The sequence below is a fragment of the Zalophus californianus genome, chromosome 5, assembly GCF_009762305.2.
Source record: "Zalophus californianus isolate mZalCal1 chromosome 5, mZalCal1.pri.v2, whole genome shotgun sequence".
Taxonomy (NCBI): domain Eukaryota; kingdom Metazoa; phylum Chordata; class Mammalia; order Carnivora; family Otariidae; genus Zalophus; species Zalophus californianus.
The window spans coordinates 60580585-60702480 of NC_045599.1; the positions used below are offsets into that span (position 1 = coordinate 60580585).

Consider the following 121896-nt stretch of genomic DNA (forward strand, 5'->3'; position numbering starts at 1 on the left):
ACACAAGCCATTTCCTCTCTGAGGGCCCCCAGGGCTCGTTCTAGTTTGCAGGGCGCAGGACACCCCCCAGCCTCCCCATCTAGGAACCAACTTTTCCCATCATGGCTTTTCCCTCTTCCCCCTGTCCCCACCCCGCAGGGATCTTTTTTCATAGACAGAGGATAGCGCCCTCTCATCAGTTACAAAAAGTGCCATATCCCAGGGACTTTGGCTAGATCCAGTGTCCTGTCTATTCTGGAGCGGCTTTAGGCTTTTAGAATCTGAGGCCTGGTTCTGTTTTCCTCTCTGTCAACATTCCTCACCTGAGGCAAAGGGCCTGGAAATCAGCTGCTTTCAGGTTCAAGTTTGTGTGTCGGGATGGGGAGCGGGAGGGGCAAAGCAAAGCAAACATGTTTTCCTCTGGCTCTCCTGCTGTGATCTCTTCTTTATTTTGTTTTTAAAGATTTTATTTATTTATTTGACAGAGAGAGATACAGCGAGAGAGGGAACACAAGCAGGGGGAGAGGGAGAAGCAGGCTTCCTGCCGAGCAGGGAGCCCGATGCGGGGCTCGATCCCAGGACCCTGGGATCATGACCTGAGCTGAAGGCAGACACCCAACAACTGAGCCACCCAGGCGCCCCTGTGATCTCTTCTTTAAAATGCCCTTGGCACTTGGTCCATCACAGGCTTCCACCCTTGGAGCCAGCACCTCCCCTACCACAGTCTGCACCTTCCAGCACTGGGCCAGGGCGGGGGGCAGCTTTGAGGCCTTCACCCAACTAGTGAGTCTTTTTTGTTCCGTGTTCGGGGCCCAGTTCAGAACTCACCTCTCTGTGTGGCCTCTCCTTCCCTTCTTGGGGATTCTCACCTTTGCTATTTGATGTCCTTTCGAGGAGGTGGTGACACACTTGTTCTCAGGATCAGACTGCAAGGTCAAAGAGAGAGAGCAAGTTACAAGAGCCTGCCCCCTGCATGAATGAATGCACTGCTGTGCCCTGCCCACCTGGAAGGATCACATTAGGCTCAGCCGCCCACCCTAACCGTGCCACAAGGTCCACGAGCAGAGGGGGAACAGAGGAAGGGAGGAAAAGCCTTCAGATCCACATAGTTTTGTTGATCTTCTGGCCAGCACTGGGCAAGGGCCAGTGGAATCTTTAAATGAACATAATCTTGATCCTTATCCTCAGAAAGCTTATGATCATTGAGGAGAACCAAGATTCTCACATAAGTGAGTAAGACCAGGGACGCCTGGGTGGCTCGGTCGGTTAAGCATCTGCCTTCGGCTCAGGTCATGATCTCAGGGTCCTGGGATTGAGTTCTGCATTGGGCTCCCTGCCCAGTGGGGAGTCTCCTTCTCCCTCTGACCCTCCCCTCCTACTCTCTCACTCTCTCTTAAATAAATAAATACAATCTTTAACAAAATAAAAATAAAGTGAATGAGACCAGACGCCATGGGCGACGGAACAAGTTCTCGCACAAGCCAAGTCTGTGTAGTAAAAAGCAAGCTGGGCAAACTGGAAGGGGGGAGTGGGGCCGGGTGAGGCAGGAGTTACCACAGGCGGTATGTTAGTTTGCTGGGGCTGCTGGAACAAAGTTCTGCAAACCTAGTGGCTTAAACAACGGATATTTATTGTCTCACGGTTCCAGAGAACTGGTCTTGGAAATTAAGGTTGCTTCTGAGGGCCAGGAGGGAAGGCTCTGTCCAGGCCTCTCTCCTCAGCTTATTGATGGCCATCTTCTCCGTGTGTCTCTTCACATCGCTGTCCCTCTGTACCTACCTGTGTCCAAATGTCCTGTTTTTACCAGAATACTAGTCATACTGGATCAGGGCCCAGCCCAATGACCTCGCTTTAATTTGATGACGTTTGTAAAGACCCTATTTCCAACAGGGTCATATTCGGATGTCCTGGAGGTTGGGACTCCAACATATCTTTTTTAGGGAACACAAGTCAACTCATAATGGGTAGCTTCACAGAGGAAGGAAGTCTTGAAAGACTTGAAATTTGCCCATTTGAAGGGGCAGGTTCCCAGGAGCAGATAGGCACTAGGTGGTCTTGCACTTTGTGATTACTGAAATAATTCTAGGATCTGGAACTATAAGAACATCTTCGGGGCCAAAAGATACCACTTTGCACAGGCCTTCTATATGCATGTCCCACATATGGGGACAACAGAATTCTGGTCCCTGAGGAGACTGTGCCCAGCCACAGGCATTGGCTAAAGCCCCAAGTTTTCCCACCAAAGGCAAAATCTGCTCAGATGCACATGAGGACCATAGTGGAGCCTGGTTCAGAGGGCAGCAAGCAGCAGAGTAGCCTAAGGGGGCTGGAGGACCCTTCTCCCCGTCCCCACCACACATACAAACATAGGAGAAACCCCTTCCCCTGCCTGCTTGGATGCCTTATGGGTCCAGGATACAAACAGGGTAGAGGAAGGAGGGCCACTGAGCCTACACCTGACATTCATGAAATGGCTTTGTTTGACTTTTGGTGTCATTTCCAAATATGTTTGTTATGAGCTGAGTTGTGTCCTCCAAAAATCCAACGTTGAAGTTCCTAACCCCCAGGACTTCAGAATATAACTGTATTTGGAGATAAGGTTTTTAAAGAAGTAATTAAGTTAAAATGAGGTCATGAGGGTGAGCCCAGCTCCAACATGATTGATGCCCTCGGTAGAGGATAACGACACAGACACACAGAGAAGACCATAGGATGACATGGGGAACAGATGGAAATCTACAAGCCAAGGAGAGAGGCCTCAGAAGAAGCCAACCCTGCAGACAGCTTGACTGCAGACTTCCAGCCTCCAGATCTGGGAGACGATTTCTGTTGTTTAAGCCACCAAGTCTGTGGTATTTTGTTAATGTAGCTCTAGCAAACTAATACATTGTTAAATCAATATTCACATTCTATGTGTTTTTAAACACTAATTTTTAAACGTAAATATTAGAAGACTGTAACATTTTAATCTGTTCTGACATTTCTGTTTTTTCTAAGGAGGCCCCACACCTACTGTGGAGCCCAACATGGGGCTTGAACTCATGACCCTGAAGATCAAGACCCTGAGCTGCGATCAAGAGCCCGACACCTAACCGACTGAGCCTCCCCAGTGCCCCAGCATTTTTACATTTTTAATAGACTGGAAACCACTACCAGCCCTCAAAAATCAAAGTGGCTCGGGTCTCCGGGTACCTCTCAGTAGCCTCCGTGCACCGTCTGGACCGTGAAGAGACAATCAAGCAGCCAGCGGCTGTCAACCTTCTGGAGGTCGGGAAGGACGGCGTGCAGCCTGCAGATCTGCCCGAGGGCCAGCTGACACCACTGGACTGAGCTTTCTCCGTAGGCTGGCAACATCCCAGCCCCCCTCCTCCCAATCCCCACAAAACCATGTGGAAGATGAAAATAATACCTTCTGCTTCCTACTAAGCTCCAGGGACTCTGTGAGGGACGGGGCGAGATTAACCACTAAGCCCCAACATTCCCAGAGAAGCTTGTCCTGGAATAGGCCGTTTGTCGAGCCTTCCCTACCCTAAATAGCAGAAGGCACTCGCAGAGTTCTCTCCAGCTGCCCTGGCCTCAGGATCAGGAGCCCCCGCGGCCTCCAGCCCACGTGACTGAGGGTGAGGCTTCCCACAGGTGCCAGCCCCCTAAGGGCTCCTTTCCTCCCTCTCCGGGCGGCGTGAGGCCGCCCCCCACCCACCCCCCGGGGATTTGTGAGACGGCAGGCTCCGAGCTGCTTCTGCCTTTCGGCCCTGGCGATGCAGACGGAACGGGCCAGAGTGAGAGTGCGAAAGCGCCAGACGATACAGCAGGAGGGAACCGTAGGGAGCTGGAGGCTCGGATGCATTCTGGCAGAAACCTGGACTCACAGACCAGCAGCCTGACGCTCGTTTGGAGGAAAGTGAACTGCTCTCCCTGGAGGCTCCAAGGGGCTGCAGATCCGCCTGAGCTTTTGCCTGGTCACCTTGCCCCACACTTCAAGGTGGGGACGCAGCCCGAATGAGAGCGGTGTTTAGCTGGCTTTCCATCCAGCACCAGCGATTAATCTGTAAATCAGGGCCCTGAAATCCATAGGTGGGCACTGTTCAATTTTGGAGTGTCCCTGAGAAACGACGCAGCCCCTCTCCAGATGGGCCTCTCTGCACCGTCCCTCCCTCCGGTGAGGGCTGGCCCAGGCCCCAGGGAAGATTCGTTCTGGTTAATTGCACTTTTCCTGGCAGGGTTTCCAGGCTCATGAAATTTGTCTCTTGCCAAAGGCAGGGGATCAGCTGGCAACAGACTGCTCGGCCTGCAGCTCATCAGGTGTAATCATTTTTTAATGACACTTTCTTCCCCCTAATTATCAAAATTGTGCGTCTCACTTTGGCAAATTCAGAAAATGTTGAAAAATATAAAGAAGGAAATAATCCTGCAATTCTAGAACTCAAAAATAGTCCCTTTTAACCTTTTGAAAAATGTCCTTCTAATCTTGCTTGTGCTTAAGTGTAATCGGTATACGGTTCCACACTGTGTTCCCCTGAGTCTTTGAAAGCGTGATTTTCAATAGCTGCGAAAGAGTTGCCCCAAATAAGACTCTGAGCCGCTCTAGGCCAGGATTTGTTCCTTTTTGTATTTCTAGAATTTGACAAACAGTAGGTGCTCAACAAAATGTTGGTGAATAAATGAAAATTTCCTGAGCTTACCTTTTATTGCATAAAAGTTGATCCATTTTTGCTAATTTCAGTCCCAGCTGAATCTCTGAAGGCTAGGTAAGAATATTATAAAAACTATATGTAGAGGTGGAGTGCAGTTACCCTCTGCAAGCAATCCATCTAGAATACTTTTATGGCTTTTTAACAAACCTTCAGGGGGACTCCTGCCTCTGCTGACAAATATGGAAAATTCTAGAAAGTAAGGAAACTTTGATTGGGGTGCTTAATAGATTGGTCACAAAGTTAATTCAACTTTGAAATGGATAGAAGACATCAATTCCAACAAATGTGAAAGAAATCAATAGTCTGGTCTCATCTGGGAAACCCATGCTGGGAAAGAATGGGGCGGATGGACTAGTGTGGGGCAGAGCGGAAAGCCTCCTATTGGCGGCGGCAATGCAAAAATCAGGCGCCTTACCTTTAGCCCCCCTGGCATTCCATCTTGTCTCTCCCCTCCCTGGACAAGCAAGCTAAATTCTATCTTCTTTACAAATTCTAAAAGCAGGCTTTCCTGTTAGAGTCAGGGCCAGAGACTTTCCGCTGCCTCTTGCCCTGAGGATATTTTACCTGGGCCTTAAGTCCTATAACATCGATGGTTTCTGGGAAAGAAACAGAAATGAAAATCCAGCTTTGTGTCCCCTCCTCTCGCTGAACAGGGTGGGATGGGCCAAGTCAGTCCAGGTCACTATGAACCTTACAGGAAACGTCAGTGCATGTTCCCTATTTCCTTCTCTGGGACGTGGGTGGCCCATCTCCACGCCCTGCGGCTGAGGTGGGGCGGGGCAGGGAGTACACATCTGCTTTCTCCCCCGCTGTGGGCAGGAGCTCAGAAACTGGTGGTTTACCTCCAAGAGGATGTCATACACTCCTCTAGTGGCCCGGAAGCAGTCAGAGCTCAGCGGGCATCTCAACCCATCCCAACCCATTCACTCATTAGGGCTCAGCCCTCCGTGGAGGCAGACCTGGCCTGGCCTGGACGGGAGGCCGTATACTGGAGAACACAGGCTGAAAACCTGGCTAAACAGTGACCTAGACAGCAAGCATCACCGAGTACATGAGATTCTGCAGGTGACAGGGAAGTTGGGGTCAAGTTCTCCAGAGATCTGAAAGAGGCCACTAGAGGGCCCCGCAGGAGGGCCTTGGACAGAGAATAGGACCACTAGGGCAGGCATAGAACTGTATTCAGTTGACCCTCTCACCATTCTCTGGAATCCCTCCCTGGTGACCTCCTTCGTTGGAGTGGGGCAGGGAAAGCTACTCTGGAGAAGCCCCGGGATTTCATGAACCCTAATTCCCAGAGTGAGACACTTTTCCAGGCCTCAAATGGGAATCCACCTAATCATTTTCCCTATTCCAAAAGGGCCAGCTGCACTGGCATTTTGCAAACATGACAACACATCTGAATAACCTAGGGAGCTTGCTAATGCAGGTTCCTGCCCCCACCCCCCAGACTGGCTGCAGGAAGCTTTAGTGGAGTGGGGATAAAAACTAACCATTTCAGGGGCGCCTGGGTGGCTCAGTCGTTAAGCGTCTGCCTTCGGCTCAGGTCATGATCCCAGGGTCCTGGGGTCGAGCCCCTCATCGGGCTCCCTGCTCGGCGGGAAGCCTGCTTCTCCCTCTCCCACTCTCCCTGCTTGTGTTCCCTCTCTCGCTGTGTCTCTGTCAAATAAATAAATAAAATCTTAAAAAAAAAAAGAACTAACCATTTCAAACAAGTGCCTTAGGTAATTCTGATTCACTTGGAGAAAACTAGCCATGATAATGAAATTATAATCCAACCAACCCAACCATAGCCATGGGCTCAGTCTCCAAACTTTCTAAGAGCCCACATGTCAGAATGGAAGGAGTAAGAAGGTGGAATTCAAACAGGACTGAGATCCAAACTGAGGTCCTCCCCATAATAGCTGTGGGACCTTGGGCAAAACACTTGATTTCTCTGGATCTCAGCTTCCAGTTCTGTACAGTGGGAATAATATACCTCTCAAGGTGGTAGTGTTAATTAACTCGTGATTACATAGAAAGCCAGCAGTGGGTTGAGGGAGAGACTGCCACTGTTCACCAATTCATTCCCTCTTCTTCACTGATACACAGCTAGACTATATTTCCAAACACCCCTGATAGTTAGGTATGACCATGTGACTAGTGCTCACCAAGGAAATGATTGTGTTGTGTGCTTGTGCTAGACAAAGGCTTAAGGAACAGATGCGCCACCTCCATGTTCTCTTCCATCTTGCACCAATTGGATGTAGATGACAGGCCCTAGGGAAGAGGGCAACAGCAGTAATGGAAGGAACCTGGGTCTCTGAATTGCTAGACAGAGGAAAGCCACCACCACCAAGAAAATCTGCCTTGGAATTTTTTTGCAAATGAGAACTAAGCCTGTATACTTTAGGAATCTATTTTTCTTTTTAAAGATTTATTTATGAGAGAGAGAGAACAAGTGCACAAGAATGGGGTCGGGGGGAAGAGCAAAGGGAGAGGAAGAGAAAGACTCCCAAGGAGACTCCATGCTGAGCACGGAGCCCAACATGGGGCTTAATTTCATGGTCCTGACATCACAACCTGGGCCAAAACCAATGGCCCAGGAAATGTTCATCTTCTTTCGGCAGCTCCAAATAATAATTACACATTACCTAAAACTGGCGCAAGAGTTTTATTCTACTTAAAATGCCTTTATAGGATAAAACATGATCTCTCTGTGGTAGTCTGAACTCAAAGATGGCCTCTCTGAGATTCCTGTCCACCGACTGTTCAATCAACTGAACACAAATCTAGGTACTTCTGTGAAGGAATTCTTCAGATGTAATTAAAGGTCCAAAACAAGTGACCTCAAAATGAGATTATATCAATGGGACTGATTCAGTCACGGGGAGAGGCACCTGGGTGGTGCAGTTGGTTAGGACTCGGGCTCAGTTCGTGATCTCAGAGTCATGATCTCAGGGTCTTGAGATCAAACCCTGCCTCAGGCTCCCTGCTCAGTGGAGAATCGCTTACGTTTCTCTTTCTCTCTCTCCTTCTCCCTCTGCTCCTCCCCGCTGCCCTGTCTCTAAAATAAATCTTTAAAAAACAAAACAACAGGGCGCCTGGGTGGCTCAGTTGGTTAAACGACTGCCTTCAGCTCAGGTCATGATCCTGGAGTCCCGCATCGGGCTCCCTGCTCAGCGGGGAGTCTGCTTCTCCCTCTGACCCTACCCCCTCTCGTGCACTCATTCTCTCTCTCTCAAATAAATAAAATCTTTCAAAAAAATAAATAAAAATAAAAAACAAAACCACAGGGGTGCCTGGGTAGCATAGTCAGTTAAGTGTCCTACTCTTGTTTCGGCTCAGGTCGTGATCTCAGGGCTGTGAGATTGAGCTCCATGCTGGGCTCCACGCTCAGTGCAGAGTCTGCTTGAGACTCTCTCTCCCTCTGCCCCCTCTGCTCCTCCCCCCACATCACCCCCCACACCTGCATTCTCTCTAAAATAAATCTTAAAAACAAAACAAAACAAACAAAAAAAGAATGGGAGGTCAGATTCCACAGTGAGAAGAACCCACATGCCCATGCTGCTTTGAAGATAGAGGGCTCTGTGAGAAGGACCTGGGGGCAGCCCCTGGCTAGCAGCCAGCAAGGAAACAAGTCCTTCACACTTGCAGCCAACAAAGAATTAGACTCTGCCAATTACTTGAAAGAAGGTTCTTCCCAGAGCCTGAATATAAGAGCTCTGTCTAGCCAATATCTTGATTTCCAACTTTGTGATACCCTGATCCTAGAACTTAGCCAAGCCCACCCAGAAAGTTCTGACCTTCAGAACTGTGAACTAATTTGTGTTGTCTTAAGTTGCTAAATTTGTGGTAATTTGTTACAACAACAAAAGAAAAATAATACATTCTCTAAATGCAGAGGTGGTTAGTTAGATTAGTTGATATCCAAGTTCCCTTTTAGATTTCCACTTGCTCAGGTCCTAGTGCTTGGTTGTATATTCGGGAGCTCCTTGCCCTCCGGCACTTGTAATCTGGCAGGAGCACAGCCTGGATGTTAGTTGCAGGTTTATGAGCAGAGGCAATCCACTCCCCACTTCACCAGCCCCTAGATCCAAAACTTAGAAGTGGCACTGCTGTCAAGAAAAAAAGAAAAAAAAAGTTGGGGGGTGCCTGGGTGGCTCAATCGTTAAGCAACTGCCTTCAGCTCAGGTCATGATCCCAGAGTCCTGGGATCGAGCCCCGCATCAGGCTCCCTACTCAGCGGGAAGCCTGCTTCTCCCTCTCCCACTCCCCCTGCTTGTGTTCCCTCTCTCGCTGTGTCTCTCTCTGTCAAAATAAATAAATAAAACCTTAAAAAAAAATCAAAAAAAGTTGGGCAAAGCAATTTCAAAGCCCAATGTGCTCACCTTCAAGTAATGGTGGCTGAGTCCCTTATTATATAGCAAGCTCTGGATAGTCTTTGTCTGTTCTCACGTAGGTGGTCTTCATCTATTTCCACCATGCTTATTTTTCAAGTAGATTTAGGGCTTTGAGATAAAGTGACATATTAGGTGTTTTTAGTGATGTGAATTATTCACACTAATTCCAATAATAAAAGGAAAATTTCATATAAGGAGGTTCTAGGAGTGTGTTGTGGAACCTCAAGGTCAGGAAAGCATGTGGGCCACAGGAAGATCCTAGAACCAGCGACCAGAGCTCTCTCACTATCTTGTATCTTGTCTCAGAAATCTTCCCTTATCTTATCTTATTGCAGATAGGCTTCTTTCCCTGCTTCTCTGGTCCATATGACAAAAAAAATGTGACCATGGACATGGCCTATGTTTAATGGTGATTATCTGGCCACTGGCAGAGAGACAACTCTCCCTCCCCACCACTCCCCTATCTTGATTCCAAATTTCAGGGGAAGGGACACAAACTGGACCACCTGGGTCAAGTGCCATTCTAGAATAATTCACCAACTAAGTCCCCAACCCCCTAACCCAGGTGGTTAGTGACTGTGGGCAGTCCTATTTATGAACGTAGCAATCAGCCCATCCTTATAACCCTTTGGAAGGAAGGGTCGGGGAGAGGACAATTTGTAGAGAAAATGTAGAGGGGAAGACAAGCAAAAGGGGTTCACCCCATTCCTAATAGCATGGTGAGATAGTAGGTATATGGTGCTAGACTCTGTGCCTTCCACTGTCTCAGTATCACTAACCAACATGGTATAGTCATACTTCCTTGTGAAGCCATTCACCCATCCATTCATTTAACAAACTGCAACTGCACATCCCAGCATTACGCTAGGTACTTATACACAAAGGTGAAAAAAAACATAATCTCTGCCCTCTTGAAGAGGGCAATATCACCACATAAATGGAAAATTACAGTACTGAAAAATATTATACCAGTCCAAATCAGATCAAGGGTTGGGCTGAGGAGGTTGTCAAGAAATGTTTCCTAAAGAACATGATACCTGAAAGGAATCTTGAAAACTAATGAGATTGGTAGAAATAGGGGAAGGAAGAGTATTCCAGGCAGCAGCAAGTTTCATCGCCAAGGAAGAGCATTTGGGGAAACCAAAAAGTAGTACAGAAAGGTTGACATGAGGTGTATTGGGGTGAGAGTATTGGAAGATAGATTACAAAGGTAGACAGAGACTAGCTCTGAAGGGACCTGTAAACCATAAGCACAGGAGGACGGCAATGAGCTTCCTACACAGGCATGACCTAGATAACTTGAATTACTTACTTGAAAGGTCACCGTGGCTTCTAATGGATTGGGAATATCCGAAGATGGAAAGACGCGGGTGGGCAGTTGTTCCAATAATCTTGGGGTGGCCAAGGTGAACTAAGACAGTGGCTTTGGAGATGGAGAAGAGCAAAGTGATTCAAGAGATGTCATTGTACAGGTCAAGAAAAGGCCATATGGTAGGTGGGGTGAGACAAAGATAAATAAAGCTATTACTTGAAATAGTGGAAAAAGGACAGATTGATTCTATCAGCATTTATTCAGCAGACTCACAAGGCTGAATCATGAACATTCCTGCAAACCTAGTCTAAAGTTTGAGACTATCTGAGCAAGGAGGAGCTTACGGGTTACCTGTCAGTGTGGTCGTCTGGATTTTCTTGTCTCCACAGGACAAGGAGGAAGAGAATGCTTCACGGTCATCGTTATGAAAATTCAGTTAAATATAATGCAAAGCCAAAATGGTGGGGGTGGGAGGAGAACTGAAAATTTGATTGAGTCTCAACCCCCAAGTAGAACTGGGACAAAAATGACCAACTAGGCAGAGACCCAATTTGGATTATAAAAAGCTAGTTCATCAGTAAGACCAGTACTGACTACAAAAGCAGAAGCAAATGAAGAGTCAATTAAGCACAAAAGTTTTGCTGTGAGGTTATGCAGGATGATCCAAACTGTACTAAATATGAAATTCCCTGCCAAGGAGAAATATAATCTTCCCTGGTGGCAAAAGTCAGAATTTCGTGACATCAGCCAGATAACCACAAAAGAATGTATCTTGTAATACAAGATGTCTGTAAGCCATCATGAGACTATGCTCTCCCCACTAACTAACCAACATTCATCATTTACTGATTTATTTATTTAACAAACACATTCCACTGCATAGCCATGTTCCTATTATGCTGACAGGTTGAATAGAGATCTACCTGAAATGTAAGCTTTCCAACAGACACTTTTTCCTTTAATGTTATGACATATATCTTCCTAAAACAGTTGTACACATACCACCTTTCTGTATTAAAAACAACAAATTAGTTATCTACTGCCTTTTTGTCCAAATAAAATTTATAAATTTTAATCTGGCTACTAAAAAAATTTTTAATTAAAAACTTAAATTAGGACATTGACAACATAGGTGTCAGAGAAAAAGGGAAATTGTAAAAGATTTTTAAAAATCTCCTTATTCCATATTATAAGAGATTGTATTATTATTCTAAATATTTGCTGCCCCACCCTTGGGGGAGATAATACTTCCCTGTCTCATTGCATCAGCCCTGGGTGTGTGACTTGTGTGGCCCCCAGTGTGGGAGGATTATATATTCCCACCCTGTTGACCTCAGGAGTGGCCATAGGACTTGCTTTGAGCAATGTAAGGGTAACAGAAATGTGCACCACCGCCAAACGGAAGATTCAGGAATCATCATGTGGTTCTGCCATCTTCTCTCTTTCTTCCATGTGATGAAGGATAATTAGAAGGCAGGCAGTCAGGAACAACCCTCCCCGCCAACCCCTCACCCTAAGAGAAAACCACCCTTCAAAGGATTTTACACCACCCTGGAAGGAGTCCTCCACCATTTCCCAAGTGACAAAAACCTGATTGGATGACAGGCACATGGAGGGTTAATCAGATTAAAACATCCTGCCAACAAGCCCATAAAAACCCCTAGACTTAAGATCTGGTGGCAATCCCTTTGGGTCCCCTCCCTCCTTGGGAGCTTTGTATGATCACTTTGCTATCACTCTGTATTATCACTTTGCTCAATAAACCTTGCTTTGCTGCCCACCACTCTGTCTTGTTTACCACTTCATTCTTTGAAGTGGCATGACCAAGAACCATGGGCACCGATGGAGAAAAAAATCCTGTAACACTCGAGACCAGTGTAGGGGAGAAAAAATAATTTCCCTTATACCCTTCTAAGTTCTAGGCTGGGGCCCCTATAATAAAAGAGGAAAACAGAACAAAGGGAAGTTTATTGACATGTTCTGGGAAAGGAAGAAGAATTTTCACTCGACCCTTGAGTTCTTGGCTGAGACTCCTGTATTAATAATAGATTAGCAAGAGAAAAACAAACAGAAGTTTATTAATATCTCATGTACACGTAGGAGATAACACAGGGGGAAAAGAGTAATTCCCTGAGGTGGCTTAGAATTCAGACTTAAATACCGTCTTAATAGGAAAAGGTGTGTGCCTGTGTGTGGGGCGGGGGGGAATGTAGGCATCTTAGGGAGAGTAAACAATTTTTAGAAAAGATGAATGAGCCCTTAGGAGAATGGATGGGAGGTATGATAGTTTGGAACATTGCATCTGGGTGTGATGTCAACTTCTAGTCTCTCCTGTGATGAAAGTCAGTCCTCCCCAGTTGATGAAAATCCCAGGAAGGGGATTTATAATAACTGAGTTCCTTTTGGGGGATCTGTCTTTAGGCAAACAAGGGGAGTTCAGAGAAATTTCTCCCTGCACTTGCTGTTTTTTAAGTATCTACAGCTCAAAATAATCAATATGCCCAAATAGCATGTTTGCTACACATCATTCTATACCTCCATGGGAGATACCCAGGATAAAATAACTCTCAGAAACGGGTTACAACTCAGGCTTAAATAATACCTTCAGCTGAAGACAAAAGAAAGAAAGTGTGGGGAAGGCCAGTTATGGGCAAACCAGAAAGAGCGTGGTAAACAAGAGTAAGGTTTGTTATGCAGATTTAAGTCAGTTGCCTCCTCTGTTGATAAGGGTCCAAAGTTGTCTCCCGGGATTAACATTTCTCTTTTCTGGTACAGAGAGAATGAGGGAAAACTGTAAATTTATGCCCTGCTTTCAGGGAAATAGGGAGAGAGCAGAGCTTTTCTTCTGTTTCTTCTCAATTACCTTCAGCTCAAAATAATCCTTACACAAAGTGACATGTATTGGTGTGACATATTCTGCTACCCTTCATCAGCAAAGTCCCAAATAGAGGCTGCTATATCAACCTGCCTCCCAAAGTGAAGAGAACTAAACAGAACTACAGACAGCCCACAGCTGACATGTAACATGAAGAACAGAACTTTAGTCATTATGAACCACTGAGACTTTTGGAGTTGCTTGTTACCACAGCATAACTTAGCCTACACTGACTGATACACCCAAAGTGTCAACTGGGTTTTTATGTCTGAAGGGAACTTTCAGGCACTAAGATAAATAAGTTGAGTTTCAACTTATATTTTATATATTTAAATAATGTATTTTAAAACTTAATTTCTAAGCCTTTAAATTCATGTAATTTTATTTACAAATTGATGAATTTTGTGTTACTATTTTATTATCCAATTTTATTTGGGTTTGATTAATAAATTTATAAGCCTAATTGGTGAATTAGGCTTATAAATTTGATAAAGTATGCCCCAGTATTTATCAAATTTTTAAAATTACAATTTTAGAAAATTCAAATTACAACCTAATATATTTTATTTTCTAAAGTCCTTCAAAAATCCCAAAAAAGTATTCACATTTCTATAGACTAAATCTTTCTAAACACTTAAAACACACTAAATATAAAAAGTTTAACCATATAAATTTAATAATTTATAACTTAAACATTTAAACAGTGACTTCAAACTTAATTACCTATATGTTCTTATGAATTATTGATATTATAAGTCTAATTAGTCTCTTTACTTGCCTTGTCACCCTAAAAGGCAGAAAAATACACTATATACTGTAATGATTACAAAACTTATTGCTAGATAAAATTCATTGCTAGACATAACTTACCTTGTCATCAGAGTCTTTTTAAATATTCTTATTTACCGGCAGTAACAGAATATTCCAGACCCTCACATTTCCTGCCCTAAAATATGCAATGTGCTTCTCTCCAGGGAGCCCTGAGCCCTACCTTGGTCTTCTGCCTAGAATGTACAGAAGATGGATCTACAAAGTAGCCCCTGAGGGCCAGAAAAGAAAAGCCAGAAATTCACAGTAACCTTTGGCCTAAAGTCCTTGAGATACTGAACCAAAAACTCAGGTGTTTAAGACACTGAGGTCCAGTAGATTACTCAAATGCAATTCCTCACCAATATAATTGCTATACAAATAGAAAAGCCAAGAGAAAGCTTTACATATGAAGAGAAAAAAATTGACCTGAAAGGGTAGTTTAGGTTGGGGGGGGAGGGTGTGGTAAAGAAAAGAAGGAAAGGCAATGGGGAGAGCAGAGATTTGGCAATCTCTGTAAAAACAATTGCATTTAGTAAGAATTTTAAGAAAAGTTTGCCCTTTTCCCCATGTGTAAAATGAGGGTTAGAAGAGTAGGGCATGGGATCTTTGTGAGGATTATGTCAGGCCCACATCAAGGGTTCCATAAACATGAACTACCATTGTCGTTTTATTTTATTTTTTTAAAGATTTTATTTATTTATTTGACAGAGAGACACAGCGAGAGAGGGAACACAAGCAGGGGGAGGGGGAGAGGGAGAAGCGGGCTTCCCGCGGAGCAGGGAGCCCGATGCGGGGCTCGACCCCAGGACCCTGGGATCATGACCTGAGCCGAAGGCAGACGCTTAACGACTGAGCCACCCAGCTCCCGCCCACCCCACCCCCCCACCCCCCGCCGGCGTTTTAAACTGGAATTCCAGAACGGATCAGAGCTGGGGACTGCACACCATAGGACATGCCGAAGCCCATTCTCTCTCCGCCTCCCCCTTCTCTTTAACAAGTGCTCCTCTGTACGTCTGCTTCAATCCTGTAGCTTTCCTGCAAATTGGGTTTCTTCCCTGTGTTCATAATGCCTAAAAGAGTCACTAACAATATCTTTTACGTTTCCCACCTCCTTGGGGCGCCTGGGTGGTTCAGTCAGTTAGGTGTCCAACTTTTGATTTCAGGCTCAGGTCATATCTTACAGTCGTGAAGTTAAGCCCCACACTGGGCTCTGTGCTTACTGGGGAGTCTGCTTGAGATTCTCACTCCCTCTCCCTGTGCCCCTTACCCCACCTGCTCTCACTCTTTCAAAAAAATAAATAAAATCTAAAAAGGTTTCCCACCTCCTTGGTTCAAGACAGCAGCCATTCTACAGCTGTATTTTCAGTTCCAAGCCAAAATTTCCAGGGGGGTGCTGCTATGAAGGGATGAGCGTGTGGGTACATTTTCTGACTGTGCATGCTTGTGCGCATATTCTGACAAAGACCTTCTCCTCGCCCTAACCAAACTTCAGTCAGGCTCTTCTGGGCTCTCTCTCTCTCTCTCTCTCTCTTTTTTTTTTAAGATTTTATTTATTTATTTGACAGAGAGAAACATAGCGAGAGAGGGAACACAAGCAGGGGGAATGGAGGAGGGAGAAGCAGGCTTCCCGCCGAGCAGGGAACCCGATGCAGGGCTTGATCCCAGGACCCTGGGATCATGACCTGAGCCGAAGGCAGACACTTAACGACTGAGCCACCAGGCACCCCTGGGCTCTCTTCTTGACTAGGCCTAGACCGTCCATGTCCATCCTGTCCTTGCCAGGCCTGCACAGCCCAGTCTTAGCAAGAACCTCTCACCCTTGATATCAGGTCATGCTCTTCATCCCTCACTTTTTTTTTTTTAAGATTTTACTTATTTACTTGACAGAGAGAGGGAGAGCACAAGCAGGGGGAGAGGGAGAGGGAGAAGCAGGCTCCCACTGAGCAGGGTGCCCGACACTGGGCTCAATCCCAGGACCCTGGGATCATGACCTGAGCCGAAGGCAGATGCTTAACCGACTGAGCCACCCAGGTGCCCCAACATCCCTCACCTTTGATGTATAAATCCTTGGTCTGCCTTAGCAAGAGTCTGGTTAGGTCAATTTATCAAGAATCCCCCCTACCCTTGGATGTCTCCTCTTGTAATGTCCATCCCCTGACCCCTTCCCTCTGCTTTTTGGCTATACATTCCCACTTGTCCTTGTTGTATTCAGAGTTCAGTCTATTAAAAGATAAACTGAGGCATATTTAAAAATTTAAGAGTTTGAGCAAGAATGGATTCAAATTGAGCCACATCCAATTTAGCAGATACAAAGGAGCTCCAAGTAGCTGAACAAAATGGAAGACATAGGCACAAGGAAGTATACTAGGCAAAGACTTGGATTGGTTATCGCAAGGTCATTTTCCTTTGGGAATGGCGGGCCTCAACGAGCAGATTACCTAACTGATGCTCATCAAGTAATTCCCGAGGAACTGGCTGATTCCTGATTAACTGGTGTATGATTTCTGAGAGAGAAACCAAACTCTCGGAGAGAGAACCAAAACTAAGTCTCCATTTGGTGACGTGAACCTTAGCATAAGCAACTCCCATTTTGGGCCTGTTGTCTTGTTTTTAACAGCCTGATCTCTGCCCTGTTATAGAACTCAAAGGACAATAGTCCCGAATAAACCCTTCCTGTTTTAACAAGCATCAGAATAATTTTCTTCTTTGACAGTTCACACACACCCAGGACTTGGGTTGCACTGCAATAGTTTTTCTCAACTATTTTTCATTTAACAACACATCTGAACACACTCAATGAAGCATTTTCAACAGCACTATTTTATTAGCTACTTATTATTTCTCAGATGCCACAAGTAAAATGTCACCTCAGGGTTAGGATAAAGCCCTCTCAGTTAAAACCTCAGAAAGATTTGAGGGAGTGATTCTCAGATCCTCCTGGCTAGACAAAAAGGCTTCTGCAAGAATAGGAGTACTTGCACACAGCACTCTGACCTGCCGCCAAAAATAGAGGAGGTCTTTTATTTTTTTATTTTTTTTTTTAAGGATGTTGCAGTCTTTTTTTTTTTTTAATGATTTTATTTATTTATTCATGAGCAACAGAGGTGTGGGGGGGAGAGAGAGAGAGAGAGAGAGAGAGAAGCAGAGGGAGAAGCAGGCTCCCAAGGAGCAGGGAGCCCGATGCAGGACTCGACACCAGGACCCTGGGATCATGACCTGAGCCGAAGGCAGACGCTTAACCATCTGAGCCACCCAGGCGCCCAGAGGAGGTCTTTTAGAAAAGATCCGCAGAGATGACTTTTATCTGACTTAGTGAATCCCATTAAGATTCCCAGAGAACATAATGTTTTTAAGAGAAATGAGCAAAAGCCCCACCAGCTTACACTGAGACAGAAATCATTCAAACTAAGCCAGATTCCCAGTCATTATGGGCTGGAAGCAGGCTGAGCAAACTACTTGGCTGCAAATCAGGCCTTATGGGATGGTCCAGAAAGTGGTGCTAAGAATGAGGTCACGTCCACTTGTGGACCATGCTTCCAGGGGTGATTCCTTGAATGTGGTTCTGTGGGTGCAGAGACTGGGGACCTGAGAAAAGTTACCTGCCTCTTCTGATCTTAAGTACAATGTCAACAGAGACAAGATAACTCTAATAGACAATCCCTTTCAAAACAGGGTGTATATATAAATACCAGTGAAATCTGAAAAAGGCCATTTAGTTGATACTTTCAAGGGCTTCTGATAAACCAAGATGAGGACAATGGATTCAGCAACATGGAGGCTACCAATGGCCTGAAAACACAGTTTCAGGGAAAAGGTGTGTGTAAAGCCCTATTGCAAGGGGTTCAATTCAAGAGTGAATGGAAGAAATGATGGCAAAGATAGAAGCAGAAATTTTGGATATTCCTAAATTCCCACACAAAAACAGAGGAATTAGCACAACCAAAAACACATGGACAACATTTGCAACAAAAAGTGGTGCACCCCAAAGTACAAGTGAGTCAGAAGACCTGAACAGGATCAGCATCTATGTGGGAAGAAGCAGAGGGGGGGAAATGAAGCAAATGACAAATTCATAGAGAAAGAAAGTAGAATAGTGGTGGAAAGTCAGGGGCTGGTGGGAAGCTGTTTAATGGGTACAGAGCTTCAGCTTTGCAAGATGAGAAGAGTTCTGGAGGTTGGTTGCACAACAGTATGGATGTCCTTAATACTATTGACCACAGGGGCACGTGGGTGGCTCAGTTGTTAAGTGTCTGCCTTCGGCTCAGGTCAGATCAAGCCCCGCATTGGGCTCCCTGCTCTGTGGGAAGCCTGCTTCTCCCTCTCCCACTCCCCTGCTTGTGTTCCCTCTCTCGCTATGTCTCTGTCAAATAAATAAATAAAATCTTTAAAAAAAAAACCACTATTGACTATATACTTTGGTATGGTTAAGGTGGTCACTTTTTTTTTTTAAAGATTTTATTTATTCGGGGCGCCTGGGTGGCTCAGTTGGTTAAGTGACCACCTTCGGCTCAGGTCATGATCCTGGAGTCCCGGGATCGAGTCCCGCATCGGGCTCCCTGCTCGGCGGGGAGTCTACTTCTCCCTCTGACCCTCCCCCGTCTCATGTGTTCTCTCTCTCATTCTATCAAATAAATAAAAATAAAAAAATTAAAAAAAAGATTTTATTTATTCATTTGAGACACAGAGATACAGAGAGAGAGAGCATGAGCAGGGGGAGAGGCAGAGGGAGAAGCAGGCTCCCCGCTGAGCCAGGAGCCGGACGTGGGGCTCAATCCCAGGACCCTGGGATCATGACCCAAGCCAAAGGCCGATGCTTAACCATCTGAGCCACCCAGGTGCCCCAAGGTGGTCACTTCTATACTATGTGACATGCATAATTTAAACACTCACGAAACTAATTTCACATTAAAAAAAGGACTAGCAGGATCAAGATTAAATTTATGGGATGCCTGGGTGGCTCAGTCGGTTAAGCGTCTGCCTTCAGCTCAGGTCATGATTTGGGGTCCTGGGATTGAGTCCTGTGTTAGACTCCCTGCTCAGCAGGGAGCCTGCTTCTCCCTCTGCCTGCTCGGCCTGCCGCTCTGCTCTCCCTGCTTGTGCTCACTCTCTCTCTCTGACAAATAAAAAAAATCTTTTTTAAAAAAAAGATTAAATTTCACACGAAGACATTTTAATAAAAATAGAAATACTATACCATGCTACTAAAGAAAATTTTAAAAACCTACATGAATGAAAAATGCTAGATCAGAAGATTTAATGTTGTTATAATGTCAATTCTCCCCAAATTAGTCTAATGACACAATGCCATCCCACTCAAGCCTAAATTTTCAAGGAAAATATAAAAGGTCTAGGAAAGCCGTTATCTTGAAAAAGGTGGCCCATGTTGGAAGATTTCTACTACCTCCCTTAGAGACTCACTCTAATTCTCATATTTAAGATAGTGTAGCACTAGCCTAAGAATAGGAAAAAGGAAGCAGTCCACAAAAGCTTTTGGGAGGGGGGTGAAGGAAACAAAAAATTTGGGTTTTCATGTTTATATTTTCATTATCAAGAATCAGAAAAGATTCTATGAGCTTCAGAGAATGGTGATTAACATCTGAAGGCAACATCTTCAGAAAACACCACATGGAGGATGTTTAATTACAAAAAAACACAAAAACCAAAACAACAACAACGACATAGTTTTCCATTTTGAATTTTATTAAAGTACAGAGTTAACAAGTTTTGAGTTTTCTACATAGGAAAAGACTGGTCAACTTCAGATGCTTCATAGAAAAATTAGCATTCAAAAAACAAATATAAACCCACAGTTGCCTTTGTGACTAGAGGGAAGAAAATAATTTTTAAAAAAGTTAACAAAACTCTAACCATATCCAAGACTATTATAAATTTCAAACAGTAAATTTACCACACATATTACATTTCAAATTCTAAGTAGAGCAAAACATAACCACATAATCCGGCTACAGCTAATTGTTTTGGAAAAGTTTTAAAAATTAACAATGTTACAATTATAAAACTTTTCGTAGAATTTTTTTTGCAAAGTAAAAAAAGAACTTAAATCTTTAATATAGGAAAGCAAAACGATCCTCTTAAATTTCTTATAAATAACTCTCAAGACATATATTACACATCTGTTGCAAGCTTTCTTTACCTGAGAGAATTTCCCAGGATCCTTCACCCAGAGGATTACCTTAAAGAGTTCTTCATCATTTTACTCACATAAATATGACTGAACTCCTACAGAAGTGGATTTGGACATATGCGTTTTTAATCTATCCTTACCCAATTAAGTTTTTCTGAAGGAATTTTGCTTAATAACAAAAAACCCTCTTTGGTAAAAGCCAAATATTTCCCCCTTTCAAAATGAATGCCTCTCCAAGTGATTTACTGAGGAAGAAAATTTTAAAGAGATAAAGATCTTTAGAATGACCAGCATTAGTGTGAAAGATCTACGTAACAGCTCTCTAGCTCTGTAACGTTAAGTCCAACACGAGTGAGCCCATCTCTGCCTGAAATGCAACACTAGATGAACGTGTCTGAGGCTTTACAAGCATTTTAAAGATGGCAGGAAACATGGTGGCCTTAAGAACAAAGCAGAGGGAGTTAGTTCTATTAGGAGAGTCTCCTACAGAGAATTCCATGAGCTGAGTGACTACTGCACTGTCCCTGATTAAGGAGGACCCAGCGTTCTCTCTGGACAGGCAGGGTCTTAGCCCAAGGTCACACCCTTCTTTGTTATAGATTAAAACTGCTTTCACTTCCAAGAGTAGAACAAAAATGTACGCCAAAATGAAATGCTATTTAGAAAGGCAGTCAAAGGAGAAAAAAAGCCAAGGAGGCTTAAACAAAGGCTCTGGAGTTCCCTTTGCAGGGTAACATGAAGCACCAATGGTGATAAACTTCCGGCTAAAATTAAATAAGTACATAATCTTAAATAGGCAGAGGGCGACAATATGGGGGTGAGGGTGGGGATTAGCACTACACGAAGGTCATCCAGAATGTAGGATCCTCTGAGGAACTGGAAATTTAAAAAATGAGGTGTGGGGGCCCAACTGCTGACCATTCCTGATGGGCACCAGAACCCCAAATCTCCAGTAACCCCACCTTCCAACAGTCCACATGCATACAGTCCTTCTACTCCACCAAAGAGCTCCAAACACCTCTAGGGAACAATTCTTTCAAGCGATTCCCCAAGAAACTGAGAGGACAAAAGCAAAACCAACTAACCAATATTACAGAAACTCAACCCAACAAGGACCAAGTTGGGTTTCCAAAAGCTTTTGACAGAAAAGTCTCCAGCCTTCAGTCAGATGACCCATCTAGGTATACAGCAACATTCCCAGAAGAATCCCTTCCCCCACCTAGTGTTTCTACTCCTGAAAACGAGAAGGGAAAAAATTTCCACATCGAAGGAATAGCACAGAAGAAACATACACATAGAGCTTTTTAAAAAACTTCTCCCTCTTGTATCGCTAAAGGAGTCTGACCAGCAGCTACTGGGAATGTACTTTTTAAAATCATGTACAAAAAGTTGTAGGAAGCAAAATTATTTTAAAAAGAGATCAGTGAATGTATCCAATGAACACCTTCATTACAGCAACTCAAAGCAATTGGCACAATTTTTCCAGTTTCTTAAATCACAACAGCACAAGAATGTGGGTTCTTTACACCCACAAACATTGACTCATCACCTGAGTATTGTTATGACAATGAATAATCATTGAAGTTACCTTATTTATATGCCCTCATTAAAGTTACCTTATTTATATATATCCTAAGGATATATCCACATCTCTCCCATCATTCAGATAAACTTGCTTCGACTCTCAGTTGAGACTAAAAATCAGAGTGACTGCAACTCTGCCTCTCGTGTCAGACTAAACTTCAAGAAGAACTTTGGGCCACAAACCAAATTTTAAGCAGCTCCAAAACATGGGTTGGCTGGGCCAGCTAAAGAAGGAAGTGCTGAGGGCCCTGCCACTGGCAATGAATGCTTTCCTTTCTGTTTCCCTGAGCTTCTTTCTGCAGGGGAAGCCCGCCAACAAAGGCCAGCCAAGGAACAAGAGCCTTGTCAGCTGGACCGTGACCTGCCCTAAGGGCCAGTTCTAAAGTCACATAGCTGGCTGCCCAAACCAGCTAGACCCTGGCAGGAAGAAAACACAATGAAACTAGCATCCCAGCTCTTGATGGGACTCTGCTCGCGGTCTTTCCTAAAGCCAGTCTCAGCTTACCCAGAGCCCTGTGTCACGGCAGCAGCCACTGTGGCAGCTCCTGCCTGGGGGCTGTCCCACACACAACCCATTCCCTCAACCTGTCCCCGGCCCACAGAGCTCCCAGGCCCACTGGCTTAACAGGGGCTGCACGTGGCAGCTTTCCATTTTGTGACACCAGAGACCTTTCAACCGCCAAGCTCAAAGAGCTTCTGGCCTAAAATAAGAAGTTGGATGAAGTTTGCAAAAAACAAGGCTCTCACCCATACACGACTGCCTTTAAAAACGAACCTCAAACATAAATAAGGCAAGATTCTAGAGGAATTCATTCACTGAATTTGTTTTCCCGCTTGTGTTCCTGGGAGGAGGGCAAAGGAGCAAAAATGAAGAATTGGACTAATTCCCCACACCAGCATTTTGGCACACAGGGACCCGATTCTGCCCATCTTGGCAGGACACACAAAGTACAGGCCAAGTGTCTCCATTCTCAGACCCTCTGTGCCAGGGAGCTCGAGAGGACGCTTTTCACCCTGCACGAGACATTCCCGGAAGCATCCCCACCATGTCTCCACTGGGGTCCCTAATGGACTTTCCGCTTTCCACCGAAAAAACTCTTCCCTGACTGAGGACGGACATCAACACTGAACACGGGTATCTTCTTGGGCAGCTGCCTAAAGTCAAATCTCTTATGAGTATTACTTTACAAGTTCGTATTTTTGGAAATCTCCGTGGATGTTGCTTATGGCTTAATTACATACCCCCCTCCCCACCCCCTCACCCCCCACCGTTTCTTCTAAGTATATTTGGCCACTTCTACAACTTATACGAGATAGGCCTTATCTGGTCAGCCCAGTTTGAGGTGCTGCCTGGAATCCTCACCTCAGCAAATCTACTCCAAAAAACCACAGTGAATATTATCATGCACCTTCCAGATCCAGGAAACAAGAGCCCTTTTGCTTTTACAATTTCAAAGGCCTCTAGGTGGAAGAGAAAACCGGCTGACTTTCATAACTGAAAGAGAGGTGCAGCGGGCTTCAGTCAAGGTAAGGTCCTAGAGTATTATTAATATTAATAATACAAACAAGTAAGAACGATAGCCCTCCATCGTTCAGGCAAAGAAAACATGGATATTGTTCTATAATCATGTGAATAACACCACAAATAGGAGTCATAATTATTGCAGGAACTTGGATCAGGAAGGAATAGCATAGTGGGGGAACCACACGGTAGTGACGGCAAATTGTGCTTTTTCACATTAGGGCAAAGACGTTGAGCCCAGAAAGGATGAGGGGACCTCTGAGAAGGGCCAGGGCAGAGTGTGAAGTTGTGATTCCCAGCATCACAGCTTCAAAGGGAAACGTCTGGAGGCCAGGAGGAAACAGCACAAGGGTGGAGTTAAAAGCAGGTGCTTCCTCCTGTACCCTATAAATACCAAGTAGCTGAGAGCAAGGAGCCTGCAGGATGAGTGCTCTCTGCAGAGCCCACTGCAGATGAAGTTCCCGGCTGAGGTGTGGGAGACAGGTCTGCATTCCGTCAGGGGCTGAGGGTTCAAGATTTTGGCAAGTTTTTCTATTCCAAGGATAAGAATGACAAGGTCAGATTTATCCCTGTCATGCCCCAAACTCTGTTTTGGTGAAAAAAAGTACAGAAGGAAAATACTAGCCTAATTTCTCTTCCAGTTTTTAGAGCGGAGACTCACACAAAATATCACTCAGGATCAGCTTGGTTGAAAATTTCAATTCTTTTGGAATAAAATGGTTATTTCTTTTTGATTTTCCGAATTAAACAGCCAAATCAGGTGATTTTTTTTCTTTCTGAAAGCCTTTTTCAGACCCACTCAAACCAGCCAGAGGATGCCGGCTTTTCACGAAGCACCAGTCACGGCTCAGACCCCTGGGACACTTGTTCAAAGGATGTCACTTCCAGCCTGCAGGCCTGCTCAGATCCTCCTCACACAGAGAACTGGCGAGAGGGACAGCAGAGGGGAGCGACCAGGGTCCCCAGGTATAACAGCACACACATCCAGCAGGAGGCCATCTTGACCCAGAAGATGGACCAGCTTCCACTGAAGAAGGTTTCGATGTTGGCACTTTCATAGCTGTGGAAACGAGAGACAACTGTGGTCAGAGCAGGAAGAGAACAAGGCAGTGAGATATCTCTTCCAGAAGGGGTCTCCCTGCTCCCATCCCCTCCAGCCTTTCTGTTTTTCCTAAAGGCTCAATTCAGATACAACTCACACCATTTAAAGTGTACACCATTTCCCCACCTCCTCCCAGCCCCTGGGATTCACTAATCTACTTTCTGTCTCTCTGGATTTGCCTATTCCAGACATTTCATATAAATGGAATCATGTAGCCTCTTGTGACCGGTGTTTAAGGTTTGTTCATGTGGTAGCATGGATCAATACTTGATTCCTTTTTATTGCTGAGTGATATTCTACTGCATGGAGATACCATGCTTTGTTTATCCATTCATCAGCTGATAGACATTTGGGTGGTTTCTACTTTTTGGCTGTGATAAGTGATGCTGCTTAAGTGATATGTGTAAAAGTTTTTGTGTGGCCATACTTTTTTTCCCTGTTGGGCATATACCTAGTATTAGTACGGCCAGGTCATACCATAACTCTGTGTTTAACATTCTGAGGAACTGCCGAAGTGTTTTCCAAAGTGGTTGCACCATGTTTACGATCCTAGCAGGAGTTTTTGTAAAAGGGTTCTAAATTTTTCCCACATTCTTGACAATATCTGTTATTTTCTGCCTTATTAATTATAGCTCCCTCCATCTTTTAAGCTTCCCACGCCAAAACTTTCCGGGAATTACCAAAGCATTAGATGCACTGGGGATACATTAGAAGCTCCCTCCTCTCTTTTCCCTTAGGATGTTCTGGGAAAATCTCCCCAGTGAAGCCTTCTGCTGGCCCCACCATCCCTAAACCCCACCTGGTACTCCTCATTCCTTTTCCTCATTTTTCTCCCTAACAGCACTATCTGCCACACCGCATTTGGATCATGGTCTGTCTCCTCCGTTAGATTATAAGCCTGCCATTTCTAACAGTGCAGCACATTGAAGCCACTCAAATAGTTGCTGCATGAACGGATAGCACAATGAGCCTAAATGTCTATCCCATGTGTATTCTGAGTTATAACAAATTATGATCCAACCAAAACTTCAGATCAGTGAAAAATGATCCAAAAAGAATTAAAAAGAGAATTTCTTTGTAGTGACAGGGAAAGTTAGATCCACCATGTATTGCCAACTTTAAAAAACAAAACAAAGCAAAAAAATCTCAAGGGGAAACACGTGTAATCATATTTATATTTTAAAAATTGCACAGGTTTGTAAATGCACAGAAAAGGAATGAGGGGACACACGCCACCTTAGCCCCCGTTGTGGGGCATGAGCATCAGCAATTCCCAGGGTTAAAAGCATGCCCGCAGACTGTTGAGACCCCAGGACTGTTTCTGTGTAGATGAGCACAGCAGGACTTGGAGAAGAGTTTAGCTGACTCCAGGAGACTGGATCTGTGACTCAGTGTGGGTCTCAGCACTTAAAGACTAGGACTTAACTTGATTTTCTAAAGACTATCCCTTCTAAAATATGTAAGATAACGGGCCACTCACTTGAACCAGCTGGTGACGGTCATCATCACATAGAGGGAAGCCAAAAAGAACACGAAGTGGAAATAGGAGTAGCTATAGACAGTGCCTCTCTTCTCATCATAAATGACCCGTGGTCCCTCCTTCACATTCTGCTGTTCTTCAGTGTCTGTGAGGCACAAAGCAAGCGCAAGCTCATTGAACGAACACATGCACGCCAGCCGCGTTAGCAGAGTCACACTCACTCATTCCAATCCCAGAGACTGGTGAGTAGAAAAGATGTCAAGAGCCATTTGTAGCCTCAGGCAATTTTATCCACACCCTCTGTGCAAAACCCCCACCCAATCCCAGGACCCTCCTCCACAGGATGAGTTTCCTAACATTACATTCGTTTGAACAGAGCAGAAGAGAACCCTTACTAACAGAAAACCCAGGATAAGCTCAGATGGAAGTGAGAGAGCAAGCCAAGCGTTCTCAAGCCTCTGGGATGCTCCAATCCAAGAAGAAAAGGAAGTTGAAGGGAAGAAATTTTCATTCCTTTGAAAAATGTACTTCCTCCTTCTCTAAATCTCACTGTAGAATTTAACTTACATATTAGCCAAAACAGAAACGGGTTCTTGCTGGCCAGAATACCAACACAAACAAATATACCCAGCAATCACTCAGGAAGAATGTGAAAAGTAGATCAACAGTATACCAGCTTTGGAAGAAAACTTTCCTCTTACCATTCAAGTTATCTGGGTGTGAATCCCAAACACCTAAGACTAGAGCTGCACGTAAGGGAGATTGACTACTTACCTTCTCCATCGGGGCCGAAGCAAAAACAACACCGGGCTACCTGGAAAAGCAAACCCAACAACGTCAGGGGGCTTTTCTACTTCACTAAAGGCCATCCACGTGATGTGCCAAGCCTTCTGCGTAAATTGGAAGCCAGGCTCGGAACTGCACTCATGTGACCCCTTCCAAAGGATATGACTAAGCATCTGTTCTTCCCAAGTGCTCTGGTGCTGGCAAGAGGAAACAGACATGGAGGTGAGCCACCTAGAGCCCCTTCAATGGCGCTCACTGAGTGCTCACTCAGCTACTTGGAGTGCTGTGAGCAGCCTCCAGACGGCAGCTCCCAGGCTTTCCCTCAGTCACAGAGTTGCTCTGCCCTAGAGCCAGACTTCTTGGGCAACCCACCTTGAATGACTGCTCACGGCAGGGGTGTATAGGTGCAGCCACTGACCCTCAGTGACTGCTCTGATGAGTCATATCTGCTCTGGGGCACCGAAGGGGTCAACAGAGGCTTTGTCCAGCCTACGGTGCCCTTCAACTTCACCCTTGGCCCAATTTTGCCTCCTTCCCCTTCCTTTCCTTCCACCTGTGTTGATCCCTAATAGATACTCTGTGGGTCAACTCTGCCTTGGCAGCTGCTTCTGGAAAATTCAACCTGAAATGCAAGGTGAACAAGACAGGTCCCCACTCTCGTGGAGCTCACTCCTGGTGGTGATTTGCTCTACTTGCTGGGATTATTATTCTGTTTGCAGTTGAAGAAACTGAGGTCAAGCAATTCTGGCCTGAGGTTCAAAACCAGTCTAGTGACAGAGCTGGAGTATAAATGCAGGACAGGCACTCCAAGGTGTGCAGTTCACAAGAGGCAATTAGGTCTAGGCATGCGAGGTCTAAGAGATGGTGGAGCCGGCAGAATCAGATATGGTAAAGCTAGGAGGTCTGGAAGCAGGAGGCCCACCTACATTTCCTATGAAATCAGGCTGCTGAACTGTCTGCCTCTACGGAGGCAGGGGTGCTCGGGACCGGGATGGATGGAGGGGATGCCTTCCTTTGAAGAGTCTTTGACACCTTTTAAATTTTGTACCGTGTTTCTGACCTACTCAGAACAATAAACTAATAAAAAACTGGATTATGAAAAATTAATACATGATTTCAGAAAGACTCTGGTAAACAGAGTAAGAAACATTACATGTAGCAAGACCAGCTGGGGAGTGCTGGGTCCTTGGCACTTTCTGGCTGACAGTACTTTTACTAGAAAGAACACAGAGCCAGGGACAAGGACGTAGGAGTGTGAGCCTTCATCTCATTTATACACCGCAAGGCCAAGCCCGTTTCCCTACTACATCAGGGACACTTCTAGAAGAGGGAATGGCCGTGACAGAATCTTGGATCAAGTGACACAGTCTAAGATTCACTAATCATTCAGTGGGCTCAAGACAGGGTATCCTGGGGTCCTAGTTCTTCTGAAGCTTAACTTAGCATAAGAAACCACTAACTCTCTCTTTCAAAGGTATATCCTGTGAAACTTGATACAAGGAGAGCAAACCAACTTCCGTTTTGCAGGCTCTCCAGTTCAGAAGAAAACAGTGGGACATTTTCCTTAGAACGAGAAGGAAAGCATCCTCTTAAATCTAACTTAGAGACTTGCTGTTCTTTGAGCTTGCACTCTACACAATAGGGATATTGAAGCCATTGAGCACAACCTCAGCAGGTGGTCACCCGGCCAGTGGTGAGAACAAATGCCTGCCTTCTAGAGACCATTCTCCTCTGTGTAAGAAGCAGTAATCTATTCAGACTCAGCAGAGCCTTCTCCTTTTTTGAAGGGACAGAAAGAGCTGTTGAATGCCGCTGGCAGACTGACAACCCTTCATAATGTTCACTATCTCCAGGTCAGGTGCAGGAAAGACCGTGCCCAGAGCCCCAGCTGCAGAGAAGAGTGCCCATATCTGGACAGACACCAGGGCTCCTCCATCCAGGGAAGGCTACGAGGACATGGCCGGGGGCCAGGGGCCAGGCCAGCTAATCAGAAGTTTAAATAACTTTTCTGTCTCTCCCCTCTGTAAAATGGAGATAAAGCCCTCACTGGGTTTGTATGAGTATGAAATGCAATCACAAATATAGCGCTTAGAACTGCCTGGCATGTAGCAAGTGCTGTTAAGTCTCAGCCATCATGGGAATCCCATGTTCCTTCCATTCTTGGGGTCAGGGCTGAGTCTTTTCCTGGCTGCCTCCATGGGATTAGCCCTTTTCTGACCTAGGTGGATGTTCCATGAGGGCCCCAGCAAAAGACTTTTGCACAAGTAAGGAAATAACAGACATTCTGCTGACCGATAGCATCTGCTAACCACCCTGATTCTCTGGACCTCTACTGTTCCCAATTCCTTAACCAGTGAAATGCCCACCTGACGGAACTGATGCAGTTACATAAGCTAACGTGTAGACAATGCTCAGCAGTGTGGCAGGGAGCAGATGCTTGTTCCTTCCCTTCTCCAGAACAGCTATTACACAGAAGAATGGACTAGGAGTTAACACACACACACACACACACACACACACACACACACACACACACACACACACAGAGTCCATTATGACAGAAGGAAATCGCAGAGAGCAGCCCGACAAAGCTACCCAGGCATCGGGTGGGAGATGGGCAGCAATGCCACACTAGAGGCTAATTTTGTTGGAGGAAAATCAAAGATTCATTTTAATCCCATCGTATCTACGAGACATTGTCTTTTCTGTATAAAAACTGTATTCTTTCCTGGGGAGAAAAATGGGATGCAGATCAATAAAGATGCAAACACACAGAAAGAGGCTTCCTGAAAAATGGGTCTTCTGAGATGAAGCAGGACCAGGGAAGGAAATGAACTTACTTCCAGTTCAGGAGCTGCGTATCGCCCCTGCAGAGCATCAGAACTTGACCTTGTCGTCGATGTCAAGCTAAGAAACAAACACACACGTTATATCCCAATAGAGGAAGGGCAGAGCCGCCCGGTCAGTGCTGTCATGAGAGGCTCACGGCACTCTCCAGTCCTGGCTCCTTAAAAAGAACTCGTCTATTCCAATATCCCGCTTTGCTCCAAAACTGACTGACCAATTCTACAGTTGATGTCTTTTCACATGGATTGCATTAGATGATTTTAAGCAAAGAGAAGTTTGTTGATAAAGAAGTAAGGCATCTTTTGGTCCTATTATCTTGGTTTTCACCTCTCCTCCCTCAAACACCAAGCCAAAAGGATTTTCTGATTTTCCTTTTATCTTTCCACAACTTTTGAATAGAATCACTTAGAAGGGATCAAAACCGGACAAAAGAACCCAGAGATAGCAATAAAAAAAAAAGCAAGGGCATGAAAAGCAAAGGTCACAGTTATTTACTGTGATAATCAGCCTTTGGCAGAACAAAGTTTTCTGTTTGGAAATTCAACAGACTAGCTATCAGTGTGATTAAAAAAAAAAAATCCTTCCCACCATTCTCCCTATACCCAGAGGTAAAATATTATAAAATCTGGCTTCTAGGGGTAAAAAAGGTATTTCTTCTGGGGGGAGAAAGGGAACATTTTAAGCAAACAGAAATATATACAATACTCAGGGTTCCGGCTAACTCTATAAATTCATTTAGCAAACATTTACTGTAAGCCTGCCATGTGTTAGGTCCTGTTCTAAGCCCCTGGGGACCCAGTGAAAAAGACAATCCCTAACCTCTTACGCTGTGCCTTCAGGCGCCGGCCTGGGGGCAGGCAGGGGTGTGGCCCCGGGAGAAGCAGGACTTAACAGACTCATGTCAACTAAATAACCCCCAAGAAGCAACACTGCCTTCTCTGCTCATTCTCATCCTCTTTCTCCAAGACAGAAGAGATCAGTGAAATGCAAATAAACAATAAAAAGCCTTCCTCACAAAAAGGTCCTCTGGGATCCGAGCACACTGCTTCCTTTGTGGGCCACTGCGTTGGTGGTATAGTGGTGAGCATAGCTGCCTTCCTTTGTGGGCCACTCAAGTCCAATAGCATCACTTTCTCTTCTGTTCGGTACGGACGGATGCTGATCGAGGCCCAAGCGCTCCCACTTCCTGACTTCTAGCCTCATCCGAGGAATTTTAGAGATATTTCCCAATGGTGGTGCACCCAAGAAACACACACACCTCGCTCCTGCATATAAGAGCATGCTATATTTTCTGCATGTGAATTATGATTTAATATAGTGTATCATTTCTGCGGAGGAAAATGTAACTTTTTAGAAAGAGATTGATTATCTGCAATTTTCACCGAAAAGATGGTATTCCTTCTTTAAAAGGGTTAGAATACATACTGCACTTTTGTAAATTCTTTGGAATAAAATGGTTTCAAGAAAAACAAAGCTTTCATTCTGGCACCTCTGCCGCTTTACTTCCATCATCAGAGAGCACAGAATGGGGAAGCTTTTGTTCTTATTTCTAAATACCTGTATTCTATTACTCAGCCATCAAAAAGAACGGGATCTTGCCATTTGCAACAACGTGGATGGAACTAGAGGGTATTATGCTAAGCGAAATAAATCAGTCAGAAAAAGGCAATTATCATACGATCTCACTCATATGTGGAATTTAGGAAACGAGACAGAGGATCATAGGGTAAGGAAGGAAAAATAAAACGGGATGAAATCAGAGAGGGAGATAAACCGTAAGAGACTCTTAATCATAGGAAATAAACTGAGGGCTGCTGGAGGGGAGGGGGGTAGGAGGATGGGGTAACTGGGTGATGGGCACTGAGGAGGGCATGTGATGTGATGAGCACTGGATGCTATATAAGACTGATGAATCACTTACCCTCTACCTCTGAAACTAATAATACACTATATGTTAAGTAACTGAATTTAATTTTAAAAATAAATACCTGTATTCAGTTCATCATTAATAACAGAGGACTTCTACAAGTAGATGACACTATAAAATATTATTATAATTCAGTCATAGCCTTCACCCACAAAATACTCTTCTTGGAATTACCAAGGAAACACTGTTTTCACACCTAGGAAATTCTTATTGCCTGCATTCTATTACTCAGACCCCCGTTTGATGAGCACAAGACACGTTGCCAAACAACAATTCCTGGATTACGCAGAACCTCTTCCCTTCCAGGGCTAAGGCAGGAGCAATTTCACCCACTGCTTCTTGTGGGGTGTGGAAGGAGACTGACCACATTTGATCGCAACAGGGCTTCACCGTATAGACAAGTTATAGCCCACTCACTATCTCTAGCCCGCACTCACAAGAAACCAGCAGTGCCTTGCAATTATGATAAACAAAAAAACTGCCTCCCCCCCAACCCACCCCCTCCACCCACCACCACCACTGCCATGTCCAGGGCCTCTTCCATAATGGCAGAATGATTCAAAATGCAGGTGGCTCTCCACACCTGCTTCAACTGCTTTTGGAACTGGCCAAACTCACCTAGATCAAAGAAAATCTCTAGAGAACATGTCCAGACTTTCCTGTTGGAGAGCACAGATTCTGCTCCCTGACAACTTACAGGGCCCTTGGGAGATCTCATGACTATTCCCACCCTTTGTGTGAAGTTCAGTTATGCTCCCAAGTATAAGTGGTGACTCCTAGCTCCCAATGGAGAAGACAGTCCTATGTGAACTGGGGGGAGGGCTGGACATGCCCCTTAATGCAGAAACCGGAAGATTTCTAGTTGGTAGGTGAGGGAGCGGCAGGATTCTCAAAATAAAACTTGTATACTCCTCCTCCATTTTTTTTTCTTAACTTGTCCTCCTTTCTTAAATAAAGGTAGCAGACAAAGAACACACCGAAAGAATAGAAACCGTGATTTGCCAACTCTTCTCAGTTTAAGCCAATCTTCTCTCCAATTCTGTCTTACCAACCTTGTACTTAATTTCTACACGGTCTGCCCTATTGCCATGAATGTTTCATTTTGATGACATTTAATAAGGATTCTTAGTTTTTCCAATTTTAAATTCAAATTCCTAAACATTTAAATAATAATTATTTTTCTCATAAGCATAGTTAAAACTGAAATGGCCAGGACCATTTTATAGCACAAATACCTCCTAATAATAAAATGAGGCAAGTCATCCAGCTTATCCTTGAACCTCAATGAAGGACCTTACTCCAAACAATCCCAGGGGGAAAAACGACTATGAACCTGTCTCTCCCAGCACTCTAGCCAAGGAGACACAAGGAGAGGGTTCCTGAGATTGGGGGTGGAGAATCACAGAAATGGGCTCTATGCCCCTCAGTTTCCTTTTTTTAAAAAATTTTTTAAAGATTTTATTGATTTATTCATGAGAGACAGAGGGAGAGAGAGAGAGAAGCAGAGGGAGAAGCAGGCTCCCAAGGAGCAGGGAGCCCGATGCGGGACTCGATCCCAGGACCCTGGGATCATGACCTGAGCCGAAGGCAGATGCTTAACCATCTGAGCCACCCAGGCGCCCCCCTCAGTTTCCTTTTTATGTACAACGAGGGAACTGAAGCTGACTGACTCCAGGATCCTGCCTGGCTGGACAGTCTGAACTCGAAGCCAACAAAATAACAATTTCAATCAAAATCTAGAGACCAAGAAGGGAATTAAGAAATAGTGGAGGCTGGGGCCTAAGGGGTGTCAGGGGGATGGACCTATACAAAGAGCCTTTAGGGAACCCCTGCATGGGGTCCAAGATGTGATACTTCTTCACAGCAGTAATGTCTGGGGACAACAGAAGAGGCGTCTAGAGAAAGAACGGCCTCGGCTGTAAAGCTAGGTTTAGGTTGAGCCCTTCCTTCAAGCTAAGGCAGCAAAGATAAAACATACTCATAGTGAGTGCCCCAGAAGCAGGACTTGGGACAGAGAACCAGAAACTGAGGATGGAGGCCAGCATGAGAGCCCCCTAAAGGAGCAGGTGAGAAGATAGCACAGTAAGCCTTCTAGGACCTTACAAAAAAGTTAACCTCAAACCCAAGCAATTTTGGAACTTTCAGGGAAAACATGTAATGTTCACACTATGCAGTCTTTAGGCTTCCTACAATTGCTATCAAGAATTCTAGATATTCCTGGGGCGCCCAGCTGACTCAGTCAGAAGAGCATGTAACTCTTCATCTGGGGGTTGTTGAGTTCAAGCCCTATATCGGAGGTAGAGATTGCTTAAAAAAATAAAATCTAAAAAAAAAAAAAAAAAACAACTCTAGATATTCCTTAAAAAAAAAAAAAAAAAAGGATGGGGCGCCTGGGTGGCTCAGTCGTTAACCGTCTGCCTTTGGCTCAGGTCGTGATCCCAGGGTCCTGGGATCGAGTCCCGCATCAGGCTCCCTGCCCGGCGGGAAGCCTGCTTCTCCCTCTCCCACTCCCCCCTGCTTGTGTTCCTGCTCTCGCTGTCTCTGACTCCGTCAAATAAATAAATAAAATCTTTTTAAAAAGATAACAATTTTCAAAGCTGACTGCAGCTACCTGGAATCTGTGTAAATGCCAGTAACAGACGTTACCGAACGCTAGCGATTAAAGTGCAACACCGCGGTGCCTGCTGGGAGGACCGGGTGGGCAGCAGCGACCACACCAGGGGAGCCCTCCCGGAACCTGGTAGCTCCGGAACGCTGGTGTGAGACGGGGCGTCAGGGGCAAGCACTCATTAGTCATCTACTTTCTCTTCACATCATCTGCAATATTTTTTACATGCCAATACAGAAAAAAACTTGAGGGATAAATGATGGTATTAGCTGTGCTGCTGCCGTGTCCCCCCCTCCCTGGCCCCCGAAGCCCAAGAAAAACAGACTCAGGAAGGAAAAGCTTACTCAGAGAAAGAAGAGCTGAGAATCAGCATTCAAAATTTGGGTGGCTTTATGGTTTTCCTGACAACATTCACTGACTTGGGCCCGAATCCCATCCACTGCTTTGGGTATAGTAGGTATGAAGTGAACAGCTATGGAATTAATTACAAATGAAAGGCCAGACATGGTCCCTGTGGTCCTTTTCGCTGTGAGGAGAATCTGTCACTCTGTCAGGGACAGGATGAGGACCAATGTTACGGAACCTTCACTGGGACAACCACCTGCACCCAAGCAAGCACGGCATGGCCTGACACGTGGCTGAACAAGCACTCTAAAAACCCAGTTCCTTTGTCTCCAAAATGTCTGTCCGTAGGTCCCTTTCTAACAGGAGGGAGTGTGAGAGCTGTAAGAGAAAATACCAGCGCCTACAGAAAGACATGTTATTTTATAAGCTAACACCGCCAGGATTCTTCAGTTTCCGCCAGGGGAAGACCATAATACATTACACCTATAACAAGATGAAATTTTTATACATTGAAACACAACAAAGAAAACGTAAAACACAGAAGTAAAACCTAAACGTGAGAAGGTCACCGCCAAAGGGAAGCTTAATTATCAGTGAAATGCACACTCAGAATCAGTAACTAAGCATTTCTACCCGTTACTTTTCTCCCTTGGGCAATCTTTTAAACATTCTAAATAAAGGCAGCACCAACCCCCCCACGAACGAGCATGTGAAATACAGCCTGCTTTAACAGCACTGTGGGTTTCAGCATAAAAGAAAAGGGGCGTTTCCTGCCTTTCTTGGGCCAAGCACAAAATGACCGTGTATGTACTGCTTTGTACTCTTTCCATCAGCAGCAGAACAAATGGCATTTCCCGTGGATTAGAAAGCTGCCAAAACATTCTGGCACAAACCATTTCTTCCCCACTTTGTACTCCCTTGCCCTCCAAAAACGCTTTAGCGACTAATATTCAACCATTTCCTCAAGGGCTGCAACGTACTATAGATCTATTATAGTCACCCATATAAATACAAGTAAGGAAAATGAAGTCCGAACACTGAGGTTCGATGCTGTGACACATACTTCTTCCTTCAAGCTACTTTCCCTCTTCCTCAGGTGGGATTTGTTTTGCTGCCTCGCTGTTGCTAAAGCTTTCTTAAAATTTCCTCCGTACTTTTAAAGTCTGCAAAGGTGGCCTCAAGTATCTCCTAAGACTTACCATGAATATAAGATGCACATGAACAAGAGAGTGGTACCTAGTCCAGTAACCAAGTTTTCATCTCTGTACAGGTCCTGACCAAAGTCTGGCACACAGATCGTCACATTCTTCCCATGTTCATCTAGAGCTTACAAGGAAAAGACAAAGTAATCACAGTTAATTAGAAAAGCCTGTTGTAGCTGACATTCATTTGGGGAAAATTCGGGTAGCTTAGAAGAGTGAAGGCTTATTATTGGAAACTCCTACTCTACAGTCCCACTGAAGTCAGACTAGATTGCTGCTATTTCAAAGCACCCCCTGGGGCGCCTGGGTGGCTCAGTTGGCCTTCGGGCTCAGGTCATGATCCCAGCGTCCTGGGATCAAGTCCCGCATCAGGCTCCTGCTTCTCCCTCTCCCTCTGCCTGCCGCTGCCCCTGCTTGTGTGCATTCTTCTATCAAATAAATAAATAAAATCTTTAAAAAAAAAAAGCACCCCTCCCACCTAAGCAGCCTCTTCGAACAAGACCCTCAGATTCCAACTGAGTGCCAAAGGGTTCCTCTGTGCCATGATACAGTAAGAGTCTTGCTCTTTTCAGTACTCTTCTGACACTAGTAAAAAGTAAAACTCTTATCTATTTTTCAGTTGACTTAGCAGGCTCTAAACAGAGGTAGTATGCAGACATTCTTGAGTTTCCACCGTGTCTATCCTCTCTGGAAGTGTGTCGAGGCTACTCAACAACCAAATACGTACTGGCTGTGCAAGAGCCACCTAGTCCAAAGCCTCCACCCACACGCGAAGTCCCTTTACTGTCAGTAATAGGGTGGTCGTGATGCTATTATCCTTTGCTTACTTCTTACCTCCTTTCCCAGGAAGGGTCTTCCATAATGGTCCCTTTCTCTACACTTTCTTTTTTTCTTTTTTTAAGATTTTATTTTATTTTTTTTAAAAAGATTTTATTTATTTATTTGAGACAGAGAGAATGAGAGAGAGCACATGAGGGGGGGAGGGTCCGAGGGAGAAGCAGACTCCCCGCTGAGCGGGGAGCCCAATGCAGGACTCGATCCAGGGACTCCAGGATCATGACCTGTGCCGAAGGCAGTCGCTTAACCAACTGAGCCACCCAGGTGCCCTTAAGATTTTATTTTTAAGGGGACGCCTGGGTGGCTCAGTTAGTTAAGCGTCTGCCTTCAACTCAGGTCATGATCCTGGAGTCCCAGGATTGAGCCCCACATCGGGCTCCCTGCTCAGCTGGGGTGTCTGCTTCTCCCTCTCCTCACCCCCCTCAGCTCATGTTTTCTCTCTCTCCTCACTCTCTCTCTCAAACAAGTAAATAAGAATCTTAAAAAAAAGGGCTCCCTGCTCAGCAGGGAGCCTGCTTCTCCCTCTCCCACCCCACCTGCTTGTGTTCCCTCTCTCGCTGTCTCTCTCTCTCTGTCAAATAAATAAAATCTTAAAAAAAAAAAAAAAAAAAAGTCAGTTGCTTATTCTTGGGCGCCTGGGTGGCTCAGTTGGTTAAGCAACTGCCTTCAGCTCAGGTCATGATCCTGGAGTCCCTGGATCGAGTCCCGCATCGGGCTCCCTGCTCGACAGGGAGTCTGCTTCTCCCTTGACCCTCCTCCCTCTCATGTGCTCTCTCTCTCTCGTTCTCTCTCTCTCTCAAATAAATAAATAAAGTCTTTAAAAAAAAAAAATCTTAAAAAAAAATTTACTTTTAAGTAATTTCTATATCTAACACAGGGATTGAACTCACAACCCCGAGATCAAGAGTCACATGCTCTACCAACTGAACCAGCCAGGCACCACCCCTCTACATTTTCTTTTAAAAAACATATATGTTCTGTTTCTTTTTGTTGATCAGGTCTGTAAATGTACTAAATCTACAGTGCTAAAAAACATCAGTTTATTTATAAATAGAAGAGTTAAAGAGAAGTTCTTTCCTCAATGATACTGTAGTATGCATTAATTCCATCTGTTACTATTGTGCACAAAAGCCCTGTTTACAAGGGAACAGTACAGATGCATCATTTTGTCCACTGTGTCTAATAGGTATAACTGGTTAATAATTACTGAATCATGATGTAAAAAAATGTGACAATACTCAGGTATGTACTTTCTGAGTGTTTCAAATTACAGTCTAGAACATTGCTGACAACCCACAGGAGAGAATAAAATTACCTGTGCAAAGGTGGAAGGAAAAAATAGTGTGTGTGGGTCAGTCACCTGGCTGGCTCAGTCGGTAGAACAAGTGACTCTTGATCTCTCAGGGTCATGAGGTCAAGCCCCACATTGGGTGTGGAGCCCACTTTTAAAAAAATAAAAGTAAGTACTAATCACAAACACATCCTGGGGAGCCTGGCTGGCTCAGTCAAAGGAGAATGCAACTCTTGTTCCCAAGAGTTGTGAGTTCAAGCCCCACGTTGGGTGTAGAGATTACCTAAAAATGAAATCTCTTAAAAAGAAAAAAGGTTTAAAAAAAATAGTGTGTGACCTGGGAATATCCTGATGTTTTCTAGATTTCTTAAAACTTTCAAGAGGTGGGGTGCCTGGGTGGCTCAGTTGGTTAAGCATCTGACTCTTGATTTTGGCTCAGGTCATGATCTCCAGGTTGTGAGATCAAGCCCGACACCAGGCTCCATGCTGGGCGTGGAACCTGCTTGGGATTCTCTCTCCTTTTCCCTCTCCCCCACCCTAAATAAATAAATAAAAATAAAGCCCATTTTACAAACATGCACATTCTAAGTATTAGAAGATAGACTACAATTATTACTGGCACTCACATTTGAGATAGCAAAAATAGTTGTGTGTGCTGTGGTGTAAGGAATCTCTATTCTTAGGCCAATGAAAAAAAAATCTTTTTAACTGACCAAAATATGAACTTTTCTATTTAAGTAGTATCACCTGAAATTAAAAAGAAGTCTTCTATTTGTAAGTGATCCCTACCATTTAAGAGAAAAACACTGTAACCAAAAACCTCATTACATTAAAACCAAAAATTAATAGTCGTAAAAGAAAGTCTTAAAGAAACTAGACCTAAATAAACTTAGAGTCAAGACAGAGCTATTTAAAAAAAAAAAAAATTAAATCCAGGATAGACTGTACTTAATATAAGACCTACAATTAGATCACTTTGCCCTATAAATAGCTATAAAGACAAGACTCATACACACAATACATGTATATAAAACCTTCAAAATTATCTTTGCATTTACTTTCTACATTTAAAAAAGGAAAACAACTTCAATTTTCTATTCTAGAGAAAAGATAGCACATTTATTTAACTTGATTTATACAAGATCAAATGTACCCAAACATACATACATTCATATATACTTAATGTGTATATATGTGTGTATACATTTATATACACATTTATATATCACAAAAGTGATATAGATGATGAAATATAATGGGTTCAGAAATCAAAATAAGAAATGGTCTTTTGGTCTTTTACTGGCAAGGGGCTCAGATAATAACAATGTATAATATAATAGGGCTCTTATAGTTCTCAATCATTACAACCACTACAGTAACAATAGCTAACCCTTATAGAGTACCTACGACATGCCAGGAACATACACACACACACACACACACACACACTCATTGAATTCTTTAAAAACCACCCTATAAAATAGGGATCTTACTTAATTACCTTGTTAGAATAATAATTAAAATCCTTATTTTAAAGACAAGGTATCTAGGCAGAGAGAGGTAAATAACCTTCTACAAGTTAATGAAGTGGCAGAACCAAGCTATAAACACAGGCGGTCTGACTCCCAAGCTCACACATGTCGTGTTGTCTCTATAAATAAACATTTAAGAAGAGCAGTTCAAGGTCACACAGTTAGCCAATGTTAGAGCTGGGCTCAAATCCTGTCTCCTGCTTCCCACTTCCACGTTCCTCCCACCCTCTCTTACAGTCAGAGAGATGACCACCTGAAGAAAAGGAAATTAGTAACCAACGAAAAAGACAACGCAAAATAAGCAAAACACAATAATGTTCCTTGAAAACACAGAGCAGGAAAATGCAGATTAGCCCCAAAGCATACTCAACAGCCCATCTTTGTTCCTGTCTTTCCCACACAGCGGGAAGACTCAGAAGAAGAAATTTTCATTTTCGTATCCCACGTTAAGGACATTATTCAGTGAAAAATCTAGATCATCTATTTTGAATTATTACATCTTTGACATTCTAATCAACAGCTCAGTAGAGACATATTCCTTCCTCTACAATGAAAATATTCAAACCCACGCTCCCTAAGAAGGCAGGCTGGCTTACCTACTTCTACGGGTTTGCTGGACAGCGCTGAGAAAGTGAGATACATCACGTAGCAGCTTATGAGCCCTGACTGTAGCAACCCAGAATGGGGCTGTCCTAGAAAATCAAAGTGACAGATTTTAACACAGAGTTTTAAATTTCAAAAATAAGAAAGTCTAAAAAAAATAGGTCCCCAGCCCCAAATGATACTCTTCAAACTTGGACCCCCATCTTTAAAGGGAAGAAGAGGTCAATATCACATTTTCCAAACAACACTAAAAAGACAGGGAAGTGGATGGAATTATACACCAAGCCTAACTATGTTATTTTAGAGATGCCAGGTTCTGCTGAGGGCTCTACCACCATGTTATTTTCATAACAACTATACTTAGGGGCGCCTAGGTGGCTGAGTCGTTAAGAGTCTGCCTTCAGCTCAGGTCATGATCCCAGGGTCCTGGGATCGAGCCCCGCATCGGGCTCCCTGCTCAGCGGGGAGGCTGCTTCTCCCTCTCCCACTCCCCTTGCTTGTGTTCCCTCTCTCACTGGGTCTCTGTCAAATAAATAAATAAAATCCTAAAAAAAAAATTTGTTTTAATAACAACTGTACTTAAACATACTGCTTAGTCCTCCTGAGGGTCATTAACACGAGCTCTTAAATCTTAAGACCTCAGAAGAAAATTCACCATCATTATTTGTGAGACCTACATAGCTTAGTGAGGTAAATGGGAGACAGATTTCCTAGGGCATGGATTCCAGATTCTACAAAGCCATCAGACACTTAAAGTCCATGACAGTGGAAAAAAGCTCGACCTGTCCATAGACAAAAACAAATAAACAAACCCCCCCCCCAAAAAAAACCACCTTTGGGAATACCAATTCAGGTAAAGAAGGCGGCACTGGCGCTCAGCATTCATTGAGGGAAGAGCTTTAATATGTTATAATATTTAAATTAAACTGTTTCAATCATTCAGAGTAACCAGGATATGACAAAAAGGATTTATCATTTTTTGGTGGAATTTTTAACCACCTCCCTACATGAAAGGATTTATTAGTTCATCCAGTCTTCCCTCTGATTAAATTTGTTTCAAGTTTTAATTACTAAACTGTACTGACCAGGGGAGCCTGGGTGGCTCAGTCAGTTAAGCCTCTGCCTTTGGCCCAGGTCATTATCTCAGGGTCCTGGGATCAAGCCCCACATTGGGCTCCCTGCTCAGCGGGGAGTCTGCTTCTCCCTCTCCCTCTGCCTCTGCCCCCCACACATGCTCAGCCTTCTCTCTCTCAAATAAATAAAATCTTTAAAAAATTAAATAAATAAAAATAAAATAAATTGTACTAACCAATAAAGGTATAGAAATAGTCTTTTATAATGTTGCTCTTTGGCATGGGAATAAGACTCACTTTAGCAACTAATGGCATTAAACCAAATATTTCAAAATATTACAACTATTTTATTATTTTTAAAAGATTTTATTTATTTATTTGACAAAGAGAGACACAGCGAGAGAGGGAACACAAGCAGGGGGAGTGGGAGAGGGAGAAGCAGGCTCCCTGCTGAGCAGGGAGCCCGATGCGGGGCTCGATTCCAGGACCCCGGGATCATGACCTGAGCCGAAGGCAGACACTTAACGACTGAGCCACCCAGGCGCCCCTGACAACTTCTTTCTGTAGCCAAAGATGGTATTCTGGCTTAAGACATCAGAAGTTGTTTATAAAAGATAAGTCAGGCCTGTACTTTCTAAAGCACTTTCAAATCCCATTACCCCTTCCTTTTTGCCTCTGTGGGTTTTTGTTTGTTTTTAAGTAATCTCTATGCCCAACGTGAGGCTCGAATTCATGACCAAGATCAGGAGTCACATGCTCTACTGACTGAGCCAGCCGGGCACCCCTCTTCTATTTGCCTTTGAAACAACCTTGAGCCAGGAAGGTTTACAGATTTCTGTTGGCTTTGCTGAGAAAGGACTGAGGTCTGAGGAAGGTTAGCTCGTGGGGCCAGCTACTGGCTCAGCCAGATTGGATTTCCTGCTTCCTGACTCCTAGGCCACATGGCTCCCGATTTCTGACCCAGAGGCCTTGGGTGAAAGATGAGCCCAGAAAGAGCTCCTTCTGGAGCCTTCTCATTCAAGTTTTACACAGGGATTATAGTTATTAATATACACTCAAGGCATCTTCCACTTAAAGGCTCCTTGTAGTACATTATTTAATAATGGTAACATCTGGGGCGCCTGGGTGGCTCGGTCGGTTAAGTGTCTACCTTTAGCTCAGATCATGATCCCAGGGTCCTGGGATCAAGCCCCACATTGGGCTCCCTGCTCAGCTGGGAACCCGCTTCTCCCTCTCTAACCTGCTTGTGCTGTACGCTCTGTCACTATCCCTGTCTCTCTAATAAATAAATAAAATCTTTAAAAAATAATAATAATGGTAACATCTGTCTTCCTATTTACTGACTTCACTACGTTCCGATCTTTCTTGACCTGAGGCGTGCCAACGATCACATTCTGCCCAAGTATGGGATTTGAAGAGGAGACTGCAGTCCCACCCTTCCTATGGACGACCCATGCATGGTAAATTAAGGAAAGACCATAATCTAAAAACACAACTGAAAACATGAGGTTTTGCTCAAATTTACACACAACAAAACATAAATAAGGAGGAAGGGGGAAAGACGTGCTTACGATTTTGGACGCACGGTGAGATGGCTACCACTGAAATGAGCAGACACAGGCCCCCGTTCAGCCCCAGGAGAATTTTGTTTTCCAGGCAGCCGTCCTTCTGTGTATAAAACAACGCCATCAGAATCAGGCCTCCGGCAGCAATGGAGTACATGATGAGTGTCACGAGGGCCAGAGCGGCGTACCACAGCTTGTTGGTGGCCGTGCCTGCAGTCCTGTTTCTCCACAAGCGGGTAAGAGGGAGAGGAGAGAAGACAAGTCAACAAAGCCCCCATTCCCTGACCACATTTACCATCCCTCAGGCATTCACGGGGCTCTCAGGCCCCAGGCCATTAGAAACCCAGTCGTCCAGAAGACCTACCCTTTTGCCACCATCATGCTCCAGCGAAGCCAGAAGGTACACGTAAAATATGCTGAACAGCTCTGGTTCAGGCTCAGAACGTTTTCTAAACACTAAACCATTCTGTTTTTATGTGTACGCATCAACTAAAATGCACATCCACAGACTTGACTCTACTCTCCCCATTCTGAATAGGAATTACCCTGGGGTCAGCTTTGGCAAGTCTTAAAAAAAAAAAAAAATGGCTCTTAGATGGGGTTCTCTTCATGTTTTCCTGCTCAACACAGAGCCCGGACGTGCCACCGCATCCTACCAGAGGTGCTGCCGCAGCTTCTCTTTGGGGAGAGAAGCAGCAAGCAACCTTCACTCAGAGAGACACTGGCGGACCGCAGCCCCTTCGTCCGTCCACGGCAAAGGGGCGTCCTCAGTGGTACACTGCTTCTCCAGAACAATGCCACGTGGGATGGAGGGAGAGTGTAAAGAGAATAAAATCAGCTGGGCAATGAGTAAAAACTGTAACAGGATTTATAATAAGAAACTTAAAGAGAGTAATTTGCTTTCTACTTTATATACTTATTAATAAAGGGATGGGAGAAATAAGTGGTGGTTTAACAACCAACCGAAATTATTCAGAACAACAACAAAAAAGAATGTTTGAAACCACTAAACAAAGAGGACAGAACCAGAGGGAGCACGGAGTGAATCACTGTCATCTGCCTTATGATTAAACGGCCCCACTGTAACCACATTCTAACAAACCTTCACAGAGAAAGCAACTTGCTTAATGTTTTCACAAAACTGGAAAGTATTCAGGCAACTCAGCTAAAATGTTTTAATTGTGAAAAAGTTATTGCAGCCAGAGACAAACAGGGAGGAAAGACAGAAATGATAATGATCCTCATATTCCTGAAACCAAGCCAGGCACTCCATGACCACAGAATTAGTCTAACGTAAAAGGCACGCAAAGGAAATGACAGAAAATGAGACTCGAGAAATGAAAAAAAAAAATTTCTGAAAGCCAAATGGTAATCAATGACAGAGAAACAGAACGCATCGTGTAGGAAAAGGTGAACACGGCTGACCAGTGTGGGTGGGGTGTGACTGTTTCTCCACTGGTCTTTTGGGCTCTTGTTAGCATATGAAGCACTTTCTTTCTCTCTTTTTTAAGATTTTATTTATTTATTTGAGAAAGAGAGAGAGAGAGAGAACACACGCAAGCAGGGGGAGGAGCAGAGGGAGAGGGACAAGCAGAGTCTGCCCTGGGTGCAGAGCCCAAGGTGAAGTTTGATCCCACGACCCTGAGATCATGACCGGAGCTGAAACCACGAGTCAGACGCTGAACCAACTGAGCCACCCAGGTGTCCTGAGAAGAGGAATTTTTACAAAAAGAAAACAACTCCTGACTGCAATTTTTCTTTCCTGGCTCTCCGCCCCCCCCCCCCCCTCCACGTCCTCATCACCATCAGTGAAGTCTACGAGTTCCAACTCTGGAACATACCAGAACCTAACTGCTGCTATCATCGTTCGAGTTACAGTCATCTTTCACCTGGATTATCTCCCACAGGTCTCCTTACTTGCAACTCTCTCCCCCTCTCATCTATTCTGTAATTAAAATATACATCCTATCATTTTCTTCTAGTTTCAAACCCCAGTGATGCCCTTCCATCTCACACAACGGCCCCAGAAGCCCACCATGATCTGACCCAATGCCATCTCCTCTCTCTCCTCTGGTGCCCACCCCTCAGCACTGGGGTGCAGCACAGAGGATGCCCGTTTGCCCCTCAACAAGCGGAGTCCTGCCTCCATCTGTCCCTCTTCCTTCTGGTCACAGTTAACTCCCTCACACCTGATCGTGAAGCCTTTCCCTGCCCTGCTCTCCCCAAAGCCCACACCCTGCTTTCTTTTCCTCCAGTCGTTTCACCATCAAGCCTGTTACTTATTTGCTTGATCATAAACTGATGATCTACCCATGCTCCCTGCCCTCCCCAAAAGGAGAAGGTAAGCTCCACAGAGCAGGACATCACTGTGTTCACTGCTCTTCTCCTGCCGTTGAGTGCCTGGAAGATAGTATGTGCCTAATGAATATTGCTGTGAGGACTGTCAGTGGTTAAAACTAACTTTGTGCAGCAATGGTAGCAAAATGGCTGCCATTCCCGTGGCTTCCTCCTCGGTGACAGCTTGCTCTTGCAGACGTCCCACCACTTAGGTGGCACTTAGCCATGATTTATTTTTCTTTATACTCTCGGTGCCTACCACCACACTGTCTGGCACACACTTAATACTCCCCCAGAATGTAAATAAATGCTAAATGGGAAGAAGCACTTGGAAGGAGATGAGAAAAGGGTTAGACAATGGGCAGAGCACCAACACAGTAAGCAGGAGCCGGGTTGGGAGAGTCAGTTGCACTTGGGCTCAGGATTCAGGAGAACCCAACCACAATGGAAATTACAAATCTAGCACATTTAGAAGATGGGTCTTTGTGAGAAACACCGGAATGTACCTTCTACTTTTTGCTATTTCATTTTTAAGACTTGTCACTTCAAATCACAAAACTCAAGGTAGAAAGAAAAAAACACGTTAAACATCTAATGCAGCCATATTATTTTGCAGGTGTGAAAAGTGAGGTCAGAGAGGCCAAGTAATATGCCTAAAAGAAAACTGTAAACTACAGAAGCAGGGACATGAACACCCAGAGCCTCCTGGTTTCTGGGCCCAGGGCCTCCGTCCTACTACCATTGGGATCTTTTCCTTCTCAAGATGTTTACTGAAAAGAGAAAACAGGGATGCTTGGGTGGCTCAGTCAGTTAAGCGTCTGCCTTTGGCTCAGGTCTTGATCCCAGAGTCTTGGGATCGAGTCCCACACTGGGCTCCTTGCTCAGCGGGGAGCCTGCTTCTCCCTCACCCTCTGCCTGCCGCTCTGTCTACTTGTGCTATCTCTCTCTGACAAATAAAGAAAATCTTAAAAAAAGAGAAGAGAGAAAACAGAGAAGAAAGGGGAAGAAAAAGCACTTTGGTTGTTCCATTAGGAGTGATGTATTATATTTTCTAGACTAACCTTGTAAGCAACAGTCTTTGTTAAAAAAAGATGCCCCCCCAAAAAACTAGTAAGTTAATTTACCTGAAAGTACATTATTAGTGAGCTTCCTAGCTTAATCCTAATTTTAGGCAGACAAATCAACTATGAGTATGTTGACAAAAGGGATTTTGTTGGGATATTAGCCTCAACGCTGAGACAACAACAACATCATTTGTTGCAAAGCTCTTAAGCCGCTCTTATTGAGTGGTTTCTGGAAGGTTTTTATAGCCACCAAACTCTTCCAAAATGCCTGTTAAAACTTGGCATCAACAATTAGTCCCAGAAAATGGCTTCAGAATCAATCAAAACAATCAAATCAGAGCTGAAGAAGTACAAGTATTCTCAAGAGAACATACTACTTAATGGGCAAATCAGGCACTCAGTACTGAAGATGTTATTATTTTAAAAATTCCCTGTTTTGAAGTATACATGTGAAAATTTTAGAACTTAAGATGATTTTTTATTAGACAAAATAAATTTCTGTAGTGCTACCTATGTGACTCTACAATGTGCTGTAAACATTTTAAAAACTGACTCTAAGTATTTGGGTACTTACTCCAATATTTACCAATTATAAAACGATAACACTAGCCTTTCACTCACACACCTCTTGATTCGTTCTCTAAAGAAACAAAACCAAAACCCAAATGAAACTACTACTACTACCAAGCTGAGGAATGTAATCAGAATGAAAAGAATGAGAAGTATTTTCAGGGGTCCTCCCAGCAGGGAGCCTGTTTCTCTCTCTCCCTCTGCCACTCTCCCTGCTTGGGCTCTCTCTTTGTCAAATATATTTTTAAAAATCTTAAAAAAAAGTATTTTCAAAGAATTTGGACCATATATTTTGTTTTGTCCAAGATAAAAAAAAATTTCAAATTCATACATTATTTCTGATTTTTTTTCCAAAACAGTATAAAATAACATGATACATATAAAGTCTACAAAATAACAAAAATCTTTACTAGGTACAATAGGTATTTTCATTCATATATTTTTAAAAGATCTCATTTATTTATTTGAGACAGAGCACAAGGCGGGGAGCTGCACACAGGGCAGGGGGAGAAGGAGAAGCAGACTCCCTGCTGAGCAGGGAACCTGATGCTCATGCACTCTGTCCCAGGACCTAAGCCGAAGTCAGATGCTTAACCGACTGAGCTACCCAGGTGCCCCTTCATTCATATTTTATACGCAAAGTAGGACAGCGAACAGCAAAGTGCCTTGCCTGGAGTCACAAAGAGAGCCCACCCGGCCTTAGCATTTAAGGGGCTGACTCTCATCTAGTTGCCCTTCCCTTGATGTGGCTCAGCAATAAAATAAATAGAAATAAAAGTAGCTATTAATATTTGGCATTTCCCACTTATCCTAGGATGTGAATTCCATGTTCAAGGCAGTTAGAAAGACTGTGTATCTTTAAATTCAGGATGGCTCTCTAAGGTAGCACAAGAGACCTTCCTAATGAAGGGGTCCTTATACTCTTAGGCAGGTTGACTAGGAACCAATAAAAATTTAAGTGAAGAACTATCCTATCACATATTCTTTGCAGGAAGTGTATTTTCAGCTCCAAAGTGTTTTCTTTCTTTAAATCTCCTAAGGATGGAAGCCTACGATAAAGCCTGCCCAAGTTTTCAGGCACCCACCATTCCAACCAGGGAGCCAGGGCCGAGAAGTGCCAGCAATGGGTCTGCGTGTGGCTAAATCACAATAGCAGCCGACTCAGAGCCCAAACGAGACAGCATGGGAAAAAGCCAAAAAGTGAAGAGAAACGAAATGGAAGAAGGAAAGGTAGAAAGGAGAGAAAAACAGCATGGGAGAGGAGTGAATGAAAAGGTTCAAAGAGCAGGAGTGCAGGGAAAGTGCCGGCAAGCTGTCTGAGGTGTGAGCAGGCCGCTGATCCTGGCCAGGCCAACTCGGAGTCGAGCTTCTATCAACACCATCCTGCGGGCAGTTTCTCTGAGCACCGGGTGAGTTCACTTGAAAATTTTCCCAAAATGCACATACCAGTTCTTGTTCCATTTATGTGCAAACTCCACGAGCAGGATGAGCTGGATGCCTATAAAGATGAAGCCCCCGATGGCTCCCACATAGCGCCAGGCTGCAAAAGAAAACCATCCAAAAGGAGATGAGATGATTGTTCCAGTGTTGAGCTCAAAGGAGAATAATGGCTATAATTCATCTTAATGAATTCTTAGTGTACCTGCAACACATTCAATTTCCAGGCAATCCCATAGGATGGGTGCCACTATTATGCCCACTTTACAGATGAGAAAAATTGAGAATCTATGTAAATGGGACAAAGTCCCATAGCCAGTAAAGGACGTAGCTGGGATGTGAGCACAAGGAGTGTGGCTTGGGAGCACCTGAGCTTAACCTCCACACTGTACCTGCCAGGCAGCCTAACAGATGCAGCCATTCACAGAATCAACAATGACCCACAATTTAAAAGTAAAAACACATATTAAGAGGGAAAAAGGTTCAGATTGTATTGTCTAGGGAGCCACCAGAGACTACTAGGGAAATGAGGTTCACACTGGGGGCCAAGCAACTCAGATCCACTTCTCTACCACAAGGAAGCTCTAACTTTGAAAGAGCCATGTCACTCCTCTGGGTTACAGCTTGTCTATAAAAATGACTAAGATGCACTAGAGGACTGCTAGGCCCCTTCCCATCCTAAATCTACCATTTTCTTTCCTTTTTTAAAATTTCATTTATTTGACAGAGAGAGACACAGCAGGAGAGGGAACACCAGCAGGGGGAGTGGGAGAGGGAGAAGCAGGCTTCCCGCTGAGCAGGGAGCCCGATGCGGGGCTCCATCCCAGGACCCTGGGATCATGACCTGAGCCAAAGGCAGATGCTTAACGACTGAGCCACCCAGGCGCCCCCTAAATCTACCATTTTCATAAATAAAAGTATATCTGTGGGGAACAGAAAGCTAGTTAACAGCATTTTGGGAAAAACCAAGACTTAGATGTAACTCCCTTAAGGACTACATAAAACTAGTATGACCGTAGGGGTGCCTGGGTGGCTCAGTTGATTAAGTGTCTGCCTTTGGCTCAGGTCACAATCTCAGGGTCCTGGGATCAAGTCCAACGTCTCGGGCTCCCAGCTCAGTGAAGAGCCTGCTTCTCCCTCTGCCTGCTGCTCCCCCTGCTTGTGCTCTCTCTCTCTCTCCCTCTCTGTCAAATAAATAAAATCTTAAAAAAAAAAAAAAAAACTAGTATGACCCTAAATATTAGCTGGACCCTAGTGACCATTTGAGGAACTGTGGGCTGCTCGTTATTGACCGACACAGCGTGAATGTTTTTACTACCTGAACTAGAAAAATGAATTCATTTGGGTTAAAACAATGTTTTGAGCCACTGAAATTCAGGCTTTTTTCCCCTCCCTGGCTCTTATGAAAAAAGGCCCCCGTTTCAGATATGATTAAAGGCTTCAAATTAAATAAATTTTGGTAAATTTGGTGAAAAAGAAACATAATTCAATGGTATAGTTTCACGTAAGATAAGTTTAGACAAGTAAGATAAGCCTCTCGATCTCACTTCAGCTGCACGCAGATTTGAAGCTGCTCAAAAACCTGGTGTTGGTTTCGGGTGTAGGTGGAGTTCCTGGGCAGTGCTGGGAAAGAGCAAGGCCTCCCTGGGCCTATTCAAACATGGCTGATGGTGTCATACTGACATGCTAAAACTGGTTTTCAAACAAATTTTAAGTGCCCCATTTTCCCTTCAGGCCAATAGCCTTAAAGTTACCATTTGAATTCTCCAGGCTGCAGGGTAACACCCAGCCAGAAAGAGAGGGAATAGGGGAGAGATCAAGAAGTGGGGGAGGGGAGAGAGGAGGGGAGAGGGAGAGGAGACGGTGGATGAAGTGTGGGCAGGTAAGAAGGGAATTTTTTATTAAACCACAAGAAATCACTAATCCAAATATCAAAGGCACCCTGGACTACAGTTTGCAACAATTTTACAAAATGGGTAAGAACAAAATAAACAGGTACCCCAAATACCCCATTTGTACCATTCAGAAAGGTCTCCTGATCTGGAATGAAGAAAGCTCCTGAGCACATGGCCCCCAGCAGCAGAAGTTTAAAGAACCAAAAGCTGGAAGGAAAAAAATAAAAAAAAAGAGGAAATGTATTTAAATGATATTCATGGAAGGACAAAAGAGCTCTTAGAAGGTAAGCACATCAGCCCGTGTTTCTGCTGTTGGTACTGTTCCTTCCAAATCGAGGTGGAGTAATTAAGTGACTGGAGACTGCCTTTTCCCATAATTAGACCAACTCAGCGTGGCCTCTGTACAAAACGCCACTTTGTTGGGGTGGGGGGATGATGTAGGGACAGGTCTTAACAAGAAATAAAAACTCTTGTCTCTGCTGCAACTCTCTTCGTGGTACTAAGTGTTACAAACAGGATTCTAGGTCTTAGGCCACCGCGGGGTGTAGGCCACCGAGGGGTGACAAGTCCCACCTTCCCTAAAGTCAGAGTCAACAATGTCAACTAGAGGAAGAGCAGTTAGACAGTCTGATGAGTACAAGAGATGAAGGAACAGTGTTCTAAATATCAGGAAAGGGCAAACTGCCCACCCCCACCCCTGAAGACCAAAGACTTACCCATTGTGAATGTGGGCTCTACACCCTTTGCTGCTGTTGATTTTCAAGGTCAGGAGGCAGAAGATGAAGAAGAAACAGGCCATTCCAAAACAGACTCTGTACACTGCTGAATACCCCACCAGCTTCTCACAGGTGTCACCAGCTTTAATGCCTTTACAAATATCTTCGTAAAAAGGAATCTGAGGAAAAAGAGAGAAAAGTCATCTGTTAAAACTGGGTAGAGAGAGGGGCGCCTGGCTGGCTCAGTCGGAAGAGCATGTGGACTCTTGATCTTGGGGTGGTGGGTTTGAGCTCCATGCTGGGTGTAGAGATTACTTCAAAAATAAACAGACTTCTAAAAAATAAAATAAAATAAAATAAAATTCATTTGGGTTAAAATAAAATAAAATAAAAGCCCCTGGTAAAGAGGGGCTATCATGGGGGCGCCTGGGTGGCTCAGCGGTTGAGCATCTGCCTTCGGCTCAGGTCATGATCCCAGGGTCCTGGGATCGAGCCCCACATCAGGCTCCCTGCTCTGCGGGAAGCCTGCTTCTCCCTCTCCCACTCCCCCTGCTTGTGTTCCCTCTCTTACTGTGTCTTTCTCTGTCAAATAAATAAATAAAATCTTTACAAAAAAAAAAGAGGGGCTGTCATGAAGTGTTTGTTCAGCCTACAAGTCAAAATCCAACATGGAAATGCACCTTGTGCACAGAGAAATGCAGACTGAGAAAAAAGTCCCTCTTCCAAAGACTTTTTCTTAATTTTTTCTGAATAATTTTTACTTATTTATTTTTAAAGATTTTATTTATTTATTTGTCAGAGAGAGACAGAGCACAAGCAGGAGGAGTGGCAGGCAGAGGGAGAAGCAGGCTCCCTGCTGAGCAGGGAGCCCAATGCAGGACTCAATCCCAGGACCCTGGGATCATGACCTGAGCCGAAGGCAGCTGCTTAACCAATTGAGCCACCCAAGCATCCCTGAATCATTTTTAAAGATACAGTGCTATAGCATACCACTTCACCTTTACTTAGCCTAAATGAATTCTGAAATCAAGTATCAGGATTTTAAAAAATTATACTTGTAACACATGGATATCTTTTTCTTGAAATGCATATATAGAATAAAAAGTGAAAGACTTCTTTCACTCCCACCCCAAAATATCACTCCTCTCCTCAAGAGTTAACAATTTGGTGGGTATTTTTATGAGTTTACAAGTGTGTCCCCATCCCTAATTCTCACTCATAATATACCCACATATACATACATACACTTGTACAGCGCATACACAGTATATAAACAAACAACTTAGTTAAATAAAAGAGTATATGTATTGTTCTAAAATATGTTTTTTCCCAATTAACAATAAGCCGTGGAGATCTTTCCCTATTAATTATACATAAAATTCCGATCCACTTTTTTTTTTAAAGATTTAATTTATTTATTTGACAGAGAGAGAACACAAGCAGGGGGAGAGGCAGGCAGAGGCAGAGAGAGAAGCAGACCCCCTGCTGAGCAGGGAGCCAGATGTGGGACTCGATCCCAGGACTCTGGGATCATGACCTGAGCCAAAGGCAGACCCTTAACGACTGAGCCACCCAGGCCCCCCTCCAATCCACTTTTTAACCACTATTTAATATTTTATAGTAAGAATAGATCAAAGTGATAAGCATTCCCACAGTGAACATGTTGGGGAGGATTTTTTTGTTTTCTGTTACTTGTGTTTTCTTGCTATTACACACACTGACTCAATAAACACTGTTATGCATGCTTCATTGTACACGTGCCATTATTTATATGGGATAGACTGCTGACCTAGAAATGGAATCAAATTTTAAAGTTTCAAGAGGTAAAGTCAAACCACGCTTTCAAAGACTGAACCAATTTATATCTCATCAGTAACATCTGAGACTGCTCACATTCCCAACCTGAACATCCAATTTAAAGATAATGTAAAGTTTCAGAACAAATGGCCCCAAGATATGGCACTTTGGTATGTGAATTATTTTGATCTGAAAACAATCATGTTCCAGGAGACTCAAAAAAACTTTGACCTTCCCTAATTGCCTAAAAAAATTTAGATTTGGGGGGGCGGGGGAGGAGAATTTAATAGAAGACCTGCTCCAGGAAGAGAGCTACCACCACAGAGAAGTACAGCATACTCAGTGTGGCAGACAAGAAGAATTGAGCAAGGTCTATTTGTAAAAATTCCTCTCTCTGTCCCTTGCTTCTATATGGCCCAGCAAACATTTGTTTACCAAACATTTATGCCTCTTCATCTTCCTGGGAATTGCTTTTCTTCTCATTGAAGTCTCAGGCCCTTTCCCCCTTCTCCTTAGTTCAGGATGACATATATACCTCATTTTGCCCATCTTTGGAATCTCATGCTTATGAAATTATGTGGATTCCACAAACGTACAAAATTAAGTTTGACTCTCCCAGATTAATCTGTCTCGTGTCAATTTAATTTTTAGACCAGCCAGAAGATTCTTGAAGGGTAGAGAAAAAATTTCCTTCCCAACAATAAAAAACACTATCGTGTTTCAATGTCCATCTTCCTCATTACAAGTAAGGTTCACATCTTCTGTTAAATTTATGGCTATCTGTATTTTTCTCTGTGAACTGGATATTAATTGGGCTTTTTTTTTAATTCACTGGCATTTTTCTCTGTGAATTGGATATTAATTGGGCTTTTTTTTAATTCACTGGCATTCTTTATGAGTCTTAATCTTCTGATAAAGGTTGACAATGGTTTATTCTAGTTCAACTAGAAGGTTTCAATGTAAAACCTATGCATATTATCAGAATAACTAAAATCTTACATAATGAGAACAAGCAGGATATGTCTATTACTACTAATGTTGGAAAATAAAGATCTAGCCAGTGGTTAAAAAACAAAACAAAACAAAAAAACAAACAAACCTTGCTTTTTATCAACATTAAAGATGAACATTCTTCAGAATAAAAAATAAGTTGAAAATCACACTGTAACTTATTCACAAGACAAAAAATATTGCAGAGGAAAAAAATGACACAAAGCTGGAAGTAAAATTGAACCATGACAATTTAGCTTTATCCTCAGGAAAGATCTTAAAGAAACAATAGTAGGGGCATCTGGGTGGCTCAGTCATTAAACGTCTGCCTTCAGCTCAGGTCATGGTCCCGGGGTCCTGAGATCGAGCCCCGCATCGGGCTCCCTGCTCAGCAGGAAGCCCGCTTCTCCCTCTCCCACTCCCCCTGCTTGTGTTCCTGCTCTCACTATCTCTCTCTGTCAAATAAATAAAATCTTAAAAAAGAAAGAAAGAAAGAAAGAAACAATAGTAACTGAAGCTATTTATTATTCATTATTTCCATAAGCAAAAAGAAGACTAAATTTAACTGGAGTTCATTTTCCTGACTGAGGATTCCCTCCACTCAGAAAAGGTCCACAGTCATTACTACACCCTAATCTGAAACATGTTTTTCCAAAACAACATATTTTTTCAAGTTAGTGTCTCAGGCAAAAATGCATTGTTGCTGAGACCCAATTAAATATAGCTCCTTATTTGTGAACAGATGGATATGAAAGATTTCATAAAGAAATGTCAAATATTTTGTACTCACAAAGTTTCTGCAACTGCAATTTTTTTTTTTTTTTTAGATCCAATCAAGATGTAAATGCATAGAGAGAGACACTACTGTATTTCTGAACAGGCTACAAAACAAAGTAGCAGACATGCAGGATTGCCAGATAAAATACAAAATGTGTAGTTAAATTTAAGTTTTGAATAAACAATGACTAATTGTTTAATGTAAGTATGTCTGCAGGAGTGCTGACAGTAGGTGACTCCATCTTTGGCCCTCCATTTAGTTTGTGTTCACTCGATGACCCCTCTTGGGGTCCCTTGAAGATTAACACACATACCTTAGAAATGTCTGCCAAGCCGAGGATAGGGGTTGGGGGTAAGGCTTGTTTTGGCCTCCCGTGAATTTGTTAGATATACCACAGGTGGTGCCACAAGATCTAATTAAAGGTTAGCTATTAGGTGCATGCGAAGCTTCTGATCTCACTATAGTACCCTTCTGCATGTCCCCTCACTCCAGAAAATCTGGACTAAGGTCTGGGCTCTGCAGAGAATAACTGCAGCTGCCGTGGATCATCCTCTGCCAGATCCACCCGCCATTCCTGCCTCACCCCCACTGTCAATAAGGTACCCTGAATAAAACTCTGTAAACTGCATGGAGTCGCTTGCTTCATTTTCCAGTCTCAAAATTGCCTTCTTAGTTTGGGGGATACTTTACTGTTCCTCTCCTACCTTCTAACAATGCCCCATACAATATTTGGGACATACTTATCCTAAATGTTGCATGAGACATAACTAAAAAAAAGTATTCCTTGGCACAAGATAAAGCTCAAAAGAATTCAGAGTCTTGCCGCAAGAGGCCAGGAGTACTCTATGCTAACAAGTCTGGCCCCCATCCTATAAGCAGGAGAAACAACAATTAAAGCTACAATGTGGAGGACAGACTAGAAAGGTGACCAGTTTCAGGCAGGAGGGTAAGTTGAAAAGCCACTGGTTTAATAGTCCAGGTAATGGATGAAGAAGGTAAACCACTGGCAGGGACACCAGAAATTCTGTAGGTAGATGTCATAGTTGGCAGGACCGTATGGATGACAAATAAATGAAGGGGGGGGCAGGTGTTGTTTGGTAGGGAAGTAGGGTTGGCAGAGGACAAACAGTTGAACTAGAAGAATAGATCAGGAGTTTGTGTTAACTTATAGGGTTGGAAGCACCTGGGCATCCCAGTGAGAATGTCTGGTCTGGAAATTGCTTCGGTACAGTAATTGGGACTAGACACAAGGACACAGGAAGCACCCCCATGCAGTAATGAGAGAAGTCAGCACGTGCTTTCTGAACGAGTCTGAATTTTTAGTTGTGTTTTACCACAAGTGAGCAAACTCATGGGGTTAAAATCTTCAGAAATTCAACATCCAAAAAACAAATAATCCAATTAAAAACTCAGCAGAAAACATGAATAGACATTTCTCCAAGGAAGACATGAAAAGATGCTCATCACTTACCATCAGGGAAATACAAACTAAAACTACAATGAGATATCATCTCACACCTGTCAGAATGGCTAAAATCAACAACACAAGAAATACACATGTTGGCAAGGATGTGGAGAAAGGGGAATGCTCTCGCACTCTTGGTGGGAACGAAAACCGGCACAGCCACTCTGGAAAACAGTATGGAGGTTCCTCAAAAAGTTAAAAATAGAACTACCCTATGATCCAGCAATTGCACTACTGGGTATTTACCCAAAGGATACAAAAACACTAATTCAAGGGGATACATGCATCCTCACCCCTATGTTTATAGCAGCATTATTTACAATAGCCAAATTATGGAAGCAGCCCAGCTGTCCATCAATAGATGGATGGATAAAAAAGAGGTGGTATGAATATATGTATACATATATACATGTGTATATCATATACACATACATATGTATACAACAGACTATTACTCAGCCATAAAAAAGAATGAAATCCTGCCTTTTGCAATGACATAGATGGAGCTAGAGAGTATTATGCTAGGTGGAATAAATCAGTCAGAGAAAGACAAATACCATATGATTTCAATCATATGTGGAATTTAAGAAAAAAAACAAATGAGCAAAGGGGGAAAAAAGAGAGAGAGAAACCAAGAAACAGACTCTGAACTATAGAGAACAAACTGATGGTTACCAGAGGGTAGGGGGGTGGAGATTGGGTTAAATAGGTGATGGGGATTAAAGAGTGCACTTGTCATGAAATGAGTACTGGGTGATATATGGAATTGTTGAATCACTATATTGTACACGTGACATTAATATAACACTGTATCTTAACTAACTGGAAGTAAAATAAAACTTAATTTAAAAATTTTTTTTTCAAAAATAAATAAATAACAGAGGCACCTGGGTGGCTCAGTCAGTTAAGCATCTTGAGTTCTGCTCAGGTCATGATCTCAGGGTCCTGGGATCAAGCCCAGTGGCAGGCACCCCAGTCGGCTTGTCTCCCTCTGCCCCTCCCCCTGCTAGCACGTGTGCACACTCTCTCTCTCTCTCTCAAATAAATAAGTCTTTAAAAATAAATACATACGTAAAAAATAAATAATAAATTCTTCAGACACTGACATAATGGGAGATCCCACACAAAGTGAATGTTTCAGAACTTCTTAGCGAGAAACAAAAGCTCTACCCATATTGAGTAGTACTGTAACAAATAGGTAATACTGGTTTAAATCTGTAAAAGCTATATTCACGGAGGTATGACAACACTTCACTTATTAGGCTGTTTTATTTATATAGGATTAAAGCTCTATACAATATTCAGCTTTTTTTCTTCCTTCCCTTCTCTCTTCTACTCAATCAACAAAACTAATTCCTGACATCTCCCTCTCCCCCCAACTATAATACATGTTAAGTCGGTACCCCTTTCATCTCCACCAGCCCATCTTTTACCTTCAGTCTCTTCTCCCCCCACCCCAACCTTCCTCATACCCATTTCAAGGAGAAGGCTAATGCCAATAGGGCCTAAACTCCCATTCTATCATCCCCCCACCCAAACCCCTCCCTTGTTTAGTCCCAGGGACTCTCAGCCTCACAAAGGGTGAGTATGTGGCACTGACTATTTTCTCCAAAATAAAAGTAGCCAAACAACCCACTGCTCCATGTACTAAGACCTGCCTTATGTTCTGTGGGTAACTTAGTCATTTAGTCCTCAGTAAGTGGTGAATATTTTTAGGCAAAGAACCTCTATGTTACACGAGCCAATGGAATTTACCAAGGAGAATTTGCTCTGGTTAAATATTTGCTGCTCCGAGCTCCATCCCAGTTTTAGAAAAAGAAAACATAAATCACACACAGACTTTACACTGTGGGGTGAAGGCGACGGACCTGCTCAGGGTGTTGCCTCTTTTAAGTCTGGCTCTGGGCATCCAAGGACACTACTTCTACGTTGGTTCCATAGGGACCTGTGGGCAAGAGGTTTCCTTTTAATCCTCAAGGCAGCCAAACTCAAAGCCATCAAATTATCGGTAAGGATAAACAAGGACTCAGTGGACTTCTAACCCTAATTCCACTACTAACCTGAGCAAATTCCACACTCTCTCTGAGCCTCAATTTCCCTACTTGTCCAACAAAACACTATTGCCACCACCTTGCGAAGTTGTCCTGAGAATTAAATTAGTCAATCCTTGAAAAGTGCTTGTCATGGTTCCTAATCCCTAATGCCCATTAAGTAAACTTCCTGGGGTGCCTGGCTGGCTCAGTCTGGAGAGCATGCAACTCTCTGTCATGGAGCCTACTTAAAAACAAAACAACAAAACAGAACAACAACAACAAAAAAAACACACATACAGTAAATTTCCTTAAATTCTAAGGTGCTATCTATTTTATAAAAAGAACTTTTGGGAGAGGGGAATCAGCACATTACATGAATGACTGACAGGTTCCTATGTTCTGATTTACACGTGGGGGGAATAAGCATTTTAGAATTTAGTTGGTGTTCTATTTACTTTACCCAGGATTCATATTGTAATAGTCACCACTCAAAAGAAAATAGATCTGAACTCCCAAATCAGGGAAGATAGTTTCAAAATCAACACAAGTATTAAGCGCAAAGAGATGGAAGCTAGAAGAAAATCCACACAATGTTCCCTACCTAGGACAGATGCTAGCTATGCTCCTCAAACAAACTTCTATCTCAGATGAATAAATATAAAGAAACCACAGAAGAGCCACAGAAAGACCCACATACAGCTCTGGCTGGCCAGGGGCCCAGATGCTGCAAACCTAAAAGAACAGACTTTGGGAGGGTTCTTACAGAAACAGAGAGGAGGAAGATGAGAGTGGAGGTGCCCTTCCGATATGAAAGTGTTATTTGGGAGAGTTAAGAAAATGGTATATAAGCAAAGCTAATGATTCTTACATTCTATCATATTTCTAGAAAGCTGCATGAATCCCAGGTGCCAAGAAAGCTTTGGGCACGTTGGCCTGAGGCATAGCTTGAAAACTAGAAGAACTGGATCTGCAAGTTCTATTTAATACCCCTTACTTGAACATGAATTTCAGAACCAGAGCCTCTTTCTGTCTGCCTCTCCTCTTTCTGGAATTCCACTTACTCTTCAAACTTTCTAAGATGATTTGTTTTTCTCTGTGGAAAAACTCCAGGTCCATGCCAGCCATGTCTGTCTGCTACCCACCGACGGACAGGAGCTGTGAAATGGGGAATGCTGAGGTCAGCTTCTGTGCTCCCGGGGGACCACCTCTAGGCTCATTCCTTGACAGGTGAATATCTTTGAGGCCGTTTTTGGGATTGGGGGGGGTCTATTTAAAATCAGTACCAACAACCGATACCTGCTTCTCTTTTGTGCGGGTTTCTAAATATTCTTAAAAGGCAAGTCTACATTTGTCATTGTTAAAAGCCACAACAGGAACTAAAAAACAGTCTAGTTTTATCTGACCCTGTCACCTCTGAAATCAGGAACTCAATGCTCCCAATGGTAACTCTGCAGAATCTCAGAAGCATGAGACAGAGACGAGCATTAGTGCTCACAGCTCCTTCACCACAAGCATTTCATCAGGATCCAGCAGCCACAAATTTGATTAGATGGAAAACAACTCTGATCAAACTGTAAACAAAAAGTTTTCAATCCAAACGAGACAGTTCCCAAAGGACTGACTAATTATAATGGAATGAAGGGATCTTCCACAAAAGGGGAACAAGGACTAACTAAAGTCAATCTCCATAAGAGAATTAGTTAACATCAAAAGTGGAATGTACAAACTTTAGTAAACGGAACCAGGAACCGGTCTTGAATGAGAAGTAAGTCAATCCCAGTGAAAACTTATATAACTCTTCAAAGAGGCAAAGCATTTGGGGAATTGGGGCCCAGGAATGGGTAGGTCCTGTTTGCTGATCTGGGGTAAGCCTACAAATAAAGGCAGAGGAACTCAGGTATAAGAATCCTGGTTTCTCTAGCTTGACAGGTGATCCAACGGCAGACCAGTGGGGAACAGGATCACAGAAGAGCAGTTTCAAAGTGGTGGGGCAATACTTCACTTAAAAAAAAAATTGCAGGCACACCTGGGTGGCTCAGTCAGTTAAGCATCTGCCTTCGGCTCAGGTCATGATCCCGGGGGTCCTAGGATCGAGCCCCAGGTTGGGCTCCCTGCTCAGTACTGCCTGCCACTCCCCTTGCCTATGCGTGCACGTGCTGTGTGTGTGCGTGTGTGTGTGTGTGTGTGTCAGATGAAAAAATAACAATCTTTTAAAAAATTGCACTGGAGGTGCCTGTATCAAGGGCAAGTGTGAGCAGGTGACTAAGCAAGGGTGCAGCACTCCAGGAAGAGAGCTGGACTAGAGATTTGGTAGCCCAGCAGAAATGGCAGAGGAGGCAGGCATTCAAAGGCAGTAAGTAAACTCCCCTGGAGAGGAAGGCGGTGAAGGAGGGGAGGGGGACCGAGGTGGACACAGCCCAGAACCCTGGGGAATACAAACATTCAGGGGCTGGGAAGAAGGAAAAAACTCAAGGAAGAAACTGAAAAGGTCCAGAACTGAAGAGGAGAATTCGAAGGAAAGGCTTTCAAGAAGCAGAGAGTGGTCAGCAGGGTCAAATACTGCCAGTGTGATGAGGACTGAGGAGTAACATTGGGTCTGTCAGCCGACAGTCATTTGGGCCACTGAATGAGAATATTCTCTGGAGCCAGGGGGAACAGAAGCCAGAATGCAGATGGCTGAGGAGATAGCCAGGCTCTGGGTATAGGTCAGGAAGTGAACCCAGTGGGTCTTTTACCCTTGTTTTCAAGAAACCTAATGGCAAACGCAGGGGTCCAAAGATCGTTCCTAAATTTTATTAATTTGTGATTACTCAGCAATACGTAATTATATGCCTATTGCCAAGGAAAATGTAAATTACCATAAAGACAGAGAAAACATAAGGGGCTCCTGGGTGGCTCAGTCGGTTAAGCGGCTGATTCTTGATTTCAGCTCAGGTCATGGTCTCGGGACTGTGAAATGGAGCCCTACTTCGGCTCCACGCTGGGCACGAGCCTGTTCAAGACTCTCTCCCTCCCTCTGGCCCCCTCCCCTCCGCCTCGCACTCAAGGCTGCGCACCTTCTCTCTCTCTTTTCCAAAATAAATAGACAAATAAATACATAAATAATAAAATCGAAAACAGGGGAAATACAATCCTCTTGACCACTGTTCCTCCAACCTGATTGCTTCCCAGAGGTAGTAAGTGCTGTCACAGCTTTGCATGAACCCTCCTGGACACGCCCCACTCACAGTGTCTTGCGGATGGTTGCATGTCCATACCAACCATAATTTCGTTTCTGTTACCCAAATGGCAGACGTTTAAGGGTGTTTCTGATTTTTCATAATTATTTCTTCACTAATTCATAAACAACGTACCCTGGATATTTTCCCTATTGTGCATCTCTCTCTGTACACATGTAAAACACCAAGGAGGACAGACACCAAGAAGGTAATCTGCAGGTCATAAAGTTAGTATGTTTTGAAATTTTAGCAGATACTGCCGAGCTGTCCCCAGGGAGGGTTTCTGAGAACTCGAGCTTTGGAGTAACAGGGAGAGTAGAAGAAAGGAAGGAAAAATGTTAGAAGGGGTACGGACACAGCTTTCAGAGCCGGGAAATCCTCCACTGCCCCCCTCAGGGTCAGCATTTCAATCCTCTTTCTTGAGTGGGTCTCTGCCCAAAAACACTGCAAAGGGGGGTAGGGTGGGGATGGGGCCCTCTGAGTCTAAGAAAAAAAATCTACACCTAACCTCAGAGACAACTTAAAACTCACTAGAGAGGACTGCACTTTGTTTTACTGGCAAATAAGGTTACTGTCTGCCCTGCCCCTCCCATAGAACACAGGGTCTGAAGGAGTTTGTACCTGTCCCGAGAGAAACGAGGCCAGTGAAGAATCACTCGTGAACGCAGAGATGCTAGGCTTTCTCTAACAAGAGGACGGAACACCTCAACAGGCAAAACTTTCTATTCGGATCACTTACCAGATGGAAGACATGTTTAGAGCCTAAGCGCACCCCAAATCAGCTGCCTTTGTGACTATGTGGACTTGGAATACAGCGACGATGTATTATGACAAATTCAGCTGTGTGCTTGACTGTCTTCCATAAATAGTTTTTTTAGACCCAGTAAAACTAGAGTTTGACTGTGAAATCTTTTTTCCGTACTATACATTACGTCATACAATTAAGATATACTTATAGTACAGGGTTAGTCATGTGCTCACTCATTCACATCTATGTCCAAGTATTGTTCTAGATTAAGGGGATACAAGCAGTGAATAAAATGGGTTTAAAAAATCCATGCTGACAAGAAGCTAACTTTCTAGTGAACGGCTCTACACACAGAACCATGTGTGTTCTACTTTATGGATATTTCAAGCATTTTCATGGTTAATTTTGACTCTTCATGATTTTTGCCTTAGGTGGGACATGAGAATCTAATATCCCCCAAAAGACTGGACTCTACCACACCTCTAACTTCAAGTTTCTGAGGCCCTAGTTCCTAATCCTCGTACTGAGGACCAGGACATTTAGGTTTCTGGCCCAGCATCTTTCCCGTTTTACCATTTATTGGACTTGGAATGGGGAGTCCTCAGCAGCAGGGGAACCAAGGTACCCACACACTCATTTTTCCCTCCCCACTTTTTCTTGATCACCAAAATGCTTCATTTGGCTACATAAAAAGAATACAAATTATTTTTATCTGTGAATAATTTACCATTTATTTCAAAAGGCCATGCAGACTAAGACAGATGTAGTGTTAAACGTGTCACACTAAATTTATTGCTGCAATAGTCTTGTCTCATCGACCTAGCATGTGGTTGACACATCCCAATTATCTACAACTTAAGCAAAGACTCTGGTGCCTTCAACATAACTTTTAAGCCACTGAAGTTCTCCCCCCAGGGAGGAGGGATTGACTGCATATGACATGCATAGGGCCACTGATGATCGAACACAAGAATCAAAAACTCATAGACTGTGGATCATATCCCGCTAGCTTCTGTTTATGAAAATAAAGTTTTATTGGAACACGGCCACACTTATTTGTTGGCACATTGTTTTGGTTGTTTTTGCCTTACAACGGCAGAGTCTGAGTAGTTGCTAGAGACAACACACCCCCAGACCAGAGAATGTTTTCTAGCTGGCTCTCTACAGGAAAAGTTCACCAGCCTACACTACCAGGAACAACAGCTGGGGAGTAGTGTACAACTGGCGAATATAAATTAACATCTCAAAGGCAAATGACAAGTGGGGTAACTTACTCTACAGATCAAAAGCCACAGAGGAGCAGAGAGGTCCATTTGGACTGTCTTCTGAGTGTCCCAGGACTCTGCCCTGCCTTCTCACCTCCATGGAGACTCTTTCTCTCCTCTAGAGCGCTGCTGTCCCAAAATGGAACTTGTGCTTTAAATGAATCCAATTGTACATCTCTCGTATGCCATTTTTAGAGCCGTAAATTAAGTATTTTAATTTATCTGCAGGGTGGTGGAGGAGAAGGGCGAGGACATGCCTGGGAGTCCCAGTCCTCTCTGCGGGCCAGAAGCCCTCAAAAGCTCTAACAGAAAAAAGTCCTCACATCTGTTGTGCAAACACACCCTGTACAACCAAAAATAAAACCCACTCTGATGAAAGCCGGCATTTCAAAAGATAATTTTAGACTTATTTTAAGACTGTAGAAACAGTCATCACTGAAATTTAAAAACCCCACCCCTAAAATGCCTGACCCCCTAGTGATTAAGCTCAAGGCTGCTTTAGAGGGCTACACACTCCATTCCCTCACAAACCTCCTCCCTCCCCTCAGCTCCCCTGTCTCCAGACAAGGACACAGAGAAAACATTCCTGAGTGCTAATGTGACCCTGAAAGTCAACAGAAATGATGGCTAAGCTGACAGCACTGTCTCCGAGTCACTAATGGTGTTCACACACTTGTAGCTCTTCAAACACGCCCACGTGCATATGTGCAGTCCAGCATCAAGGGGCTCCTTCTGCATACAATTACCAAACCGTTCTCTTCTTCCCCTACGTGGGGTCTGGTTCTCCAAGGACAACTGTGTTACTACTTACATCCCCTGCACCTCGCCCAGGGCACTGAGGTAGGAAAGAACAAAAGACAGGAGGGAGGAAGGAATTATTGGACTTAAAAGACTTCTTCAAGCACAAACTGGATTACAGTTTAACCAAGTAACATGATCACCCTTTGAAATTCTGAAGAGCATCAAGACTCAACTATTCACAATATTTATGTTTCCTGCTCCCAGCGTTTTGAGGCTACTGACTCTTAGTTCTTTCTGTGTCGTGCCATTTGTCTGCTCCCTCGGGCCTGTTTCTATAATGACAGAACTGTTCATTTCCAACTGTAAGCTCTTGTCTGTTCTATTTATCTGCAGAGGAGGGCTCCAAGGTCCCAACAGCAGACAGTCGATGAAGAGATGCTTTTGGAAGATGACAGAAAAGGGGGTTCATTCTCCCCGTCCCACAGTCAGATCCATCCTGAAAGAGAGATCCTCTTTAACACCTGATGCCCCCCCCCCAAAAGTTTCTAGGTAATGGATCCTCCAGTCCAAAGACAATGACTGTTGTTTCTTGTTCTCTGGCTCCTGGCAAGCTCATTATTCCTGGACAAGGATCAAACTTCTCTACCCTTGGTTCAGATTCAAAAAAGACTCTCAGCAGGGTATCCATTAGTTCAAATCGCTGCTTGTAGTACAGAACTATTTCCCACCATCATTTTCCCGGAACTCACTTGTGAGCAGGAGGGTGAGGCCCAAGCAAGGGGAGGGGTGAGGGATGGGAGGGTTGCAGGGACTCTTTGTTTTCTCCCACGTGGTGTTAGGTCTGGATGGAATTTAGACCAAAGCTAAGGTTGTTTGGAAACATGTGCCCCCAAAGTCACTCCCACTTGGAGGGGAGGAGACCCAGAGTATTAAGAGGCAGAACCTCACTGCCAGCACCCCACAGGAAAATTCTCATTAGGCCACAGTGAAAATATTCCCGCGGTGTCCTATCAAGAACTTGAGGTTTGAGGGCCCAAACCCATCTTTAACCTCAGAAACATACTCATTGATACACTCGACACAAACAAGGTACAACAGTACAATGAACTCAGCTGCTGTTCAGAAAGAGAACTTCTAGAAAGCATTCTACCCCAGCTAGATTAAAAAAACAACAACATAAACTCCAGAATCAAAGAACTGATCAGGTCAGCAATTTTTTTTCTTTCTTTTTTTTGCTAATTTGACACTGGTTCTAACACAAAAACATAATAAAATGCCAGCTAAGAATGGGAAATCTACTACTCTATAGAGCTTTAATGCTCCAGAATGACACCTGATACTAGGTCTTAGGTACACAGTTTTCTTAACATTCAGCTGGTAAACATCAAAATCAAAACAAGAGCCAGACTTTCTAGCTTCAGCATGAAAGCCTGTCATTCTAGGCTGGGACAGAAAGTGGAATATTTTTTCATTGCTGATATTTGTTTACTTTTTAAAATATAATGACACCAAACACAACCCGAAGGCAGTTTGTGTTTTAGATGCAAAGCCACCAAATAAACAAAGACTAGATTTGTGGTTCCTCCTATTTTCTGAGTCAGACCAACCGTCATCCCTAGAGCCCAGCTTCTGGTCCTCACCACAGGAAAGCAGCAGGTGGGGAAGATAAGCTAAGAAAGCTGCCACAGGCCCGAGGCAGTGCTAGTTCCAGAAGGAATACTTCCTCACCACTGGCTCCAGAAGAAAGATGAGCATTCGGGAGGAAGACTAAGTTTGCTAAGGCCTTCCCTGTTACACTTCTGCAAATACCCGAGGGACAACCAAACCCAGGGGGTGCAGTCAGGGACAGCACCGGCCAGGCAGCCAGGACGCCAGCCCTCCTGGGGCTCTAGTCTCAGCTCCACCTGGGGTCACAGCCTTGGACGAGCCACGGCCCAGAGCCCCACCCTCTCACCTGTCAAATGAGGGGTCTCGTTAGGATTCTGACTTAAGATTCTCCCACTTTTAAAATATCTAACCTTTGGGGCATCTAGCGGGCTTGGGCCAGCTTGATTTTGATCATAGGGTGGTGGGTTCAAGGCCCACACTGGGTGTAGAGATACGTAAAAATAACATTTTGGGGGATGCCTGGGTGGCTTAGTCAGTTAAGTGGCCGACTCTGGATTTTTGGCTCAGGTGATGATATCGTGGGATCCAGACCCACGTCAGGCTCTGCGCTCAGCACGGAGTCTGCTTGTCCCTCTCCCTCTGCTTTCCCCTCCCCCCAACACTTTCTCTCTCCTATGCTCTCTCTCTCAAATAAATATTTAAAAAATAATAATCTTGGGGAAAAAAACAAAAATCCTTCTAACCTTCTATTTAAATCATACTCTAAAAGAGGTACTTATTTTCTCTGCATAACCCTTAACACCATATGATATTTGCTGTCTCTTCACAGGGCAGAACACATCATAACACAGTATCTGTTTTCCATTTCTTATCTGTTTAACTAGATACTTTAACTAGAAACTTTGTTTTTACTTTTTTTTTTAATCCCCTGAGACTAGCACAGAAAAAGCTTTTCCCACAAACAATACTGACTCTAATGCCTTCACATTCCTCTTAACACTGCAGGTTAAAACTAAAAAGTAAGGTAGCTCATCTACCAAACTCCAGACCCTCAAACATATTGGATCAAACCTCTGTCAATACCAGGAACCACCAAAGTGTTGTTAATTTGTCAATGAACTGACTAATTGTTCAGGAAATAACAAAACTGGAATGAGACATCAAGGAGCCTGGTGGGGGTAAATCAAAACTGACCGGAATGCACAGTGGAAACCTAATCAATACTTTTATGACCTGTCTGGGGAAAGTGTGTGGTCAAGCACTGGATCTAGAAAAAAAGAGAGGGAAGGCATTTGACAGGGTACCAAGCACTGTCCCAAGAAAAGCATGCCGTGGGGCACCTGGGTGGCTCAGTCAGTTGGGCATCTGCCTTGGGCTCAGATTATGATCCCAGGGTCCAAGGATCAAGCCCCGCATCGGGCTCCCTACTCATGAGGGGAGTCTGCTTCTCCCTCTGCCTGCCACTCCTGCTCTCTGGCTCTCTCTCTCTAGAGCTCTCTCTCTCTCTCAAATAAATATTTAAAAAAGAAAAGAAAAGAAAGGAAAAGAAAAGCATGCCCTGATTAGCAGATATACGTACTGAAATAACCAAAGCTAGAAATGAATGAGCTGCCCCAGGGAAAAAAGGGAAGGGAATGAGAAGGGTCAGAGGGCAGTGTTTCAGGCTCAGGCAAGGCGGGGATGAACACTTTTTCTGGGTGATGGGGATACTACAAGATTTGGGTGTGGCCTTGGCACCAGACGGGCTACAAATAATTCTTTAACTATTTCACTTTCATCTACTTCCACATAATCTTACACTAATGCTGGCAATATACATGAATTTCCCTCTACCGTATCTCCTTCTCCTTTCGCCTCCTGAGGAAGACAATAATGAACAGTGAAAATGACTGAGAAATACAGATATAAAAAATGTACATATCACACCTCTAGGGAATGTGTTGGGAGAGATGGGATTTTTTTAATAAACAGAGAAAAATTCTTTAGGCCTATCTTGTTACCTTTGTTCAAAGGGTCTAAATCCAGTTAGCAGCCTTAACATTCATCTCCTTTCCCGCATCCTGACAAATTTTGGACTTCACAATAAATGTAGAAATTGTGATTGATTACAGTATGTACTGAAGATTTTTAGAGTGGGGGGGTGGTAGGGCGCCGGGGTGGCTCAGTCAGTTGAGCGTCTGACTCTTGATTTCAGCTCCAGTCATGATCTCAGGGTCCTGAGACTGAGTGCCTCCCCTGACCAACCCCGCCCCCCACTTCCCTGTCGGGAGCTCAGCAGGGAGTCTGCTCAAAACTCTCTCCCTCCCTCTCCCTCTGCCCCTCCCCAGCCCTCTCAAAATAAATAAATCTTTAAATAAATAAATAAAAGTGGGGGTGGGGTGGGGGGGTGATGAATGTTACTTGAGGAAGGAGAGGCCTGGTTTAGATCCAATTCAGTGTCCTACCTCCACCCCACATTAGCCCTAAAACTGAGTGGTCCATTGAGTCCAGTGGACCAAAGTGATCAAGACAATTTCAATTTCTAAACAGTTACTTGGATAAAAATGCCTGATTCCAGTGAGCAAGAGGGTAGACTACTTACAGCAGAGAAGGGCTTCTTGGATCTGGGCCTGGGGCTATGGGCGTAGATTTGCACAGACTACTCTAGCACATTCCACTCAGCAACTTCTCCAGAGCTCAGGGTAGGTGGGGTAAGAGAAGCTTCGTGTCCATTTTCATATTGATAGCTTTGTCAGACATTTGTGAACTCAAAGAGTTTAAGCTACTTCAGGAGTGGCAAATCCACATGCCTTTCTTCGGGGGCAAGAAGTAATGTGTGAGACACAGTGTAAGTAAACTAGTGATGGGGCCTCTGAGGAACCACGGCATGCTCACCCCTCCTAAAGGAGCCAAGTTTAAAATTTTAAACTAATGATAATAAAAACCACTGTCCAAACAAGAGCCTGTAGGCCAATGCACGAGTCCTGGGCTCACCTGCAATCTCTGGGTATGGCATGGGCTGACGCCTGGAGGGAGGCATTCTAACATCAGGCTGGCTGACTTGCAGCAAGTCCCAGAAGAGAATGGAATGTAAGGACTGCTTTTAAGACATTGAAGAGGGGCCGCCTGGGTGGCTCAGTCGGTTAAGCATCGGCCTTCGGCTCAGGTCATGATCCTAGGGTCCTGGGATGGAGCCCCACGTTGGGCTCCCTGCTCAGCGGGGAACCTGCTTCTCCCTCTCCCTCTGCCCCTCCCCCCAGTTTGCTGCTCTCTCTATCTCAAACGAATAGATAAAATCTTAAAAAAAAAAAAAAAGACACTGCAGCCAGGAGACCTGCTCCAGTCCACATCCTATAGACCTTGCCCACGGGTCCTTAAAAAGCCACCCTGCCCTGCAGCGTTATCGCCCTGTGCTGAAAATAACCACAAAGCTCTTTTCATCCAGGGCAAGAACCACCAATGCAAAAACTGGGTTTTTGCATTCTCACTTAAAGGAAAATGGACCTAAACCCACGAGAAAAGACTGTATAAGGTAAAACATGTTTCCAAAAGAAACCAAGTAAGATTACAAACAAAGCAGAATGTTTTCTAAAGCAAATGAACAGACACACCTGGCTGACTCAGAAGAGGATGTGCTCTTGAACTCAGGGTCATGAGTTTGAGCCCCATGTTGGGCACAGAGTTTACTTTAGTTAATTAATTAACAAATAAAAAATGAAGGAACAAAAAAGGTTGCTATCAAAAACAAAGATCTTAATAGCCTCTCCTCTCAATACCAAGAATAATTCTTCAAAATTTAAGCTTGGGGCGCCTCGGTGGCGCAGTTGGTTAAGCATCTGACTGCAGCTCAGGTCATGATCCCAGGGTTCCCTGCTCAGCGGGGAGCCTGCTTCTTCCTCTGCCTGTCACTCCCCCTGCTTGTGTGCCCTCTCTGTCAAATAAATAAATAAAATCTTTGAAAAAACTTTAAGTTTAGAGCAAACATATAACAACACAAAAACCAGCACTCTACAATGTGAAACATGTGTTTGGGTTCCGAAGAAAATAAAGAGCGAAGATTGAGCCAGTTCAGGCATTAATCTACCACCCATCTCAATGAATGAAAGCAGCCTGGGGACAATGTGGGACGCGAGTGAAAAAAATGGATCTAATACGGTTCAGGTTAGGCCCATTTAAGGCTCTTCCTACGCTGGCCTGGCACCTGAGCTCACAGGGAGGAAGGCCTGAGGGCCACATAAATCACCTGTCCTGCCCTCTCCAAAGCAGCTTGGGTTTTAGAGGCCCCTCCTCCACAGGAAACAAGGAGAACCTTTCCCTTTCTCCTCCGTCTTAAAAAGCCAGGCAGATTCCAAGGGGACCAAAACCTCAAAGTGTCATCATTTGCTTCCAAGTAGAGAAGTTACATCTTGACTTAGTGGTGCAGGTCAGGAGGCTTAACTCTCTCTCGTCCTACATTCTGAAATGGATTTTTAATCCCCTAGAATCAACTATCTCAGACTGATGAGGGAGCAGAAGGCAAGCTGAGGACAAAGCACAAGCGGACACCCCACAAACCAGCCCCTCCCCCCTGGTGGGATGGTGTGACATTCCTCAGTCACTCCAGGCTGCCCTAAAGCTAAGCGAAGGGAAAAACGAACAGTTAACTGACAGAGATCACAGTCCTGCAGGACAGGAATCTCCATCAGTTTACAAACGTCTTAGTGATTTACAAGGAAATAGCATTCTAACCAATAGCCTAACTTTCAGAAGCCCATAGACTCAATTTCCTGGAGCCCTAACAGCACCCTCTCCCCCACAGTGATATGGGAAAAGTAAATAAAATAAAATTGCCATGTAACCTGCAGCCCACTGACAACTTGAGGCAGGCTGAGTATAATGTTCCTCCAGGACACTCCCAACTGTCTTAATACCTTACTAGGAGGAAAAACAACCTTAACTTGACACTAACCAGGCCTCCAGCATCCCCGAGAGTCTTCTTTCGCATATGAAAGTCCTTTTGAAGACTTCCCTTTGTCCTTACCTCCCCCAACTCCAAGTATATAATCAGCCACCCCTCACAACCCCAGGGCAGCAGCTCTTTCTGCCCACGGGTCCTGTCCCCTGTGCTTTAATAAAATCACCTTTTTGTGGGGCACCTGGGTGGCTCGTCATTAAGCGTCTGCCTTCGGCTCAGGTCATGATCCCAGGGTCCTGGGATCGAGCCCCGCATCGGGCTCCCTGCTTGGCAGGGAACCTGCTTTTCCCTCTCCCTCTACTGTTCCCCCTGCTTGTGCTCTCTCGCTCTCTCTATCAAATAAATAAATAAAATCTTTTAAAAAAAATTTAAAAAATGAATTTTAAAAAAATAAAAAAATAGGGCGCCTGGGTGGCTCAGTTGGTTAAGCGACTGCCTTCGGCTCAGGTCATGATCCTGGAGTCCCGGGATCGAGTCCCACATCGGGCTTCCTGCTCAGCGGGGAGTCTGCTTCTCCCTCTGACCCTCTTCCCTCTCGTGCTTTCTATCTCTCATTCTCTCTCTCAAATGAATAAATAAAATCTTTAAAAAATAATAAATAAAATAAAATCACCTTTTTGCATCAAAGATGTCTCAAGAATTCTTTCTCAGCCTTCAGCTCAGGACTTCACCCAACATTCCAAAACCACACCTAAACTATACCTGCTTGGGGAGCCTAGGTGGCTCAGTAGGTTACGCCTCCAACTCTTGACGGGCTCTGGTCATGATCTTGGGGTCATGAGATCGAGCCCAAGCATTAGGCTCTGCGCTCAGTGGGCAGTCTGCTGGGGATATTTTTCTCTCCCTCTCCTCTCTCTCTCAAATAAATAAATCCTATTTTTTTAAAGATTTTATTTATTTATTTATCTGAGAGAGAAAGACACAGCGTGAGAGGGAACACAAGCAGGGGGAGTGGGAGAGGGAGAAGCAGGCTTCCCGCTGAGCAGGGAGCCCGATGAGGGGCTCGATCCCAGGACCCCGGGATCACGACCTGAGCCGAAGGCAGACGCTTAACGACTGAGCCACCCAGGCGCCCCAATAAATAAATCTTAAAAAAAAAAAAAGACTATACCTGCTTTGAATTACAGGATTAATGACATGAATGACCTTCAGTAAAAAGGCTCCTACATTTTAGGAGGGGAAAGCTGCCCCAGGAGAAGACAGAAATCCGCCCTGCATCATCACCAGCACTGGTAGAGTTTGCTCTGAGCCAAAGTTCTTATGGGAAAGAAGAGTTTCCCTAGTGAAAGGAGGAAGGATGAAGTTTGGCTGGGCAGCTCCTTGCAGCTCCCTCCTGCTCAAATTTAAACTTGGGCCACATTTTGAAACCAAGGCCAAAAAAAAAAACACCAACTGAAAAGGAGGGCTGCCCTCGTGTTCTGAACCCACGCACCAAAGGCCCGTGTGGCTCTGGAGAGAGTCCCATCCTCTGCACACAAAGGTGAGAATGCTGGGTAGGAGGCCATGACACTCCCATCCGGGCAGTTACAAGCAAAGCATACACGCTCTCTCCTCTTCCCAGCACATCCTCAAACATTTCCACAGTCCCAACAAAGTGGGGGCGAGGACTGCCTCAGAAGCCCAGTGGGTGTCCCCACAAGGTGACCTTTCAACACCCGCCCTCAAGCATTGCCTGAGGATGAGGTCAGCCTCCATTCTATAGGCTGCAAACAAGCTGACTTTGTGACCAGCTGGCCGCCCTCTATGAGGCCCTAAAAATGGAAAAGGACTGGTTTTCCCCACAGAGACCTCATTCCCTATGCATAAAGGCCAGCCAAACCATTTTTAAATAAGTACATTCAAGAGACAGGCATAGAAACACTTAGAAGAGCCAATGTGAGGAGTCAGGGTTGCCCCTACCCCCCACCCTGCTCTGACCCCAAATCACACTGTACACACACACACACCACTGCTGGGCTCACCTCCCTAAATATCTGTCTGTTTCTATAAGGACACGTTCCTACTCAAGAATCGATAATGGCTTCCAACTGGCCACCAAACCATGGTCAAATGCCTAACCTTGGCACTAAAATCCCTGCAAGGCCATTTTACCTACCCATGTCTCATCTCTTTGCCCTCCTGTCCACCTACACAGCCTAGGCACGAAGAACACATTCAGCCTGGGTTCAAATCCCAACTGTACCACTTAGAGCTGGAGCCCTCGGGCAAGGTACTGAAATGATTCAATGCCTCAGCACCTCTGTTCAGCTGAGTGCAGTAGTGAGGAACCAAGAGGATTCAGGTAAAATGCTCAGAATAAAACCTGGCACCTGGTATCACCCAATACATATTAGCAATTAAAATAATTATTATTATCCAAGTCACTTCCATGGAGCCTCCCTTAGTGATACCACTCAACACTCAACATCTTCTGTTTCTTAAACGTTCTACAAAGACCTGGAAATCATAGACACTGGCTGAAGTTATAAAGGAGTGTTTCATGGGGGCAGGTTACTTGGACAGCCATCAAATGTTGAAATTATTTTTATTATTAAAGTCATATCCTAAAATGTATACCTGTGGCTCCCAAAGGAACCCCGCCCTCGAGTAACCATGTTTCAGATGGGTTCACCACTGTATGTTTGTAGAGTCTCGGGTTTTGCTTCTTGGATCCAAAGCTTAATTCTATGAGACTGAAAATTTCTGAAGGGCCAGAATTGCAGCAGAGACATCTGATACCCGCTCAGAGTTCCTGCCACAACCACAGTGGACCCTCAAACCAACGCCTACTGCATTTTGATAGAGAACACGAAGTTACCTGAAAAACAAAGGTGATAAATGGGAGATCAAATGCCCTTTCAGTATTTCTCCTCTCAAACTTCCTGCATACAAACATACAAGATCCAACCACAGTATGACGAAGAGAATTGGTGCTAACTACCACCAACGTACAGCAAAGCCTGGTGTGGCCTAACAAGGCAGCCTTAGCTCTGGGTCTCCCTGCCCTCAAATTTCCAAAGCACTTCATGCCTCCCCTCATACGGCACTTACTAATTTCTACCTTGTTTATGCCTCAGAAGACTTTACACCCTGTTTTCTGCAGGAGAAGCCCCATCTCTCACAAGTTTGAATGCCCCAGAGCCCCCGCTGCAGTGCCTTACTGAGGAGAGAGCCAACGTTTAAAGCAGTCAGCAGGGAATCGCAATTTCACAAGCTTCCACAGTGGCTCCACTATATTCCAGGCCATACAGCCACAGTGATCAAAGCATTACCCAACAGAACTCTTCAAAGGACCTAATGGATAAGAATGTATCAAGTGCTTTTAAGGAAATGGTTGTTTGGAAGCACTTGAGAGGGTATTTAAGATAGTCTGTATGATCAGCCTAAGGTTGCGGAGAACAGACTCTTGCTTGGGAGTTGCTCCTGGTGATGTCACCTCCAATGTAGAGGGGGACCACTGGAGCGCTCCCCCTGGCCTCCTCCCCATCCTCATTCTGCTGGGCCCCAGGAAAACAGGGTTGGATAGCCAGGCTTTCCTCGGACCAGAGCTGCAACACGCCTGCCGCTCTTCCTAGTAAACTGTGTACCTCTGTAGGAGAAGTCTGGTCCAGCCCAGTGAGACTGGTAATGGGTGGGGTCCCCCCGTGAAAAAGCCTAACTCGTTTTGGGGTTCAGTAGTAGGAAGCCCACTTCTCTGCAGATCCAAGCCACACTGTCTCACATCAGCTTTACGAGGGATTAAGGTGATGCCTGGCATCTATCTGCTGACCCTGTAGTCTCTTTTTGTCAATTTGTTTAGAACCTAGGAAATGTTATTTATTGGGCTCCCTCAAAACCCCCAACATGTCCCCATCATCTGGCTGATTAAAAGGCCTTCCATGGGGAAAGTCCACAGAAAGGTCCTATGTGTCTTCATCAGCATCACATCACCAGGCCCGCCGCAGCATGATACACTGCCCAAGAAATGGCCAGAAATCTATCCGGCAACCCTGGAGACACCCAACCCACAAACAATACATGAGCAAAGTAAAAATCGCCCTAGAGCCCACTCCCCATTATCTGTGGGATTTTCTAAGCTTTATCATGCTTCCCACGTAGGCCAAGATGAGTTTTCAACAGCTGCCACTTGAGACCCTGGCGGCCATCCTGACGACAAGGGAAAAGTACGAAGTCGACAAGGAAAGACCGTACACCCGAGGAGGGACAGCTATAAACAAGGCTACGGCCAAACACACACCACACCCGAAGCGTCGGATCGTATTTGTACTACTGCTAAAGTGCAAGCCGCTGAGCGGCTCCCCCGCTTGGCAGGAAAGCACCGAAAAGGTTTCCGGAAGGTTCAGAGAACACGAGTAGACCCCAAACCACACCAGGGTGGCTGGGCCCCACCGCCTGCATTGAAAGCTTCCCACACGCCCTCCTCAACCGTCAGAAACAGGAGGGGCTGGACAGAGGCCGACTTACACGCTCTTTCATCTCGTTAGCCACGGTCCTGGACATCATGACGCAGCAGAGCAGGACGACGAGGATGAAGTAGAGCGCGTACATGAAGCGCGTGCTCCGGGACTGTCGGATCTTGGGGCAGCAGCCGCAGCACAGGGAGCAGCCGGCAGAGCCGCAGCAGCAGGCCAGCTAGGGAGCGGACACAAAACAGCCTCTCAGAGCCACGGCCTGACAGACCCCCGGACGCCAGCCCTCTGCAGGTCCACCGTCCAGGCCACCGCTGCCCGGAGCCAGCCTGCCCACGGGACGCGCGGGAACAGCGCAGCGTGGGAACAAGGCTCTCACCGTGGAGGGTCTGATGGTGTCTTTGGTGGAAGGCAGGCATGTGGCTCGGGAGATGCCCAGTCATTACACTCAACACTCACGGTTCCCCTTGAAGCCCTGTCGTCAGTGCTCCGAGGGAAAACGAAGATTTCGGAGATCACTAAGGAGTAAGAGAAGAAGCCAAGAACGAGAAAAGGGACAAAGTGGGGTGGGAAGAACGTGGGGGGGAAAAAAAAAACAAGAAGCTGGGCCCAAGAAAGGGACTTGCCAAAAACCCGTGAGGCAAAGAATGAACTGTATAAACTCCCCGGGATGGTTGGATGGGAAAGGCTATGTGGGCGGGTAGGAAGCCTCCTTTGCAGGCAATAATGGGAGTGTAACTTGAAGCTCCAAAGGCACAGGTGCCCCTTACGCAGCTCCATGCCCCTAATGGTAAGCTTTTAGGCTAACGAGCAGGCCCGGGTGCCGAGAAGCACAGAGATCCTGCTGTACCCCTGGCAACACGCACCTTTTATGTGGGGAAATGGATTTTTTTTCCCCTACCTCTGATGGGGCTTCATTGGTCAATGCAACTAGACATAATCCAGGAATATTAAATAAAACAGGGATTAAATTTTCAAGTTTGAGACTGGTGTTAATTTTTTTTCTTTTTAAAGACTCTTTTTTTAGACCACTCTGAGGTTTACAATAAAATTAAGACACAGAGATTTGCCATATACCCCTCCTCCCGCACATGCAAAGCCTCCCCCATTAGCAATACCACTCACCAAAATGGTACGTTTTTTTACCAAGGATGAACCTACGCTTGCATTTCATCATCATCACCCAAAGTCTACGGGTTACCTAAGGGTTCACTCTTGGTGTTGTATGTCCAGTTGGTTTGGATAAACGTATAATGACTCATAACCATCATTATAACATCATACACAGTATTTTCACTGCGCTAAAAAGAAACTCGATCTTTAGGAAAGCATAGGGCGATGGGGGCAGTGTTGTTTTAAAAGTTCAGGCTCGGGTGCCTGGGTGGCTCAGTTGGTTAAGCGACTGCCTTCGGCTCAGGTCACGATCCTGGAGTCCCAGGATGGAGTCCCGCATCGGGCTCCCTGCTGAGCAGGGAGTCTGCTTCTCCCTCTGACCCTCCCCCCTCTCATGCTCTCTCTATCTCATTCTCTCTCTCAAATAAATAAATTAATTAAATATTTTTTAAAAAATAAAAAATAAAAGTTCAGGCTCTAGGGGTGCCTCGGTGGCTCAGTCGGTTAAGCCTCTGCCTCTTAGTTTCGGCTCAGGTCATGGTCTCCATTCGTGAGATTGAGCCCAGCATTGGGCTCCATGCTTAGCACGGAGTCTGCTTGAGATTCTCTCTCCCTCTGCCTCTCTGGCCCCTTTCTCCCCCTCTCTCTCTAATAAATAAATAAATGTGGTGTTTTTTTTTAAAAAAAAAAGAAGGTTCAGGCTCAAAGTCAGCCTGCCAGAGTTTGGAACCTGGCTCCTCGGTCTACTAGCTGTGTACCGTGAGTACAAGGTATTTACCCTTTTAAGACTCAGTTTCCTCATTTATAAAACTGGGGTAGTAACAGTATTTATGCTTGTGCTATGGTCTCATAGGTGACTTGATCTAACACACCTGATGTCAGGAAGGGATTCTCTTAAGCAAACAGGGAATTTTACAAAAGAAATTACCATAACCTGCAAATAACAACTAAACCTTACAGATATTAACACTACAGTCAGGGCGCCTGGGTGGCTCAGTTGGTTGGGCATCTGCCTTCAGCTCAGGTCATGATCCCGGGGTCCCGGGACTGAGCTCCACATTGGGGTCCCGGGACTGAGCACCGCATCTGGTTCCCTGCTCAGGGAGGAGTCTGCTTTTCCCTCTGCCCCTCCCCCTGCTCAGGCTGTCTCTCGCATGCTCGCTCTCTCAGATAAATAGAAATTAAAAAAAAAAAAAAACTACAGTCAACATAAAGTCTAAAACCTAAAAATTCAATTTCTTGGTGATGATTTGGAAGGAAGTTCGTGGCGTCGCATGGTTTGAAAACAAGCATCGCTTCGAATGCCACACTGTAAACATCACTTACAATGAGAAGAGGTCACAGGTATACAGGCTGTAATCATAACCATGTTTTCACACCTTCCTTCATTTACTTCAGGAAACCGCCATTATAACACCACACAAAGCTTCAAGCTTATGCACTCCCTTGGTCTGTAGATGAACTAACCTACTTTCCTTGAGAACTGCAGACCACCTTTACACCTTAAGGAGTAAAGGACCAGACTTGCCCAGAGAAGTCCTGACCTCACTGGAACACAGCTGCTACTGATGCCAGCAAGTCTGTTCAGGATCACGTCTACGACTATCCACCTTGGCACCACCTTCTCCTGCAGGTAGCCCACCCCCAGCCTCCAATGTCCCGCACCTTCCTCTTTAAAACCCTCTGGCTTCAACTGGACAGGGAAGACGGTCTTTGGGACATTAGTCCACCATCTTCCCAGGCTGCCAGCTTCCTGAATAAAGCAGCCTTTCATTTCCCACCATCATTTGTCTCCCAAGTATTGATTTTTGAAGCAGCCGAGGCTGAGTTCAGAACTGGTTCTCTGCCCAGTAACACCATTCATTGTTTGAGTACTTTGCATACTATTTCGTCACTTCGCATGTTTGCTAATGCACTCTTTCCATCTTATGTTCAGTTTTCCAAACTGTCTTCCTCAAAAGACTCTTCTGGCCTCATAAGGGTAGGCGACTGCCTTGTAAGATAAGTCACTCTGCTTGGGCTGGGCTAACAGCTCACACAAGAGAGATCCCAACACTGCTGCATGTGTGTGGTTCTGATAGGTCACCTTCCTTTATAATTCACTCACATCCTCTATCCCTGACTTTGCTGACCTCTTTCCACCCTTAGGCCCAAATTTCCCCTCTCCCCCACCTTCTTTCCCGCTCTCTCCTTCGACTGACATAGCAATCTTTTCTCTTGGCCCTTGCCTTCCTCTTCCTCACCTCCCAAATTCTTTCCCAACTATCTCCTTTGTTGGCTGCTAACTTTTTTTAGTTCTGTGGTTTTAAATAACCAGTCTTACTGGTTTTCAAATTCATATGCAATAAAATATTTCTTCTATTTAGGAAAAGAAGTATTTTTAAAGCACTTAATGCTTCCCATGATAGAATGTTCCCATAGTACAATCAACATTCAAACTATCTCCAGATTTTATATTTTATTTTTATATTTATTCTTATAGTTATATTTACATTGTATTTTATTTATTTAAATTTATAAATGTATTTATTTGTGTATTTATATTACATATTTATATAAATTATTTTATAGATTATTCTTTGTTATTATTTAAAGGCAAGTAGTAACAGAAAATGTGAAAAGAAAATCATACTGCTTGCTTAGAATACTCCTATCATTAAAGTCATGTGTCATCGTATGGATTTAACTTTTCAAACTTTCCTTACTTTTCACTTTCACTCTTTAGAGTGCTATGGCATTTTTAAAATATACATGCACAGGGGCGCCTGGGTAGCCCAGTTGTTAAGCGTCTGCCTTCGGCTCAGGTCATGATCCCAGGGTCCTAGGATTGAGCCCCGCATCGGGCTCCCTGCTCCGTGGGAAGCCTGCTTCTCCCTCCCCTATTCCCCCTGCTTGTGTTCCCTCTCTCTGTCAAATAAATAAATAAAATTAAATATAGATATATATACACGCACACGTGTAAGTATGTGTATCTGTGTGTGTATATACAGGTGTGTGTGCACATATACCCACACCTAATATTAGAATCTAACAGCCATTCTCTACTAGCCTAAGAGTTACTCATCAAATCAAACTATGCCAATAACCAAGGATACAAGTGCACTATCTTAACCTAGACATTGACATATATACCAAGTGTATATTCAAAATGGCATTCTTAAAAGAAATGTTATACTAGCATCTAGAAAATCTCACAGTGCTGCTGACTTACCACTTCTTTTAGGAAGAGCATAATTTGGAATAAAATGGGTTCACATCCAGCCCCTGCCACTTACGGGTTTATTACTTTGAGCATGTCACCCACACTGATCTTCAAATTGGAAAAAATCAATTCCTGGCCATCCTAACTTCCAGCTCTGTCACAAGTCTTGTTACCTCTGGCTCCAGAGAGCCTAAACTTTTACTGAACAAATTAGGGTATAAAAAACCAAATAAATGAAGGACGGACAACATAAGAGTGAACCCTAGCGCAAACTATGGACTTTAGTTAATAATGATTTGTCAATGTAGATTCATTAATTGTAACAAGTGTACCACCCTGTGAGGGCTGTTGACAATGCAGAGGCTATGCATGTGTGGGGGCAGGAGATGGCTCTGTACCTTCCTCTCAGTTTTGCTGTGAACCTAAAACTGCTCTAAAATAATAGTCTACTTTAAAAATATAAAATAAAATAAATGAATAAAACAGCACCCATCAATGACTCAATAGAATAAATAATGATGAATAATGAATAATATATGATAAAGTCATAATAGCAAAACTCCTCAAACAAAATGGCTGGCAATCCCACTCCATAGGGCCAAGTTCACAAGTCATGTGATGCACTCTGAATCTCTCATACCAGCATTTTATTATGAAGAGCATCAAGGGCTTTAATTTGTAGATACTGCATACTTTCCTTTCCCACAAGAAATGATTATACACTCAAGAGAGACCCAAGAAATCTCTTTGGAGGATAATGCTTGCAGTTCTTCCGAAAGTTCATTCTGCTAATATGCTTGCAGAAGGGCACAGGGATTTTGTATAACATTGTTCATTATATGCATAAAAACAGTCTTTTTCTCCAGCTACATGGGGACTGGAAAAATAATGGGCTATGTATACAATAGGGTCTAGTTAAAAAAAGTAAGTCAGTTTGTAGACTGAATTGTGCCCTCTCTTCTCCCCTCCCCAACCCTGAAAATTCATATGTTCAAAGTCTCAAGCCCCACTACCTCAGAATGTGGCTATATTTGGAAACAGGGTTCTTAAAGAGGTAATTAAAGTTAAATAAGGTCATTGGAGTGGGTGCTAATCCAACATGACTAGTGTCCTTGTAAGAGGAGGTCAGGAGAGAGACACACACAGAAAGTAGACCATATGAAGACACAGGGAGAAGACTGCCATCCCGAAGCCAAAGAAAGGGGCCTCAAAAGAGACCAGCCTGCCAACTCCTTGATCTAGGAATTCCAGCCTCCAGCACTGTGAGAAATGAAATTTCTGTTGTTTAAACCACTCTGGCCATGGTACATTTTTATGACAGCGCCAGAAAGCACAGGCAGCATGCCCTGATATTTTATATGCATGCCCGGCGGTGGGGGGGAGTAGGGGGCGGGGGGCCGCTAACGTACATGTGCCTGCAGCGACCACTGATGCTGATTATCTGTAGAGTGGGTCTAGATATGGGAGGAAAACACGATGTTGACTTCTCACTGCACTCCTCTGCTTGGGTTTTTATCATGTTCAGGTGTCACTCTTACGATTAAAAAAAGAAAAGAAAATTGCCTAAGAAAAGTTAAGTTTGAAAATATTGATACAGAAGCATTTGCAAATATGGTGTTGACTTATATGATGTTTTTTCCTTTCTGAAGAACCTTCCCCTCCCCCAAACATAGCAAAAAAGAAAAGTCTTCAAAGAGCCCTTTATACCCTCTATGTAACTTCATTTAAAATAGCAATGGTATGAGGGCACCTGGCTGGCTCAGTTGGTGGAGAGTGCCACTCTAGATCTCAGGGTAAGTTCGAGCCCCATGTTGGGTGCAGAGATTGCTTAAAAATGAAATGTTTCTATCTTTTAGATTTTATTTATCTATCAGAGAGAGAGAGAGAGAGAGCACAAGCAGGGGGAGTGGCAGGCAGAGGGAGAAGCAGGCTCCCCTCAATGCGGGACTCAATCCCAGGACCCTGAGATCATGAACTGAGCCAAAGGGGGGATGCTTAACCGGCTGAGCCACCCAGGCATCCCAAAAATAAAAATCTTAAAAAAAAAAAAAATAGCAACAGTATGAATAGCAAAGGCTTTTGGAAACAGAAGGGGCTTTGTCCTGGCCAGGGCAGAATCAAAAAAATGAAAGGATAAGCCAGCTACTTGCTGCTACCTGGAGCTGGGCCTCCCTGCTTAGAGTAACTCTTCTTCTCCTATCTAAGGACACCACACATCCCCCCTCCACAACAAATAAACAACTATCAGTCTCCCCTCCCCTGCCCTGGCTTTGGGCACAGATAGTTCTTCCAAAGGACTGATCTCAGGCATGTGAGGACATGAGCTAGGGCTGGTTTTAACTAACCTCTGCCAAATTAAAAAGCATAATTCCTTTATTACTTAGAAGCCCCAGCTGGCAACTCCAATTAGAAATAGCAAAGAATCAGGAAGAGAGCCAAAGAGACGTCGCAGAATCTGTGCACACACATAGAACAGGTATCTTATTTATGACCGTCCCTCCCTCCCTCAAGTCTTATTTTCACGGTTACAACAGCCTTGCTTAAGCCCACAGCTGCTCGGAGGGAAAAACTGGTGGGAGTTCTCTGGCCCAAGAACCAGAAGACCTGGATTCTAGCTCTGAGTGGCTTTGCGTAAGTCATCTTTCCCCTCTGGGGCTTCATTTTCCTCACTTGAAAATTGAAGGAGCCTAGGCAGACAAGAGATAGTAGGTAAATAGGTTTCATCTCACATCACACAGCCCACCAGAGGTGCTGGCCTGGAATGCTGTCTGAGGTGCAACCTAAGGCTCAATGTCTCCCCAGAAAAAATAAGTACCACCTGCCAGAGGCATGCTGGCATTCATGCTACATTTTTGTCACCCCTGCAAGAAGTTATAAGATATCCCCACCATCCATAAATACTTAGATGTTCAAAAATGAACTGCAGGGGATGGATGCCTGGGTGGCTCAGTCGGTTAAGCGTCTGCCTCCGGCTCAGGTCATGATCCCAGGGTCCTGGGATCGAGCCCCTGTGTCGGGCTCCCTGCTCAGCTTCCTCTCCCTCTGCCTCTCCCTGCCACTAGTGCTCTATCTTCTCTCTCTCTCTCTCAAATAAATGAATAAAATCTTTTTTAAAAAAAGAAAGAAAGGAAAACGAACTGCAAGAGGCAAGCACACGGAGTTAACCCCAAAGCAAGAAAGAGAAAAACGAGTCCTAAAGAGAAGCAAGAACTAGGAACTGGAGCAGCTGAAAGCCCTTCAAACACCCCACAGGGAATGTGAGCATCACTTGCTTCCGGCTTCTGCTCTCGTGGTACAGCTCACACAGGGCACTGTGCTCACTCATCCACCGTGTTCCCTTCGTTCCACTTAGGAAGGCAAAGGAGGACACTTTAGCCACAAGAACATCCCAAAGAGGGTCACTATTATATTCTGACCTTCAGCACTTTAGTTCGGGGGCAGTAAATCCCTCAGCAAGGCAGAAAACATTCATTCAGAAGGACTTATTCCTCAAGAATTCTGGATAGCCACGTTGGCTTTAGTGTGTCTAAATTAAGTCCAAACTTCGAAAGGAAAGAAATCTCCAAATCTGACACCACCCTTCATGCAGTTGTTTCTCCCAACCTGGAAATATAGGAGCCCTAGCAGAGCAGAGGAAAGACATACAAGCCTTCTGTAACTACAAGAACTATAATACTGTGCCTTAATAATGGGTGGTGAGATAGGGCACTGGTAGTGAAGTTCCTCAAATACTGAAGCTGTTGAAGGTGTTAAAAGCAGAACCCAGGTTCCTGGGCATGCTGTGGGGTTTATATTATCAAAGAAACAGAAGCAAAACATTAAAGCACAAAAACTGGGTTCAAATTTTTTTATTCAACTAGTGTCTCTAACCTTTAACTATATTTAGATTTCCACATCTTTCAGTAATACACAATACTGTGCATGCGATGTCACAACCCGCTTTGCTTCGTCCTCCTTTGAGGTTTTAGGCTTACTTATGAGTCACCAGGGGTCCGCGGAGAGGTAATGAACAACTGATTCTACTCTGACAAGCAATATTTATTTAAACTCTAGAGCCCACAACCAACATTTTGCAGCTCATTGTGACCCAAGCTCAAAAACAGCTTCCCATCGAGCTGGCAGAGACCTTTTTATTACAAGAAGGCAGAGGTGACAGTAAATAGCAACGCTTGCCACCATGGTGTCACAGGCTGTCCTTTACTGGGAGCTATGCAAGGGAACGAGGAGACTCCAAAGTTGAGAGGGCAAGAACACAGAACTCCCTCTGCTCAGTAGAGAACTATCTCACCAAACAACAAACACAAGTGGCAGGTGGTCCCTAAGGCACAAAGCGATCCTGTGGTAGGAAACTCAACACGTATTATACACGTGTCAGTAAACTGCTTTGGGGCTTACAGGGGCTTTCTCCCATACAAAAGAAGAGAGGGCAGCTCATTACAGTGTATTTAATCCACAATATTAGCTGACAATAGCTAACATTTATTCATCCCTTAGTCTCCGCAAGACACAACTATTATTATTATTATTTTATCACCCCAAAGTTACAGAGCTGAGACAGAGGCTCAGAGACATTAGGCAACTTCTGGTCAGAAGGCTGATGAGTGGTAGAGCCAGAATTTCAATCTGGTTGGCTCTCTGCCATTCTGTCCCGCTTACTGCTGGCACAGAGAGGGTGAGAAGGGTTACCTGCTAAAGGGAAACTGGCTGCGTGGGAAGGAGGTGGTAGGAGAGGAAACACTTTTTCTTGCCGGCCCCTGGGTGTACAGTAAGCACCCAACAAATATCTGAAGAAGGCATCTCCTTCTCCGTGCCCCTTTCTCTCTCCCAGGCAATGTCTGGCCTCAGTGGATCTGGATGACCTCTATTAAATACAGCCCTGCCCCCAAGCAGCCCAACCACCCCAATCGCCAAGCTCCCTACATCACCATGAAGTCCTATCCCACATTAAAAGCCCTATTCCTAACCCTATGGAAATAACCAGGCATTCATTCACTCATTGTACTCTACACCTACTATGCATAGTGTTAATTCCCAGGAATACAGCAATAAAAACAAGAGACCTTTTTCTACCCTCACTAAGCAAGAACACAAAGCTATAAGTAAGAATGACCACCTACATGCTGTTTAGAAGAGAGAAAGGAAACCTGGATGTTCACTGAAAGACTAACCACCGAAATTATGGTAGGTTCACATCACTGAATACAAAGCACCCACCACAGTGATCATACAGATGATACAGAAAAATTTACTGCCATGGAAAAATAGCCACACTGTATTAACTGAAAATGGTTAACAACACTACAGTATAGAGTATGATAGCATTTGGGGTACCAATATAGTAAGACAGAGATCAGCAATAACAATAACAAAAAACAATCTGGAAGGATATACTAACTTGGCAACAGTAATTAATAAACGTGTAGGATTAGGAGTGACTATGTTTTTCTGTATTTTCTAAACTCTTTGCAACAAACACTTGGCTTCTAATTGGAAAAACATGACAAGTTTCTATCTTGGAACAAACAAAACAACGCTCCTATTCTATCTCACAGGTGGTAAGCATTCAAATATTTGTTAACTCAATCAACCAATGAGTAAATGAAATCTACTTTAGCTATGTGACTGGGAGAAAACGGGCCCGAGTGAACTATCACTGAAACTGAGGGATAAAACCAGAAAATTCCTACTGGACTACATCTTTAAAACTGGTTAAGATGGGAAATTTTCAATTTTTTTACAATAAAAAAATGAAAATTCCTTAACCTTTGTAATATTTTTTTAGTGTTTAATGGATAGAAATAAACCTCTACTTGGTAGAACTTGAAGCAAATAAAAATGAAATGAGAAAAATACATAGCCACCTAAAAGTTCAAGGCGTTGAAGAAGCTATACGTTTGTTCGCCTAACCCAGAAATGAGCTCTTATATTTCGCTCATCTAAAATTCTTAAGTTTTTCTCTTTTGAGTTCAGAGAACCCCTTAGAGCTCCAGGGTTTTCACAATCGTTCCCACAACCGTGGCAACCAGATCCTGGGCATTTGCCAGAAGGGAGTTTCTGACAGGTAGTTCCAGACTCAGGTTTCAACTCCCTCACGCTGGGTTCCGCCCTCACCACCAACTCCATGAAAAGCGCTGTCAAGGGTCAACGTCCTTCCTTAAATGGCACTGGGCACCCAGAGACTTTGGGACCGAATCTGAAACAGGCAGGCTGTGAACGCACACGAAGCCAGCACCAGCTTCTGGGTTACAGTGGGGCCCGAACAAAACTGTTCTCCTTGCTGAGACTCTCTTTCTCACCAGGTTAGAGTTATTTTCAGCACCCCACAAAAAAAAAAGTTGATCAAGTTCTCTGTCCTTAGGCAGCAGTTGGATTCTTTGAATCATTCCATCACATCCCCCTCAACTTCTATCTCTTCTAAAAAAATACCACACTTGATATATTTTATTTTAGTAGGGCGGGTGGAGAGAAGCTATTAGGTTTAAGGTTAAAAGGTTAACAGAAAACACACATTCCCGGAGGGCAGGTCAAACTCCGCGCTAGGACATTCAGGGTGCGGGAAACTTTGCTGGGCCAGGGGCGGGGGGGGGACTGGCCTGTGCACTGTTTGATATTTAGCAGTTGTCTTGGGCCTCTATCCACTAGATGCCAGGAGTACCCTTCCTGTCCCCCTCGCAAGTGGTAACAATCATAAATGTCTCCGACAACTGCCCCCCCATCTGTTGCGAATCACTGCTTTAGGGGGTAAGAGCAAGAGCTATGGGGGTCAGGCCATCTGAGTTCACATCCAGGCTTGAACACTGCCGGGTTGTGCGAGCTTGGGCCAATTTTTACCTCTCTAGGTATGAATGTCCTCATTCATAAAATGGGAATAAAAACATCTACTTCACAGGGTCGTTATGAGGACTGAATGAGACAGTTCAGATAAAGTTCTTAACATGGAGCCTGGCACAGGGTGCTCAGAGAACAAAAAGCCAGCTCTTCTCATCCTCGACACACCGTCAGTCCCCTAGATGCCCACTGTCCTTGGTCCTGCAGGTCATACGGAAAGAGGGAAGGATGGGGCGATGGGACCAAAAAAACACGCTGCTTGAAACAACTAAGCAAATCGGGAGGGGGGACAGGCCAAATAAGTCAGCCTCTGAGACCCGTGTCTCTATCTATAGTGCAATGGACTAACAGATACTCAAAACAAATACCTCATTTATAGCAATGTTTTCGTTTCCTGCTTTAACAGGGCTGATAAATGCATCTGTTGAAGGAAAATACTTTTAGAAATAAAAACTCCTGATATCTGAAACCCAGGAGGGCATTCTAATAACCTGGGAAAAAGCTCCTCCTTGTACACAGAAGAACTTCCCACCTGCCAAAAGCTAAAGCTATCTTTGTACTTTGTTGCCACTGAAGAACAAACAAGGCAGCAGAACATTCATTTGCACCCACTGAAGCCACAATTGCCTGCAGGAGAACCCGGCTAAGAAAGAAGAGTTTTGAGGGAGGGAAAAAAAAGGTGTAAGAACATGAAACCTTGAAATTCAAAATGGCAAAGTGTGGGATGGAAAGAAAAGGGCTCATTTTTTAAAAGTTTTAAATCTTCTCATCCAAATAACGGGGGGGGGGGGGGGGGATCCTGCTCGTTCTACTTATCAACAAGCAGTTAATGCAACACAAAACCCAAAATTTGCCTAATTGTGTCATGGGGGTTACGCTGCAATGGAAAAATCTGCCGAGCCCCTTTCAAGGGGTGCTTTCTGCCAGCCCAGGCCCCAAACCCTGCCAAGCCACGGAATGCTTCACAGGCTGACAATGGAGGCCACAGAGCCGACCGGATCCAAGTATGCTCTGGGAGAGCGGATAGAAATGAGCTTGTTTCACTGGCCCCCGGCAGCTGGAGCAGCGATGATCTCAGAGCTCAGGTGGGTCTGCAGTTTCCAGAGGTTGGCAGGGCACTCCCCTCCCCGTCGAATGGAAGTCTACGGGCAACTCCAATGTATAAAACATACCGGATGCACTATAATACTATAAATGTGCATACATGTTCATACAATCCACTTATCAAATGCTCACTAGTGACCAGGCAGTGTGCCAGGAGCAAGTAGTACAGTTCCTGCCCTCCTGAAGCTTGCATGCTAGTCGATTTTTTTATTTTATGTATGTATTTGAGAGAGAGTATGAGCAGGGGGGAGGGGAAGAGAGAAAGAGGGAGAAGCGGGTCCCCGCTGAGCAGGGAGCCCGATGCGGGGCTCAATCCCAGGACCCTGAGATCATGACCTGAGCAGAAGGCAGACGCTTAACCGATGAGCCACCCAGGCTCCCCCACATTCTAGCGGATCTACATGAAACTCAGCATCCCCCAAATTCTACCTAGCACTTAGGTTGAAAGCCCCTGATCCAGTTCAGTCCTCTCACGTTCCTGACATGAAATCTGTGGCCCAGAAATGGTAGGTGATGTGGCTCAGTGGACCAGGAAAAACATGCTGCTTGAAACAACTGAGCAAATCGGGAGGAGGACAGGCCAACTAAGTCAACATTTGGGTCCCGTGTCTCTGTATCCTATAGTGCAACGGACTAACAGGTACTCAAAGCAACTAGATGAAGTCACCATAAAAATAAAGGACGCTGCGGACCACGGTTAAGAAGGCAGTGTCTAAGTGTCTAGTGCATTTTGAAAGGTTTCCGTCACAACACAGTTAAAATGAAAGGCTGGCACATGATGAGGTAACCGTGAGGTGGTCACAAAAACTGAATGCTGCTCAACAGCCACAGGCAGGGCTGGTGAACACCCAGTCCCCCGAGGTTCCTCCCCACCCCTACCCCTCCGCGTTCTGAGAAGGCAGACAGCAGGAAAGTCCCTGACCACCCCTCCCCAGCCCCCAATACCACCCACAACCCATGTGCAGGGTCAAGTGCTGGCCAGCTTCCCTCCCCAGGCTGCAGAAAGGAGCCACTACTCAAGAGACACCCCTGACCCTCTGCCGGCTGGTAAGATGCCTCTCTCTGAAGGTTCATCCAACTCCGATGGCTCAGGGCAAGGAAAAACTTGAGCAGACCACCTACCTTAGGTTTTCCAACAGTCAGGATTTCACGGGATCCTATTCTTTAGGATTCACGAATAGCCCAACAGAGGGTAACATCTCGAACCTCTTTTCAAGTAAAGGAACACGTAAATTGGAGACAAAAATGTCAGACCTGGGGCCTCTGGTTTGGAAAACTCACGGCTGTACCTGGACAGCTCTAGCACTTGTAGGTGTGGGGGCAGGGAGAGACAAAAGGTTCACATTGGCTTGGACTCCCCGTTTCTCATGGGAAGACTCAACGTCCCCCCCAGTGGTCACCTCAACCCTCTAACTCCTGGAGGAGAAAACCTGGTGGCCACATGAAAGGTCCTGCTTCAACAGCTTTTCCTTGGAGCTTTAAGTAACAGCTGCCCTGCTTTCCTACAGCTGAGAAACAACTTTCTCACACTTAATTTCACCACCCATCAGTCGGTCAAAACTTCAGGAAGCCTTATCAGTCAGCTCTGCTCTCCTTTCATCTTCCAAATTTATCTCCTTCTCCCACTTCCAAAGAGGAAGGAATGAATAGTGGTACCTTTCCCCTAGGCAAGTATCTAGCTAATCGCCTTTCTCTTTTCTCTCTTTTTTTTTAAGTATAGTATCATTTTATTTTTTTTAAGATTTTATTTATTTATTTGACAGAGAGAGAGAGAGAGCACGTGCAGAGGGAACAGAGAGATAGGCTGAGCAGGGAGCCTGACGCGCGGGGCTCGATCCCACGACCCTGGGACCCTGACCTGTGCTGAAGACAGACTTTTAACCTACTGAGCCACCCAGGCGCCCCATAATTGCCTTTTTCAACTGAAGTGCTGCCCAGATGCCCAGTGAACCTCAACATCACCCCCTACACTCTTCTGAACCTGGTCCTCATGACAAAGCTAGCCAGCACAAGATCTTGGGCAGCGTTTATGAGGATGCTTTTATTCAAGTATGGCTGCCTTAACGATACCAACTGGCAGATAACTGTTATCGCAGGCAACTTCCCCCCTTGCAGCCAACCCCCAACCTGAGAAACTTCCTGTTGACATTCTTAAAATCCATTTGCAAAAGGAACCAGGGCCAAAGGAGGAAACCTATTAATCATATTTTTTCTATCAAAAGACCAACAGAAATGAAAATATTCTTACATAGGGGACTCCAACCTTTACCTTCTTATTTTCTACTCATCAGGGCATTACTTTTGTGAGCAAGTTGGAGTTGGGGCAGAGGGAAATCTAAAAGAGAGGTTTCCCCTGGGGCATTCTTTTAATGAAACAAGTTGCTTACTCATGTTGGGAGTGGTGTTCCTCTGCTTTTTGAAAACTATAAAGACAGAGCTCGTCTATCAGTCCTCGACTGTGAAGAACGGTACCCCAGCATCGAAATCAAACACCATGCACCACAAAGCTACGCTGACATACACACCAAATGAATGGTTATTGGGCTGCAAGGTAAACAGGCCCCAGGGGTAGGCAGTTCAGGAAATGGACCTTAATTACGGTTATTTGTTCAATCAAACCTAGAATTTCTCAAGTCTGCTCGGTAGAGTGGATGATGGACCAAATAGAGGGCTCTTTTGAAGATTTCTGGATCTGTCTCACCCCTCCTTCCATCCCCGGGGCAATCCAAGGCCTTAGTGTTCAGGGATCTCCAAGGTGTGTGACAGAGTTGGGGTTGGGGCAGGGCTGATGGATGGCACCTTTGAAGTGGGCACCCCCACCCTCCATGAAGACAGCACATAGGAATCTGACAACACACAGGAATTTGGGGAGTGTGGGAGAATGGCAATGAAGTAGGAAGTAAGTGAGAAACCTCTCTGGACCCGGACTTGTTGGTAAAGGTGGGAGGAGGAGCCCGGGGGAAACTTCATCTACCCCCACTTATGTAGGCAGGTGGCAAACAGAAAGAACACATCACAAATATTAATGGAAAACCAGAAATCAGAAGGTGATATTTAGCTTGCTTTTTCATGAACAAACATGTTGGAATTTTGTAAGACATAGACAATAATCATATTCTGCTGTCAAAACTGATCTAGTTCATATCACTAACTTTCTCATGGTACTGAGTAAGGAACACCACGCTTTACAAAGGATATCTCACTCCAAGAACAAGTTTGAGAGGCAACGTTCTAATCAAATTAAAACTCATTTGACAAACTAAATTCCTGGTTACCCTCAGGCATCCAGAATGTTTTGAAACGAAGCATTCCGAAGCAGGAAAAACAAACCAAAATAAAAAGTAGTTGTCGGACATAAATGGAAACCTGAAGATTTAACCTTTGATAATACAACTTCCCATTCACCAACGAGAAAGTGAGAAGGCTTCATGCACAGATACTCCAGCCAATGTCCAGTCTTCCTAAAGAAGGCAAAGAAGAAATTGGGGAAATATAGAGAAAATAGGCTAAAACAGGCAACAGAAATGATAACAGAAGCAACTGACAAGTTTCTATGAACACAATTTATTAAGCACCGACTACATGCATCACATACTTTACTCAATTCTTTACACACATTACAGAATTTAATGTTCATCATGACCCTATGTTGTTATCCATCTCCACTGTTAACTTCATCTCCATGATGGGTGAAAAAGTTGATCAAATAACAAAGACAAGCCTAGTAAATGAAGGAACTGGGATTTCTGTTTCAGTTGGGTGACTCCTAAGTCCATTTCTTTCCACTGCTTTATAATGTTTAATTGTCAGTATAACACTTTGGGGCAGGGGAGGGTAAGAGGAACTAAACACTGCTCCCTGGTAGTCTACACAACGCCTTTCTGTAAATTAGGAAAAGGAGCAGCATGATGAGCAAGCCAGCAGGGACTGCATCTCAGGTCTCACTTTCCCTCTCAGCTGGTCACCTTTGTGCAGTACACAAACTGTGCAACCTTATATGGCAGCCCTAGTACTAATGTTTCCCCAAATTGCCTCCTGATCTGCTTAATCTTACTGCCTGGATTAAGTTCGTTTTATAAACTGTCTTAACTTCATAAAACTCATCTCACTGGAATTAGGTCTCTTGGGAATGATTTATTTAAAATCTGTCCCCCTCACTAGCCTCTATATTTCATCAAACCAAAGACTATCCATCTTGTTCTAGGCTCTCTTCAGTGCCTAACCTGGTGCCTGCAGCAAAGCTGGTGCTCCCTAAGTATCTGTTGAATAGTTCAGAAGCTCACTGTCTATGAGGAGAGACAGCACTTTTTTATCGTTATGTTAATCACCATACATTACATCATTAGTTTTTGATGTGAGAGACAGCACTCTTATTGAAGTAACTGGCATGACAAGGACAGGCAGACAGCTAAATGAACGGTGCAGCCCCCAAGAGGGAGATGTTACTTCTAGCTGAGGTCATCCAGGAGCACTCACGACAGAGGTCATGTTTTATTTTGTCTGCTTGTTTATTTTTTATTAGCTCCAAATGTTGGGCACAGACCAAAGTCAAATATAAAAATATCTCTACCATCTAAAAGGGGGCATTTTTGCTTCCTAACTTTTCTTTTCCCATTTTTTTTTCCCAAAGTAAGCTCTATGCCCAATGTGGGGCTTGAACTCACAACCCTGAGATCAAGAGTCACATGCTCTACTGACTGAGCTAGCCAAGAGCCCCTCTCTTTCCATTTTAAAGATTATAATGGCAGGTACGCCAATTATGGGATTAGAACTGTGTGAGTGCTATGTTCCAGGGGCCTGTACCCTAACTTCATTCACGTAGGAGGGCTGAACTCTTGGCTGAGGCTACACTCTTCCATTCTCACACTTCCATCAAAGCGTAACACTTGGATCGGGCCTTCGCAAACTTCCTCCCATTCTATCCTGGTAACCACCCCACCGATGGGCAGAACGCATTTTTGTTCTTTCTAACACAGCACCGGGCAAGGATAAGGGTAGAGAGTGGAGACTGCTCACACGAGAAGGGGCAGTTGAGCTAATCCTGATACTTCGATACTGCCTTGAGAGCACAGGGTTGCTCCATGGGAAGGTGTACGATGCAGCCGCACAGACAAGTGTGTTTGCGCATGCGCACACGTGAATCCAAGAAGGACAAAGACCCAGCGCTCCGGCAATACTTCCACGTGTCAGACTTCGCAGCAAGTTCCACAGTTTAAGAAGGCAGAGAATTATAGGCTGTACTGCTATCAAAACACTGATAATTAAAGATGAGAGTGCCTTAGGCAACCAGGACGATCCTTCTATTCAATACTCATTATAAATAATAGTTACCTACCATTTCTTAAACCCTTCCTCTGTATCAAGGCACTGCACTGAGGTGCTTTCGTGACATTCTTTCAGTTAATCTTCAAAAGAGCCCTGCGATGGAAGTACTGCGATCCCCATTCTACACATGAGGAAACCGGACTTTCTGATTGCAAAGACCATCAGGATTCCAAAACCTGTTTTGATAGATTACCACATTTCCAGGAGACTTACAGTACACTGTTTGGAAGCTTCCTCCACCTGCCCCCACAGGGACAGATAACATGAAGACACTGTAAAGCAGGTACGGGCACGCAAGGCCCGGGGCAATGAGAAGAGCCCACCGGACCTGCATCTTCCTCACCCCGCCCCCACGGAGCACCATTCCAGCGGCTTGTTAACAGAACACAGCCACGGCATCCTCACAACCCTGTGAGCTAAATACTCATTTATGCCACTTTTTCATTGGTATTTTTGCCATTTTTTCACAAACGAGAAAATAATCACTGAATTTTTTGGCATGAAAATGTACTACTTTTATAATCAGAGAAAACTGTATAAGCACTATGGACTCTGAAAAGATGCTGGCAAGACAAAATAAGTGTCAAAAGAAATTCACAGGCCCAAAATGGTGTCAACTTAGGTTAACACTCCAAGTCAGCAAATAAGACTTACTACCTAACCTAACTACAGTGTCAACTCCCCAGAAATATATCCTTTAAAGCAGTCAACATGGAATTTCCTGGTCAGCACTGGGAAGTTTACTGATAGACCCCTTCCACTCCCCTTAGGAAGGCAACCTTGCCCAAAACAATGGATTCTCTCCTAGTAATTTCCTGCCCCCCCCCTTTAGAAACCTTTCCTTTTCTATAGCCAAATGGAGCTCCCCTCTACTTGCTCAATGTGAAGCTGCCAGATTCAGGAATGGATGAAGCCAAATCTTCAAAATTTACTTGGTTGAATTTGTGTTATTTAACAAAAGACACGGAGAAAAAGAAGGTTGCTTCCATTTTTTCACACGTGGGAAAGCTGAGGTGGATAAAAGGGAAGTAACTTTCCTTACTTCCTAAGGTCCTGAGAAGCGAACTCAGTCAGCTAGGCCCTAAAACTGACCGAGATTTCGACGGTGGTGTCTCTAAAATGAAGCAACCGGCAAGAGCTGCTGACATACACACATAATAAGATTATGATCTAGAGAGAGAGAGAGAGAGAGAGGATGTTTAGAAGTTTTGAGCAATTACTGGGGCTCCAGTTAAAAATGTAGACACTAGGGGCGCCTGGGTGGCTCAGTTGGTTAAGCGACTGCCTTCGGCTCAGGTCATGATCCTGGAGTCCCCGGGATCGAGTCCCACATCGGGCTCCCTGCTAGGCAGGGCGTCTGCATCTCCCTCTGACTCCCCTCCCTCTCATGCTCTCTGTCTCTCATTCTCTCTCTCTCAAATAAATAAATAAAATCTTGAAAAAAAAATGTAGACACTAAGAATAGAACAGTGAAACTGAGTTTGGCACCTGTAGCAAGTCTAAAATCTTACCCATAATCCAAATCTCCTTGGACCATTAGCTACCTTCTTTCAACTATTATATTAAGTAAACATTTTTAAAGTTGCTTACATCTTCATTCATTTTGATTCTGTACAAAATGTCCATTTCTAAAATGTCCCACGGTTCATTTTTCCCATTGCTAATATTAAAATTCCTCCCACACTTTCTAAGATACATAAAAAAGATCATTCCAAACTCTTCAAAGTTAACTATTACAAGAAGATACAAAAGTAAAAGACAGAAAACAAAAATTATACTTAGGCTTAAAGCAAATTCAGTGGTAAGTTCAGAAAATTCCCTTTCCCTCAAAATACCACCTTCCAAAATCATAGGTCCTATATATATATATATATATATATATATATATATATATATATATGTACACATACATATACATATATCACCTGAATATTTTACATACATATAAGCAAATTTTGCTAACTTAACATCTTGGAATCATCCCCTTTCAGGCTATATAAAACAAAACAGTTTCGGGACACCTGGGTGGCTCAGTCAGTTAAGTGTCTGCCTTCAGCTCAGGTCATGATCCCGGGGTCCTGGGATCGGGCTCTGAGTCGGGCTCCCTGATCAGCATCCGGCTTCTCCCTCTCCCTCCCCCGATTGTGCTCCCCCCCTCTCTCTCTCTAGCTCTCTCAAATAAATAAAATCTTTAAAAAAAAGTTTTGCGACCAATTTTGAAGTTATCAAATAATTCAAAAATGATCAACAGAAACAAGAATTTGAAACCCCCCCAAAATTAAACATTCATTGTTTTAAGTCAACACTACAAAAGCGTGAAAGCAAACAAGTAAAAGAAACGTGCTCCCCTTACAGGAGCAATGTAGGTCGAAATCTCAGCCAGTGAAGCAATACAAAAGTACCGTTCCCGCATATCAAAGTTATGATGATGAACATCTGTAAGGATTACAGGAGATCAGCCACGTAAGTGCTTATTTATTAGCCCATGGACCTGGCACATAAATCCGTGTTCTACAGCAGCTTGGATCAAATGCTCCTTCCATTCAATATGAGGTTACTTAACTACTCATTTACAAAACAGAAATACTGGTAGTTCCCATATCATGGGATTATTGGGATGGAAGAGGTGTTCAAAGCACTTACAACATTAGTGACCAGTATTATTCTTAGTGCCCTCAAAAAGGAAGAAGCTCAGAGACTCACAGGGGCTGGGATGCGAACTTAGTTACTCCAAAGCAGCTATCACCTCATTTCCTCAAATACCACCTGAAAGCTGATGCTTAGGGAGACTTAACCTGGTTGCCAGCTTGCTTCCCAATGCTCAAGGAAACTCCCAAGGGCCCCCTTCCTCCTGGCAGCTCAGTCTGCTCCAGGAACTTACAGCTTACACCCCCTTAGCCCCATCACCCAAACCTCACATCCGACCGAAAAGCTATTACCCTTTGTAGTCTGGTTTTCCAACTTTTTTCAAAGAGGGCTTGGAGGGGGCGGGGAGCTGAGGGCTACAACTATCTAAAAAATTACAACAGGAGCGCCTGGCCGGCACAGTCAGTTAAGTGTCCAAATCTTGGTTTCAGCTCAGGTCATGATCTCAGGGTCGTGGGATCGAGCCCTGTGTGGGCCTCCCCGCTCAGCATAGAATCTGCATGAGATTCTCTTCTCCCCTTCTGCCCCTCCCCCTGCGCACAAGCACGCACGCTCTCTCTCTCAAATAAATCAATCTTTAATAAAAAAAAATTACAAGAACAAAGGCAACCACACCCATCTGTGCAGCACTCAGCTGCAACTGCTGTGATGGACTCTAGCACATATGGACAATTTCTGCCAACCCATGAGGCAGTTACTTTTATTATTATCTCCACGGGAGCAATGACACACTTGGGCTCAAGAGAATAAGTCACCCAAGGTCACAGCTCCTTAGGGGCCAGGATAAGGGCCAAACCCAGGTGTGTGACTTCAAAGGCAGCATTCTTCAACTAAAAAAAAAAAAAAAAAAAAAATCAGCATTCTTAACCACCTCACCAAGCCAATATAGAAAAAGATTAAAAGGGGGGCACCTGGCCGGCTCAGTCAGTGGAGCCTGCAACTCTGATGTGAGTCATGACTGAGTCCCATGTTGGGCATAGAGATTACTTTAAAAAAAAAAAAAAAAGATAAAAAGGAAAAAGGGAATAGCTCTTAAAAAAATAATTTTGGAAAACTGAATCAAAATTCATCTTCCAATTTACTTATTGCTTGATAAATGAAAATATTAAATAACAGCTACCGCTCCATATGGCAAGGAAGTGCACTTTAGTCCTGACAACTCCACTACCAAGGAGGGGTTTAACTGTGATCTATGGATGGCTCCAGTTTCTGCTACAGTATTAATATTCTGTGATTTGTACAAACAAAACCATCTCTCGTGCCTTATAATTAAACCTCTATAATATTTAATCTCATGATCACACAGAGATGAGGCTAAGATGAGTCACCAGCTAAGAATGACTAGTCACCAGTCACCAAACTGCAATTTCCAGCCCACTGACTGACTGTCCCACAGTGTCTATATTCCAGATGAATAATTCATCCAATGTATAGTCAATTTTTGTTTTTTTTTTAAAAAGTGTACTTATTTATTTATTTGACAGAGACAGAGAACACACACAAGCAGGGGGAGCGGCAGGCAGAGGGAGAGGGAGAAGCAGACTCCCCGCTGATCAAGGAGCCCGATGCGGGACTTGATCCCAGGACACTGGGATCATGACCTGAGCCGAAGGCAGAGGCTTTACCAACTAAGCCACCCAGGTGCCCCTGTATGGTCAATTTTTAGAAATTAAGAATTGAGAGCCGAGAAATAAATCCTAACATTTACGGTCCAATTAATTTTTGACAAGGGGGCCAAGATAATTTAAGAGAGAAAGAGCGGTATTTTCAAAAAATGGTGTTGGAACCGGATATCCAAATGCAAAAGAATGAAGTTGGACCCCTTTCTTACACCATACATAAAAATTAATTCAAAATGGAGGTGCCTGGGTGGCTCAGTTGGTTAAGCGACTGCCTTCGGCTCAGGTCATGATCCTGGAGTCCCGGGATCGAGTCCCGCATCGGGCTCCCTGCTTCTCCCTCTGACCCTCTTCCCTCTTGTGCTCTCTATCTCTCATTCTCTCTCTCTCAAATAAATAACTAAAATCTTTAAAAGAAATTAATTCAAAATGGATCAAAGACCTAAATGTAGGAGCAAGAACTATGAAACTGTTAGAAGAAAACACAGCACTAAATCTTCATGACCTTGGGTTAGGCAAAAATTTCTTAGATACAAAACCAAAAGCATAAGCAATAAAAGAAATATAGATAAAGTGAACTACATCAAGATAAAAGCTTTTATGCTTCAAACAATACCATTAAGAAAGTGAAAAGACAACTCACAGAATAAGAGAAAATATCTGCAATCACCTATCTTATAAGGATATCTAGAATATCTAGTTATCTAGAATCTATAAATCTAGATGTCTAGAATATATGATAGAATATCTAGGATATATGAAGAACTTTTAAAATACAGTAATAGGGGTGCATGGGTGGCACAGCTGGTTAAGCGCCGACTCTTGATTTTGGCTCAGGTTATGATCTCAGGGTTGTGAGATAGAGCCGGGTGTCCGGCTCCATGCTCAGCTCAGAGTCTACTTCAGATTCTCTTTCCCCTCCTGCTCATGCTCTCTCTCTCTAAAATAAATAAATAAATCTTTAAAAATAAATAGATAAATAAATAAACAAACAAAATAAAATTCAGTAATAAAAAAACCACCCAATTTAGAAATGGGCAGGGGCGCCTGTGTGTTGCAGTCAGTTAAGTGACTGACTCTTCATTTCGGCTCAGGTCATGATCTCAGGGCCATGAGATCGAGTCCTGTGTTGGGCTCTGCGCCCAGCGTGAGGTCTGCTTGAGATTCTCTCTCCCTCTCCTTCTGCCCTTCCCCCCAGCTCACACACTCTCTCTCAAATAAATAAATAAAATCTAAGAAATGGGTAAATGATCTGAACATTCTCCAAAGAAGATATAGAAATGGGGGCGCATGGGTGGCTCAATCATTAAGTGTTTGCCTTCAGCTCAGGTCATGATCCCAGGGTCCTGGGATCGAGCCCCGCATTGGGCTCCCTGCTCCGCGGGAAGCCTGCTTCTCCCTCTCCCTGCCACTTCCCCTGCTTGTGCTCTCTTTCTCTCTCCCTCTCTGACAAATAAATAAATAAAATCTTAAAAAAAAAAAAGATATAGAAATGGTTAACAAGCACCTGAAAAGATGGTCAACATTATCAGTCATTAGGAAAATGCAAATCAAAACCAAAATGAGATACCACTTCACACCCACTAGGACGGCTGTAATTAAAAGAAAAAAAAAAAGGGCACCTGGGTGGCTCAGTCATTAAGCATCTGCCCTTGGCTGGGGTCATGATCCCAGAGTCCTGGGATCGAGCCCCGCATCGGGCTCCCTGCTCTGCTTCTCCCTCTCCCACTCCCCCTGCTTGTGTTCCCTCTCTCACTATGTCTCTCCCTGTCAAATGAATAAATACAATCTTTTTAAAAAAGAAAAATAAAGAAAAAAAGACAATAACGAGAGTTGGTGAGGATGTGAATAAATCAAGAGCCCTCAGACAGTGCTGGTGGGACAGTGAGATGCAGCAGCCTCTTTGGAAAATGAGTTGGCAGTTCCTCAAAATGTTAAACACAGTTACCATATGATCCAGCAGTTCCTCTTCTAGGTATATACTCAAGAGAAATGAAAACATATGCATACAAAAACTTGTACACAGATGGTGATAAAAGCATTATTAAAAGGCAAAAAGTAGAACCAACCCCAAACAACCATCAACTAACACACAGATGAGTAAGATGTGGGATATTCCATAAAAAATAATGAAATACTGGTACATGCTACAACGTGGATGAATTCTGAACTCACGCCCAGTGAGAGAAGCCAGTCAAAAGACCACATACTGTATGATTTTATTCATATGAAACATGCAGAAGAGGCAAATCCAACAAGTCAGCAAGTAGGTTAGCCCTTGCCAGGGCTCTGAAGACATTTGGGGGAAAAGTTGGAATGGCGGCTAATGGCCATGGAAGGTGACAAAATGTCCTAAACTTAGACTGTAGTGATGGTTGCACAACTCTGGGACTACCCTAAAAACCACAGAACCGTACAGTTGAAATGCGTGAGCTGTATGGTATGTGAACTGTATCTTAATAAAACTCTTTTAATTTTTATAAAGAATTTCTTTAATTAAAAAACCTAATAAGGTCCTTTCTAAAGAAATGGGGAAATGTAAAAAAAAAAAAAAGGAAAACCTCAAATCATAATTTTTTAAAAAGTTGGCTATTTCTCATCAACAGAAAAGTAAAAGCTTAGGCATTTCTCCAACTCCACGTTAAGAACAAAAAAGGAAACTATGAGTTTTTGAACACCTGTTAATTTAAACAGGAATCAAGTGTCCCCCAAGGATGAATTCCTAGCACTTAGAAGCTGAAATTGTTTCATGTGTTTAACTTATTGGTCAGCTATAAAATGCTTTGTAAAGTTTACATAAAGTTTTTCATGGATCTTTCCACATTCAGTTGTCTTAAGAGACTGCACACTGGCCATGGTTGAATCTTGGTACCAGGGCTCCCATTTCTCCAACAATTTTCTTGTATTACACCAAAGCAGCCCTTTCATAATAATAGCCCTGTCTCCTAATGATCCACAGCCAGCTGGAGACCCTTACAAAAACTAATTTGACAGTTTAACCGTAATCTTGCACCCACTTTTATGGGTGGCATATTCTTATTTTTCCAGTTCTATTCACCTCAGTACACTTTAGTTATGAAAAAGCAATATTTACATATGCAAACAATGAATAATGCAGATACACCACATATCTGTATTAGTTGTGCAGCCAAATTAATCATCTCAGTTTCCTGCAAAAATGGGTTAAATCTCTTATGTCTAAACCCATTTCCTAAATATATAATAACACACACACCGCCACCACCATCATCTCTTTGAGGGGCAGGAGTACTATCAAGAATGAAAACAGTGGCAGAAAATGCAATCATACATGTTCGAAATTCACATATTTAGGTTTGCTAAAGCCGAAGATTGAAAATCTTAAAAGCAACCGACACATGCTCATGATAAATTCAAACAGCACAGCAAGATGTCAAATGAGAAACAAATGCTCCCTCCGTTATTCCCTACCACCCAACCTCCCTTTCTTACTCCAATGCAGTAACCACTGCATATGACAGTCTCTACATATATCTTCTATATGACCGTATACAGTCTTCCATACATGACAGTTTCTATATATATGACAATATACCTTAAAAGCTCTCAGAAATCTTTATGCATTTACAAGCATTGACATACACAAATACACATGTGCCTATTCCTTTTGAAAATCATATTCATTGGGTTCATCATATTCATACTTTTCTTTAATCCCTATTTAACAACACATCTTGGACATCTCTCCCTCTCTGCACAAATTTACCTCATTTTTTAGTGGCAACCTAATATTCCACTGTATGAAAGATTAATACATTTTTATTTTAAATTAGTTTTCACTACCAAAGATGAATTAAGATGTTCCACATTTACTTCCAATACAAAAAACAATAGAGTTTATTCCTTCAGAGGTGAATAAACATGAACCCACAAAGGTTGGTTTTTCTATCATCTTGTCAACTCTGGGTATTATATTTTGAGAGAGAGCACGCACGAGCAGGGGGAGGGGGAGAGGGAGAGGGAGAAGCAGGCTCCACACCGAGCAGGGAGCCCGATGCGGGCCTCGATCCCAGGACCCTGAGATCATGACCTGAGCCGAAGGCAGACGTTTAACCGACTGGGCCACCCAGGAGCCCCTGGGGGTTATACTTTTTAACTACTAATCTGATTAGTGAAAAAATATCTCCATTTTTAATTGTATCTTTAAATTATGAGTAAGACTGAGCATCTTTTCACATATTTACTGGCAATTTGAGGTTTTTTTTTCCCCCTAAAGTATCTATCCCTAACCTTTGTCCATTTTTCTATTGTGCGTCTTTTCCATTGATTTATAAAAACTCTTTTGGTACACTAAGGAAAACATACCTTTATCCTATGAGTCACTGTATCATTTGTGTTTGACTTTTGTTTATATTTTGCTCTGGACAAGTTCCTCATTTTTATATAGTCAAATCCATCAATTTGTTTTATGTACCTTCCATCACAATTAGAAAAACCGTAGCCATTCCAAGACTATTATTTTAAAAGTTCATTAATCTTTCCTCTTAATATTTTTATGGACCCCTTTTAACCCATTTTAATATGGTTAAATATTAGAGCTACACACTATTTATCCTGATATAAAGGGCATGGGATCAAAGCTCAAAAGACACTTACTTACATCTTAAAATTTCAGTACTGCCATCCCAACAAAAAGTGCCAGTCCATCCCGTAAGAGGGAACATTTATGAACGCATATTCTGGGCCAGCTACTGTTCCAAGTGCAAAATCCTACGAAGATACTCGTGATTACCCCATATCACAGGTAAGTAAACTAAAGGACAGAGGCAAAGCACACCACGGTACAGGGCAGAGATGGCACCTAAATGCAAGCTGCCCATCATCAGAATCAGCTCTTGCCCACCGAACTATACCGCCTCTAGACAATCAACAAAAAAGCCTAAAATGCACACCAGAAATAGGTCTAGATGAATTCTCTCACTATAAAGTATGCTTTTCCTTTTCCTATCAAACATAAGTTCATTTAACTGGCTTATCTAGAGCACTAAATCTTAATATAATATTTCTGAGCAACATTTAAAGTAAACCACATCCAAAGTACAACCTGTGTCGTTACATCAAGTTTTTATTGTATCTCATATTGTACACACTGTATCTCATACATGTCAAGGGGGTGCTGCGGTAGAATCATCTACTTTGCTGTGTCCTTTTTCATCTATAGCTGTGACACCCTGGATGTAGGATTCAGTCTGTTTTGCAAGAACTCATAAACTGTATGAAAAAATCATCAAGCCCAAAGCACTCAGTGGTTCTTACCTGGGCAGCATCCCATCTCCCTGGGGCTTTGTGGGTCACGGGTCATAAAGGTGGGGGCAGTGTTTTCACAAAGGCTGGTGAGCACTACTAACATCTGGGGTTTATCGGCTCTGCCTAAGAGTCCCTCAAGAGCAAGAATTGTGGTACCCAAAATACCAACAGCACTGCCCTGGGACCCACTAGCTCACATCAGTCCTTCCAAATGCTACAGCTCACTTAACAAGTCCATAGCTTTTTTCTTTATCTCTTCTAATAATAGCCTCGTAGAATAGATAATTTGTGATCAGGAGCTCCTGACTTTACTTACAGTACTAATTTTTATTATTCTCAAAGTCTTAGAAACATCAGGAGGAGGGAATGGAAGAATAATGCTGACTGGAAGAGAGAAGGGGCATTTCCCAAATAATGTGGGAATACCCTCAGACTCTCCATAATGAAGGGCAAACGCAATGAGCATTAATTAGCCTTTTCTCCAGAACTCCAAGCCCTGCTTTCTTCCTGCCGTACCACGGCAGGAAACAGAAGTCAGAGACTCAGCTCTGCTGGACCTCTTGCTTCCAAGAAAAGGCAATCCTGTGACAATCCTCAGAGCTACCCCCACCCCTGCGTCATAAGGAAGTAATTTACTGCTGCATGCTCTTCAAAGCCTGCAACCGGAAGCTACGGCTCCGCACAATAATTTGCACAGAGCGGCTCCCTGGTTAACCAGCTCTTTCTAAATGGCCTAATACCTCTCATTCAGCAACCTGCAACTTTCACAAATGACATCACTTGGTAGGAAAGCACATTCTTAAAAACTGCTTTCTGTTAAATCCTGTAATTCATGGACAGAGCAGAGCTTTCTGGGGGAAAAAAAAGGTAAACAATTATTTGGGAGTTTAAGGGAAGAGAGAGGACAAAAGGTGTACACTGATTTTATTACAGCAAAACATGGTCTCAAAAACCAATATGGGACCATCAACCGTAAGATGTTTAAAATCTATAGCCATGAGCTCTTTGTTGAACCGCTCTGCAAAGACAATAGACATCTTCAGGATACATACATACATACATACATACATACATACATAAGCCACCCATTCACTCTCTTGTCATTTAAGAACTGTGTAGTGGGCACTGAGCAGGGCCAAGGCCAGGGGAGCAAGGTGGCAGGCGCTGGGCCCTGATTTGCTGTTGGCCTTGGAAGAGGCCCTGAGCTCTGGGGGCCTCTCTCTTCTTCAGTGACCGTGAGAGGGTGGGCGTGTCACTCCCTTAAGGATCCTTCTAGATCCAGCAGTCACCTGTGACTTCCCAGATTCTCACAGGCCACAGGCCATCCCAAAACAGTAACCCAACGACCAGGAGTGACAGATATCACTCCCATCAGAAAGTCAGGAGTGAGACTTTAGGTGGCTTGCCGCCAACCAAACACTTCCCAAGATGGTTCTCATTTCAAACTGCCTGACCATTACCCTTAAAAACTATCTGAGTGTGCTAAAAGTTCCAAATATTTTGGTTTCCGACTGAAATTTCTCATACCCAGAGGCCCAATTCCCCTTCGTCAGCATGTCCCAACTTACAGTTTATGGTTTGGGTGGATGCTGCGGATTCCCACAACCAGCAGGATCAACCCAACTATGGGCCTCTTCTGGCCCGGGAGCCAGAGCATATGCCCACCTTCAACACCACCTGCCTCTTCTATTATACAAAACTGTCACCTCCCTCTCCAAGATCCCAGCTGGCGGGTCATTTCAGCCTTGGGAGGCCCACAGGAAGAATTAAACCAGAGCTCCCAAAAATGAAGAAGAGCTGCTTCCAAAGATAGGAAGTTCCTCTCTCTGGAGTTATTTGCTTATTATAGTACAAGAAATCTCAGCACAATTGGGTAGGACGAGCAGAAGACCCTTCCAGCCACTTCAAGCATCAGCTTTCTGGGAGCTGATCCAAAGGGAGGCAGGGGGGTCAGCTCCTCCCTCACACAGCTAACAGGAGTATGAACTGGTTGGTCAGCCTTAGTGAAGAAGGTCGCCAACATCCAGGGCTTCTGAGCTATTCATCCTATAGTCCGTCCTGCTATACTTGCTTTAAAAACACAAATTTGTTTGAACAGAATTGATATTTTTTTTAAGATTTTATTTATTTGAGAGAGAGAGCACTCGAGTGAGCGGGGAGGGGCAGAGGGAGAGGGAGAAAGAATCTGAAGCAGATTCTGCACTGAGCGCAGAGCCTGACGTGGGACTCGATCCCACCACCATGAAATCATGACCTGAGCCCTGAAACCACGAGTCGGACGCTCAACCGACTGAGCCCCCCAGGTGCCCCTCAACAGGATAGATATTAAGAATTTAGAGCATGTCACCCTAAAAATGACACTTTGGCATATTGAGTTTTTTGAGTTAAAGGCACTTGAGAAACAGCAGGTGCAAGAAGGGTGCTCTGGCCTTCCTTTTTCTTCCTGAAAAGAGGAGATAAATTCCCATAATAAAGGTGGACTCCCTGTACCAGGAGGAAGACATTCTTATGAAAGACCAGAAGTTGAGATGGAGAGAATCCTATTAAAACAGACTTTATTAAAATAATTCTTATCTTTCTAGTAAGTCTCCCCATAAAGTTAAATCACTTTTCCACACAACTGCCTCTCTGTTCAACCTAATATAAAAGCAAGTAGGTTTCACCATTTCTTTACATTTCATTTCATTATGAGGGCTCCCAAGTCACATAAACCTTACATTCAATAAATGTGTATGGTTTTCTCCTGTTAATCTGTGTCTGCCAGAGATGCTAGGAGAGTCAAAGAGAACTTTTTCTCCCCGGCCATGTTAGGGAACAATTTGAACATAATAGGATGTGTAATTTTGTCTGTGGGAGATACTCGCTGAAGGTAGAAAACTACACTCAGCTGCACTGAGCTGCACAGGAATACAGGAAATGCACACAACTCAGTTCAACCAGCACTTACGAACTTCCAAACACATGTGGTGTTACACCTTTCCATCCACTTTCACGTAACCTTCCTTCCATGACTTCACAGTAACTCATAAGCTGCAACTCTTCCAATACCCATTTCCACAAGCAAATTTCAGACCTTTTCAAAATGAAGTGCCAAACTTTTCATAGTATTTATGTATTTCTTCTTAACCATTTATTTTTTTTAATGCTGATATGATCAATTAAATGTTATACAGTGATTACAATGTTTGCTTTTAAGAATTCCTACAATAGGGCGCCTGGGTGGCTCAGTTGGTTAAGCGACTGCCTTCGGCTCAGGTCATGATCCTGGAGTCCCGGGATCGAGTCCTGCATCGGGCTCCCTGCTCGGCAGGGAGTCTGCTTCTCCCTCTGACCCTCCCCCCTCTCATGCTCTCTCTCTCTCTATCTCATTCTCTCTCAAATAAATAAATAAAATCTTTAAAAAAAAAAAAAAAAGAATTCCTACAATAGGGGAAAAGGCCCAGGGTTTGAAACATGGAGAACGACGTGGACCAGCAACAAACTACCAACACTGTAGAAGAGCCCCTGGATCTCATCAGACTCAGCCTGGATGAGCAAATTTATGTGAAAATGAGAAATGACAGAGAGCTTTGAGGCAGATTACATGCTTATGATCAGCATTTAAATATGATATTGGGAGATGTGGAAAAAACTGTGACTACTATAGAAATTGATGAGGAAACATACAAAGAGACATATAAATCAACAAAACGGAGTATTCCAATGCTTTTTGTCCAGGGAGATGGTGTTGTACTAGTTGCCCCTCCTTTAAGAGTTGGCTGAAACAAAGAATTTATCACGTATGGAATATAGGAGCTTTTGTATGATTGCCTCTTTAAATGTAGAAGACATTCAAAAGAGAAACCTGCGTAAACTTTGATATTAAGAAATGACCAAGGATTCTTCCACTCCTGAAACGAGTTGATTTGCAGATAACTAAAAAATTCTTAAGCTAAAGGGCATTTTAATTTTTTTCCAACCCTTTCAATAAATGTGATCACCAAGATGCAAAAAAAAAAAAAAAAAAATTCCTACAATATGTAACAAGAATTCCTATGACATGTAAAAATGTTCACAGTATCATGTGATAATAAGTTAGGGTATAAAATAGTACATAAAGTAAAGTCTAATTTATTGTATTTTAATACTAGAATTAAAAAAAACACTAACAGGGTTTGTTCTCTCTGGGATTATAAACAATATTTACTTTCCTCTTTATTCTTTCCTGTATTTCCCAGATTTTTTATGATAACTATGTATTATTTTTATAAAGCAGAAAATACAGTTTTAAAATCTCATGAACACTACTTAATTCATCATTTGCTATACTCAGTAAATATATAGTAAATTGACCCACCTATAAGAGTTTCCATCACTAATGGTGAAATTCTGATTCATATCCCTTCTTCAAGATGCTACAATACTGTAATCCTTAAAACAACACTATAAGAAATAAAAAGGCAATAAAGGAGGATAGAATGCTTAAAAATATTCAACTAATATCCCTCCCCCCAAAAAAAGATAAAAAAGAAAGAAGGGGAAATGAAAATGGCCTTACATAGCCTTACGTTCAAACACGAATAATTACATTAAATGTAAATGATCTAATCATCCAATTAAAAGGCTAAGATTGTCAGGCTGGATCAAAAAGCAAGTCCCAACTACACACTGTTTATAAGACACATATTTTTAAATATAAGACACAAATGGGTTGATGGGGCACTTGGCTGACCCAAGTCAGTACAGCATGCAACTCTTGATCTGTGGGTCATGAATTAAAGCCCCACATTGAGCATAGAGCTTACTTAAAAAAAAAAAAAAGATAAGAGACACAAATGGATTGAAAGTTAAAAGGGTAGTATGGCCATCAGACAAAAACTTGAAGATAAAGAGCATTTCGAGAGATAAATGAGATCATTTTATTAAAGGATTCATTCAGGAGCCCTGAGTGGCTCAGTCAGTTAAGCATCTGACTCTTGATTTCAGGTCAGGTAATGATCTCAGGGTCTTGGGATGGAGCCCTGCATCCGAATACTCGCCCAGCAGGGTATCTGCTTGAGATTCTCTCTCTTCTCTGCCCCTCCCCCACTTGTGTGTGCACACACACTCTCTCTCTCTCAAATAATTAAGTAAATCTTAAAAAAAAAATAAAGGATCAATTCCTTAAGGAAACATAACAATCCTAAATGTGTGTACACCTAATGCAGCTTCAAAATATATTAAACAAAAAATGACAGAACTAATGGGAGAGACAAAAACACAATCATTTTAGAAAATACCCTTCTCCCAGTAATTGATAGAATTAGATGATCCCCACCACCACCACCACTAAAAAATCAGTAAAGGAGATTTCAGCAACACAAGCAATCAACTTGAACACTATACGCAATAACTGTAGAATATATGCTCTTTTCAAGGGCACATGGGGTAGTCAGTCACCAAGATATATCATAGTCTGGGCCATAAAACAATAGCTTTAAAAGATATTAGTATATACAGAATATGTTCTCTGATCACCACAAAAGTAAATTTGAATTCAATAGCAAAAATACTCCTGAAATATCCTCAAATATTTGGAAAATAACAACACACTTCTAAATAACCCATAGGCCAAAGAATAAATCATAAGAGAAGTTAGAAAATACTTAAACAGAATAACAAAAACACAACATCAAAATATGTGGGATGTAAATTATGGCTTTAAATACTTATTTTTTCAAACTAAATGTTGGCAGCTTACAGAACTCAGAGTAAATGAACTTCAGCATCCTACAATCTGGAGACAGGAAGTATCCAAGCCTCTCCACTATGCATACCAAGGGCCAGCCCCAGATTTGTTCAGGTTGTAACCTGCTCCTCCTCCACAAGGGCAATTTGTTCAGATCCCTCTCTAAAATCAACCACAGGAGTCATGGACACAAGACCAAGAAACCAAACCAGGGCTTAATACCTAACTTAATTGTGGCTCTACCCTCACCCTGAAATGTAGTCCTCCCCATCCTCCACCCCCCTCAAGAAATACAGTCTTAACCTAAGTCAGTCACGAATTTTGCAGTTAGCATCAATGAGATCATCTGTCACATGGGCCCTCTCCAACTCTGCAAAGGACTATGAGGAAATCTGCATGTTAAGACCCCCTGCTCGGGAAGCCTGGGTGACTCAGTCAGTTAAGCGTCTGTCTTTGGCTCAGGTCATGATCCCAGGGTCCTGGGATAGAGTCCCTCGTCGGGATCCTTGCTTGGTAGGGACCCTGCTTCACCCTCTGCCTGCCACTCCCCCTGCTTGTGCTCTCTCTTGCTCACTCTCTCTCTCAAATAAATAAATAAAATCTTAAAAAAAAAAAAGACTCCCTGCTCTTCCCACTAAGGGAAAGTGACCTAGCCTAAAACAATCCATTCTTTTTTTTTCTTTCTTTTTTTTGCTAATAACTTCCTTGCCCCACTCTCCTTCCTATAAAAACCTCCCATTTCCCAAAACTTCTTGAAGCTCCTTTCTATTTGCTAGATAGGATGCTGCCCAATTCATGAATTGGGTTTTTTTCAAAAAAAATTTTTCTTTTTATTTTTAAGTAATCTCTATACCCAACATGGGACCTGAACCTACAACCCTGAAATCAAGAATCCCATGCTCCACTGACTGAGCCAGTCAGTCGCCCCCCAATTCAAGAACCATTTAATAAGGCCAATTAGATCTTCAATTTTACTCAGTTGAATTTTATTTTTTAACACCCCAAACCACATTCCACTGAAATGCCACATCTCCCACATCTAGCTACTGATCTCCCCTCCATTGCCCCGGGTCTTAAAAGATCATAACCCTAGCTTAAAAGATCAGTTCCTTAGCTCCCCAGTAGTCTCTAACCCACAGTGCCATAGCTCCTGCTCCTTGGAAACCAAGGCTGCCAAAACCCCCAGGAATCTTGGACTCTCCCTTAAGAACTTCTAGGGTGTAGGGTGTCATCTGACAAAGCCAAAACCTCTCCCACCCCAAACCCCCATGCTCTTTCCTTTCCAGGCAGGCTGTACCCTCCATTGCTTTATTCTCCTTCTATGTTTGCTACAGCAATGCCTTTTAAAGTTTTGGGTTTGGTTTTTTTGTTTTGCTTTCAGATTTTATTTTTAAGTAATCTCTACACCCAACCTGGGGTTCAAATTTACAACCCCGAGATGAAGAGTTGCATACTCCACTGACTGACCCAGCCAGGTGCCCCGAAAGTCTTGTCTGTTAAATGGAAATATCTCCACTGTTGGTCTTTCCCTTATTGTTCTACGTTAGGTTTTTTGAGGTCATAAGATTCCTTTGAGAAGCTGAAAAATGGCAAGAACCCTCTCGGATGAAACACTATGTAACCACAGGGCTGTACAGAAACTACCAGAGCCCATTCCTGAGGACCCAGCTCCCCACCTGCTCCCCTGGGTTGGTTCATTTATTCCTAAGGAAATGTCTCCCCCAGTGAACCCGCTGCTTCCTCCCCTTTCACAGGCATAAAAGCTCCAAACCTGAGATACACCAACCTGAATCCAGGTCTCTGAAGAAGTTCTGCCCAGGAGAGATCTTATTCAGCATCAATTCACTAGTTGCTCCCAAGCATGAAAGTAGGCCTAGTTAATGCCTTGAACTAATATTATTCTAGGTACCCGGTAAATGTTTATCAATTGACATATTGTTTTAGGGGTTGTAAGCTTCCCCCCCCCAAACAGCAAAGAAGTCGCCAGTTCCTTAGGAATGTTAAAAAGAAAACCACAGGCCCCAAATGGTGTCCCTTAGGTGAACTGAACTGCCGTTTCAACCCCTGAAAATATAACTTTTAACTAGTCAACACAGAATTTCCTGGTCAGCACTATGAAGTTTACTGAGAGACTCTTTCCCCTTCTGCTCCCCTTAGGAAGGCAACATTGCCTAAAACAATGGATTCTGTACCAAAAATCTCCTTTTTCCCTCTCCCTCCTTTTGAAAACCCTTCCCTTTTGGGGTGCCTAGACGGTACAGTCGGTTGGGTGTCCAACTCTTGGTTTCCGCCCAGATCCTGGTCTCGGGGACATGGGATTGAGCCCCGTGTGGGCTCAGCGCTCAGCATAGAGACTGCTTGAGACTCTCTCTCTCTCAAATAGATAAAATCTTAAAAAAAAAAAAGGAAAAGAAAACCCTTCCTTTTCTGTAGACCTTTGTAGCTCCCTTCTACTTACTAGATGGAAAGCTGCCCATTCATGAATCGATTAGTAAAGCCAATTAGGTCTTTAAATTTTACTTGGTTGAATCTTTTGTTATTTAACAGGAATAATGCTACCAAAACTGAGGAAAATTCATACTGATGAAGAATCCTATTACAGAGAACATTTTCATTGCTATGGTTACAAAATACTGCCATTGTTTCTCAGAATACCACTGGAGGAGTTCAGTGAGCATGGAGTCAGCAACAAAAGACTGAATTCTTCCTTGTTTTGGTGAACCACATACACTAAGGATCAGAGCATTAGGAAACTCAGCCCTCTGTGAAATTACTGAGATATAATGCAAGAACAAAAAAACTGGAAAATAAATCCTATGAAGACCTTGTGGGCTTTGTTTCAAAGTGTACTTGGCCAGTTTATAAAAACAATACTTAAACAGAAGTCTGATTCTCCAGCTCTCCTGGTTATCTCTGCATAAATAAGATTTAAGGGGTTGTGTGCATGTGTTTTTCCTACTTTTGTTTTGACTAGACAGTTTTCATGAGGGGGAAAAAATGCTGTTTAATCACTGTATATTGCAACCTTACTTCAAACCTGCAAGTTGTTTCAAAAATTTGTGATAAAAATCCACTCTAACTTTTTCTGTAACAGCTGCTTTCCTTAAACATCAGCTCAGCTTTAATCTCAGAAGGCAAACTACAGAAGAAAAGCCAAAGTAAAATCCTGTTTCCTTTAAAATTCAAACAGATGGGTGCCTGGGTGGCTCAGTCGTTAAGCGTCTGCCTTCAGCTCAGGTCATGGTCCCAGGATCCTGGGATGGAGTCCCACATCAGACTCCCTGCTCGGCAGGAAGCCTGCTTCTCCCTCTGCCACTCCCTCTGCTTGTGTTCCCTCTCTCGCTGTGTCTCTCTGTGAAATAAATAAATTAATAAATCTTAAAAAAAAATAAAATAAAATTCAAAACAGATGTTTTATGTAACCAAATCAATCCATTATTTGATATTTGAATTTCCTTACACACACGCCACACTGACTCCCACATTATGTTCAAAAATCTTGCAAAGGTTCACTTTAGCCTACTTGGAAAACCTGATCATTAAAGATAATCACAGATTAGTAACTTGATTAATATTGCTCTCAGGATCCAATGTCAATCTTAAATTCAAATGACAACAACAAAATGTAACGAAACTTCACTAACAGTGCTGCTTGACTCGACACACAGAACACAGGATCTTTACAGTGTTAAAAAGAAAACCAGGGCGCCTGGGTGGCTCAGATGGTTAAGCATCTGCCTTCGGCTCAGGTCATGATCCCAGGGTACTGGGATCGAGTCCCGCATCAGGCTCCCTGCTCCCTGGGAGCCTGCTTCTCCCTCTGCCTCTCTCTCTCTGTCTCTCTCTCTCTGTCTCTCATGAATAAATAAATAAAATCTTTAAAAAAAAAAAAAAAATAGAAAACCACACACCCAAAATGGCGTCACTCAGGTTAAGACCCCAAATCAGTAAATGAAGACCTATTACCTAACCTAACTGCAGTTTCAACCTTTAACCAGCTGCCATGGAATATCCCTGTCAGCACCAGGAAATGTAAGGATACATCCATTCTCCTCCCCTAAGAGGGCGACCTTGCCTAAAACAATGGATTCTTTGCTAATAATTTCTTTTTCCATCCTTCTCTACCTTTAAAAACCATTCCTTTTCCACCCCCTCGACCTTTATTTTTAATTTTTTAAAAGATTTTATTTATTTATTTGACAGAAAGAGAGAGAGTGCGCAGGCAGGGGGAGCGGCAGGCAGAGGGAGAAGCAGGCTCCCTCTTTCATTACAGGTACTGAAAACAATTCAAAAGATAAAATGGAACTGTCAGTGGCTAGTTTTGCATACCATCTTACATGAGGACTTCCTTTTCTATTTCCTTTTTCTTTTGGTAGGCTCCACACCCAATGTGGATGAGCTGAGATCAAGAGTTGGATGCTTAAGGGACAGAGCCACCCAGGTGCCCCAAGGACTTCCTTTTTGAGGTCAAATTGTCATAGATGAACTGAAATATAAGTAGACAATACCATCCCTATTGCTCTACCCCTGCTCTACCCCTGCGGTTAACAATGAAACACCTGGGACACTGAAAGGTAAGCTTCCAAGTCTCACAGTTGACTCACTTCCAGATCTTGAATAGCTGTGGGAAACCTATAGGTGATATTTATACAGAAAACCAGGCAGAATCAAGCAATGGGGAAGAGATTATCTCATTAGCAGACACAGTCTGAGGCTGCCTTCCACTCCCCACAGGTCGGCCCTCTTCAGCCCTCCCAGCCACGGCATCCCACGCAACCCAAAGCTATTTGTCAGCTCGCCCAGGTCAGCTATAAAGCAGCCCAAGAAAACAAATCCGGGTGAACAACCCTTACGCCACCTCTCCAACCAACATGGCCACCTTCACACTCTTTACAGCTTAAGATATGTGACAGACTTATCTCCCCAACAACCTAAACTTGCCTAACTACACAACATCTCTGAACACTCTTTCTGTATCAGCTCACCAGTGAGGTATATAAGCCAACAGTTCAACATCAGCCAATCACCACCCTTTGTCAGTGTGGGAGAGCAACTATGTGGGCACTTTAGTGCATTCTGCCTGCATTTTACAAAAATGAACAGAAAGATAAAAGTGCTGATACTAGTGATAAGAAGACAGGACTCAGACTTAATGTAACTGAAACAGAGATGAGCACCTTCATACAGCAGGAAAATAATGACTCAAACACCATCTAGATAGGTAGTAGCTATATAAATAAAGGTCAGGAAAAAGATCAAAGTTAAAGAAAATGTTAGAAAAACCTGAAATATATCATCGAAAGGGGGTGTAATTCAGATTTTCTTCATTATTTTTGATCTTTTAGAAATAAAAAAACACACAAACCTATTATGCTTATTAAGTAACTTTCACTCATTCAACTTTATTTAACACCTCTGGAGAAGTCATCATGTTTGAAGGCAAAAGAATACCTACACCTGAATGTCAGCCCAAAAACCATTAATGGCTGCAAAGGAGTGGCTTGTGTCTGTTAAAAACCTCCCTGACCAAGGGGCACCTGCAATTCTTGATCTCGGGGTTGTGAGTTGAGCCCCACATTGGGAGTAGAGATTAGTTAAAAACAAAATAAAACAAAACAAAAAACTCCCTTGAGCACCCAGGAATTCCACAAAAAGAGTAGGACAAAATACAGCACCTACAGCATAACCCTAATTTTGCAAAGTAAAATCATATATACTAAATATGGGTGGCTGGACTTTAAAATATCAGAATATGGTTCTCTGGGTGATAAGTGTGATGTTTGTCCCCGTTTCACAAATACCCCCCAAAAGTTCAAAAACACACCAGTCACGGATAGAATGAACTTTTGTGCCTGGATCCCTTCCAAGGGTGGAAGCATCACATGATATCATGAGGACCTAATATTTCCAATCACCATAAACAAAGAGCTGTAGGGAGAGTTTTGTAACCAAAAGCACTAACAGGGGGTTCAGCGAGGTCATAGTATGAGCTCTGTCTAGGGGGAGAGAGGAAGCCCATACATGGAGTAACCAAGAAACAATTCCTGTCCATGCACGCATGCATGCATGCGTGCGTGCGTGTGCGTGTGCGTGTGTGTGTTTTAAGCTCCAGTCTGGAGGTGATCAGATCCCCTGATGACAGCTAACACTTCCTCAGAGGCCACACTCTAAGTCTCCTACATGGGCTTTGGTGACCTCTAACTCCGATGAACCCAGGTTTTGTTAACCCGCATAGTTATGGTGAGAAATGGTGAAAACTCCCAAGAAATCTTGGCACAAAGCCACTCTGCACAAACCCTAGCCAACACCTGAGATAGGCCCTGGCCTCCCTTTCTTAGAGCATCTACCAAAGAGGGCTTACGATTATGAATCCTTCCTGTCCCTTTGAGACGTATATGTATTTCCTATGACTCTGGAGTGTCTTCCTCAAGGACCCACATGCCATTCCTTGGAAAAATAATCATCAAGAAGGACAGTCTCAGTGGAAGGACAATCTTAACTTGCCAACTAGCAGACACAGCTGGCCTAATCACAAGGACACTAACCACTCCTGTAACTCTTCACTTCCCTAACTCTACTGGGCCCCACTCACTCCTCCCTACTCCCTCATTCCCCCTTGAAAACTCAGGGCAAATGGGAATAGAGCTCAGCTCTTTTCCCCACTGTCAGTGGCTACAGAATAAAAGGTTTCCACTGCTTTAACATCTAGCTTTATGTGTCTTTGACCATGGATAGTTCCTAGTGGCATTCGAGACTTAAAACTAACGTTAACAGACATTAGAAATGGGCTTTCATTGGGGAAAGTCTCAGTGATTAATACGATCTGGCTGGAAATACCTTGGCCAGGGCATTCATGCCCTTACATGAACTGGCTCGACCACCACTGGAGAGTGAATGTGCACCCCAGGAATGGCACCATGGCTGTGATCCATCCATGTGGTCCTGCTAGTTTGGCAGCCTTGGTAAGGTCCTGCACGCTAGAATACAGCTGCGTCTGGTGATGCAGGTGAACGTGCAAGTTCCATGTCAATGTACCAAGAAGGTCAAAGAGCTGGGACTTAATGAAGCCTCAGCTCAGGTTGCGTAACTGTGCTGTACCTGCCTGCCAATAAACATCTGCATGTGTGGTAGAATTTCGTCTGGAAGAAGCTAAGCCCTACCCACCCACAACCACTGGCAACTACCAGTATCTATCAAAGCAGTCCAGTAGCTGTGTATTCAAAACTGCCTGAGGCCCATGATACACACATTAATGAGCAACTGATACTGATTATTTATACATAATCAGAATAATAAAGGATGGCAGTCTTGTAGTTAAGAGCCCCAACTTGATTCAGATAGACCAGTGTTCAAGGCCTGGCTCCACCACCATGTAATATCAGTCAAGTTCATTTATTTCTCTGTACTTCAGTTGCCTTCCCTGCAAAAGGAGGCCAATTAGAACATTGATCGCCCCTTTAGGTTGTGAAAAATGTACGCTATAACAGCGACAGGTAGGTAGACAACAGCAAGCACATTGTGGACAGGAAATAAACTTCAGCAATTGTTACTACTATCCTTAATGCTTACACTTGCCTGGAGTAAATCCTGTCAAGCTTTATTCTCAAATTGCCCTGAAAGCACTGTCTAGACTTTTCAATTACACAACTCATTTCACCACTGACAGTGTGTACTGTCATTGTCTGTAGCTAGCTTGCCCCACATTTCCACCCCCAACTAGCCCTTAAGTGTCAGGAGAGCAAGGAAGCTTTGTTCATCATCCAGTCTTCAGGAACCTGCCACAGCGCTGGGTACCCACAAAGTGTTGAGTGACCACTCTCTCCTGTCATCTCTCCTTCCATTAGCAACAGCATAAGCAAAATCTAAGTGCTTATCAGAGTCTGTGCAAAAATAAGATGACATGGAGAATGTCCAGGTGCAGGTGGGTATTGGCCAGTAACAAACTAAGAGTTTTGGGGTTCCCTTACTCTGTGCCAAACCATGTTTTAGAGACTGTATGTCTAGATCCCATGTAATCCTCAAAATAACCCCAGGAGGTATTATCACACCCATTCTACAATTGAGGAAAACCGAGGATAATAGAGGGTAGGTAAAATGCATACATTCACACCAGCCCTGGTTGTCCAGATTACCCAATTCAAACCCTGACCTGAGTCCGTAACACTTTTCTGGCTTACACATTTTTCCTAAAGGTCTTCACTTAAAGTCCCCAAAATTTCTATTACCAACCTCAAATTTCTCCCAACTTTTTTTTTTTAAGATTTTATTTTTAGGTAATCTCTACACCCAATGTGGGTTTGGAACTCAACCCCAAGATCAAGAGTCGCATCCTCTACCAACTGTGCCAGCCAGGTGCCCCCAAACTTCTCCCAATTTAAACATCCAACTGGGGGCACCTGAGTGGCTCAGTCAGTTGTCTGCCTTTGGCTCGGGTCATGATCCCGGGGTCCTGGGATCGAGCCCCGCGTTGGGCTCCCTGCTCAGCGGGGGAGTCTGCTTCTCCCTCTGCCTCTGTCCCCTGCTTGTGTTCTCTCTCTCACTCACCCTTTCTATCAAACAAATAAATAAAATCTTTAGCCTCCTATCTCACCTAGTAAATGGCACCATCATCAATCCAGTTGCCGGGGACAAATCCAGAATCGCTCTCATTCCCACACCCCACTTCTAATCCACACAAAAGTCCAATTCTACCTCTAAAATTAGCCCAGAAGCCCACAACATCGCACTGTAAACACAACAGCCTATGGTCAGGTAAAACACGCTCACCTCCTCGGACCATAAGCAACAGCAGATGGCCAAGATTTCAGCTCCATCGGGAGGCATTTGCACTCACTGCTACAGCCTGCTTGCACACAGAGGCGGCAGTTAAAAAATATCCACTGAATGAACAGCTCTGACTGCTCTCCCTGCCTCCACCCTAGTCCCTGATACGGCTGAGTCTTCACAGCTCCCAAAGTGATCTAAGCGTAAATCAAACCACAGCCCTCACTGGAACAGGAACAAAACCCGAACTCCAAACGTGGCTGACAGTGGCTGGCCACATCCGGACCTGCCTGCCTCTCCACCTCATCTGCTTCACTGATGACACCCTGGACTCCCTTCTGTTCCTCGAAAACCCTGAAAGGACCCTTACCCAGACCTTGCCATGGATGCCTCTCCTTACTGATCAGTCTCAGTTCCAGGAGCATCTTCTCAGACAGGCTTCCCCAGCAAGCTACCCAAAGCCCCTCTGCCACCAGGGCTGGTTACAGTACTAGTACTGACCGTTTCATTGTTAACATGCTTATGGGATGCCCCCACCCACAACAGGACGACTGAGGGCAGAGATGATGTCTGCCTGGCTCACTGCCCTATCCCTAGCTCCTGGGACATAGTAGGTGCTGTGATATTGTGATATAACGAGAATCAGAGATTTGGTTTTTTTCCCAGGTATGGGAGGCCCAGGAGACTTGTGACTGGCATCTGAAATTCGGGGTAAGACAGTCTTATCCGACTAAGCCTGTGGTGTCATAACTGAATTGAATTGTTTTAAGTCCAGTTGGTGTGCAGGGAGTTGGGAAACTGGTTGGTGTGGGGGCGGGGGGACCCTACACATTTATCAGAAATGCTGTGCGAGGGAAGCCTGGGTGGCTCAGTCGGTTAAGCATCAGCCTTCAGCTCAGGTCGTGATCCCAGGGTCCTGAGATTGAGTCCCACATCGGGCTCCTTGCTCAGTGGGGAGCCTGCTTCTCCCTCTGCCTGCCACTTCTCCTGCTTGTGTGCGCTCGCTCTCTCCCTCTCTCTCTCTGACAAATAAATAAATAAAATTTAAAAAAAAGAAATACTATGAGTAAAAACAGTTCATAGGTGCTCAAATTAAACAAGATTTGTAGAATAGAAAAACTCATTCATTCATTCATTATAATTTTAAAAAAATTTTAAATGAAAAGATTGGAAGACTTAGCTTTTTTTTGACAGAAAGAGACAGCGAGAGAGGGAACACAAGCAGGGGGAGTGGAAGAGGGAGAAGCAGGCTTCCTGCTCAGTGAGGAGCGCGATGCGGGGCTCGATCCCAGAACCCTGGGATCATGACCTTAGCCGAAGGCAGACGCTTACCGACTGAGCCACCCAGGCATCCCCCCCCCACCCCCCCCCCCCGGGTAGATTCAGCTTCTGATGGTGCTATGAGGTTTTCTTTAACGTACACTCCTTAACAGCCCCATCCAGATGAAATCACAGTGTCATCAACCCCTCACTGCCTTGAGACCCACCACAGTGTTGCCTCAAGCAGCCCAGAGAAAGCAGAAGTTAATTTTCCTGTGATGAATAGCCAGGATTTGGTTGTTTCCAAAGTCCTGAGAGGGGGATTTTAGAAACAAGTCATTAAATCCTGCCAAAATATCAACCATACCAGTAATTCTTTTACAAGACCACTTGAGTACCGGTAATCATTTCCAAAGCCCTAAATTAGCTTCTTGGAGTCACAGAGGGCCTCAAGGGGCTTTCAAGGGACTAGGGGAGGACAGATGCCCCTAAATATCTGTAATTACTAAATAATGGGAAGTGTGGCATCAAATTGTAAAGCATCTCAAACAACAACAATTAAAGATTTGCAACACTTTGAGATTGGGAACATTCAGAAAATAGCCTTTCCCATCCACCTTGGTCTCAAAAGCCCTGTCAAGGTGGTAAGCACCATCTCTCTCCTTGCCTGACTTAAGGCAAGTCATTACACCTCAAGTTAAAAACCTCAATTTTCAGGAGCGCCTGGCTGGCTCAGTCGGTGGACCACGAGACTCTTGGTCTTGGGGTTGTGAGTTTGAACCCCAGGTTCGGTATGCAGATTACTTAAGAATAAAAATCTAAAAAAACCCACAAAAACCTCAATTTCCTCATGTTTGAAAAGGTCAACGTGAATGCATGCCAATAATACAGTATTAGACCTCAAAAACCAGGATAACTTCACATACCCACTGGAAGGGGGACAGATTATCTGCCAGGATAATCGGCCAGTTACAGAAACTCACAGTTTAACCCCTCCATCACTTACGGACTGGCCTTGATTGCCCTAAGGTTGAATGTATTAGAAAGCAAGAACATCCCAGTACCTGAATGCCCCCGGAGTTGGATTCATTTGAAAAAACGCACCATTAAAATTGTGTACAGAAATGCTTGCTGTACAGACTAGGGAGGAGGGAGCTCCACATCCATTAAGACTTTACCTACTTCGTAGTTTCTTACTCAGCGGTAAGGCGTGAAATTAGCATTAAAAGAGTTAAAACCTAGTAATTCTCCCCAGATGCGCTACTAACCAGTAGGAGTCGCCTATCCCAAGTAGACATGTATGTTTTAAGATATTATATGAGTGTAACTGGCAAGTTCAGGTAAAAGGAGGGACGGGAAGGCTCGCGCTCTGCCCAGGCGGCCGGGCTGCGTCCAGCCAGGGTTGCGTCGGGAAACTCAGGAAGCAGGGCTGAGTGTTCCCTGCACCCGGCCCTGAGCAACATAGTTTGGAAACAAGGTTTCGAGACGTTCTCGAAGGCACCAGAGCCAATGCTCTAGGTTTGCTAGGTGCCAAGTGCAAGCTGCCTGGGCCATATGATCCGAATTTTGTTCGCGGCATGAGAAAGGAAACGTTGCCCAAACGCACGTCTTTTTCTGGGCTCTTCGAGTAGGCAGAGCCGGTGGGCTACCGTGCTCAGCACCACACACTCGTGCCAAATGGAGGAGGCGAAATTCTCCGCGGACAGTCAGGTTCCTTGGCCCGAGCCCTGCCTGCCCCGCCCTAAGCGAAGTCCCTAAGACCTGACGGGAAGATCTCGGGGTCTCCTCTCGGGCTTCCCCGTGTCTCTCCAGCCCGCCCACGGCACAGGGTTTCCCCGACGGCTGCGCGCCGTGCTCCGGCCCGAGGCACTCATCCAGTCTGCGCAGTGTCAACCCCAGACGACCCACCCCCCGGCCCACTTACAGCCGCGGATCTGGGGCGCGCATGCAGGGAAGCCGGCCGTGGCCTAGGCGCCTGGTCCCGTAGCCCGATCCATCGCCCCCCTGACCTCCCCCCAGCTCACCTGGCCTGCACAGCACTGCGCTGACATCGCGGCGGCCGACGACCACGGGCTTACTCGCCCGCTCCGCTCTGGCCCTCCTGGCTACCTCCAGCGGCGACCGCCCCTTTCTGGAGCAGCTCACTCCTCCACGCCGAGCAGCCCCAGTCGAAAACCAGGCACCGCAGCCTGGGTGAAAACAACCACCGCCAAGCCCCGCCCCACCGCCGCAGGCCCCGCCCACCCCCCCCCTCGAGCCACGGCCGCCCTCAGCCCCGCCCCGCTCCCGCCCCTTCCCGGGCGCTCCTCCGCCTGGCAGGCTCGCCCCGGGCTCGCACTTCCGCTGGCGTCAGGCGGCGGAGCGGCGGCGATCACTTCCCGGTGCGGCGCTGGGCTCCGAAGTCCGCCCACCATCGGGCGGGCCCGGCGTCCCAGTGCTTCTACGCACGCCGGCATTTCGGCGCTCAGTCTGCCCCCCTCCTCCCCCGGCTCCGATGAAAGATATGATGGCTAACTCCTGTAAAGCTCAGATCCTTAACTGAGCGATTGCGGAGTGACCTGCACCGAACCGACGCAGTGGGGATGGACCACCAAGTGCTGGTCGGCTCTCTGCCTCGCGCCGACTGAGATCTCCCCTGGATCCCTGTTTCTGAAATACCTTTATCTCCCTACTCTGCCAGGAAAACTAAACTTTGGAGAAGTCCCCTCTTCCCAAGCTTCTCTGAAGCCATGGGCACTTGGCTTTTCGGCCCTGTCTTTCCCACGGCACTTTGGGGGATTCGGTGAGAGCCCTTTTCGCTTCCCTGGTAATTGATCTATTTTCCAGCCTCCATCCCTGCGCATGGACTCGCTTTGCATCCCTGCTTCCTTTCACCCACCTCACTTTTAAAAGGGTCCCCAGTAATTGCTTATTACATGCAGAAGATAGCGCCCCTAGTTCTCGCCACCCAAATCTGCTCTCCTCACAGCCACATCAAGAGAGGAGGGGAAATCGGATGGGGAGACGAACCATGAGAGACTAGGGACTCTGAGAAACAAACTGAGGGTTGTAGAGGGGAGGGGGTTGGGAGGATGGGTTAGCCTGGTGATGGGTATTAAAGAGGGAACTATTGAATGGAGCACTGGGTGTTATACGCAAACAATGAATCATGGAACACTATATCAAAAACTAATGATGTAAGGTATGGTGATTAACATAACATAATAAAATTTTAAAAAATAAAGAAAAATGAAAAAAAAAAGTTCGTTAGTATGTACTTTGCCCCAAGCCCTTTTACTTAGAACGTAACAGTACCCATTTTAGAAATAAGGCTCTGAAGTTAGACAACTTGCCCAAAGCTTCACAGCAAAGCTAAAGAAGCAAAATTGGGCCTGGAATTCACTTGCCAGATCCCCTTGCACTTGATGCAAGTCTTGCCCTTAAATGAAGTCACTTCCAAGACAGAGCCCTTGGCCAAGAAGTATATTGTTGGGCAGAATACAAGCTGGAGAGTGGGAGGAAAGTCGGATGGGAACTGGTCCTGAGGTTTTATGAGCCATGCAGGATCTCCTAGAATCTCAAATGCCAGAATTTAGAGGAAGAAAAGTAATAGAACGGGACCTACTCAGAGCCATGGAAAGTAATGAGAATTGGCTCTAATTAAAATTTGGAAATAATAAAACAAAAAAAAATTTAAAGCAACATAAATAGTAGCAGACCAGCACAGCACCCTGCTCCCTGGTGGCCCCCAACTCATCCACTCTGGCCCATTTCTCACCTGGGGAGATTAGTTGGATACCTAGAGTGTCTGTCCAGGTGGGTGGGAAGAGCTAGGCAGCTTCTGGGAAAGTGGAGGTGTGACATTTACATATGTTTGAGCTGTCTGGGATCCAGGCCTCCTATCCAGTTAAGGAAACTGAGGCTCAAGAAGGCAGAGAATTCTCACCAACAACCACTGGGATAGAGGCAGAACTGGTAGAAGGATCAGGCCTCCTGACCCTGATTCCTGTGCTCTTTTTGCCAAATCCATGCCAACGTGGAAGGGTTCTGTGACTATATCAATGCCAACCTCCCAGAGAGCTAACACAAGAATTAATAACCCGGGGATTTGTCAACCCTGCCCCAAGGTATGGAAAAGCAGACTGGAAGCCTGAGCTTCCAGAGTCACGAAGTTGCAAATTTTAACTCTACGGAGAACTGGCTGGACCACCTCTTAGTCTCAGTGTTACCATCTGCAAAACAGGGCTAATAACACACTCTCCACAGATTAGATAAATTCACCCCTACAGACCATGCTGAACAGGGCCTGGCCTTCTTAAGCACTGACTAAATAACAGCCCTGATTGGTATTAATAAACAAGTTTAAAAGATAAGAAATAATCGGTGCAAGCTGATTCCCCCACCCTCCCTGCTGGAAGAGCTCACAAGAAGGCGGCCTTGTGTGGAGCTGTTACCACCTTCCTAGCTCTGAGGTTGTGCGGTTACTATTTAAGGTCTGGTTGGTAGCATCCTTTGCATCTGTGCTCGGTTAACAAGAATAAAAGTAATGTCAGCAGACATAACATAAAACAGTGGCATCTTAA

The 121896-nt window shown here is 44.1% G+C and overlaps 1 protein-coding gene and 1 pseudogene across 3 annotated transcripts; one reads left to right on the top strand and one right to left on the bottom strand.

Annotated features, from left to right (window-relative positions):
- Positions 1–19728: 19728 nt before the first annotated feature.
- Positions 19729–119499, bottom strand: SERINC5 (serine incorporator 5). 3 transcript variants are annotated; one of them, XM_027605389.2, is made up of 12 exons: positions 119359–119499; positions 74537–74704; positions 50518–50696; positions 49926–50008; positions 47916–48009; positions 42505–42716; positions 39854–39949; positions 35595–35721; positions 29509–29575; positions 26657–26696; positions 25883–26027; positions 19729–24360 (listed from the first exon to the last, which is right to left on the bottom strand). In XM_027605389.2, the coding sequence occupies exons 1-12, from the start codon at positions 119383–119385 to the stop codon at positions 24213–24215; spliced, it is 1386 nt and encodes a 461-aa protein (XP_027461190.1). In that variant the 5' UTR covers positions 119386–119499; the 3' UTR covers positions 19729–24212. The 3 variants fall into 3 exon arrangements, with proteins under 3 accessions (XP_027461190.1, XP_027461192.1, XP_027461191.1); XM_027605391.2 differs by lacking the exon at positions 74537–74704; XM_027605390.2 differs by lacking the exon at positions 39854–39949.
- Positions 105058–105366, top strand: LOC113928973 (annotated as a pseudogene).
- Positions 119500–121896: the final 2397 nt, after the last annotated feature.

What these genes read in the sequence shown, in the direction of transcription:
- SERINC5 (XM_027605389.2), bottom strand. Translation starts at nt 119,385, where the DNA reads ATGTCAGCGCAGTGCTGTGCAGGCCAG. An exon ending in CTAACGAGATGAAAGAGCGT is followed by an intron (nt 50,697 to 74,536) that starts GTAAGTCGGCCT and finishes CTTTTTCCTCAG; the next exon opens with ATTCCTTTTTACGAAGATAT. An exon ending in ATGTGCATCTTATATTCATG is followed by an intron (nt 29,576 to 35,594) that starts GTAAGTCTTAGG and finishes TTTGTTTCTTAG; the next exon opens with CTTGACATCGACGACAAGGT.